At 34.7% G+C, this 106,415-nt stretch overlaps 14 protein-coding genes and 1 non-coding gene across 17 annotated transcripts in view; 12 read left to right on the top strand and 3 right to left on the bottom strand.

Annotated features, from left to right (window-relative positions):
• The first annotated feature begins 10,641 nt into the window (after positions 1-10,641).
• On the top strand, positions 10,642-17,056 carry LOC108197668 (uncharacterized). 2 transcript variants are annotated; one of them, XM_017365356.2, is made up of 7 exons: positions 10,642-10,780; positions 12,185-12,277; positions 12,401-12,468; positions 14,397-14,469; positions 15,114-15,322; positions 15,847-15,946; positions 16,627-17,056. In XM_017365356.2, the coding sequence occupies exons 2-7, from the start codon at positions 12,191-12,193 to the stop codon at positions 16,801-16,803; spliced, it is 714 nt and encodes a 237-aa protein (XP_017220845.1). In that variant the 5' UTR covers positions 10,642-10,780; positions 12,185-12,190; the 3' UTR covers positions 16,804-17,056. The 2 variants fall into 2 exon arrangements, with proteins under 2 accessions (XP_017220845.1, XP_063939920.1); XM_064083850.1 differs by lacking the exon at positions 10,642-10,780 and having other exon boundaries at positions 12,130-12,277.
• Positions 17,057-18,273: 1,217 nt separating this feature from the next.
• Positions 18,274-20,877, top strand: LOC108200130 (G-type lectin S-receptor-like serine/threonine-protein kinase At1g34300). The gene has a single exon (XM_017368209.2). It carries the CDS (start codon positions 18,296-18,298, stop codon positions 20,705-20,707), a length of 2,412 nt encoding a protein of 803 aa, XP_017223698.1. The 5' UTR covers positions 18,274-18,295; the 3' UTR covers positions 20,708-20,877.
• A 2,119-nt stretch (positions 20,878-22,996) lies between these two features.
• TRNAA-UGC (transfer RNA alanine (anticodon UGC)) lies at positions 22,997-23,069 on the top strand. Its single transcript has one exon. It is a non-coding gene; the product is annotated as a tRNA-Ala (tRNA).
• A 315-nt stretch (positions 23,070-23,384) lies between these two features.
• Positions 23,385-24,162, top strand: LOC108198863 (kunitz trypsin inhibitor 5). The gene has a single exon (XM_017366638.2). The coding sequence runs from the start codon at positions 23,458-23,460 to the stop codon at positions 24,091-24,093; it is 636 nt and encodes a 211-aa protein (XP_017222127.1). The 5' UTR covers positions 23,385-23,457; the 3' UTR covers positions 24,094-24,162.
• Positions 24,163-27,971: 3,809 nt separating this feature from the next.
• Positions 27,972-32,047, top strand: LOC108197722 (transcription elongation factor SPT4 homolog 2). The gene is made up of 5 exons (XM_017365412.2): positions 27,972-28,223; positions 28,325-28,416; positions 28,558-28,613; positions 29,889-29,950; positions 31,780-32,047. Exons 1-5 carry the CDS (start codon positions 28,134-28,136, stop codon positions 31,828-31,830), a joined length of 351 nt encoding a protein of 116 aa, XP_017220901.1. The 5' UTR covers positions 27,972-28,133; the 3' UTR covers positions 31,831-32,047.
• A 2,404-nt stretch (positions 32,048-34,451) lies between these two features.
• On the top strand, positions 34,452-37,639 carry LOC108199317 (adagio protein 3). The gene is made up of 2 exons (XM_017367086.2): positions 34,452-34,860; positions 35,812-37,639. The coding sequence occupies exons 1-2, from the start codon at positions 34,568-34,570 to the stop codon at positions 37,406-37,408; spliced, it is 1,890 nt and encodes a 629-aa protein (XP_017222575.1). The 5' UTR covers positions 34,452-34,567; the 3' UTR covers positions 37,409-37,639.
• A 1,608-nt stretch (positions 37,640-39,247) lies between these two features.
• LOC108199318 (microtubule-associated protein 70-2) lies at positions 39,248-46,557 on the bottom strand. The gene is made up of 11 exons (XM_017367087.2): positions 45,875-46,557; positions 45,688-45,773; positions 44,163-44,228; positions 43,906-44,076; positions 43,610-43,780; positions 43,368-43,523; positions 43,126-43,272; positions 42,898-42,969; positions 42,285-42,809; positions 42,021-42,208; positions 39,248-39,737 (listed from the first exon to the last, which is right to left on the bottom strand). Exons 1-11 carry the CDS (start codon positions 46,128-46,130, stop codon positions 39,698-39,700), a joined length of 1,878 nt encoding a protein of 625 aa, XP_017222576.1. The 5' UTR covers positions 46,131-46,557; the 3' UTR covers positions 39,248-39,697.
• Positions 46,558-51,088: 4,531 nt separating this feature from the next.
• On the top strand, positions 51,089-60,549 carry LOC108197183 (cleavage and polyadenylation specificity factor subunit 3-II). Its single transcript, XM_017364724.2, has 13 exons — positions 51,089-51,218; positions 51,311-51,488; positions 52,797-52,869; positions 53,054-53,171; positions 53,607-53,680; positions 54,211-54,347; positions 55,301-55,364; positions 55,711-55,776; positions 57,405-57,474; positions 57,751-57,855; positions 58,079-58,220; positions 59,191-59,287; positions 59,580-60,549. Exons 1-13 carry the CDS (start codon positions 51,194-51,196, stop codon positions 60,387-60,389), a joined length of 1,959 nt encoding a protein of 652 aa, XP_017220213.1. The 5' UTR covers positions 51,089-51,193; the 3' UTR covers positions 60,390-60,549.
• Positions 60,550-61,207: 658 nt separating this feature from the next.
• Positions 61,208-74,154, top strand: LOC108204007 (uncharacterized). 2 transcript variants are annotated; one of them, XM_064082735.1, is made up of 4 exons: positions 61,208-62,286; positions 63,547-63,638; positions 65,803-66,980; positions 73,825-74,154. In XM_064082735.1, exons 3-4 carry the CDS (start codon positions 65,807-65,809, stop codon positions 73,851-73,853), a joined length of 1,203 nt encoding a protein of 400 aa, XP_063938805.1. In that variant the 5' UTR covers positions 61,208-62,286; positions 63,547-63,638; positions 65,803-65,806; the 3' UTR covers positions 73,854-74,154. The 2 variants fall into 2 exon arrangements, 1 of the variants encoding a protein (XP_063938805.1); XR_010286283.1 differs by lacking the exons at positions 65,803-66,980; positions 73,825-74,154 and adding an exon at positions 64,621-64,950.
• Positions 74,155-74,359: 205 nt separating this feature from the next.
• Positions 74,360-77,379, bottom strand: LOC108192342 (ankyrin repeat-containing protein At2g01680). Its single transcript, XM_017373377.2, has 3 exons — positions 76,925-77,379; positions 75,707-76,116; positions 74,360-75,562 (listed from the first exon to the last, which is right to left on the bottom strand). Exons 1-3 carry the CDS (start codon positions 77,223-77,225, stop codon positions 74,687-74,689), a joined length of 1,587 nt encoding a protein of 528 aa, XP_017228866.1. The 5' UTR covers positions 77,226-77,379; the 3' UTR covers positions 74,360-74,686.
• Positions 77,380-78,585: 1,206 nt separating this feature from the next.
• LOC108198773 (probable calcium-binding protein CML25) lies at positions 78,586-79,131 on the top strand. The gene has a single exon (XM_017366542.2). The coding sequence runs from the start codon at positions 78,586-78,588 to the stop codon at positions 79,129-79,131; it is 546 nt and encodes a 181-aa protein (XP_017222031.1).
• Positions 79,132-89,380: 10,249 nt separating this feature from the next.
• Positions 89,381-91,203, top strand: LOC108197415 (nudix hydrolase 17, mitochondrial). Its single transcript, XM_017365026.2, has 5 exons — positions 89,381-89,876; positions 89,982-90,096; positions 90,202-90,285; positions 90,432-90,560; positions 90,678-91,203. Exons 1-5 carry the CDS (start codon positions 89,806-89,808, stop codon positions 90,804-90,806), a joined length of 528 nt encoding a protein of 175 aa, XP_017220515.1. The 5' UTR covers positions 89,381-89,805; the 3' UTR covers positions 90,807-91,203.
• A 2,306-nt stretch (positions 91,204-93,509) lies between these two features.
• LOC108197651 (zinc finger protein VAR3, chloroplastic) lies at positions 93,510-97,627 on the top strand. Its single transcript, XM_017365326.2, has 6 exons — positions 93,510-94,034; positions 95,833-95,950; positions 96,045-96,412; positions 96,510-96,641; positions 96,726-96,824; positions 96,919-97,627. Exons 1-6 carry the CDS (start codon positions 93,616-93,618, stop codon positions 97,376-97,378), a joined length of 1,596 nt encoding a protein of 531 aa, XP_017220815.1. The 5' UTR covers positions 93,510-93,615; the 3' UTR covers positions 97,379-97,627.
• Positions 97,628-97,937: 310 nt separating this feature from the next.
• On the bottom strand, positions 97,938-102,047 carry LOC108197450 (1-aminocyclopropane-1-carboxylate oxidase homolog 3-like). The gene is made up of 3 exons (XM_017365077.2): positions 101,479-102,047; positions 100,563-100,940; positions 97,938-98,413 (listed from the first exon to the last, which is right to left on the bottom strand). The coding sequence occupies exons 1-3, from the start codon at positions 102,037-102,039 to the stop codon at positions 98,165-98,167; spliced, it is 1,188 nt and encodes a 395-aa protein (XP_017220566.2). The 5' UTR covers positions 102,040-102,047; the 3' UTR covers positions 97,938-98,164.
• A 4,116-nt stretch (positions 102,048-106,163) lies between these two features.
• The window catches only part of LOC108198521 (uncharacterized), a 2,963-nt gene continuing 2,711 nt past the window's right edge, over positions 106,164-106,415 (top strand). The window contains exon 1 of the mRNA XM_064083831.1: positions 106,164-106,402. Within this exon, the coding sequence (XP_063939901.1) occupies positions 106,164-106,402 (239 nt within the window). The remainder of the gene's footprint in view (positions 106,403-106,415) is intronic.

A 106,415-nucleotide genomic window follows, 5' to 3' on the forward strand; every position in this document is an offset into this window, starting at 1 on the left:
AAAGCGCGACCCAAACCAAAAACCACTCCAGTAAGGGTCGCGCTTTGAACGAGCGACCCATGCTGAAGTTATTGCCATATGGGGCGCCCTTTCAAAGGGCGACCCATATGGGTTATTTAAAAAAAAAAAAATTCAAAAACAGGAAAATATTATTTCAAAGGGCGACCCATATTATTTATATTATAATATTTTATAATATTATTTATATAATGATATAATATAAAAATATTTTATATTATATAATGATACATTATTTGTGATATTTTATATTTTATATTATTATTTATATTTTATAATTTTTTCTAAAGAGTGTGAAAAAAATTTTAAAACGTATGGTCAAATCATCTGTTTGCAATTATGATTTTTTGAAAAGTGTGCATCATCTGTTTGCACTTATGAGGCACTTATGAGGGCAACTCCAACCCAACACCAAAACACCATTTTGGTGTCAAATCCACTCCAACCCAACACCAAATTGGTGTAAAGTTGACACCAAATGAATTGGTTGACACCAAATTTGGTGTCAAGTATTGATTTGGTGCAACTTTTACACCAAATTTGGAGTTTTCCAAAATACATACTATACCCTCACATATGTTAATGAAAACAAAATTATTTCATCTATGTCCCACTAAAGTTGTTTTATGTTATATTATTTATTCTTTAATCATAATTGTTTTAAATTTTCTTTCTTTACTATTTTACTCAAGTTTTTTTATTTATTTCTAAATATCAATAAATTTATATTCCTATATAGAAGATATGTTTTTTAAATAGATTTGATTAAAAATAAAATACACAATGATTAAAATTACCTCACATATGTATTATCATGCACAACTTGATAGTTGAGGATGAACAAGACTTGAATTTGCATGTACATGATTACGTGGAAACATCTTCTGCTGCTGTCGAAATGAAAAGAGATGGAGATGACGAATTTCAAGATTTTCTTAGTAGATATCGACAAATTAAAAATAAGGAAGCTCATTTTGAACTTCGCAACGCCTTGATCGAGCACATATGGGAAGAGCATGGGAATTCACATAATTAAGTTGTCATCTTGAATTTATTAATGAATTTATAATTATTTTAGGTCCTTGTTTATTGAACATGTTAAAATTTAAGTACAAATGCAATAATGATATAAATAACTTAAAAAGAGAGAATATTCCATTTAATGTGTAAAAGATTGTTTTTGGTGTAGGATATAGTGTTGATGGGTTGGAGTGAAATTTTGATTTAGTGTAGTTTTCACACCAAATTGGTGTATTTTTCACACCAAAATGGTGTTATGGGTTGGAGATGGTCTGAGCTCGTTTAAAGTCATGCAATTATGAGTTTTTAAACAGTGTGCATCAGCTTTTTTCGTATGGTCACATCCCTCACATTTAACACATAGTGCAGCATGCAATAATATCAATTGATTTATGCAGTAGCTTTATTGCTCATTGATTCAGCAGCAGCAAAAAGTACAGAGAATCATTAATTCAGCAACAAAAAAATTTACCTTATTGCTCATTGATAGATTGACTGCATACCAATAAGTGGACACAAAAATTGCATGCACTATTGAAGCACAGTGGTTAACTTTGAAATTCGTCCTTAAAAGCTGAAGCATTTGAAATTCGTCCTTAAAAGTCTCAATTTAATTTAACGGTTATATAATATAAAATATATAATGTAAATAATATATATATATATATATATATATATATATATATAAATTAAAGATTGAAATATATATATATATATATATTTATATATATGTGTGTGTGTATATGTATATTATTTAATGTATTTTTCTAAAGAGTGTGAAAAAAATTTAAAACGTATGGTCAAATCATCTGTTTGCAATTATGATTTTTTTGAAAGTGTGCATCATCTGTTTGCAATTATGAGCTCGTTTAAAGTCATGCAATTATGAGTTTTTGAGCATTGTGCATCAGCTTTTTTTGTATGGTCACATCCCTCACATTTAACACATAGTGCAGCATGCAATAATATCAATGGATTTATGCAGTAGCTTGTCCAGAGAATCATTCATTCAGCAGCAGATAGATTTACTGCATACCTATAAGTGGACACAAAAATTGCATGCACTATTGAAGCACAGTGGTTAACTTTGAAATTCGTCCTAAAAAGCTGAAGCATTTGTGGTTGCCTATCCACAAAACCATCATCACTTGAAAAAACCTCATTGGCAAGCTATCAGAACACCAAAACCACCAAAAGCAAAACCACTCCAAAAAAACCAAAACAAAGATGGACGGATACGTAAACGTTAATTTCTTCTGGGGAGGTGAAATCATAAAACAAGATAACGATGTTCTCTACACCTTAGATCCGAAAGAAATGATGTATGTGAAATTAAGCAGCTCACTTGAAGAACTACGAGATATGGTGTTCGGGTTGATGCATATAAGTAGGCATCATTGGGATGTCAAGCTTAGTGTGAAATATCCTCGAATCGGGGTTAGTAACCTCGTTTCAGGGTTCTTTGTGAAGTCTGTTAAATCGGACGACGATGTTCGTAGGATGTTAAGTATCCCCGAGAGATTTCACTTGGGTGGAGACGTATCATTGTTTATCGAGGCCGAGAGTATTGCTCAACCCAGCCAACGCTATGGAGGCGAGTATGGGGGGAACTATGGACAAACCGGACAAACCGCTGCAGGTGGCCAAGTTTCAAATTATGTTGAAAACTACGGTGGGAGTTTTGGAGGCGATTATGGGGGAAACTATGGACAAAGCCAGGGCATGCAAGGGTGGTCTAGCGGCTACAACTACGGGACAATTGGAGAGTATGGTGGTGGCTCGAGTAATACGGGTCGTTTTGTTGTTGAAGAGGTTGTGGACGAGGACGATTTGAGTGGTAGACAGCCATCACCGGCTCGTCAAACCCCGAAAAGAGGTGCAGTTATAGCTCTTGCACTGGAGAACGAGGAGGGTGATGAAGAGTATGGCTCGGAAAGAGCCATAAGCAGCAGTGACGATTCGGAGTGGAATCTATCACAGGAGGATGTTCCGGAAAGTGAAGATTTTTCGGAGGTTGATTCCGATGAAGAAAGAGAGGGAAACATGCACTTGCAAACACATGCATTGTCTATTCATGAACCTAGAGCTGCATGGTTTGGATCCCATGATTACGAGCCTGTGATTGTGTCCAACAAGGACGCAGTTATGTCATTCGGGTTTGATCCCGCCACCGATGAGTTGACCGAAGGAGCTCTATTTGCTACCAAGGAAGTGCTCATAGCTGCTGTGAAACATGCACACATAAGTACAGATCGAAATTTCATCGTGGAGAAAAGCTCCACGCAAGTCTACAAAGTTAAATGTGTGGTTTCAAACTGCAAGTGGAAGCTAAGGGCCGCGAAGAAGAAGTCCCACGGCCTTTTTCAAATAACTAAATGTCCAGAGATTCACACATGCCTACTGGATAGACCCATGCAGGACCACCGCAAAATTTCAGCAAAAATGATTGGCTATGTGGTTGCTCCCTACGTAAGTCCTACAACCTTGGATATCATTATATGTCTAAATATTATCGTTTATTATTCATCGTTAATGTTAATATATTTTGTTTCAACAGATCTCCCAGACCCCTCAATTGAAGGTAAGCAACATCATCACAATGGTCAATGATGAGTACCACCATTTGGTTAGTTACTTGAAAGCATGGAGGGGGAAGATGGCCGCCATGGAAAGCGTTTATGGAAGCTGGAAGACAACCTACAACGAGCTCCCTCGGTTCCTTAATGTCATGGCCAGTACAAATGTCGGAAGTATAGTTGTGGTTGAGGTTGTTCCACATCATAAAGAGAGGGGTACATCGACATTTGTTCGTGCATTTTGGTGCCTAAAAGCAATGATTGATGGTTGGCAGTATGCACGGCCAGTTATTTCCATTGATGGTACATTTCTTAAGGGAAAGTATAATGGGAAATTGCTGGTCGCGGTGGGAGTCGACTCTAATAACCACCAATATCCCATATGCTTCGCCCTTGTTGATGAGGAAACAACTGAAAATTGGTCTTGGTTTCTACGTCTTTTACGTAGACATGTATGCCGAGATAGATTGGGGGTTTGTATTATATCTGACCGTGCGACGGGGATCCTTGCTGCAATGAATGACGAAGCGAGTGGTTTTACCCCGCCGATGGGCTATCACAGATTCTGCCTCCATCATGTTAGGAGCAACTTCTCCAAGGCATTCCCGGGAAAGGAGCTTAAAATGTACATGTGGCTAGCCGGCAATACGCCACAGATTAGGAAATATGATGCTTACATGAAGAAGATTGGAGAGCTTTCGCCTCAAGGCTTGAGGTGGTTGCTAGGGATAAGTCTAGCCCTCTGGACTATTTGTCATGACACAGGCCACGCTCGTTTCGGCCAAGCTACCACAAACATCACAGAGAGCTTTAATGGTAACGTGCGCGTGGCTCGGCACCTACCTGTGACCGCAATGATTGAATTCATGTTTTATAAAACTGTTAGGACTCATGGCAACAAACAGATCACCTGGTGTGTAACTCATGATTCATGTTGAACTATTTCTTGTGCGAGTTCTATGGTTTTGAGTGCATTGACAATATTGTATGTGAACCTATTTATAGGCACAGCATAACATTGCAACGAAATAATGCTCATATTCACATGATCAACAGTTGTATCTCATAATGCTGATATTCACATGATCAACAGTTGTATCTCATAGTGCTGATATTCACATGATCAACAGTAGTATCTGATAATGCAGAGGGTCACATGGTGTACAGTAGGTCATAAAGTAAAGGTTCTGCAAAAGTAGTATCTGATAATGCAGAGGGTCACATGGTGTACAGTAGGTCATAAAGTAAAGGTTCTGCAAAAGTAAAGTGCCTCACTGTAAAGATTAGACTGTACAAAGTTTCTCACTTTATAGATTAGACCCACGTTTTCATACTGCCAAACCATAGCATGCATTGAAAGAAAAGATTCAGCTCATTTAAAGGACTTGTCAAATCAAAAATTGACAAGTCCTTTAAATATATTCAGCTAAACAATAATCCATTCGCCTATAAATAGGTCTTCATTATGGTTGATACACATACAAGCAACTAAACAAACACAAAATTCACTCATCACTTAAGCTGAAAATGGATAAGGGCAAGGCACCAATGGATAAGGGGAAAGCACCAATGACCCCCGGCTGCGAAAAACGCCTCAAACAGCAACAAGATAGGAGACAGCCGGAGCTTGTGTTGGGAGGGATGCGCAACAACCGAAGCAACCAACAACCTAAACCAGCTCCTAAAAGCAAGGCACCACCGGTCGTGCAACAAAAGAAAACTCGGCCACTGTTGGGACGGATGCACACTGACTTTGACATCAAGAAAATGATAGAGGAGACGAGAGAAGAGAGACTCTCGAGGTTGAACATCAAAAGAACGTGAAGAAGTGGAACAAACTCTTCCGTTATATTTGCAGGTATGTTTATAGGAGGATTAGAAGGGGCAAAGATTGGGTGATGACGGAGGCGGAAGATGATATCCATAACAGAAAATTCCCTGAAGTTCACAAACTCTATTTTCAACGTCATCGTGAGATGGGTGAGATGGATATCCCATTTGGTGATTCTCGCAGGAGGTATTATGCGGCTAAAATCGATGAAGAGTGCGCCGCACTGCAGGCTAAACTCGAGGGAAGTCAGGAAGCCAGATTTTGGGCCGAGTGGGGAGATGTGGACAATGTAACTTATCAGTGCCGTCGAGTGCAAATGCCTACCCCGTGGGTCGATGATGATGTTGAAGATGAAGTGGAAGGCGGTGTTGCTGATGATGGTGGAGACGATGATGCTCACGCTGAGGACGATGAAGATGATGATGAAGGATATGGTTCCGACTATATTGTGGACCTCATTCAGGATTGAGAACTTATGTCATGTTCTCATTTTAATCATATGTAATTTCCCTTCAGTTTATGTAATGCTTCTGTTTCGTTTAAGTTTATGTAATGCGAATTACCTTTTAAGTACAATCTATATGAGCTTAAATATTTAAATATGACAATCTATAATATTATATTATATCATTACATAATATAATAATATAAAATATAATATCACAAATAATGTATCACTATATAATATAAAATATTTTTATATTATATCATTATATAAATAATATTATAAAATATTATAATATAAATAATATGGGTCGCCCTTTGAAATAATATTTTCCGATTTTTGAATTTTTTTTTTAAAATAACCCATATGGGTCGCCCTTTGAAAGGGCGCCCCATATGGCAATAACTTCAACATGGGTCGCTCTTTCAAAGCGCGACCCTTATTGGAGTGGTTTTTGGTTTGGGTCGCGCTTTCTCAATGAATTAGACCGGTTAGTTTTGAAAGCTCGAAAAAAAATTGGTTAGTTTTGAAAAGTGGTCGAACATACTGGTTATAAACGATACGGAGCCGAGTTTATTAACATCTGAATGTAAGTGTAGTACCTTTCTGATAAAAAGTACAAGAGTATTCAATGAGTTTATTACAGTAACATCTGAATGTAAGTAGTAAGTACTGTTTCCTCTCCCGCTTATGACGTTTGATTTTTTGATACACACTTTTAAATGCTTTGATCGGGTAGTTAAAAGTATTGTTTTTGAGATTTTCTTTTTACAAATAAAATATGTAATCAAAAATATAATTCACAAAAAAATTAATTAAAAATAATAATTTTTACTACCTAAAAATAGATGTTGTCAAAAGTGACATATAAAAAACCGAGTGAGTAGTACACTAGTACCTTTATGGCTTTACCAGAGATCCAGTGAAGCAACTTCAATCAGAAGCCGACGAGGCGGTTGTAAGACGCTGTGTGCACTAAAATAAACTGAAAATAATTTTGGTTGTTGCGTCGTGTCAGACAGAAATAATTTTGGTAGTTGCATTGTGTCAAGACAGAAATTTATCATCATCTTCCGCTCTGGCTCATTGTTTTTGACATAGATGATAGAACAAGATCTCGGGCCTCCTACTTGTGGTTGAGATGATTATCATTGGGCCGAAAAAGTTTAAGTGTGCTAAGAAATTTTAATTATTAAATATATTTTTCATCTTTATCCATATTAATTATTTCCCAAACTGAATTACTGAAATCATTAAGATAAGGCTGAAGTTTAAGTGTGTATTGGTTGAAGAATGCATGTACTGAGATAAACGATTTAGCTGACGCTAAGGAGTTGGATCAATTTGAGAGGTTCCATTTATGTGAGTAAGAGATGTGGAACAACAAATAGGTGTAATCTGTTGTAAGTTGATTGTCATATTACTTATATTACTTATTACTTATGTGGTCAAATATGGAATAGCATGGCTAGGTTTAAGTTTTGATATATTTGGCATGCAATTAATTTTTTGTCTGATATATTGCAATTTGAAAGCTATAAATAAATGCCTTACTTCAATGTAAAACGTGCACCCGATCTTTCTTTCTATGATCAGCTTCTTACCCTCCTTCTATTAAAATAGCAACTCTCAATATTATTGTAACTAAAATATTACAACATAATCGTATTTTTAGCATCATTTATGTGAACAAATAGGTGTAATTGTATATATTTAGCATCATCTATTATATGCAGGAAGTACTGAAGGGCTTACGTGGATTTAAGTCCAAGGTAATATTTTTTTAAAAAAATTAGTAGTTATATATATTATGTAATTTGTGTGTTATGTAAGCTCAAGCCCACTATCAACTAACTCCAGTCCATCAAAAAATCAAGTAGATACATTGAATAGAAGAATGCTAATTAGCTCCGTGGAGTTCTCAATTTTTCGGTTGCTAGTATAATTGCAATGTACAATGCACAGTGAGTGTATGCTAGTATCATTCTACCAATTATTAAAATATAAATAATATTCACTCCGTCCCAATTTATTTGTATTATCTGATTTTTTATGGTCAAATTGACCAAATTTTGATTGAAATTTACACATATAAAATAATTAAAAAATTTATGAAAATAAATTAGTAGAATCTATATATATTCTATTTTAGATTGATTTTTTTTATTTTTCAAGATCATGTAATAATAATTACTAATTATCAGTCAAATAACACCGGGAGTATAATACATCTATTATATATCTAATAGAGCAAGGCTGAGTAATTTAATTAAAAATGCCAAATTTGCCCTTTGCCCATACACATATTTATATACTATATAAAAGGTTATTATTGACTTTAAACCTAACGTATTTATTAGCCATTAATGTCTAATCATTAATATACATTAATTACCTTATAATTAAAACTTCAATATATATATATATATATATATATATATATATATATATGTATATTATATTTATAATCACGACTTTATAACAAGTAAATAAATATCCAATGTTGTAAAAAGCATAAATCAGAAAATCTGTAATTTTAGTCATCAATTTAACCGAATTTTACCAAATCGTATTAAAAATCCGTCTATTTATCGATTATTCGGTTAATTAGCTGATTTTTAGAATATTTAATTATTATGATTTGATAAAATTATATATATATATATTAGAATAATTATAAATATAATATATAACTATACGGCAAAGACTCTGATTCGACAAGAATCTCATTTTTTATATCAAACATTTAATAATTTTAGGTGAGTAATTTAATTATATAATAAATTTTAAATAGTGTATATTTTTTATTTATATTTTAATAAATATCATAATAATGAGGATATATGTACATTTACACATCAAGATAATATGACTTAAAATACAAATAAATATAAATTTTAAATAGTTTTATTAATTTAATATTATATATATATAATATATCTACTCATTTTTAAAATTTTAAACTTTCCCCGCAAATTTTGTAAATTTTAATATTCTACCTGATTTTTGACTGACTAATCCAGTTTTGACCAATTAACCATCGACTTAAGCAAAGTTTGCCAAATCGGATTAAGAAATCCGTCTGATTATCGGTTATTCGGTTAATCGACCGAACTTTAGAATATTTAATTATTATGATTTAATAAAATTATATATATATATATATATATATATATATATATATATATAATAGAACAATTATAAATATAATATATAACTATATGATAAAGACTCCGATTCAGTAGGAATCTTATTTTTATATTAAATTCTCAGTAAGTTTAGATGAGTGACAATTTAATTATATAATAAAATTTTAGATAGTGTATACTTTTTTATATTTATATTTTAATAAATATTTGAGGATATGTGTACATTTAGATATCAAGATAATATGACTTAAAATATAAATAAATGTAAATTTTAAATTATTTTTTTAATACTAATAGATCATCACGGATGTTAGTTCGTCGAAGGTTTTGGCAAGATTTCACACAGTTTCTAAATGATTTTTGCGCGGTACCCGTATTCTTCTAGTGGGATGTTCTGGATTCGTATCATTATAGTCCGCAAAAGTATTACATGGGGGTGGGAGAAGGCATTAATAGGGCTGTTAACGAAACGAATTCGAAACGAATATCTTAATTTTCATATTTGTATTCGGTTTAGATACATATATTTGGAACTATTCGTATTCGTTTAAGGTACTCATTTAAAACAAAATGGAACTAAATAACTGAAGTGCTAGCATGTGACAAAAGTTATAAACTCTCATGCTTCACCAATTCAAGCAAACTATAATATACTAATTATACAGACTACAATCATCCAATTCAAAGAAAATAAAATTAAAATTATAACCAAAATGTAAAGTTTAATACGCCTTAATTAATTCCAAGATCATACAACAGAACTTTCACTGGCTCAACCTTTAAGTATATGGACTGGGCTGGTTTGATATAATATCTGGTCCCACAATAATCCACAATCCTATTAAATAAGAAATATAGTATTTTTCTATATAATATAAAATAATATATATATATATATATATATATATATAATATTTAATTTCCGAATAATTAAGCGAATAGCAAATACGAATATTTATCTATTCGAATTTGTATTTGTTAATGAAACGAATATTTTTTAAGATTTGAATTCGTATTTGTATTTGTTAATAAACGAACACGAATAATACTAAATGAATTCGAATACCGAATATTTCATTAAATATTCGTTTCGTTAACAGCCCTAGGCAAGAACGAGGCTCCATTGGGTTGGATTGGTGACGGTTAATGTATTGACTGTTGTTGCTTTGGTAGCGTAGATGAAGCAGAACCGGATGGATTACACAAGAACGAATCAAGTTAATTCAAAAAAGTGTGAAAATAATGGCAGTTCTTGTTCAGTTTGAAATCTCTGTTTCAGATTATTGTCACCCATCATCGATAAACGAGAATTGTTTAGGTGAGTCGCATGTGAAGAAGACCATGGGCTAAGTTATTATATTAATATTATATCACACACTATTTTATGTATCGTGCACTAAGCCGGGGATCTTCACGGAAACAGCCTCTCTACTTTAAGGGTAGGGGCATGGCTGCGTACATCTTACCCTCCTCAGACTCTAGCGGGATATACTGAGTATGTTTGGTTTGGTATGGTTTGGAACAAAAAAATAGAGTATAACATACATTAAAAATATAATTTAAAGCAACCCGTGCTTTGCACGGGTTAAGAAGCTAGTTGCTAAAGAAGAATGCGAGTCTTCCTTAAAAATATTTAGAAGAATGCCGGTCTTAACCCGAACCCGTAACGGGTCACTAATTTGGGGGAGTTTCTAGTTCTAGGGTTCAAACAATCAATTAGCTTCAACTTACAGAGACTGAGGTAATGATTTCATTGTCCATCAATTGTAAATAGTAGATTTATGTTTAATCACACATACAAGCTCTGCCTTTTCTTGTAATCTCTTGATGTAATTTTCTTTTTATTGGAAATATCTGAATGATATGAAAGCTTATGTGTGAATGATTTATTACATGCTTCTATGTACATGTAGTTTTTCATGCTCTCTAATAGTATGTCTGTTAGTATTAAGATGAGTTGTGCTGGTAGTGTGCCTACTTTCGAGTTCTCGTGTTTGCATTATATTGTACAAGGACTTCTTGTGTATAATAATGATATTTATTTTTATTCTGCATTGTTGGTGTGGAACATGATATCGTGATTGAGTTTCTAAATAAGATATTAACGGAGATAATGTTGGGCTAAAACTAACATGTAGCCCGTAGGTGTAGTATAATCAACTACATGAAGGATTTTGGATGACAAGGTGCTTGATTAGTTCTAGGTAGCTATGTAAATAGGGACCTTTTTAATATTAATGTGATGTTATGATATATACTTGAATTAATCTGAAAGGCTCCAAGTAAAAATGCTCTATCATGACCAAATTTTTGTTTCTAGTTGTGTGAAATTAGGATTTATCTTGCTCAATAATCCTTACTTTTGGCCTATTAGCAGGGGCGAGGCAAAAGTAATGGGGGCCCTAAGCGAAATTTCAAATTAGGGGCCCTAATTTTTCCTTTCATTATAAAGTTAAATGATTTTTTTAATAAAATGAACTTTAAAAACATGTTATAAACAAGAAGTATATTATAAAAATTTAAAAATCACTAAAAATATGTTCTTCTTGCAAATTTTGTAAAAAAATCATTAACAACACCTCCACTGTATAAATAACTTTTTTTAGTTAAATTTCAATATGTATATATACATGGATTTATAAATTTAGGTGCCCTTTATTTTCGGGGGCCCTGTGCGGTCGCTCGCCCCGCTTCCCCATCTCCGCCCCTCTATCAGGATGCGAGCTTAGATTTATTGGTTTTATGAAAAATGTCTGGAAGCTCAGGGAGGCCCAGAATTGTTGTGTAACCCAATTTCTACACCAGGTCTAGAAAAATATACCTAATAACACTTCAACTCTGCTGTACGTGATTAATGACACCTGGGTAAACCGACTTACTCTTTAACTTGATTGTCTTTTTTGTTTAATATTTGTTTGGTTTCCAAGTCTATTATGAGCCTTCAAATTTTTGATTATGTAATTAAAGTAGATGAACTGTATTTCATGCGATTTCATATATTAAAGACCTGGATATACTCTCATTCTTATTATAGCGTGCTTTGATTAAGCTTTGATTATTGTAATTCAATATTTATCTTTGATATTATTTTATCAATTTTGTTTTGAGTGTATCATTCTTTTTACACAATATTTGAACACTTTAGGAAACAATGACGGTGGTGTCTAAGAATGAAGTAAACCTCCGGAGATTGCTTGCAGCAGCTCCTCACCAAGAAAACCAGGCAAAGCTTGTCCACGTGAGTGTTCTCTTTACTTTTTACATTTGGTAGTATTAATTTTATCTTTTAGAAGAGAAAAAAGGGGTTTTCAATTTCAAGAGTTCGAATGTATAAACGTTGATGTCCCTATGGTCTTTACAGTATGTTGCAACTCTAAGAGAATTGTTGGAGCAGTTAACTGAAGAGAAAACTCCTGAAGGATTGCCGAGGTAGTAATAAATTTCCACACTGTTTGTTATTACACTTGTAATATAGTTAATAGTGTTACTTCCAGTTTGGAAACAAGAATTTCATATGAAATAATGGAATAAGAAATGTGGAGTTGACTTGATACCCTTCCCTCTAAATATAAATTAGTTTTACCACCATATTCTAGATATGAAATCTCTACTTATTCTAACTTGTACCTGCATTATCATTGACCGTGTTTGGAAGTTAGAGGTTTGGGCCATATTAGAGGTTTGACCAAGAGAATCATCTAATTTTGGTGTTTGGTAGTTAGTGTATTGTAATAGCTGTTTAGATTCAAACAATTAATTTTCAACAAGTTATTTTAAGGAGATTTTTCAATTAGAGGTTTGATATGTGTCTATTAAGATGCAAAAAGCTAAGTAGCTATTTACCAAACAGTTTAATGCAAAACAACTAATTCGATCTGCTTGTCAAAATAGCTACCGCAATCAGCTAGTCAAAACAGCTTATTCAATCCACCACTGCATGTATCCTGACTTTTGAAATTAATTTTCTATATATATATATATATATATATATATTCATCCAGAGTCATGCAAGGCAGCAGAATGCAGTCCAACTCCAAATATCTTATATTCAGCCCACAATGGTAGCCTAAACCAGAGCAGATCTTTTACTAAAACTTAAAATAGGAGATGTAATAATATACACAGAGAAAGAACACGAGTTAAAGGAAGAACAGAGAAATGGCTTTGTACTTGTAAGGATTTTAGAGGAAAGCATAGGTTCATCTATCAATAATTTATTTTAGAGCACCCTGATAACTGTTTCTGGCTTTGCCGTATACATGCTTATAAGTGGAAGAAACACAATGATGACTAATCTAGTGTCTTAAAGTACATGTCGGGTTATCTGCCATATATGCGCCGAAGAATAATGATTCAGAGGATTCTGTGAGCAGCTATATTTGAGTAAATAGTGAATTATAAATTAATATTATATTTATTTGCTAAATAATGACAGAATTTGGAATCTCACTCATTGTCTAAAAACACATAATGATTCTCATGTTTGCGTAGCACAGTATTGGGAATTGTATGTTCCCAGACGTAATCTAAAGGTATTCTGAATATGGTGCTATTAATCACAATCAATTTGATTAGAGGTGGCAAAATCAGACCTGACACGACAACCAGAAACAAATTTGACCCAAAATTGTCAGCCCTGAGTCTAATAGATGTTTTTAGCATTTTGCTGTAATATATTGTACTTTTTGCCCGTTTAGAGATATAATTTGTTCCTGAAAATCTATGATTGATATTGATTTTTATATATTAGTTCAAATTTGTGAGGATTCCTGATGCAGACAGAATACAGATATAGTGTTCCTTTTCAGTAATAATACACATTTTTGCTCTTTAGTTGGTACTTTGTTTCTTATTGCTATAGTCTAGTTTCCTCCAAGTACTCAGGGAAATTTATTGTTATAGAAATGTATTCTCCCAGTAGCTATGGCGCCAGGTGGGCCCATCCGGAGAAAAGAATCTATCTGTAGCCAGGATTTTGGTTGTTATTCTTTAATAAAAATACTTGAAATTTGTCTAGGTCTATATTATTGTATTCGCTTCTCTTAAAGAACTAGACTATTGACTCAGCAATTGTTTATGTTTATGTACCAATCACAGAACTTGGGGTTAAAAATTTGATGTGCCATGTGTTTCTACTTATTGTTACAATTAGAATGTAATATGTTCTTTGTAATATACTAATCTGTTTTATTGTTGTTACAGCATCTGAAAGTACCTCTTAATGAGTTATTTTGTTTTTGACATTGATTAAAATATCGATAACAGGACGAGTTTATCAATGCTTGCCACGAATTCAAGTATTTTGTGACATCTGAACGTGATTTTTGTATCTCTAATCTTGAGTGATCTTCGAGCAGGATATCTAAGGCAAAGGTGAACGAATATTCAGAGAAGATTCAAGCAGTTGCTGCTAAGCTAGCTATGCCTGTGGTGAGTGGATACTCCAGTTTTCTATAATATATTGAGGTTCCTTGACAATATTTAAGCAGGCGTGAAGTTAAAAGCATCTTCTTTGTTGTCAACACTATTATATTCTTAAATAAATGCAAAAAATTCGGGGGTCAAATATGTTCTACACATTTGATCTGCTGTTGAAACCGAATGATATACTGTATGTATGTGTGTTTATTTTATAGAAGTTACAATGGTGTACTCTTGGTGAACTGAAATTTAGAATTAAAATTCTTACAATTAATTTAATTTATGTGCACAGCCTAGGCCGATAATATATTTAGCAAGTGTGTGCAAGGTGTTCGGTGTGTGTGTACAGACTTGTCCAGCTAGGTAGCCAAACCAAATATTCATGTCCAGGCTTGCCTCAGAGAGACCTAATCATGCTCAAGACATGGACTAATAGATAACACTCCTACTTATATGTACACAAGTAACATATCTATGTAAATGTGTGTGTCACTTATCGCACGTATCATTTTTCTGATTAAGAGGCTTTACCATACTAAACCAATTTTGATTAAGAGGCTTTACCAATTTTAATTTTGATTTATGTCCTGTCCCACTTTTATTATAGAAATTTCAGGTTTGATGCAAATAACTATCTCTTTGGCCAATTTCAGTCTGATATAGAAATAGCTGAAGAGCTTATCGTAGAGACTTCTATCCGTGAAAGCTCTCCAAAAGGTGATGGGAAGCATATTCTTGATTCTCAAGGTCTGAGGAGAAGATCTTCCAGTATCAAGGAAAGATCTCATGATAATGTTGTTACTGATCAATCAGTGCCTGTAAAGTTGGACACTGCTGCACAAACGCATATTGCAAAGCATAGGTATGTATTAAATTTAACTTAAATAGAGTTAAGATGATAACACAAAGTAAAGAGTGACAGAGTGGGGCTGCTTCTATGTTAAATATGTCCTTACGGAGCATGATGGGATAGCTCACATGGTTAAGGGTTTATCCTCTGTTGTCCCAGGTCATGGGTTCGACACTGGCTCATCTCGATAATTTCTGAGAACAGATACTCAATTGCAAGGCTATAGGCCATATTCGGGGGGGGGGGGGGGGGGGGGGGGGGGGGGTCCTTAAGGATTTAGTTAAAAAGTAAAAATTGGTTACTTGCTGAAGGTCAATGCCTAGCTGGCAGCTGCACAAGTTAACATAAATGTGATCCAAATTGATGGAGATGGTTTCTTTTTATAAAGTTGTCATCTTCATTTAGGTTATCAAAGTGCAGTAACACTTGTTTCAAAGATTAATTTATTATAAAATTAAGCTTTTAATAATTGATTTAATTTTGGCAAGTACTATTATCCTGTGTAATTTTTTTTATAAGATTAATTGTCTTGATAGGAAGCTTCAGGAAGACCTGACAGATGAGATGGTTGTATTGGCACGCCAACTCAAAGAGAGTAGTCAATTGATGAGCCAATCACTACAGAATACTGAGAAAGTAAGACCCCGTAGTATCTCCTGTGGCCTTGTTAGATTTAATCTTGATACCTTAAGTTCTTTTGTAATTTTTGTCTCCATTAATGATGAAAGTTCAACAAAAGAAAATGCAACCTCAGCATTGGCTCTAGAACTTGTGTTTCACACTTTTCATTTTACCATTATGTGGCAGGTAGTAAACTGAGGAGAATAAACTATCAGTTTAATATAATCTGCTTCCTAATTGAATATAAACTTAAAAGTTTCTTTCCTGTAATTTTTAGCTGGTACATTGCATCTTCCTTGTTATCAAAACCAATGCCTGTGCTTAAAAGTTATAGATTTCCTAGCTAAAGATACAAGGGTTTTGGATAAATCGACTAGATATTAATTATGTTCATATAACAAACCAATTAATATTGATTCGGGAAGTTAATACTCAATGGCCTTCAAGAATTCTGACTGATGTTTACAGTCTCCTTTAGGCTTTAACAGCAAACATAGAAACTTTTCAGTCTAGTCTATCTATCATTATCATCAACAAAGGTATTCATCCATTAATATTATTGCTGCATCCGTTTATGTAAAAATGTTTTAACAATTCATGTAGAAAAAATTGTGCATGCTATACTTTTTTCTACGTCCCTTGAATTGAAATTATAATGTTTCTCATTAATTGGATGTAAATTGTAATGACTGCAGATACTCGACTCAACAGAGAAAGCTGTTGAGCATAGCTTAGCAAGCACCGGTCATGCCAATACCCGAGCAATGGAGGTATACTCCCATAGTTTTAAGACTACATGCTTCACATGGCTTGCGATTTTTGCAATGACTTGCATTTTCATCATGGTAGTACTCCTTATCCGTATCACTTAGTGCAGACAAATATGTCGAGGGAGGAAGTTAGCCTATATTGTGTGTAAGATTTACCAAATGCAAGCATGATTTGTTTTGTATATTGTTTAGTCTAGTCAATGTAGTAGTTATGTTTTGTTGTAGTATGTAGAATTGAGTTGCATATCTCCTTTTGACTTTTAATCAACCTATCCAGTCACACCCTCATGATCTCAGAAGGCTTTATTTCTTTATAGTTTACATTTATTTTAAAGTTTCACTCACATTCACCGAATTTTAAATCAAGAGTTTGTAAAATCATCATCACCAATTAGAACTTTATATTTGTGTGTGTTCTGTAGAATTTTTTAAGCACCAGTTGCATAAAAGTGAAACTTCAATGAAATGACCAACCCACCCTTTCCTTCTTTGTTAAAGACTTGAAGTAGTTAAGGTACCACTAGATAAAAACAATAGAGGACTTTTCTTTTTCTTGTTAGATATGGTGTGTTTCGTCGTTGTCTCCCACCGGTGACCATAACCATCTCCATTATTCGGTAGGCCACGCTGATTAAATTACATGACGTCACGACTATGATATGCTGATTTATTTAGTTCGTCCGTCTTATTACTTTTTTAATAATTTAGAAAAAAAATTATATATCAAGTTGTAATTTATAATGCACAGTTGTTTGTAAAACAAAGTTATCTGTAGTATTAATTTACTTTTTTAATCAAATTCAAGAGAAAAAAATTAACTTAAAAATTCGGGTATTGGTTGATTTTGAAGTATAGAATCTAGGTATTGAGTTGAATATTTTTGGTCTGACCCCAATTCTAATGCGAGCTGACTACTTCCTTCGTCCCAAAATTATGAACGCTTTTATTTTTAGTACAGAACTTAAGTTACAAGAAAACCATATTTTTATATATTATTTTTTATATTTTAAAAAAATATAAATGTTAAATTTTTATTTAGAAGAAGAAAATTTGAAAAAAAACATGTAGAAATATGATTTTTTGTACTTTAAAATATGTGTAAAAAATTAAAAGCAATATTATTTTGGAGTGAAGGGAATATAAACAACATGGTTATTTTATTACAAAGCATTTGAAAACTTTTTAGAGATTTGTTTAGCAAAAAATGTAATTCTGAAAATTGGTAATTAATCTCAATTAATCAAACTTATTAAATATCTGATTATTTGATTAATTTCCTTGTTCGAGGCCTCCCGATTCTCACTTTTTACGGTGATAAAAAAGACTTAAAAATTCCAATTCTCTGAATGAATACCGTGTGATTGGTGGAAGATCGTGTTAATATATTTCATAATATTATCATTTCCATGCGTATAAAGACCTCAAAAAAATAGTCTTCAAAGTGCCTAACGTGTGCAACAGTGCATTATCGTAGTCAAAAGTCAACTCTAACCCGTCAAGCAATCAAAGCTAGCCAATGAAAATCATAGCCGCCTTACATACATAACAACTGAAACATCCTTATATATTACAGCCATAGTCCATGTCATAACTTATGGACACAATGTCTCCTCTCTTTCTATCCATTCTCTTGATAATCTTTCTGAAACCTCATTCATTGTCAGCTCAAAGACAACAAAACATCACTTCCTTCTCATCTTCAGACAAGCCCTGGCTTCCTGACCAGAACCAAGTCCTGGTATCACCAAACTCAACTTTTGCTGCTGGTTTTCGGCCTCTGACAAGTCCACCAGGCTCCTACAGCTTCTCAGTATGGTACTTCAGCATCTCTAACAAGACCATTGTTTGGTCTGCCAGTGTCAAGAAGCCGATAGAGAGGACTTTTCCACTCGTGATCACGGGCTCGGGGGAGCTTAGGATAAATGGCTCCTCTGGTGAGAATTTATGGCCTAACTCAACTAAGGGAGGAAATGGTACTGAACTCATTTTAAAGGATGATGGTAATCTGGTTTATGGGAGTTGGGAGAGTTTTGATTTTCCGACGAATACTATACTTCCTGGCCAGCTTATAAATGGGACAGGAATAAGACTGGCTTCAAACAATGGGAAGTATCAGCTGATAGATTCTAAAGGGCTGTATTATAATAGCAATGAGAGCTATTGGAATGCATCACAAGTGCTGATTAGTTTCGATACTAATGGAACGATCACTAAAGGAAATGGGGAAACTTCCATCACATCGGATCTTGGGGAAGCAAGGCTGAGGAGAATGACACTTGATGATGATGGTAATCTTATAGTTTATTCGTTTGATCCAGAGTTGAATCAATGGACTAGTGTCTGGCAAGCAATGTTTGAATTATGTAAGATTCAAGGTAGATGTGGTCCTAATTTTATTTGTACTAATTTTGATAATTCGAATTCTACATCTTGTGTCTGTCCCCCTGGGTACTCGGGCAGAGGAGAAGATTCGTGTGAGCGGAGAATTCCCATAAATGAGCCAAGAAACAGCAAGTTCCTGAGGTTGGACTATGTTCTTTTCAGAGGCAGCTCAAACCAGACAGACCTTAAGGCTAGGAACTATGCAGCTTGTGAAGCACAATGCATGAGAGCCCGAAATTGTCTTGGCTTCTCATTCAAGTACGATGGTAGTGGCTATTGTGTACTGCAGTTGGATAGGCTGATATATGGATACTGGTCTCCTGGTACAGAGGCTGTCACCTTTCTCCGGGTGGCGAGCTCTGAAAATGAAACCTCAGACTTCGTTGGAATGACGAACTTGCTTGAGACAACATGCCCAATTCGGATCAGCCTCCCTGAGCCACCAGAAGAATCTAGTTCCACAACTAGAAACATAGTAATAATAAGCACGCTCTTTGCTGCTGAGCTTATTAGCGGAGTAATCTTTTTCTGGGCTTTCCTGAAGAAGTATGTGAAGTACAGAGACATGGCTCAAACGTTCGGGCTTGAATTTTTGCCAGCTGGTGGACCAAAACGATTCAGCTATGCAGAACTAAAAGTCGCTACCAATAACTTCTCCAACATTATTGGAAGAGGGGGGTTCGGAGATGTTTATAGAGGTGAGTTGACGGATCACCGGGTTGTAGCAGTTAAACGCTTGAAGAATATAACAGCAGCCGAGGAAAAGAAAGGGGAGTTTCGTGAGTTTTGGGCTGAGGTCACTATTATTGCCAGGATGCACCACCTCAATTTGGTCCGGCTATGGGGATTTTGTGCTGAGAAGGGTCATCGGATACTTGTATATGAGTACGTGCCTAATGGCTCACTTGACAAGTACCTATTTCGTGTGGGAGAAAACAGGTCTTCGGGTGATGAGCCAGAAACAGATGCTAAAGCAGATACTGAGAGAAAGCCAGTACTTGATTGGAATATCAGATACCGAATTGCTTTAGGTGTGGCGAGAGCAATTGCTTACCTCCATGAAGAGTGCTTAGAGTGGGTGCTACATCGCGACATCAAGCCAGAGAACATACTTCTAGGGGATGATTTTTGCCCGAAAGTAGCAGATTTTGGATTGGCTAAATTAAAGAAGAAGGAGAAAGAGAATGTTGTCAACATATCCAGAATTCAAGGGACTCCAGGGTACATGGCACCTGAATGGGCCAAATCAGACACAATCACGCCAAAAGCCGATGTTTACAGCTTTGGAATGGTGCTGTTGGAAATTGTTAGCGGAGTGAGGAACAGAGAAATACAAGGCTCTCGGATGGACAGCGAAGACTGGTACTTTCCTATGTGGGCATTTGATAAGGTTTTCAAGGAAATGAATGTCGAGGACATTCTGGACAGTCAGATCAAACACACGTATGACAGCCGGTCACACTTTGATATGGTGAATCGGATGGTGAAAACAGCAATGTGGTGCCTGCAGGATCGACCAGAGATGAGACCGTCGATGGGGAAGGTGGCTAAGATGCTGGAAGGGACAGTTGAGATCATAGAACCGAAAAAGCCTACAATATTCTTCATCTCAGATGACCAGTAACTAGAATTCCCTTAGGCTTATTTGTAACTATATCCAATCACCCATGGCTATCTTTATGTAACAAGGCTGTTAGCCATCAAAATGTTACGTTTTGTACCAGAGTATATAACTTTCATGTGGCAACAGACACCAGCATAATATATTCTGTTTTTCAAATCTCTTAAGCTTGCTAGTTTAGGCCTTTATGGCCTTTAGGCTCCGTTTGACACTGTTGTAGAGAACAACAACAGTTTTTAGCTGAAAATAGGTGAAAAACTATTTGAGGTACCCTGCTTTTGAAAAAAAAGCTGTTTTTTAATTTTTGCTGGAAGCTGTCATGGATTTCATTATCAAATCTCAACAAAAACATTTTTTTATATTATAAGCCAAAACATGTAAATTCCAAACATTTATTTGATTCTACAACATTATTTTTTTTACCGACATTTTTTCTAAGAGCACAACAGTTTTTCACTTCCCTTAAAGAGCATAAATGCACACACTTGCATACAAATCAAAGCATTTAGCATTAGAAGTTCAAACCCAATTTGCTATTCTAGCACAAATTTGAAATGATAAGTGCAACCAAAATGTTCAACGCAGAGCATTACAATGACAAAGGAGGAGTCAGGAGGATCCAAATAGGTTGCTCCCTAGAACAATCTGAAACTGATGAACTACTTGGAGTTTGAATAACAGGAATCTGTGGCCTTCTTCAGTGCCGTTTCCCTTTCTTGAGCTCTTTGAGTCTTTGTCTCAGCAATTATATCTCTCTATCAATATCCTCTTCATCCGAATTGAGATCAAAGGTCTTCTCTCGCAGAGCCTTACGTTCCTCTTCATATCTTTTTAGTCTGCCTTCGTATCCCTTAAGTTTGCCAAAAAGAGTAAAAATATGCATGGTACATATGCTGGAAGAATGTTCCAGAGCAGTGACTATTGTCAAAAATCTCTCTGGCATAATTCCAAGTACATGCCAATTAATTTCAGACTGAGGAATCCTTTTACCCGATTGAGCAAGAGAATTCAATAATGTAACAAACCTTGCTTCTGCTTCATTGATGCTTTCATTTTCCCCAAGTTGAAAGCGATAATACTCTGGAATCAGTCCACGAAGTTTGATTTTCTGAATTTGTGGCGTTCCTTCATGAAAATTCCTAAGGCCGTCCCATATCTCTTTAGCAGTAGTCCTCGAACTGATCATGCTCAACTCAGAATCATGAATTCCAAAAAGAAGTATGTTCATAGCCTGATTATTGCTCAAGTACAAATTAGCTTCCTCTCGAGTGAACTCCTCGTAGTCTTTACAAGTACCATCTTTATGTTTTGGAACAATGTAGCCCTTTTCCACAGCATTCCACACCCCTGCATCACGCTTAAGGAAGAACCTCATACGAAACTCCCACAAAATATAATTTTCACTTCCAAGAAAAATTGGAGGGCGATTAGGCCACCCTGCTCGATACCATGGACGTGCATTGTATAAACTCTCTGAACCAGACCTTATCGGGACCCCTTTATGAATGATCCCCAAGTTGTCCCATACTTCTTTGGCAGTAGTACATGATAAGTGTATGATCTTGGCTACCTCAGGGTCAAGCATTCCGCGGAGGAGTGTGTCCATAGCCTCATCATTGTACGAGCCAAACTCGACTTCCTTGGAACCATTTTGTACAGCATGCCATTGCCTTGGATCATTTTTGAGGTAAGTCTCCATGTAAGACTTCCATAAGTTGTAGTTTTCGGGACCAAGAAGAAGTGGAGGGTGATTTTTCGATAGCTTTACTGGACCTGAAGAATGTGCCATGGATAGTTTTTTCAACTATCAGAATCACAAAGTAGAAGTGGTTTCTGAAGATCAGATTTTAAAGGGTTTATATGCACACATCAAGGAGGCTTATGTTAAATTTTGAACAGAATGTGGCCGTTTGGAACAGATTGTGAAAGATAAGGTTGTTCAATGCTTAATTTGTTTGGTTAGTTACAAATTTAAATAATGTTGAAACTAATAGAGTGTGGTAAGGCTAAAATTATGTTGATTTTAACAATAAATACGTTAGAGTTTAAAAAAAACAATGAATACTTTTTCAAACAAAATATCACCAAGTTTATTATATTTAGACTGTTATTTTTTTAAAAATTGCTAAATATCCAAAAATTGTTCCCAAGTTTTCACTCGCATGCTTCCGCCAAGTGCTTCTCTTCTCTTTATAAAAGCGGAGTACTAAAAAATGTCGTTACAAATTGTTTTGTCTTTTATCATATTGAGAAATAAATCAAAATCGAAAATGAACTGTTAACAAACAGGTCGGGGATGTAGCTCAAATGGTAGAGCGCTCGCTTTGCATGCGAGAGGTACAGGGTTCGATCCCCTGCATCTCCACTTTTTTGTCACAGGTTTGAATGTTCTGCTTCTGCAAATCTCGAAACCCCTCAAATCCACAGCAGCCAAGCAATTTGCAATTTTCTAGTATCAACTTGCATTAGCGCGATTCGATAGTTTAAAATTAAATCTACTGTTATTTTCAAACACCTGTGAACTTATAAATTTGTCAGCTTCTCTGTTACATAATTATTTAGCATTTAAGCCACATCAAAAATCTTCTGAAAATGACATGAAATCCAACATATTCACCTAATCTCCCACAAAATCAGCAAAAAAATTTCTGTATATAATTAATATTATGTTTAGTCTAACATCTATGTGTAATTGTTTATACATAGAAGCAAGACTAGAATGTGTTGTGATGCTATTTGCAAGTCCTTGAAAAATGTACACTAAAAGTTTCTTCCTCTGCCAAATACTAATCCTCTGTTCTTATTGTGTACTCAGTCATTCTCTGGGCCCTGGAAGCTTCCTTGCTGTGCTAGATGTAGATGGTCAAGAACTCCGAGCCACGGGCAAGTACTACATGTTACCTGCCTCCAATAGCAGAGGTGGTGGTGCTGGTGGTGGCCTTGCCCTTTCATCGCGGGACGGGTCATGCCCTCATTATGTGATGCAAGAAGGCCATGCACAATCCAATGGTCACCCTGTGAGACTTTTACCAGTGGATAAACTTGATAGAAATATAAGCCTGTCTAGTGATGTGAACATTGTGTTTCATGCTGCAACAATTTGTGTGCAAGCAACGGGTTGGAAAATGGGAGGGGTGGATCAGATAACAGGACGGAGATATCTGAAGACCGGGGCACTGATAGGGCGCCCAGGGGCGAGTACTGTGAGTAACTGGTTCAAGGTTGAAAAGAATAAGTATGGTGATGGTTATAAGATAGTTTTTTGTCCAAGTGTTTGTAGCTTGTGTAAGGTTGTTTGTGGGAATGTTGGGGTGTTCGTCGAAAATGGGAAGAAATGGCTTGGCCTAAGCGATGGCCTCCCCCTTATCGTTAATTTTAAAGAACATTGATTTGATTATTGAGTTCTTGTTTTTACCTCATTGTAAGAATAAGGTTGTTAAGAATGTGTTTTCTTGCAAGCTCCAAGTATAAAATTATATAAAGTAATGTGTGCATTTGAGAAATGGAAATTCAGTTCACTTGCAGACTTCCAGGAATTACCCTGTAGCATATCTTTTTCAAAAAATTGAATTAAAATTTTTGTCCAAGTTGGCTGATGATCAAGTGCATTGTTGTTATTCGCGCTAGGTTACTGGTTGAAACCTTAAAAACAACTTTTTCTAAAGAAATAAAGGTGAAATTGCGTATGTCATGTGCTTTCTCAGACGTGCTGATGCGGGAGTCTTGTGCACCGGATACTGTTATAATGAACTTAAAAGTGCGAGATAACTTAGTTCTCACGTGTGTGAAACTGGCATCAGCTCCAGGGATTACAATCAATATATGTCAATCTCAAATCATACAGAACATCCGCAGAACAATGACATCTACAAGATCCAGGAGCTTTAGTTCACTTGTAAAATTCCAGGAATTACCCTGTAGGCTGTAGCATATCTTTTTCAAAAAATTGAATTTAAATTTAGTCCAACTTGGCTGATGATCAAGTGCATTGTGGTTGTTCGTGCTAGGTCACTAGTTGGAACCTTAAAAACAACTTCTTTTTAAGGAAACAAAGGTAAAATTGCATACGTCTTGATCTTTTTTAGAGATGCTGATGCGAGAGTCTTATGCACTGGGTACGATTATTATGTAGTTAAAAGTATGATGTAAATTAGTTCTTTCCAAAATTATACACTACTTAAAATACAAACCTAAACAATGAGGGGTTAACAACCTACTGTTAGATTTCCACCACAGGCATCATTGTTCCCTCAAAATGAAGATCTAAAACTTCCTTAATATAGAAAGGCAAGTCCATTCTATAAATTGAACTCCATTTCTCATGAAATCAAACCCCCAAAAATGGCTTCTTCTCAGAAATACCTCGTCTTATTCCTGGTCACATTGCTCGTGTTTTCGCTCACCATGGAAACGACAGAGGCATGGTGGAATCCTTTCAAAAGAGGACCTAGCCCTACTGCTGCCCTTAGTGGGGGTAACACACAATGTACCAACCCTAAGGATTGTCCTGGAGATATGATAAAATCCTGAAGAATGCATGCACACATTCGGACAAGCAACGGAGCAACAAATTACAGCCAAATGTAGGCTACCTGAATTAGATCTGGTGCATTTGTATATAATTCTTTTGAGTTTAACAGGCTTGTTATAGCAAGATGAACCCTCAAATTTATGCCTCATAGCATTTCTTGATCCTTCTAATGAGTTTCTTTTTTGTTCCCAACATGAACAAATTGTGGAGTGGCCAATTCATGCAAACGAAATATGCAAGTGCGACAAAAGTAAAATCTATCTAAGACATTTTTTATTTTTTTTTGCCAAAATATCTAAGACATTTAGTGAAGCTACCAAAATATTGATTTTATAAAGATTACAAATAGGGATGGCAACGGGTCGGGTCGGGTCGGGTTTCTTAAGATCCAGACCCGATCCGTTATATTTCGGGTCGGTTCGGGTTCGGGTCCGGGTCTGGAAAATGAAGATCCGGATCCGATCCGTCGGGTTTTTTCGGGTTCGGGTTCGGGTTCGGGTCTCATTCGGGTATTTAAAAAATAAAATTAAATAAAAAATAAAAATTATATAGCTATAAAAAATGTGATGATTGATTTTTTTTTAAAATTTAGGAACATAAAAAAGGGTTTTACAAGTTTCGTCTAATACAATAAACACGTGAAACATGTTAACTTAATTGTATACAATCATTCAACTTATCATTTATATTTTATATTTTATTATATTTAGATTTTTTAATGCACAATAACTGAGAAAAATATTGATGAAATGAATATAAATTATGTATTGAGCATATAAAATTAAGTAAAATGTTAATATTCATACCTAATAATTCACAATATTTTAATATATATACTTTACATTAAACACATAATATATATATATATATATAATATTTTGTATCGGGTTTTTATCGGGTCTCGGGTTCGGATCGGGTTTTAATCGGGTTTCGGGTTTCGGGTCGGGTCTCGGTTCGGAATACCTGAGATCCAGATCCAGATCCAAACTCTTTCAGGTCTAAAAATAAGATTCAGATCCGGATCCAGATCCAAAAAAATCGGGTTCGGGTAGACCCAATCGGATCGGAACGGGTCGGGTATCCATCGGGTCGGGTAAAACTGTCATCCCTAATTACAAATACCTTTTAAAAGAAAAATGCCAAATATCCTAAAAAGGTATCACATATTTTTTTTCAAATGACATGTTGATCTGATTGAAACTCACTCACAACTCGCATGATAATGAGATCCCTCTGTATATACATCAATCACCCAATCGAAATTTTGCTAATTAAATTTCAATGGCCATCTATATAGTCTTTGGTCAGGTGGTAGATTTTTTTAATAAAATTTTTCATTTTTTTGAAATCCGCAAATTTAAGTCAATTTTTGGCTTTAAGCTGACTTCTAACTTATTAGACAAACAGATATTTTTCAGGTTAAAGTTGAATATAATTTTAAATCCCGACTTAAAACCGAGACAAACAGGCTCTAAGGACTCATTTGTTAACGGGTGGATGAGAGGAAATGAACTGGACTATTCCGTTTCAACTGTCCAGACTGTTTGCTGTCCACTCTTAAAATCTGGACGAGCAAAAAAAGTTGGTGGACGACAGCCCCTTCAAAACTTGGCTGAATGGTTCGGCACAGTTATATATCATGTACAGCATCTGCGCATGTATCATCAACATGCATTGATTTTTTTGTAAAACAAGTTTAATGATAAATAAAATATTTTAAGTCAAATTTCTAATTTATTAACAAATATGACTTCCTCATTTTGTTCATTTTAAATAATTTTTGATTTTTCGACATGTATATGAGGTGAAAAAAAACAATATCTACAATGAATAAAAAATTTCAATTTTTATATCAAATAAAAGTTTAAAATCCAAACTTTTATTTGATATAAATTTTATAAAAAGAAATTATGTTTAGATGTGATTTTTCTAACACCTTAAAATACATGTAAAAAAATCAAAAACGGTTAAAATGGATGGAGGAAGTAATAATATATACGTGTGTTTTTTCGTGTGATTATTGTTTATATTATAAATTCTGTTAAACAATTAAAATATTTTCTTATTAAAAGAATCAATAAATTTGAAATTTCATTTATTTAAATGAATATAGCCATCCAGAAAATCGGGATTAAATTTAACAAACGAACTATAATCCTATCATTCAGAATATTGTTCATCCAGAATTCTCGTTCATTCAGAAATTATGTTCATTTTTCGACATGTATATGAGGTGAAAAAAAACAATATCTACAATGAATAAAAAATTTCAATTTTTATATCAAATAAAAGTTTAAAATCCAAACTTTTATTTGATATAAATTTTATAAAAAGAAATTATGTTTAGATGTGATTTTTCTAACACCTTAAAATACATGTAAAAAAATCAAAAACGGTTAAAATGGATGGAGGAAGTAATAATATATACGTGTGTTTTTTCGTGTGATTATTGTTTATATTATAAATTCTGTTAAACAATTAAAATATTTTCTTATTAAAAGAATCAATAAATTTGAAATTTCATTTATTTAAATGAATATAGCCATCCAGAAAATCGGGATTAAATTTAACAAACGAACTATAATCCTATCATTCAGAATATTGTTCATCCAGAATTCTCGTTCATTCAGAAATTATGATTCAGATTTAACAAATGACCCTGAATCATCAGCAATAAACTCAGCCAAACGGGCTCAAATTAGCCTATTTAGCTCTAAAAAAAGTGAAATACCACGGGGACACATGATAAAATTTGGGCCAAGAAGCAAATGGGTCAAAAGACACACATTTAAACACGCTCCTACATAACAAAAGCCGTCTAAAGATTTTCGAACACAGGTATCTAGTTCCAGAAGCATCACTTCGTAGGTTCCCATCAAACCTCCGAGCAAGACCGGAATGGCACACGCAGCTGCACAGATTCCGACCAGTTTCGGACACGAACTCCGAGCTTGTCTCCGTTGCAAGCTTGTCAAAACCTACGACCAGGTCTCTCCACATTCTTTTTTCCAGTGTTCTTTTTTATTTTATACATTTAAAAATATTAAAAAAGGCTAATTAGGGTTTTGTTAAAATCTGATTAATTGCAGTTTAGAGAATCTGGGTGTGAGAATTGCCCCTTTTTTAAGATGGATGAAGATAATGAGCGTGTTGTTGATTGCACTACTCCTAATTTTACTGGGTAATTAATTTAATTATTTTTTGATTTTCGTTTAATTAGTACTTTTTCTTTTTTTAACTTAATGTATTTAAAGTTGTGGTATCATGTGATTGTGCTTGTATGTGATTGTTTTTGTTTATGGGGGTTGTTTGTATGTGTTAGGGTGATCTCGGTTATGGATCCTCCCAGAAGCTGGGCTGCTAGGTGGCTCCGTATTGGTACGCCTTGATTCTCGTCCCGGCTTTTTTTTTTATAGTTTGTTTTTTAGGTTGTTTTTATAGTTGTAATGCATGTATTACTGAATTGTGCTTCCTATGTGTGTGTTACTTTTTATTTTTGGGTATTTGGTTTAATTTGTGAAGAATTCAGCTTGTGTTTGGTTGAAATTATGATATTTGTTCTGTTGGTCTTGTAGACTGACTTCATTTAGAAATGAGAGTGGTTATTCTTTCATCTAATTGCTCAATTAGGCAGAATGAGCAAGACAGGCGTGAAACATAACTGCAGACGTTAGTGTAAGACTATTGGAGTAGGCCTTGGTGTTTTTTGTCCTTACTTTTAGTAGGAAACTTTGATGATTTTCTGCTGTTAAATGTCATATAAGTCGTTAACATCTTCAGATAAGAGGGCAAAAGACTGTTAATAATTATTTTATGATCTTGCACTTCATGTGAATTACTAATTACTATATTTGTACTTGAATTCTTTAACTAATAGGATTTTTCAAAAAGATTAGTTATCAGACAGTAAAAACTTTGATGCTCAAAAAATATATAAGTGAATGTAGGGGTTATTTCTAGCTATACTGTAAACACTTGCTTTCCAAATGTTGGCATACATCTGCTCATAAGTTTTTATGTAAGTGGGTTTTGAAACTGACTACGACAAAACAATCTGTTTTCTTTATCCTTTAGAAATATTGGCGTAAAATAATCTTGTTTTAGTGAGAGCTATACTTCGATATTTAACTTAATAATGAGTTCAAACTTTTCGGGTAAGTCATGCATCCCATGGTCATGGTATGGAGAAGGCTGCATGTCATAGGTGAGACTTGAGCTTTGGTTTTATAAGCCACAAGAGTGGATCCTAGTGCATATTATAGCATTCTGACTTTAATCTAAGTTTATATCAAAATTAAAGAGTAAAGTGTAATTTACTAGCTGCATCTGATACATACTTTCTACACATAGAACAAGAACGAAAGATATATCTATTTTATAGTTGCTATATTGCGAATATACATATAACATTAATGTCTGAGTTCAGTTACACGTACCTGTGTATCAAGTGATTCACCAATGACATTGACATACATTTTAGGAATTACAAGGCAATATTTTGGCATCGTTTATTTTCTACAGATATTTTTCTGTTCCCCTTCATCTTTTTTTGATGCTTGGTTTCATTGAGCAATCATGTATATAATTTTGTTGAATGTATTAGAAATGCTGATCTAGCAGACTTTTAATATGTAACTGTGTTGTACATTTCAGGAAGATTTAGACCTGGTTGTTACACACTTGCAGTTTCAGAATCACTTCCAGAAGATTTGCAGGTTTTCCTTGATCTGAATTAAAATAATGTTTTGAAATATTTAACTGGTTTTAAAAATCACTGCACATGTACCACGCATTGGCATCAGTTCACTATCTCGTTAATTTACGAGGGGACTTTTAAGTATTAGTGTCTGAACTAATGTTTTATTCTTTCAAAAATATATTCCCAAAACTATTTTCCAATTCTCTGTGCACTCAATAAAAATATAGAATACTGCAATTTTTTTGTTTAATTTCTATCCTTAAGTCCCTTCTTTTGATCTTTGTCACACACACACGCGTGATTTTCCCGGTGGTTAGTAGATGAGAGAAAAAAAAGCTAAAGAATGGCAGCTTTTTCCTTTATGCATATTCTCTATATTTTTAAAGCAAGGAAAATGAAAGAAATTTTGCATTCCTTTCCTAAGCTTTTTTCCATTAAGTAGGAAGAGAAGCTTTTGTATAGTTTTATAAACAACATTTTATCTTTACAGCAAATATACTCTTCCATTCTGCCATTCATATCCATATTTTGTCCACTTTAAATGAACTTGTAAACAATTGAAGGATGTCTACAAGTTTATAAGTAATATTTCATATCTTAAAAACAAATATACTACTCCATGCATGTCTATAATTTTTGTCTACTCCTAAAAAAACTTAGAAACACCAGGGATGGCAACGGGTCGGGTCGGGTCGGATATCTGTGATATCCAAACCCGAACCCGAAATTTTTCACCAAACCCGAACCCGATCCAAACCTGTTTGGATTTGGAAAAACCAAATCCGAACCCGATCCAACGGATTTCGGATCGGGTTCGGGTTTAATCCAAACCCGAAATTCTGCAAAAAAAAATAATTGATAATTGAGGCACTTTGACGACGAAAGAGGCGAAAGAAGCAAACACAACCTGAGTTGGAATCAAAATTAAAATCTAAGCTAATTAAAATCTAGGCTTATACAGTACTGTTCAAAGTTTCAAACACAAATCATAATATCAAAATACACTCGGACAACAGAGATAGATAGCAGAGTTGTAGACGGAGACGGATAGCTGACTCGGAGACAGAGCATCGGCGGCGAACAGCAAGGTTGGAGGCGGCGACTTGAGTAAGCGGCGGAGTCGCGGAGATGAGATGAAACTGAATTAGGGATTTTTGTTTTTATGAGATCGCACTAGGTTTGAGAGTACTGAGTACTGACCCTTGAATTGCACATTTGCACGTGATTTGGTCAAGGATGACTTATGAATTATTGGGTTCATATTTAATAACTTAGTATAATATATTAAATAATAATTGAATATTGAAAATATATGTATGATATATATATCATGGTCCAAAAAATTATAAATAATATATTAATATATATAATATATGATATATATTATTCGGATTTTTTTCGGGTTTCGGGTTCGGATCGGGTTCGGATCGGATTTGGATTTCGGGTCGGGTTTCGATACGGAATACCTAATATCCAAATCCAAACTCGTTCGGGTCTAAAAATTAAATCCATTCGGGTCGAAACGGTCGGATATCCATTTAGATCGGATTTTTCTGCCATCTCTGAGAAACACTTGAAGGATGTATACAAGTTCTTTCATGTTTCCAGCTATAGCTTTTTCTTTTCCTTTTCTTCCCTACAATAGTCGGAAACACAGTACACAGCATTAATGTTGCACCAAATTGGCATATAACAGTTACTGGTTTCAAGTAGTAGTTTTTTCATAATACTTTATACTAAAACCACACTCTGTTTATCGTGATATTTTAATTAGTAGCATGTGCTAATTTTCATCACTTTGTTGACGAAGTCTTGCCTAACTTGGTTTCATTCTTGTTTGGCCAGAATCTTTGTGAAGATGAGCATGTCCCGTATAATCCACCAAAGCGCATCTAAGCTTCTAATTAATCGTCTACCTGCCAGTGATTATGTCAGGAGACAGTAGATATCAAGTATGCAGCTTTTCAGTACTGTAAACTCAGATTTTATGATATTCGGCATATTTGTAGTTTGTGTACTTGTTGCTGTCTTGTCTTAGTTTCTTCTGCTGAACAGTAGCTATGTCCTGGAAATGAACAGGTCCACTCTAACATCTTATTGCACATTATCTTCATGTCTGTGTTCTAAACATCTCTGGTTCATTGAAAATCTCCGATAAATTCCAGATTAATCCTTAAAAATATTTTACCGATTTACCACCCTGATTTATAGAAAAAATCTCAATAAATTCTGAATCAGTAGGTTGATTAGTTCCGATTCCCGATTTCTACGAACTTCAACTGAATTACTACTACCAGAGTTGCAACAGAGGCTTCTGTATTTAGTTCAAGTCTTTAAAGAAATTGTTCATGCTAAAGAGCAAGTTGAAACTGGTTTTAAACTCGGAATCTTCATTTTTTGTTAAAAATTAAGAACTCCCGAAGGACCAAACTCTTGGATGTTGGGCAGAAACTTGGAAAGCTCGTTTCTTACTCTATTTTCTTTTCAGGTGGAAGCCTAACAGCTTTTAAAAAAAAAGGTCTCTGGGCTAGGCCCAACCGAATGGATCCAATAGTTGAAACAAACATCTCTAATTTAACTTTAGATCTTTTTTTTTTGCTAAATAACTTTAGATCTTTATTCGAAAAGTAAAAGGAATATTATATTTGAGATTCGAGAATAGGCCAAGGCTAGCACCCCACGTGACCACGTGCCGCGACACAAATATCTTTGCGAGAAGTGAGTGAATGAGATTTCATGGCGTGGAAGCTGCAGAGTGACACGTTTCAACCCATAGATATTTTCTCCTACTTATCGGTTCATCATCATTCCGGCGTCCAATGGCTACCATTACTTTTTTACTCCATAGATATTTTAAATGAGTGAATTTTTCCGCTAGAAAATATAATAGTACTAGTCATCCTATATTTTCATGTGATAACTTCTATTCCCTCCGTCCCAGCAATTTGTATACAAATGGTTGGGATACGGGGACCAAAAAATTGTGTAAGAAATGAGTAAAGTTAGATGAAAAGTGGGTATAGTGGTGGGATCCATTTATATTTAATAATAGATTTGAGATAGTGGAGGAAAGTAACAGATGTAATAGTGTTTATATTATTATAGAATGGAGATAGTGGAAGAAAGTAGCTGGTGTAATGATGTTTTATATTATAAAAGTTTATTATTTTTGGACCGTATACAATTGGTGGAACGTCCCAAAAAGGAAACTGTATACAATTTATTGGGACGGAGGGAGTAATAGTCGGTGTTGTAAATATTTTTGATTTATTTAAAATTATTTAGATGATTTTTAAAAAGTATTTTACTGATATATTGATTTAAAAAATTAAAAAATCTTTAAAATCGATTAATATTCTCAGGGTCCGGTTTTTGTTACACGCAATCATGGTAAACTAGCAGGAAGTGGGAAGCAGCATCACTGCATCAGTGCTGGTGTTTGAGTCAACTATACATGTATATACGCACTCAACTTACAATATGCTTGCTTCTTACGTGGATTTGCACATTGATATAATATAATATATACTTCTAATTGTGTAATTATTTAACTTTTTTTTTTGAAGGCGTGTAATTATTAAACTTAATTTTCATCTCATTTACTTTGTTTATCCGGGAAATTATTTGTAGCTCAAGCAGTCGAGCTATATAAAAGTACGAATTAGCAAAAGAGAGAGTAGAGAAATACTAACTACAAATGTAACTTCAGAGCCTCAAAGGTTCCGCCGACCAAAAAATGTCCAGCTGGTTTTTCTTTGTTTAATCAGACGCCGAATCACCGGGCCCAAATATACATTATATAAATCATAATGATACTTCGATGATTTAGAGTGGTTTGTCGGATAAATTAATAGCTAAATTGGACATGTAAAATATTAAATAAAATTTATTTGATTTCATACTAAATGAGTGACTAAATGCTTTTGAATATTAAGCGGATTGTTAAACGGTCATTGAGAGGAATTAGCTGTCAAAATGATGTTGACTTGTTATATTAATTTAAAATTATTAATTTTTAATAAAGTAACTATAATATTAAAAAATTTAAAAAATATATTATTATGAAGTTTATAACTATAAATAAATATTTAAACATGTATTATTAATCCGCTTACTGGCTCGCTTAAGCGTTTGCTCAGCCACTAAAATGCTAAAGGTTCTCCATATGCTTGGAACATGTAAGATATTGTGTCTCAATGATATTAGTTATACTGATTTGTGATATTAAAAATTTGTATATGAATATAATTTTAAATAAAATATATTATTTTAATATAAAACTAGATGATTTAAAACCTTGCTCAGAAATTTTGTTTTTAGTAGTTAAGTATGATGAATTTGAAATTGGAATTAATAATTACATTATTGAAAAGAAACAATCAGGACACGACATCAAAGTGGCAAGATATTTGGGTGGTTAAAATCTGAATGGTCCACATATCTCCGCCTAGACAAGATATTTCCGTCTTTCTAAATATCTCCTACCCACTGTACCACGTTATACACACAACTTATACTTATACATACAACCTGCCAGCAGTTTTTACATTTTACAACTTAAACTCAACAAACCGAACACACAAACTCAAGTCTGAAGCAAAGATTTTTTTTTTTTAAATTTATTTCTACAGCGATGACTGCTGGATCGTATGAAGATGATGAAGAGATGGTGAGTTACGGCTATGGGAAGAGGCTGAAATGCGGGGGAGATGTTGGGGAGGATGAGGAGGAGGGGGAGTTTGGGAGAGTTGAAGATGAGAAGGAGAATGAGTTTGCGGTTAGGCTGGGTGATTTTTTTAATCCGATGATTCCGTCGTCTATTGTGGTTTCGGATGCTTTGGATCCTGATTCGCCGATTATTTATGTTAATTCTGTTTTTGAATCTGTTACTGGTTATCGGGCTGATGAGGTTTTGGGGAGAAACTGGTGGGTGATCTCTCTCTCTCTCTCTCTCCCCCCTCTCTCTCCTTCTCCCTCTCCCTCTCCCCCACTCTCTCTCTCTCTCTCTCTCTCTCTCTCTCTCTCCCCCCTTCTCCCTCTCCCCCACTCTCTCTCTCCCCTCTCCCTCTCCCCCTCTCTCTCCATGTGTATTTTAATTTGTTTCTTGGATGTGTTTGATCAGCTTTAGGATCCGTGATTTGTGTGATTGGTTGAAGACTTGGATTTTTTTTTAATTATTTGTTGGATTTGTTTATTTTATTGAAATGATTAACAAAAAAAGAGTATGATTTGTTGATTTTAAATGTCAAATTTGATATTGTAGTTTTTCATTAGAGTTTTGTGTTGAAATGAAAATGAATTGTTAAGATATGATAAGATTTCGATAATTTGATGTATGGAAGGAGTGCTTTTATTTGAAAATTGGATGAAGAGTTTGTAAACTGAAGTGTGTGTAGGCTGTAGCTAGATATTGTGTTATGGCAGGAATGACATATATTGCTTTACCAACATTAGGCATGTTATATGTGGAGGCAGGTTCCTGAGTTGATTTCACGGCTGAGTATATAACATTTATGCTCTCTTTGACGGAAAAAATTGGTGGTTCATTTTGTTCATTATTCCGTCTATTGTAACCATCTCCATTGGATTTGAATGGAAGAAAAGAGTCGATGATAGAACATTAATAGATCTGCTAGAATGGCATATCTAGAAAGTTCTAAACTTAGTTATTTTACAATGTGATCTTCGGAACAGTCCACATTTGGTTTTGTAATGTAGCTCCTCTCGGTACATGCTTATTGCACATCTCTAGTTGCAACCGATGTGTGAGGAATGAAAAAAAATAAAAATACCATGTCTGTTTGCATTAGTTTTACTGTCTTGTAATCATATTTTCTCATCAATTCTAATGGATTATTTGTAAACTTATTCTTTCAGTCGATTCTTGCAATATAGAGATCCTCGCGCACAAAGGCGGCACCCTTTGGTGGATCCTGTCATTGTTTCAGAGATCAGACGATGTCTCGAGGAAGGCATTGATTTTCAAGGCGAGCTTATCAATTTTAAGAAGGATGGCACTCCATTGGTGAACAAGCTAAAACTTGTGCCTATACATGGCGATGATGGTGTGGTTACTCATGTAATAGGTATACAAGTATTTACCACGGCAAATATAGATCTAAATAGTGTGTCTTATCCTGTTTTCAAAGAAACTTGCCCGCAGCAGTCTGATGAGTCGAGTAAATACCCTTCAATGAGTGGACAATTACACTACAGACACTATCAGGATACATGTGGGATCCTTCAACTTCCTGACGAAGTACTAGCTCAGAGTATCTTGTCACGCTTGACACCTAGAGATGTTGCATCTATTGGTTCTGCATGCACAAGGATTCGACAGTTAACAAAGAATGAGCATGTGAGGAAAATGGTATGTCAGAATGCCTGGGGAAGAGAAGTTACAGGTGCACTGGAACTAATGACAAACAAACTGGGATGGGGACGCTTGGCTAGGGAATTAACTACTCTTGAAGCGGTTTGTTGGAAGAAGTTCACAGTTGGAGGTGCAGTAGAGCCTTCGCGATGCAATTTTAGTGCTTGTGCTGTAGGGAACCGACTGGTATTGTTTGGTGGGGAAGGAGTAAACATGCAACCTATGGATGACACATTTGTACTTAATCTTGATGCTGCAAAACCAGTGTGGCGTCGGGTTATTGTCAAATCTTCACCACCAGGACGCTGGGGCCATACTCTCACAAGTTTGAATAATTCTTGGTTAGTGGTATTCGGTGGCTGTGGAAGGGAAGGATTGCTGAATGATGTATTTGTTCTTGACTTGGATGCTAAACAACCCACTTGGAAAGAAGTGTCTGGAGGAACTCCTCCACTTCCCCGGTCATGGCATAGTTCTTGCACAATGGAAGGCTCAAAATTAGTGGTGTCTGGTGGGTGTACAGAAGCTGGAGTTCTTCTTAGTGACACATTTTTGTTGGATCTTACATTAGAAAAACCAAAATGGAAAGAGATTCCAACTTCATGGGCACCTCCATCTAGATTGGGCCACTCCCTATCCGTCTATGGAAGGACAAAAATATTAATGTTTGGCGGGCTCGCTAATAGTGGACATTTGCGGTTACGTTCAGGAGACGCATACAGCATTGACCTGGAGGATGAAAAACCTGAATGGAGGCAACTGGAGTGTGGTGCATTTACTGGTGTAGGCAGTCAGAGCGCTGTGGTTCCTCCACCTCGACTTGATCATGTTGCAGTAACAATGCCTTGTGGTCGTATTATAATATTTGGTGGCTCAATGGCTGGGCTGCATTCTCCTGCTCAGCTTTTCTTGTTGGATCCTGCTGAAGAGAAACCATCCTGGAGGATTCTCAATGTACCTGGAAATCCACCTAAGTTTGCTTGGGGTCACAGCACCTGTGTGGTTGGAGGGACCAGGGTCATGGTTCTGGGTGGACATACCGGAGCAGAATGGGTCCTGAATGAATTGCATGAGTTGTGCTTATCAAGCATACTGGACTGAGACGGATCAAATTCTATAAGCTGTGTAAATCAAAGCATACTGGACTGAGACGGATAAAATTCCACGAGTTGAATTTATCAGACTGGACTGGCATCCAGGTGACTATGCAGGACTAGTATTTTTCAAGCATACTGCACTATGCGCCGTCTCGTTCTTTTTCTGTATTGTTATTGATTTAACAATCTGTTATGTCATTGTATATCTAAATTGGTAAGCATGCGAGTTTGGAACTGGTAAATCTTGTGTATTGGTGGTGGTTTGTAGGCTTAGGCATCAATAGATTATTATACAATTGGTGATTATTTGAGAGCGTATCGATGAATTTGTTATGTATATGATGAAATTTTTTTTTTTATGTATTGTATAAGTTTAGTAAGATGAGAACATTTTTGGCCGGTTTTATATTTTGCTTGGCGCCCAATTTATCAATCCATGAAGTTGGCGTTGTAGTATGTCTCAGTTAGACTTATGGGTTCTGAGAACTCGGAATGAATTAAACACATGTGTATTAATAATTTCGAATCAATTAGATACTTGTATATCAATCCATGTTATGAAGTTGGCGTCGTAGTATGTCTCAGTTCAAGCACTTATGGGTTCTGAGAACTCGGAATGAATTAAACACATGTGTATTAATAATTTTGAATCAATTAGATACTTGTATTAAAGACTTTTTATTCGACGACCAAAAAAAAATAACTTTTTAGCTCTTTCATGTATCAAGGAATTTCACTTGGAAAAGAAAATATTTCATATTAATTGATTCGAATCCACAGCCATAACCATGGGTTCCAATGTGAAATTTAAAATAGAATATTCTCCAATTAACCAACTTTTGGTTCATCTCTTCCAAATTTATAACTTGTATTTCAATTGTAATTGATTGATGACTTGACTAAGGGTCTGTTTGGGAGTGCTGTTAAAAATTGCTGTGCTGTCAGAATAAGTGCTGGTAAAATAAGTGCTGTTGTAGAAATCAGATAACTGTTTGGTAATTTTTTTGATATTTACTTATTTTGAGTTATAGTATAAAAAATAATAATGTTTTTGGTGAGGTTTTATAATGAAATCTATAACAACATTATGCAAAAACTGAAAAACAGCTTTTTCTAAAATCATGGGAGGACCTGCTTTTTCTAACAGCAGCTTTTCAGCTAAAAGCTGCTGTTCAGAAAAACTGTTTTTCGATTTACCAAACAGTTTTTCACCTGCTTTTCAGCAAAAAACTGTTGTTGCTGTCTGCAATAGCAACCCCAAACAGTACCTACATGCATTTTGCACCAGCAAAATTCCAATTTAACTAACTTCGATCCAACTCTCCCAAATTTAATCAACTTATTTCAATTCAAAGTGATTGATGATTTGGAACTGCACCCGCTTTGTACATATTTGCTTTCAGTTTTACAAATCCTTTAAACGTTGTGTATTTTAACATTTTGAATCCAAACAGTAGCAAAGCCAAAGCGACCAAAGTTCACAGTGCAACAGACTTGCCCTTCAAATATGAATTCCATATCAGCTATAGCCTGATATCATATATCATATGCAATTATGCACGTACAAAAAAAAAATTAAAACAATTTTTACACAACTGGACCTCAGAAGTGACAGTATTGGTTACAAAATATATAAAACAGCTAAATGCACAAAGTTAACCGTACTTAAAAATATCCAAACCAAAAAAATTATGCTATACTTAACATAGAAGAAATATCCATGACCAAACTATTTCAGGTCCTTCAGGACTTTTAGTTAGCCTGTAATTCTAGATAAATTAGAAACTACTAGATGAATAACACAATCATGGGAGCTACTAGTTTATACCAGATAACGAGAATATTGACAAACATTAATCAATTTAAAAACCAAAAAACAAAAGAAGAAAAGAAGAAAAAACTAGCCGCAGGTTACAAATATAGACTGCAAGCACAAACTCGTAAGGTGAAATATCAGCAACACCAATAATTTAACCTATACATCCACAAATATCTCCACTCAGATAAATTCTGACAAAGGGTTAGTAAACACAACATCCTCCAGTTCTTTCTTTGTTGATAGCAAGTGGAGGATGATGAACTACGTCGTAAGCATACTGATTCCACAGACTTATCTCCTATTCATTGTATTCTGATCACTTGTTCGATGCTGGATCAAATACCAGACCAATAGCATGCCAAGTAATCTAAAATCAACCACAAGTCAATAGTAGGAAAGATGAGAAAGTAGCTCAAGACCCAATAGAAAGCTATGCATAACTATTTTTTGCTGCGCTGCAATCAGGATTTCTGGTTATTGGGTGCTGCGTGTTAACCCTCCTCGTGCTCCAGTCCTGCAATTTACAATGAATAATTAAGCTCCAACATCTTTCTCACAACATTATTGGGTATTTACAAACCAAAAAGGGTAAATAAAGCTCAAAAAAGAAATTTATGGAAGTAAAAAATAGAAGTTTCCTTTCATATTACCAGTCATTATTGTTTATGCCCTTAACATATACCTGCTTGTATATTAAGACATTCCGCTAATGCCTTTCAAGTCACTAATACAAGGGAATATTGGAGTTAGAAAAATAAGAAGTGCAGCGGAACATCGAGCAATGCAACTTGGTGATAAGCAAGAAAGTAACCTATTGATTCTTGCAATGGTTGCAGTTCAAGTCTTGTTAAATCAGCTTGTATGTGTGTGTGAGAAGAAAGTGAGCCTAACTTTCTTATTAAACTCATGCTAGCCTCCTGTTAAACCATCAGTAGGTACAACACCCACCTGATTAGAACTTGAATTTCCCTCGTACACTATCTACGGAAGGAGGATAAAAAAGGATCTCTTAAGAGGAATTTTAAGGCAAATAGCTTTTAACTGGCCCAGCGGAACTAAGTAATTTATATGTAATTCAGTATTCCAAATCTATGAAGCACGAGTGTGAGTGATGGGAAACGGGAATTCGGTATAAAAAAAATATAAAGGGGATTTAGTGAGGGGGGATACCGGATACGGCAGTTAAAAAAAATTAAAAATTGTACATCACGTATATATTTAATTAGGAAAAGAGTAGCATTTGAATTAAGTATTAAATATCAATTCCATCAGCAAACAAATACATACAGATTACATAAATAAATTTACATATCTACTTGCAACTTGCAAAACAAGATCAAACCATCATAAAGCTGCACCAGAAAAGTATACATACATACAGCCAAGTCAAGTAAATATACAAAATCAAAGCAGCCCACAAAAACCAAAGCATCAACTCATCAATATATATTCTGAAGCTCCTATATACATACACATGCAGTGCGTGTGTGTGTGTGTGTGTATACAGTATACACAAACATATTTGCAGAAGAAGAGTAACAGAAGATGAGCCGAAGAATGAAGATGCGCTTTTTTTTACTGCAAAATTACATAACTTGCCCTTCCCGCACCCTTGTGAATCCCCAACCCTAAATGCTGGGAGACGCCGGGTGGTGCACCCAGCCGCACCAGCACCGCACCTGGTGCACAGTGCAGCAACTGGGTGCCACACCCATGCTTCAAAGCGCCAAATTGACCTATGATGGAAAACAACATGCAGTGGACCAAGACTTGGCAACAAAAACTAACCAATTATCTACCTAAGACCAAACGAATAAAACATCAATTCCTCAATCAAACAAAGTGAACAGGATTTTTATATGCTTCAGAAAATTTAAAGCAAACAGCAGCTTCATTAACAAGAAACAAGTAATCCATGTTATATGGACCCGTAATAGTTTATAATAGACAAACAATTATAAGGAGCTCTTTGATCCCTTTACCATGAACGTTGGCTGTAAAAAAAGTAAGTTTCTTGAAACAAATCAAAAGACAGTAAGGACAGCACATTTATTTGTAAACTAGTTAACTCCTTCACCAAGGCATCTTATGAATCTGACAAGCAGCTAGTATAAAATAGTCGCATGCTGTGATAGTGCGTGTTTGAATTAGCTTATCTACTTCCTAGAACAGGCAAAATAAATACCACCTCCAAAAGTACTTCTGCCTTTTATAAGCTAAGACAAACAGAACTTAAATTTGCCTGGTGAAGTGCATTACAGTGTATGCTGCTCCATGTCAGAACCAAAACAAAGAAAATGATTCAAATTCTATCATCACAGCACAAATGATTCGAGTCCTATCATCACAGCCTTGTGTGATAGTCCTAATAGTTAGATCCAATATGCAAGGTCCACTTGTATATATATATATAGGGTCTTACTCTGGTACAAACCACCTTAGCGTACAAACTACAAACTAAAATTAAAAAGTCTCTAAATCAAATCGAAATATAGCACATATGGTATGGAAATTGATCGTTGCGAGATGAACAAAAATACAGTGAAGTCGGATTTCAAAAAAAGTTCACCGATTAACGGGAAAATTTAAATTAAAAACGGAGGGGAATCTGCAGATCATGTGTGACAGGGTGTATATTAACTGGTGTGTGGTTGCCCCTGCGGGGCCATTGGATTAGATTCATCCAAGGGCTTATATTGAGTTTGTAGTTTGTACACTAACTTAGTTTGTATTTGAGCACTTCCCTATATATATATATACATCAAACAAAAGGAAGAACAACAAAAAAAAAAAATACCTAGCAGGAAGCTGAGAACTGTTTGCAGGACCCCTTGCCCCTCCTCCGAAGCGCTTGGCCCTATTTTCATGTTCTTTATCAACACGCATAGAAGCTACCTCTTTCTCCATGGCAGCTACCTCCCTTCTCATCTTCTTGGCCTCCACCTCCATTGCCTTAGTTAAGGTATCAACTTTTCTTGCTAACATCTAAATGAAAATCACAACTATAAGATGACAAAACTATAAGACAAGCATCTTAGTATCAGTATGAAGAAATTACGACCTCAATGGCATCATCTTTATCTTTGAGGCTTTGATCCTTCTCATGCCCAGCTTTTCTCAGAGCAACAACCTCTTTCTGTAGCAAGTCATACAACAATCCTGGTACAGTATCCTCCTTCTCTGGTGCTGCTGTGAAGTCATTAGGTTTTTCATCTGAATCTGCTTTCCAGTTATTATTACATGTAGCACTCGCCTTGGTTTCTTCAGAAGAATCACGAAGATTAAAACTTGGACCAGATCCGTTTAGAACTTTACCCCTATCCAATGAGCGAGTACCACCATCAAATGACTTAGATGTGCCTTTGGCATGTTTTAACATTGTGCTACTTCCAGATGATCTCAGCTGGAACGATGGCGATCTCTTCGGTAAAAATCCATTTGATGTTAATTTAGAAATGTTATCGGCTCCTCCAAGCGACTGACGACGACCATGACTAGCACTTTGTAGATCGAATGGGTTGCGACTGCTAACATTTGGTGATCTCAAAGTCTCTTCTAGTACTTTCAGCCGCAGTTGATATTTTTCCTGAATTCAGTATTTAGAAATGAATCCTAACAATGGCATAGATATACAGGTATTGTTACTGATAACAGATAAAAAACGGAACTGCTACCTTTAACTGAGCTTCAGATCTTGCAGCTCGCTCGGTTATAGCGAGTTTGTCCCTTAATTGTTGCATCTCCCCCTGTGAGAAGAGGATTCAAAAATAAGCAGAAAGAACAGAAACTACACGAGCATATATGATATAACAATGGACAGAGCAACATAGACTTTTTCTCATCGAATATATAAGCTGAAAGGGACCAAGTCTCAGACAAGCGTATGAGAAAACTTATCATGCCTGCATGAATCTTCTTTCTTCAAGCCATTGTTTCACTGGCATCACCTTGTCATTGGCATCTTTCCATTCATTAGCCACAACTACTGCCACCCTGTTTGCAGTTACTTTCGCACGTGCTAGCTCTCTGTCAAGAGTTTTTCTTTCCTCCTGAGCAATTAAAAACAGACTTGTTCATTAAGTATCATTTTCAAATTTCAATATAACAATCACATATAGGAAGGTTAAGCAAGAAATTAACTTACATTCATCTCTTGAACTTTTCGTTGGTAATCTCTCACGGCATTTGCAGCAGCCCCACCAGCAAGAACAGCTTCTTCAAGCTCATGTACAGTCTGCGTAAGCTTTTCAACTTCGGCAACTTTCTGGCGGTGCATTTTATCCAAAATCTTATTCTCTTCCTGATATACAAATAGACGTTAAGAGGCATTCAGATAATATAACCTTCAAGTCTAGGAAAGGTAAAGATGAACTCCAGCTACAATACCTGGCAAATTTCTATCTGCTTCATTAGTTCTTGGTTTTTGTTTTGAAGATCATCTACCATAGAAGCCTTCGCCAAGGCAACCTGCACTGTCCTCTCAGCTTCAAGTAAAGCGGCCTCTTTTGATTTGGTAAGGCGATCCAGAGCTTTGTTGTCATCTTGGAGCTTAGCAATCTGTAAAGATAACAAGCTCAATATGTCAACTACTTTACTATATTCAAAAGAGCAATTTCTATTCTGTTATTAGAATATTTTAGAATTGAATGTTCTTAAACAAATTTGATGTTATATGGTTATACCTCTTGACGAGCGAGCTTGAGCTCTGCTTCCAAAGGTGCAAGGATGGCTTCTATTGGGGGCATATCATCATCCTTTTGAGCAGCATGAACTCTACGAAGAGTGGCTTCTGCAGCAAACTGAGCAGCCATTGAGGCCTTCTTCTCATCATTAATTTTCTTGATCTCGAGATTCTGCCAAGAAAGAGGGATCCCACTACATTTAGATTTTGTGACTGTAGAAGGAAAAATTAACTTTATGGTAGAGCTTCAGTCAATACTTTGCTTTCGAGAAGAGATTCCGTAAGCTTGAGCTTCTCGTCCACCTTCTCCAGTTCTTCAGTTAGCTATGTTAAAAATGGACGCATCAACATGTAAGTTTTAACTCCAATATCATGACTCAAATAACTTCAGGAGCTAACAGAAAAGGTCACGCACTTCTGTTACAACATTGCAACTAGATAAGGGAAAGCTTAAATTTATGTCTGGCTACAACTCCACATCTATAATAAAAGAAATAACAGGACCAACATATATCTTCGAACAAGATGAACCTGAGGCGTATGGGTCTTAAAAGGTCCCAAAATAGGTTATGACATTCATGTGATGCATATCAACGTGTCTGTTTATTAATTTTTTTTTAAGAATATATGGTATCTTTTCATTTTTGTTTATATATACATAACGAAGGACTAAATTTATTGCACAATATCATGTTTTATCAACTTTACATCTACACCAATCTACTGTTATATAGGACTCAAGGACCTTGCAACTCAATAAGAGAGGAGATTATGCACACATGAATTTCCGATGCAAATAAGGAGCATAGATATATGTTAGAATGTTCGGCAATTATATTCTTCTCTAGTGAGCAAAGTTTTGAATTCCATTACCATGTCGTGAAATTTCCATTGATCTAATAATCTAATTTGCACCACTACTGCTTCAATAACAAATTACTTCCAGAAAATTCATAGGGTCAGTATGCAGAAGCAGAGGCCAAACATAATAACCATGTAATAATTTTTAAGCAGCATAAAGGTAATGAAACTTTCCTGGCCCATTATATCAAAAAACAAACCATTAACTAAAATCTTAGCATTCCCAATTGAGAGACCATAAACTAGCTTACAATTCAACACAAAACTAGAGACCTAAAAGATTCCTTAAAAGTGTTGCATTAAACACAATCATTATTAGGATTTACTTTTTTAAGAGCATCAAATCAGCCACGACTTCGCTGGAATAATAAAAAGGGAGTCATCATGACAAAGAACAAATGTAATTTTTTCCAAAAGCATGCACCTACTTATTTAGTAAGCTCAGTACTAAACTAGGCCGAGTCTGCTGTGTAAGGATCCACTGTCTAAATGGGTCATGCTTGTGATCTGAATAAAATCCAATTGATGCTTATAATCTTAATATAACGTCAAGTATCAGGCATACGAAAACCAACTGTGAAACTGAAAAAGAGACACCATGTAAACTCAAAGAATACGAATAAATTATGAAAGGAAAAAAGGTAAACATACACAACATGAGTACGTCAACACAATTGTATTCAACGACTTGAAGTAGGAATTTAGTATGAAAGGAAAAAAAATAGTGGTATCAATCTTTATGCAGTGTATTTATGTTATGAAATATAACATTAATTGGTTCAAATTGACACTGTATAATTGAGCTTCAAAATCCTCCTTTTTCCTTTATTCCCGTTTTATTTAAATTAAGCTCCAAAATTCGGAAACAATATAATATACATACAATTGAACACAATAAGACCAAATCATATAGGGGACAGACCTCTTCCACCGCTTTCTCACGAAGACGTTCAGATAACTTGAGTGCCTTGATCTCCGCCTGTGCTTCGCCAAGTTCTCGATCCTTATCTACACAAAAACCACCACATTAAACCCAACACTTAATCAAATCAAGCCAAAATTCAAACAACAATTCACATATACAAATAGATCAACCACAAATTCCTGACCTCTAACTTCATTCTCCAAACGATTAAGCTCGACTTTGACCGGATCGGAACCGTGCATCAGACTCATAAAATCATCCGCATCCAAGCTCGGCGGCCTCACTGGCGCTCGCCGTCTCGACGAACTCCTTCCTTCTCTAAACGACGCCGAGGACAACGGCGTCGGCGTAACCTCACTCGCCGGATACCGTGCATTGCCGCCACTACTCTCACGCGCCGCCACCGACACTCCGCCTTCGTCGCCGTAATTATCCTCCATATCGGATCTAATTGCAAATCTCACATCAAAATCAACACACACACTCGAGTACACAGTAACAAATCTCTCTCCCTCTTTCTCTCTCTAATCAAAACACACACAAACACAGATAAATCTCTCTCGCTCTCTCTCTCTCTGTCTCTCCTTTCTCTCTCTCTCGCTCTCTCACTCTATGTACAATTATACATGGATCTGGACACTAACACTCTAGGGTTTCAAACCAACACAAACTCTCTATACATGTAAGTAGATGTGTATGTATATGTTTAGCGAGAATGCCGCGTGAGTGTGTGTTTCTCTCTCTAGAATGCTGGTGATTCAAATCTGCATCTATCTGTGTCAGATTTTAGCTAGCTTTCTCTCTCTAGAATGTGGGTTTTAATTTATGAGTGATTAAAAAAGAGAATAATAATAATTAATAATCATTAGGTTTTGCTGTTTAATCACACAGTATAGATGAGAGTACGAGATTTTTTAGCTAACAAGTGAAGTCTGTGCAGCTTTCGCTTAATCTTGTTTCTGTTTAGTTTAAGACTTGGATGGAAAGGTCGGCGTGAGAACGAATATCTATTAACATTAATTGATTTTATGATTTTATTTTAATTTTAAATTATAAATAAAGTTACAGTAATAAGTTTTAAAGTTTATCGGATTTGGTATCGCTCTATTTATCACTGTCATTTTTTTTCTATGAGTTGGATGGAGGTTAAGAAAAATGCTTGAAAAATGTATAAAATAATATAAAAAATAAAGAAAAGTGAGTAAATAGTATAATTGGTTAATATTTTAATTGATAAATTAATAGATAGCGCTGATATTTCTACAACAAAGAGTTTTATTAATTCAAAAAAAATTGTAATATAAAGAATTGAGAAGAATATTCAGAAAATGAAAGAATTAGTTTGATCAGATATGTTTTTAATTACAAAAAATAATCAAAATACTTTTTGAGCTCAATTAGTCCAGAAAAATTCAAAATGGGACAAATATAAGAGGAAATAAATGAAACTAACCTTCACAAACAATAAGTTCCTCCAAATTTAATGAAAAAAATGAAATTATTTTTATTATCATGTTACGAGTTAAAATGAAAATAAAATAATAAACTTTAAACTATAATCTTATTCTCCCATTAATAATAAAATTGATAATATTCATTTCTTCAGCGTAAAATCAACAAAATTTTCGATTCTTCTTACTCATTTTTCTTCCTGAAAAGATCTCAAGAACATGAAAAAAAATTGTATATTCATATTATTGATCACAGATATTTCAGTTTTATTGCCGAGGTTAGGGTTTAAAACGAGTCAAATGGATACGGATAACAATATGATCGGATTCCTTTCGAATTTATAATTTACTCTTTCAGATTTCGTCCAAATTTAAACTAAAATTATATAAGTTTGTTCGAATCGAGTTCGAATATCTTATGATTTGGTTTCGACTCGATTGAATACCAATTTATTCATATTTATATATTAGTATGAGATAATTAAAATATTATAAATACTCGAATAATTATGTATCATGACTAAAATGAAATCATTTGTAGATTATTATGTTATTGTAATTATTGTTTATATGATGTATATTATACATAATAATAATAGGCACGATTTAAAAATTCGATTCAAGTATTTTTATTAAACATGTATATTCAAATACTCTAAATCTAGTCGAATTACTCAAAATAAATATGCTTGAGTATCATAATACTATAATCCAACTCGGTATTCATTCGAGTTATAAAATTATAATCAAACTATAAATATGTCCGAGTATCAGAACGGTCAAATCCACTCGAGATATTAATAGTTTTAACTTTTATTAATTTATTTAAAATATTGATTAATTGAAATCAAATCTATTATCAATATTAAAACAGAGGAAAATTGTCGATCTGTTTGAAGTACAACTGTCCTTTGGCGTCAATTTTTTTAGTACTCTAGTACATGTGTGTCGATGATTTAATTGCTCGTTTACGTTTAAATGAATGATGTGATGCTCTTACGAGGTTGAAGTTTTTTTTTTTGATAAATGAGTTAATTTAATAATAAAAAGCCATACGGCATCTACATAAACAGTCGCGTCGAACAAACAAAATACAGAAACAATCACTGATTAATCCATTCATCTTGGAGATAAAATCACGTGATTTGTTGAAGATGATATCTACACAAACTTCGCCACTTTCGCTTCCGTCACAAACAGTTTGAGCTATCGACTGAGAATGCAATCCCTTGACAATTTCTATTACTAAATCAAACATCATACTCACACAAACGGTGAGAAAATAACAAAACTCACACAAACGGTGAGACAACAAAAAACCAAACCAAACGTGATAACCTAACAACCAAATGCGTAAATGAAATATTGGCTAAACCAAGTCAATCTTAGATCTGGGGAACAAAACTCACAGAAACACGATAACTCGGGCCACTTTCAAGGATAAAAGCACCGGGAAGAACGAGAAATCCGTAGTTCCGTGGAATTGAGATCTAAGAAAAGAAGGCCAAATCGGAAAAGGTTTTGAATCCTTAGATCCGGAAAAACAAATGCCAAAGAAGTTTTATTGAAAGAAAAAAGCAAACACAGAGAAATAAAAAATTTTGGGGCTTTCCACCGGTAGAGATCCGGTGGAAGCCCCCGCTGCTATTAAGCAAAGAAAGGGACAGAGGAGGGGAAATTAGGGTTTGCGGAGGCAAGAGGTAATCATTATCTTACGAGGTTGAAGTTGTTAAATACAATATGATAACTTTAATGTAAACCTAAAATTAAATTTAAAATTATTCAAAATATGCTAAGTTAATGGTTAATTAATAAATACATATCTTTTTTAATAATAAATACATATTTAACTTACCTTAGAAGGTAATCAAACATATATAAAAGATTTTAAAAAATAAATGCCTTCGTTAGTTAAAAGAAAAAGATAGTCTTTTATCGTGAATCAACTAATCAAATAATGTAATAATTAACGATTGATTAGAGAATTGGCATTCGTCATTAATTGAAATTAATTTAATATTATTTATAGTATATATAATTATTTTAGAAAAGTTTAATTCTTCCCACAAATTTTACAAATTTTGAATATTCTGACTGATTTTTTACGGATTAATTCAATTTTTGACCGATTGAATAACAGTTGGACCGATTTTATATTAACTGATTTTGTTGGATCGGAACCGATTAATCGGTTAATAAATCGATTTTTAGAATCTGAACCGTGATAGCTAAGAGTCCCATGTACAATGTTGCTGGTGATAAACACAATCTGCTCTGAGCACAATAACATTTTTGTGGAGATAAACATGGGATTTGCTTGTCTCAGTAGCCTCCTCATTCAACAAGCAATCCAGTTTTGATTAATGATAGCTGAATAATGAAGAAAAGGAATAGAAAAACAACATATCTTAGGTAGAGAACTAGCGATAGATTGTGGCTTAAGCCAAACAACTCACAAAGAATGGGAACAAAAGTGAATATAAAGTAATCCAAAAGTATCCAAACTTGGCCTTTTAGTATTGTGCAAATTGGGTGCTGCATAGTGGAAATAGTTATTCCTTCGACACATCCACTTAACTGCAACCACCCCATCTAACTATTTGCACCCTGGTACAATGACAGGTCTTATGAAATTTTAAATCTAACCACAGGCATGCAAGGAATTGATAGCAACAAGTACTCCCTGATGCAGACTTCCGTCACTCTGGCAATTTGCACGTTTTCTGGTTCTGCTATCGTCGACTCTGGCAAATTTGGCTCCACAAGATCATTCCAGTACTCGTGTTTATACTTCGACTATTAAAATTGAAATAAGCGTACGAACTACCTCAATGACAGTCCTACAACATACGAAATCAGGAAATCATATAAGGACTCTGTCACTCTGATAGGCCTGTTTTATTAATACTGCTTTGCTTTAATATTGATAATAATTTTCATTGTACTCTGTCACACTCACAGTTATACGAGATTGAGCAATGTAATTTGACAATATCCCTGGCATTGGAGTTTAGTAATCAATGTGTTAGTTATGCCCTAACGCTGTCATCAGAAAAAAACGCGACAAATATGAATGTAAATTGCATTAGTTTGATTAGTATGGCCTAACTACTACTGTAACTTTCGTTTTTTGTAGTTTAACTGAAATTGCAGAAAGTAAGTAGTCTTCTGATAGCTTGATATCACCATAGGGGGAATTTTTCAAGGGGCGTTCTCTTGTTTCATGGTCACTGCCAAATGATGTGAATAAGATCATCCTGACCATCCAAATGAGCAAAAAAAATAAAAATCAAATAACTCTGACCATCTATATCTTCAGAAGCCAAAGTTTATTGTTTTGACTTTTGAGCAGGTGCTCCGGCTCAGTGCCTGTGACCTCGTAAGGTCCTTAGCTCGCTGAACAAAAGACCACTTTGTCACATTTTTTAGGAGTATTGCCATCCATTTCTGACTCCAAATATCAATTTTCAATCTAAAACGTCATATTGCGTAACATTTTTGAATTTGAATTTCCCCCCTCAACTTAAAGTTGCTCGGAAAACCCAACTTAAAGTAGTTTTTTTTTTTTTGAAAACCAAACCTGAATTAGCTTTCTTCGGGATTTTTTTTTTTTTACATTTATATCTTATTTTCTAGAGTTAAATATATTTTGTTTTCCAAATTACACAATTTAAAATGTATTGGCTGTATGATTAAATAATCTATCTTTGGTTTTTTATATAAACAAAAATCTAAATATGAAAATTTTATTTCTAAAATAAAAATTAAAAATAAATAAAGAATAGAACTAAACCGTCAATATATTTTAATTGAATACTTTATTTGGAAATAAATTTCAATTAGGTACTTATTTTCGATTTGAGAAAGAATCGCAGATTATTTTCGCAAAGAAATAGGATGGGATAAAATAAGCCGGGTTCGTTTGAACTGGACAGCAAGTCAGCAACCCGGTTCACTCGCCTGTTAGCAATAACAAATAAACCACTAAACCCCAATAAGCTAAAACCCCACAAAATCAAACCATTTTTCTCCACTCTGATTGCAAGAACCCCATGGCGATCGATTGTTTAGTTCTGGGTATGTCTTATTTTCACATAAAATCATGTCTCTGCCCATTTATATGATCCTTGTATGCACACTAATGTCCTAATTTGAGGTTTTGTTTGCAGGGGCAGGCCAAGAAGTGGGCAAGAGCTGTGTGGTGGTGAACATGAATGGCAAGAAAATTATGTTCGATTGCGGGATGCATATGGGTCATCATGATCACCAGAGATACCCCGATTTCTCTCGTATTTCGAGAACCGGGGATTTCGATAGCTCCCTTACTTGCATTATCATCACACACTTGTATATTTCTGTTTCTTGATATATGATTGTTTGTTGCCTGTTGTGTTAGTTAATTTTGTTTTATTGGATTGGTTGATGTGTTAAGGCGAAAAGCTTGTACATTGAGGTTGAAAGGCGGTTAATCACTTACTCACTCCGTTTTGAAATATAGGTCGCTTGATATTTTGACACACAATTCTAAGACTTTTGACCTCATAGCTAAAATCATTATTTTCAAAATTTTCTTTTTTTTTATTTATAATATTAATCATATATTTTTATTTGAAAATTTTGAAAATTTTAAAAATAATGATTTTAACTATCCGGTCAAGGGACTTAGAAGTGCGTGTCAAAAAGTCGAACGACCTATATTCAAAACAGAGGGAGTAGAATGTAAAAGAATGGTAGGCAATACTGCAGTCTATTGTTAAAGTAAATCAGGGCTATACAAATTTGTTAAAAATGTTTTTGTTGATGTCGTGATTTGATATATATTATAAGTTTCTGGAATCTGGATAGGTAGAGATCCGCTGAACTAAGAATTAAGGTGGGGTGAAATTTTTGATATGAGCTTAAAAGTGCTGTAAACAGTATCTTAATGATCAATTGAATAAAATAAATAGAACGAAGATAAATTATTAAGGTGCCAATATTTAGGAATTCTTTTGTCTGGTTATGTAACTAGGCAATGTAATTTTGTATCATCTACATTAAATATCATAAACTTCACCTTCTACACTGGTTGAGGAAAATGCTCCTCATCCTACTGCTGAGTGCTGATGCTATGCAAGTACGCAATTCATACTTATTGAGAAATATTTAGGACAAATTACGGGGTAGGGAGTTTAATTCCTGCGCATTTCTCATTCTTGGCTCTCGACATGTATGTATTCCTTATGCACTATGGAGACAATGACTGACTATATACAACAGAGTTATAATACTCTTTAGTTGCTTTTGCTCATCTACCTGGGGTTACCATAAATTGTTGTAGCCAGTAAGTTATCAGCGAATGTCTAGTTTCCATTCATTTTTTTTTTTATGACTTTGGGATTGCAATATCATTGTAGAAACTAGAAAGTAAGATACTTAGAAATTAGAATTAACATCTCTGTAAAGTACAGTTATGCTGGAGTGCTATGAATTTTCGACCGTGGTAGGTTGAACAGTAAAGGAATTAAGGACCTCACTTGCAAGATTCTAATATTTATATAAGTAATTTCATAATCTTGACATGTGTATGTGCAGTATAGTATGAATTGATCCCTTTTTTTCTTATCCCTGATAATATATTACTTCTACATGAGCTAAGTTAATAAAATGATGCAGTCACCTTGACCATATTGGAGCTTTGCCATACTTCACTGAAGTCTGTGGATACAAGGGACCAATTTATATGACGGTAAAGACAATCTATTGTTTTTTGTAATCTCATGAAGTGCTATCTTGGTTATTAGATTTCAGATCACTATATCTGTTTACTTGATGATTGAATAAAGTAATCTCCATCTATCCCTTTCGGTTTCCACTTTCCACATAAAACTTTTTATGCTCAGTCTCTGTTGTTTGAACATTTATCTATGCAGTATCCAACAAAAGCTCTCGCTCCTTTGATGTTGGAGGATTATCGGAAAGTTATGGTTGACAGAAGGGGAGAAGAAGAACAGTTTACATCCGAAAATATTGAAGAATGTATGAAGAAAGGTAGTTGCCCTTGTTCTTATGTCTAATAAATCTGAAGTATATCATAATCGCCTAATGTATGGTTTTACTTGCTAGCTGATTAATTCAGTGGTCATGAGCAACTTAAATATCAGAGTTGCAATTAGTCTTAATTTATAAACCGAAGTGCAATTTATACTACATTTCAGCTTAATTAGATTAGTGTTGTATAACACTAAATAAGGCAAGTGGCCCCCACTTTTTCTTTTACCTAAAAACTAACCCTAAACAAGGCAAGTTGCCCCCTCGTTTTCTTTTACCTAAAAACTATGTAATTCATGAGTTCACCTTGCTTTAAAATATGTTTACATTAGAAAATTTAAAGAGACATATATTCAAAGAATAGACCTTTGCTCTTGTATATCATCCTCATATTCTTTTGTAAATTGATCTATGATTTTTTGAATGATGTGGCAGTTACTGCTGTGGATTTAAAGCAGACGGTGCAGGTTGATAAGGATCTTCAGATACGTGCATACTATGCTGGACATGTAGGCATCCTGAACCTGATTTTTTCGTGCTATGTTGTGTTTTCAGATTTTATTATTGAGCTTATTAATTACATATATAAACTCTTTTGCCTTCTGTTTACAAGACAAACTGATGTATAAAGTTTTTTTACAATTTGTTTGTATTCATACATACTTCTCTTCTTGTGGTCACTTAAGCTCTATGCTTATATTTTCCGAATGCACGAGTCTTCTTGTGTGCACCCATGAGATTAGTCAAAGGTTAACAGGTTAGACAACCATGATTAGTAATTAAACTATAATAGTCTCCCTTGCACATTAATGAATACACTACATGCTTGCCCAAATCTATTTAAATAATTGGATGTGGTGGACGTTAGATTCTTATGTGTGTTTATCACTTATGGGAAAAATACAAGTCCAAAGTTTATAGAGATAATGTGCAATATTCTCTTGTAGTCATTATTCTAGGTTGCAGTTTTTATGGCATTGGGAATTGGTTCCTATATAATTTCAATAGCAGATAAACTAACATGGAAAAATGTTTGTAGGTGCTTGGAGCTGCAATGTTTTATGCTAAAGTAGGAGATTCTGCAATAGTTTACACCGGTGATTATAATATGACACCTGATAGACATCTTGGAGCTGCACAAATCGATCGGCTGCATTTGGACCTTCTTATATCAGAGTAGTATTTTCTCCACATATCGATGCATATGGCTAATACCTACAAATTTACCTTAGCTTGCCTTTTTTTTTTTTTATGAGATTATCTTTTTTATGCGCTTAGAAAGCCATCTTGTCTTTCCTGAGCTATTGGCCACAAAATAACTAATGACTGTACACCCACTTTGTCAGACATTCTTCTGAAAAACTGGACTCTGCCCTTGTTGTGAATTTTTGGTGATACAATAATTGCTCCATACATAAGGTGTTACAAAATGGTTTGCCATATGAATATTACAAAGTTGAAGATGAATATACTCAAGTGAAAACTCTTGTAAATATGATGGTATGTGATTGAATCACCTAGATATTGTAGTATCATTCTGCATTCAGTTTGGCATTTTACATAAATCGGTTTGTATCACTTTCTTACAAAGCAATATAAAAATACTTAAACCTTAATTTACACAATTGCAGATCAGTCAGCAACTGAGATTTTGACAACTGCATTCCTATAGAACTGAGTAGCTGTAATATTTTTTATTATGTACTGTTGCCTATATGTATCACATAAAGTTCTTAAAGGCGGATATAGATATGGATTTATATGCAGGTCATGCTTCACAAAAAGTTAAATTCTAGAACATTATTATACTGCTGGAGACTTGTAGATTATAGAAGCAAATCTGCAATTACCCCTAGTAATTAGTACTTAAGAAACAAGCAGAAATAGATCTCAAGCTAAACTGCTAAAATGTAGAATACTATTTATCAGTTCATGTTCTGATATTATGATTTTGAAATTTTTATAATAGTTGTAGTACGGAATTGTGTTTGCCGTGTAAAACGAGACGTGATCCTGTTGAAAGAATGGACTATGGTGTAAAAAGCTTAAATGCAGAGCCATATAATAAAACAAATTTAATGTGTATCTCAAAACAAGATCCATTGCAATAATAAATTTTCTTTTTGCAGGTCGACCTATGGTACAACTATACGAGATTCAAAATATGCTCGGGAAAGAGAATTTCTTGATGCTGTACGGGAACGATAAGCCGTCACTTTTAGTGTCTTAATTTTAATCAGTTCATGCCGTCTCTTGCTCTATGTTTAATGCTGTTTTTCTACTTCCCCTTTTCTGTAAACCTCCTTTTAAGTTAGGAAAGTGTCTTTGAGTCATCTTTTTTATATATAATTATTTGATATTGTCCATGAATTGGTCGTATATAAGTACAATAATAATGACTTTCGGTGTGATGGTTTATCAAATGCCCTAAACTTGTTATATGTGCAAATTTATCAAGTAGTCTTCAGAATGCAAAATGTATATAGCATAACTATATTAATTTTCTTCCGAAGCTTTATTTATAAAAGTTATTTTGTAGGTTCATAAATGTGTTACCAATGGAGGGAAAGTGCTCATTCCTACATTTGCTCTTGGTCGAGCTCAGGTTAGCTCCTTAAAATAGTTTTCTATTACATTCTGTATAATTGAACTAATTATGATTTCGTTATTATTATAATTAAAATATCTTCTTTGAACCAATCAGTACGGATTGGATTAGCTTTCTTAACCAGCTTTCAGTTTCTAGCATTGAAAAGTTACAAGATAGGTGTTTGTTTCAGCTTCGAGCCAAAACTTATAATCTATGCACAACCCCTTTAAGGCACTATGATGCATTAAATTGTTAAAAAGCTGGAAGCACTTCTGAAGATGTTTAAGGCCTTTGCTTCCCAAGTATTTAAGTTTTCAAAATCAACTAAGTTCCTCTACTAACTATGAACAAAAAACCGTGTTTACAAAAATAAGTTTCTGTCTTGCTTGTTAGAATGTTAATTCTCCTCTTAATAAGATTTATACCTATACTATCTATACTATATTATTAAAGTCAAAACATTAAAAGTTTTGGTCGGTCGATATCTGGGCTTTACAGACATCTTTATATAGAACATGTTTTAATGGGTCTTATTATTATAACTAAAAGACATTGGAACATCCTCATTAAAACATATCTCTCGGGACTATGACAGACTTAATTATTAGAAACTTATTTACATGCTCGATAAAAATCTAATAACCCAAATACGTCTTATTAATTATGGAAAAACTATTTATATTAAAAGACACATATTATTCTAACATAAATGTATAATTAAATAACACATATTAACAAGCTAGTAGATATAAAGGCATTTAGAAAAACTAAATTAAATTTGACTGATAATTATTAGCATTTGTTGGTCCATAATATTTGTTGATATATGATTATTTTTTCTTTGAAGTTCAACTATTATTGCCTTCATTAATAACTTTCTTTTGAATACATAGTCAGTCTTAATGACTATCAATTTTTTGACACTATCTTTTATCAATATTTTTGAATGCTACATTTGAATTGTCTTGGGTCATATGACGGTCATTAGCTTTCTGAGGCAGAATAGGTACAACCAAGACCTCTTTCTAGCTTTTGCAAAAGCATATTCAGATTACAAAAGTCAGAAGAAGTTGATCAAACGAAGACATGTTTGACACGGTCTTTGTATATGCTAATTTACTGCCAAGACATGGTAAACATGAATATAAGAAATTTAACACAATCTCGAACTGTGCGCTAAATTTTTAAATGCTATATTCTGTATGAACTTATTATTGAAAGATTTTTTATTTTATTTATAATCAATTCGAACTTTTTTCCTTATTGTTAATCCATCTGAGAGCACAAAAAAGTTTCACATCATGTATTTCCATCTCACAGATTCTAGCAGACGCCTTTGGTACGTCGTCACATAATCTTAGCACTACAATCTAAATCGCTCATATAGTAATGGTGCCACTTATCTTTTCTGGCCTAATTATATTAAGTTCTTTAGTAGTATCTTCTCAGGAAAATCAGTTACTCCCAGCAAACTCCTAGAAAGAGATTCATCATTTTATTATCCGTTGGGACTTGGGAGAAATAAGTAGCATTCAACTGTTCTCAGTTCTCTGTGTTATTTTTTGGTCGTTCTTTTTTGCATTGATAAACAGTCTTTGTATAGTAACAATAATTTTCTGATAGTTCCTGTTCTAATTTAATAGGAACTTTGTATACTATTGGATGATTACTGGGAGAGGATGAGTTTAAAGGTTCCCATATACTTTTCTGCAGGTATGCATTTCATATTTCCTTTCTATCGTCTTTCTCTTTTTCTTCCGATCACATGAAATAGTGCTGACATTTTCTTTTTGTTATTGGTAATGAGTATATATGTCCGTAGGATATGGCATTGGTTAACAATATTGGCACATTTATATGCTAACTAATAGCAACTTTCTGGCAAAAGGATTCTCAAAAAGGCACTGCACCTGTGGACCATTGACGATGATGTGCATCATCTGATTTGATTATTAGTTTTTAATTTATTTTTTTAATTTCCTGTTACAGGATTGACTTTACAAGCTAATCTGTATTATAAAGTTCTCATTAACTGGACCAGCCAAAAGGTGAAAGATGCATATACCACTCGGAATGCATTTGATTTCAAACATGGTATGCCTCACACAGAATTTCGAATAATGGAGATTTTGGTACAGTGATAGACGTTACTACTTAAATAGTTTTAGAACATCTTTTAGTTTGTTGTTTATCTAGAATTATTTTAAAAAGATATTTATTACTAAATTATACATGTAATGACTAATAATGGCAAGAACATGTTGGCATGATTACTGCATCTTCTTTAACTGGCTCCTCTCTGAATTTAATGTTTCAGTTTGCAGCTTTGACCGTTCCTTGATAAATGCTCCTGGACCTTGTGTTCTTTTTGCTACACCTGGAATGATCAGTGGTGGCTTTTCACTTGAGGTTTTTAAGCATTGGGCTCCATATGAAAAGAACCTTATTACGCTGCCAGGGTAAAATAGGACTTAAAAAGTATTTCAGGCAGCATACTGTTACTGTTTATATAATAAGCATACATCGTCCTTACCATGTACGTGTGTGTGTGTGTTAATCTATAACAACATATGCATGTGTGTGTATCGAAAATGAAGTGTACTTGTGTAGTTTTACAACTCATATTAAAGTAGAAATATAACAGTTGGTGTCTGTTTAATAAACCAAATGTACTACGTTGAAACTTGGTTACAGAAAGAAAAAAGAATATACGAGCATCAGAAAACTTGGGGAAAGTGGTGTCCTCCGACATTCTAAATGTTGTGTTTGGTTGGGATTAATGAATTCGAGGAAATGGAACGAAATTTGACCGATATTCTGGTTAGATGTTCAAAATTTTCATTCCTTACTCCATACTTTTCCTAACCATTTAAAATTAGAACTCATACCCTCCAGTCCTCCACTTGAAGATGAATGCCATTCTCTCTCCACCCATTTTCTTCCCAAATTCTATCATACAAATTTTGCACTAGTTTTTTTCCTCCAAAATCTTCCCTCCTAACTCCACTGTTTCCTTTTAACTTCATTCCTTCCATTCCATTCTCCCCAACCAACACGGAAATTAAAGTCTTTATATGTGTAGCAAAGGCCAAAATGACACTTGCAAGTTATTCTGATGTATTCTATATAACAAAAATATAGCATAAAATCTTTACTTGAGATTAGAACAACCTGCTGATCTAATTATATTGTTGAGGAAATTGGTCAAGTGATATGTTTTGTGTGAATATCACACGCTCCCTTATTCTAAATGAAGGAATTCACTGTTTGCTGTGCATCCCACAAAAAGACTTCTGTTATATGATAATTGATATATTCTATATATCCCACCCTCAGCTAATCGAACTCTGATGTGAAAATAGTTTCAGACCCGTTTTAGACTGTAATTTTTTGTTAACTTTTTTCTATCCATTGGTATTCTTCTCCTAGTTATTGTGTAGCGGGAACTGTAGGGCACAAGCTGATGTCAGGCAAACCCACTAAAGTCAATGTGGATAGAGATACCCAAGTTGATGTGCGATGCAAGGTTCTGATTACTTTTGTTCTTTTAATTATTTTTTTCCTGCAACATGTATGCTGAAAATTTTGTACAAAACTGTAAAGTATGTCTTGCAAGTTAAAAAACAACTGTTGCTGAAGTTGCAAATTATATTTGGTACAATAAAGTGGAAAAGAAACTTCTTTTGCTTCAGTTCATCGCCTAAAATATTTTGTCATGCCTTCTCTGTATAATAGATTATATGCTCATTCTTGTTCCTTGCTAATAACAAGTTCCTGTTTTGAGCTGTTATGTTTGTTTTCTGTTTTTCCTTTTGTAGATTCATCAGTTGTCTTTTAGTCCTCACACGGATGCCAAAGGAATTATGGACCTAGTTAATTTTCTATCTCCCAAGCATGTGATTCTTGTGCATGGTGAAAAGCCTAGGATGATCGCACTCCAAGGAAGAATTCAATCTGAGTTGGGTATACAGAGTTTTTGTCCAGCAAACAATGAAACAGTGTCAATTCCTTCGACTCATTATGTGAAAGCTGATATTTCAGATACACTAAGACGACATTCAAAGTGTCCGAACTTCAAATTCTCAAAAACAGATTCAGGAGAAAATTCCGATACAGGGTTTATGCCAACGCCACTTAATCCATTGCAGGTGTTTGATGATAGAGTAACTGAAGGGATCTTGTGTCTGGACAGAAGCAAGAAAGCAAAGGTCGTCCACCAAGACGAATTTCTGGGCATGCTGGGAGCTGAAAAGCACGAACTACAGTTTGCTTATTGTTGTCAGGTACCTATTGGCAACTTAGGAAATGCTATAGAGACTGAAGTTGCAAATGTGCTTCCTGTCATTGACAACGGCTCCTGGCTTCACCTATTAACTGGGAAACTTGCAATTGAACTTAATGATGTTAACATCCAAGAATGTGGAGAACATATTCAAGTAGAATCTATCAGCATATCCGTCTGCCTTAATGATGATTGCCCGCATAGAATAAGCGAAACTAATCTTAACAAGTCGGAAGCAGTATACTTCTGTTGCACCTGGTTAGCAGCGGATGAGCCGCTTGCCAGGAATGTCATTTCCACACTGAGGAAGTTAGAGCTGAGCACTAATTTAACTACAGCAGGCTAATAGTTGTTGTATATGTTTTTCAGTAAATCCCTTGAACAAGTCCTGAAGTTTGATACTGACAGCACAGCACTTGTGCAAAACCAAATTTTGAAGAAAATGATGTACACACAAATGTTGTAAATTATATTGTTATCAATTTTGATTTCACCGTACTTGTATATTGAGCTGTATTCTGGGTTTTTTCTTGCACGGTGTTGTATTGTGTGTGTTTGTTTTGTCGAGCTTGCGCAGCTATTTTTTAATTTTAAAATTAATATGGACAATTTTTTGTATGTTCTGGTTTTTATCTTTAAAATTAGTCAATATTAACTTTTAGCTCTAACCTATCTTCAAAATTAGTGATTTTCTAATTTTTGTATTGTGGAATCATGCTAATCTTTGTATTGATTTTTTTTGGAATCCCGGTTCCGTCACCGTATAACTGCTTACTAATTTCTTATCTTGACTATTTTTGAATCCTGATTTCTACCTTTCAGAGGTAATAACAATCAATGGATGATAACCTTTTTTTTCTTTTGCATCTCAGATTTTGTTGTAGCTAGTTTTAGAAAGTTGATCTTTGTCCTTTCAATACATAACTGCCGCTGGCAGAATATGGAGAAGTCTGCATAGCCTGGAAAATCAGTATGGACAAATCTTTTTATGTCCCGATTTTTATTTTTAAAATTAGCTGATATTAACTTTTAGTTCTAACCTACCTCTAAAGTCAGCGAACTTCTAATTTTTGTATCGACTATTTTGGAATCCTGGTTCTGCCATTGTATAACTGTTTACCACAGTAATATTTATCTCGACTATTTTGGAATCCTGGTTGTAATATCCGGGGATTTCGCGACTTGTATTTCGAATATTATGTACAAATGTGCCATTTTATGTGAAATTAGAAAATAAATAAATATTATATTATATTCCAGTTGGATGTGGTGGTATATGATTTATGAATTTGAGTCAACGGTCAAGGAACCGAAAAGTGATTATTTACGAGGATTTAAACGAGAAATGAATGAGTAATAAACTTCATGGGAAATATATGGGTACATGATTTTGTGACCCGTATGTGTTGATACGGTTAAGTGGATAAAGTGAATTTATGACCGATAAAGGATATCGGATTTTACGCAAATGACGGAAGTTGAAAAGTGTAAATAAATATAATTTGATACATTAATTAAATGAAAGTATGAGATTTGATTGTGGGATGTATGACTACGTGCTATATGACTTGTACGTTTTGGAATATGTGATTCATGTGGCTTTAGATAATTTTAAATATTTTATCATGTGAAAATATGAGTATATGAGCTTACATATTTTTTTGTAAAATATTTGAGATGTGATAAAATCATGGAATTTGCTTTATTATCTCTAGAATATTCTTAAAGATATTTTAAGAATGATCGTTGAATTTATTTCAGTGATTTACTATTTTAAAATGATTTTACAATCATTATTTTGGTTATCAAGCATTATCTTGTAAAATTCATATAAAATAATCTATGTGCTCAAAATATATTTTAAAGATATGGGGAGAGAGATAATTTCATGATCTTTATTTTAAAAATAAGATTTGAAGTTTTCTGAGTTGTTTGAATATAGTTTTATAATTAACAAGCTCCGTTTACATGATTTTTGCAGTAAAAGAAATGAGAATTGGAATTTTGTTTTAGTGGCCAAAAGACCAAAATACCCCTGTGTTCTATTCTTTAAGGTCAGCAGACCCATCCCCATTTCCCCCAATTCTTCATCTCTCTCGACTCTCTTTTCTCTCTCTCTCTCTCTTCGGTACTCTCTCTCTTCCGTTCTTCTTCGTTTTTCCGGCTAAACTCCGATCGGTGGCTCGATTTGTGCTCCTTTTTACTCCCTTGACATCAAGCACCGATTGCATGCGTGTGTAGTGGTATGTATAGTTTGGATTTCGTGAAACCCACTTCGGGTTTGAGATGAATCCGATGATTATGCCTAGTTTTTTATGAAATTAGCATAGGGCTTTGGTGTTAACAATGATTAATTGGTGGAACCCGTGATTGGAGACCGATTCGGGCACCTCCGGGTTTTGCCGCCGCCGGTGATGAGCTCCGGTGAGCCGGCGGGGACGATGATGCTACTTTGAGTCCGAAAATGATCATGTTATCTCGTTTAAATGTGAAATCCAAGTTATATGTTGGAGTTTGTAAAAGTTTTGTTGATGTTTTGAAATGGGTTTAATTAGTTTGATTATGTGTAATTGATGTTTGATTAAGTGTTTTGTGTTCATATGAGAAGTATACATTGGTATGGTGTGTTCTTGTTTTCGTTCGGAATAGAGTTGAGTAGCTGCTGTAAATCAGTTCGTTCAGTACTTATACGAACTCGGATTTTAAAAGAAATGACATATTTGAATTCCTTGTGAAAAATTAGCTGGAATGGGCTCTTGAATCATGTTAATCGGATTAAAAATGAATGAGTTATAGGCGGTCAAAGTTTGGCCAAGCCAGTTGACTTCGAGGAGAGAGAAATTCTGGTTGATGTGATGAAGAAGATGATGACGTGGCGAGCTGTCATTGGCTAGAATATTGAAATTAGTATTTAAATTATTTGAAGGGTTAAATGAAGGAGTTTGGAGAAGTGTTTAATATGAAAATTTAAGTAAATGAACTTCCTGATTTATTGGAATAAAAAGATTTTGGTTTTGAGTTACAAAATTTTAATTTATAATTTTGGTATTAGTAAATGGTGAAAAATGTGACAACACAGTTGTTGGTTGGTTTTAAATGAGGCATATATATATATATATATATATATATATATGTGTATATTTTTTTTAATAGAAATTTTTATTTGATTATAATGTTGTGTTTGGTTGTTGGTGTCGGCTTGAGTCCGACTGGAAGTTGATAAAACAAAGGAGGTGCTGCCAGAATTTTTATATATAATAATAATAATACTTTTTAGAGGCGCACCTATGTATTTTATTAACTTACTTGCTTATAATATATTATGTGACAAATGTGATTATGTGTTACGTGTTACAGTTATATGTGATTATGTCATGTGTATTTGTATGAAGTTTATATACGAGTAAATGATACGTGAATCGATGGGGTAGGTTAGTTTAGACGTCCTAAGTGAATGTTGAGTATTGAAAGGGATACTAAAGTTAGCATTATTACGCGTGTAGATTCGAAAGACGAGGTCGCGAAGCTTAAGAAAGGAAAGGCTCCATTAGGTGACAGTTAGAGGATTACTTTATCAAGTGGAAAACGAGTTGAGGCAAGTAACTTTCCTCTCTCTCTTAAGCAACTTATTGATAAATGATGATAAGTACTGTCACCTCTGAACTACCCTTTGAATTATGAAAGCCTGATTTCCTTTCTCATTGAATATATTGTCTCACTTTTGAACGCGAGCTCTTTCATGAAGATCATGTTTCTGTATCCAGTATATTCTTATCCTGAATATCTATCTTTTGATTGAATAATATTTCCTTTCTATATGCTTGACCTCCACAAGAATATGGATCTTGTTTCTATATTTGAAATTAAGAATGATTTTAAACTTGCAAGTGATTGCAAGTGTCCAAATGATTTGGAAGGTTGGTAAGTTTTTTTTTAAAAAAAAAACGAAAGATATTTTTAAAGAAGAAAGTTTTCCAATTTAATGGTTTTCCACGGAATTCTATTGATTGGAGGCGTAAGTGGCCGAGTAACGCCGGCCCAGCTATTTGATTATGAAGACCAGTGAGGGCTGGCACATTATGAAGACCAGTGAGGGCTGGCATTTGAAAGGCCAAATAAGTTGCCTTTCGGGTACCCTATTCACGTCCAGAGGGACTGTAAAGTCCGGTATGGGGATTGTACGTGGCTGATCACCCGTGCAATCCAGAGCGTTATACACTCCAATCGAGTAAAGTGTTTTATGAAAAGAATTGTCCAGGTGTTGGACTGTTTTGAAAATGAGATATTTTTGTGATGGAAAACAAAATTTTGATGAAAGGATTGATTGAAGGAAAATGTTATGAAATGGGTAATTTCACGAAAGTTTTGAAAAGAGGAATGTTTTATGAATTATTCATTTACAAGAATGGTTTTTATGTAATGATCCTGAACTTTGAATCTCTATTATGACCTTTGTAACTTTAGTCTATAATCGAAAACTCTCCATCTTATTTTGTTGAATAGTTTAATTCATTTGTTCCTTGTAGTTACTTGCTGAGCTTTTGTAGCTCATTCTGTTGTTTATCTAACCCTGACAGCTAAGCAAGAGGAAGATGGCCAGTCCTAGGTGCTCTGTTCGTTAGACTGTCTACATCCCCCTCTCTGTTTCGTTAGATTACTTTACCAGCTCAGGTAGAGGACGCTTTGGATAGTCAATGGGGAGTAAGTATGTTAGTATGGACCGTTGTGAACAGTACCTTTGAGATGTTTTACATAATTCCAAGTCGGAATTATGGTTGATGCTATTTATTAAGGGTTTGTAATAAGTTTATAACTTATTATTTTGGTTAGTAGTTGTAACTTGTTTCATACCATCACCTGTTAAAGATCCTTGTGGTGTAAAGGGGTTGAGTATTTATATTGCTAAATCCAGGTTGTGCATGTTAAAGTTGATTTGTGACTCCTCAATCTAGACCCCGGATTGGGAGGGCGTCACAGTTGGTATCAGAGCTACAGGTTTTGGTCCCTGAAACAAGTTATAATAGGCAGGCCTTAGGAGAACCACATAAGTTAATTGTGCGTTCCCAACCCATATAGGGTTCAGTTGAGATTATTGGATATAGTCTTAACGAGTTAAGTTTATAAGAGTAGAATAGCGTGTCTGAGTTAGAGTCGAAGACGTTTAGATGAGCGTCATTGACTTGTGATGCCAAGGCTAGGCTTATAAGGTGTATAAGTTGGCCAGGTGGATGGAATATGTGACTTGTAGTTGTTGTATCTCTATACCAGTAGGATTGGAGTCACTTGAGTTTGTGTTGAGTCATCAAGATGACCCATATTATCCCTAGATTTGTTTTGCTGGTTGTAGTAGTTGGTTTGCAGCTGGTGACACTTATGGAATATTTCTCAGTTTTTCCCCTTATTTGATCATGTAGCCACATTATTGTGTTGTCTTTCATTTCAAACTTGTTTTTGTAACCCTGATTATCGTTATAACTACCTATGCATTTCTTTTCATAATATTGTTGCACCATACTGTTCCTTTCACATCAGTTTCAAATAATACCTATGCTTAATACCTATGTTTCAGAATAATACCCTGAACTCTTACCTTATGATTTCTATGATATGGCGAGCAACTTATGTGGTAATAGAGCTGCATGTGCTAAAAGTTTAAAATGTTGGAAGTATATATATAAGGTGGATAAGAAGAGATTGTTTTATGATATATTGCCATGTTAGCATGTTGCCTAATAGTAGGTTGCTTGTCTATTCATCAGAAAAATGTCAACCACACCAACCAACCCAGATGAGGGTAATCAGAATCAAGGTCGGGATCAAGAAGACCCTACCATGACTCAAATTCTCCGTCTTCTTCAGCTGCAAACCGCTGCTTTGAACCAGCAGCCCCAAGCTCCTCGAGTCGGAAGCTTTAAAGCTTTCCAATCCCTCCACCCACCCGAATTTAGGGGAACTACAGATCCAATTAAAGCGAAATCCTGGATAAAGGAGATGGAAAAAGCTTTTGCTTTGACGGAGGTTGGTGAAAATAAGAAAACGGAATATGCAAGTTTCTACCTGAAAGACGAGGCAAATTTTTGGTGGGAGTCCACCAAGACCTTAGAAGGAAATGGTATTATTACGTGGGAAAGGTTTACGGAGTTATTTTTGGAAAAGTATCTACCTCAATACTTACAAGATCAGTTGGAAGTTAAGTTTTTAGAATTGAAACAGGAAGGTATGACTGTGGCAGAATATGAGGCAAAGTTTTCAGAATTGGCAAGGTTTGTGCCAGAATATGTGAATACGGAACACAAAAAGGCAAAACGGTTTCAACAAGGACTTAAGTCATGGATACGTAGTCGAGTGGCAGTTTTTGAGCTTCAAACATATGCTGCAGTGGTTCAGAAGGCTATGATTGTGGAAGGTGAAAGTGAGATGTCAAAAAGAGAGAACGATAGTAAGAAAAGAAAATTTGAAAGGTCTGAAGAAAGTCAAGGGCAATCAAGTGGAAAGTCTAAAGGTAAATTCAGGAAAGGTTCTGACAACCCAACCAATAAAGGATTTCAAGGATCCAAGCCCGGAAATGTTGGACAGAGTAACCGTTTCTCCGGTCAGAATCAGCAACAGGAAGGTAATAGACCTCCGGCCCCAGAATGTAAGACTTGTGGGAGGAAGCATTCTGGAATCTGTAACAAGCCTAACATCACATGCTTCAAATGTAACAAGAAGGGTCATTATTCTTCAGAATGTACTAGTACTTCGGGCAAGAAGGGCGTGACATGTTTTAAGTGTGGCAAGTTGGGCCATATGGCAAGAGATTGCAAGGAGCCTGTTCAACAAGCAAATGTTCTGAGGATAGCTGGATCACCAACACCGACACCTCCAGTACAACCAAGAGCCAGAACTTTTAATATGACGATGAAAGATGCTGTTCAGGACTCAGATGTGGTTGCAGGTATGCTTATTGTGAATTCTTTAGATGCAAAAGTATTAATTGATTCTGGAGCTACTAAGTCTTTTATATCAAAGAACTTTGTGGATAAATTGAATTGTGCTACTCAACCGTTAGAACCCAACTTAGTTATAGAAGTGGCTAATCGGGATAAAGTATCGGTTGATAGTATTTGTCCTAGTTGTGACATAGAGATAGAAGGTTGTCATTTCTTCGCGAATTTGATACCATTCAAGTTAGGAGAATTTGATATTATTCTAGGAATGGATTGGCTAGCAGACCATGATGCTCAAATTGAGTGCAAGAATAAGAAAGTGAGATTAAAGTCCAAGGATAATAAGGAAGTCGTCTTTCGAGGGCGAAAGCAAGAGAAAAAGTTTTTGACGATGATTCAAGCAAAGAGATTATTAAGGCAAGGATGTGAGGCCTATCTAGCTCATGTAGTCGATGTTAGTAGGGAACCACCCAAGATAAAGGAAATTCCAATTGTTAATGAATTTTCCGATGTTTTCCCGGACGAGTTACCTGGATTGCCACCAGACCGAGAGATAGAATTCACGATTGATTTGGCACCCGGAACTGAACCTGTGTCGAAAGCTCCTTATCGAATGGCATCTGTAGAAATGAAAGAGTTAGCTATGCAATTACAGGAATTATTAGATAAAGGATTTATTCGACCAAGCGTATCACCATGGGGAGCGCCGGTTTTGTTTGTCAAGAAAAAGGATGGAAGCATGAGGTTATGTATCGACTATCGTGAACTTAATAAGTTAACCATTAAGAATAAATATCCATTACCACGTATCGATGATCTGTTTGATCAATTAAAGGGAGCGACATGTTTCTCTAAGATTGATTTGAGATCCGGTTATCACCAGTTGAAGATCAAAGCGGAAGATATACCTAAAACGGCATTTCGTACGAGGTATGGACATTACGAGTTCTTAGTGATGTCTTTTGGGCTGACAAATGCACCTGCCGCATTCATGGACTTGATGAACAGAGTTTTTAAGAAATATTTGGACAAGTTCGTAATCGTGTTTATTGATGATATTTTGATTTATTCTAAAACGGAAGTAGAACATGCCGAACATTTGAGGATGGTCCTTGGAATATTAAGGAAAGAGAAGTTGTATGCCAAATTCTCTAAATGTGAGTTTTGGCTAAAGAAAGTTCAGTTTCTTGGTCACGTAGTGAGTAGTGAAGGCATCAAAGTGGACCCTGAAAAGATCGAAGCAATAATGAATTGGGAAAGGCCAAAGACACCCACAGAAGTTAGGAGTTTTCTAGGATTAGCTGGATATTATCGGAGATTTGTACAGGACTTTTCAAAGATTGCGGTTCCATTGACAAAGTTGACCAGAAAGAACGAGAAGTTTGTATGGACAGACAAGTGTGAAGAGAGTTTTCAAGAACTAAAGAAGAGGTTGGTATCAGCACCAGTGTTGGTTTTACCAGATGAAAAAGGGGATTTTGTGATCTATAGTGATGCTTCTCGTAGAGGGCTAGGATGCGTTTTAATGCAACATGGAAAAGTGATTGCTTATGCTTCTCGGCAATTGAAGCCTCACGAGCAGAAATATCCAACTCATGACTTGGAGTTAGCAGCAATTGTTTTTGCACTTAAGATTTGGAGACATTATTTATACGGAGAAAAGTGTGAAATCTATACGGACCACAAGAGCTTAAAGTACATCTTTACTCAAAAGGAATTGAATATGAGACAAAGACGATGGTTGGAGCTGATAAAAGATTATGATTGTACAATAAACTACCATCCTGGAAAAGCAAATGTGGTGGCAGATGCTTTGAGCCGAAAGGAGAGACTGAATATGTTAATGTCATCGAAAGAGTTAGTAAAAGAATTTGAAAAGTTGGAACTTGAGGTTCGAATGCCGAAGTCACAAGACAATGTGATGTATACAATGACCTTTCAACCCGAGTTGCTAGAGAAGATTCGACGATGTCAAGAGCAAGTGATGCTTCAAGAGAAGGATAAGTTGTCTGGTGAAGAGAAAAATAGTCAAAAGGATGATGAAGGCATATTGAGATTTTCTTCTCGTATTTGGATTCCTGATGTCACAGAATTGAAGCATGAAATTTTACACGAAGCTCACAATTCAAGATATTCAATCCATCCCGGAAGTACCAAAATGTATAGGGATTTAAAGGAAAACTTTTGGTGGCCAAACATGAAGAAAGAGATCGCAGAATGGGTAAGCAAATGTTACACGTGTCAGAGAGTAAAAGCAGAACATCAAAGACCCAGTGGACTGCTTCAACCACTGGATATCCCTGAATGGAAGTGGGAACACCTCGCTATGGATTTTGTAGTAGGACTACCAAGAACCCGAGCTAACCATGACGCTATCTGGGTGATTATCGATCGTTTGACCAAATCAGCACATTTTCTACCTATCAATGAAAGATTTTCATTAGATAAGTTGATTAAGTTATATTTGGATGAGATTGTTATGCGACACGGAGTACCGGTGTCTATTGTGTCGGACAGAGATCCCCGATTCAATTCGAGATTTTGGCGACAATTTCAGGAGCATTTGGGAACCAAGCTGAATATGAGTACCGCTTATCATCCACAGACGGACGGGCAAAGCGAAAGAACTATTCAAACAATTGAAGATATGTTAAGAGTTTGTGCATTGGATTTTAAAGGAAACTGGGACGATCATTTGCCTTTGGTGGAATTCTCTTACAACAACAGTTACCACGCGAGTATTGGTATGCCGCCATATGAGGCTTTGTATGGAAGAAAGTGTAGATCTCCTTTATATTGGGATGAAGTTGGTGAGCGTAAGCTTTCAAGTCCAGAGTTGATTCAACAGACCAAAGAAAAAGTGGAATTAATTCGGAAAAGATTGGTTGCTGCACAAGATAGACAGAAAAAGTATGCTGATCAGAATCGAAGAGATATGGAATTCGAGCCTGGAGAGAAAGTATTGCTAAAAGTATCACCATGGAAAGGACTATCCAGATTTGGAAAGAAAGGGAAGCTAAGTCCAAGATATATTGGACCTTTTGAGATATTAAAGAAAGTTGGAAGGGTTGCTTACGAGTTGGCTCTACCGCCGCAGATGCAACATATTCATAATGTCTTTCACATATCTATGCTTAGAAAGTACAATCCAGATGCAAGTCATGTGATAGAATATGAGCCCCTCGAGATTCAACCAGACCTATCTTATGTAGAGCAGCCGGTAGAAATTCTAGATCGAAAAGAGAAGGCGCTTAGAAATAAGATAGTGCCGTTAGTAAAGGTTTTGTGGAGGAATCCTAGAGTTGAGGAAGCAACTTGGGAGCTTGAAAGCGAAATGCTTAACAAGTATCCTCATTTATTTACTTAGGTATGATTCTGGGGACAGAATCCTTTTAAGGGGGGAAGGATGTAATATCCGGGGATTTCGCGACTTGTATTTCGAATATTATGTACAAATGTGCCATTTTATGTGAAATTAGAAAATAAATAAATATTATATTATATTCCAGTTGGATGTGGTGGTATATGATTTATGAATTTGAGTCAACGGTCAAGGAACCGAAAAGTGATTATTTACGAGGATTTAAACGAGAAATGAATGAGTAATAAACTTCATGGGAAATATATGGGTACATGATTTTGTGACCCGTATGTGTTGATACGGTTAAGTGGATAAAGTGAATTTATGACCGATAAAGGATATCGGATTTTACGCAAATGACGGAAGTTGAAAAGTGTAAATAAATATAATTTGATACATTAATTAAATGAAAGTATGAGATTTGATTGTGGGATGTATGACTACGTGCTATATGACTTGTACGTTTTGGAATATGTGATTCATGTGGCTTTAGATAATTTTAAATATTTTATCATGTGAAAATATGAGTATATGAGCTTACATATTTTTTTGTAAAATATTTGAGATGTGATAAAATCATGGAATTTGCTTTATTATCTCTAGAATATTCTTAAAGATATTTTAAGAATGATCGTTGAATTTATTTCAGTGATTTACTATTTTAAAATGATTTTACAATCATTATTTTGGTTATCAAGCATTATCTTGTAAAATTCATATAAAATAATCTATGTGCTCAAAATATATTTTAAAGATATGGGGAGAGAGATAATTTCATGATCTTTATTTTAAAAATAAGATTTGAAGTTTTCTGAGTTGTTTGAATATAGTTTTATAATTAACAAGCTCCGTTTACATGATTTTTGCAGTAAAAGAAATGAGAATTGGAATTTTGTTTTAGTGGCCAAAAGACCAAAATACCCCTGTGTTCTATTCTTTAAGGTCAGCAGACCCATCCCCATTTCCCCCAATTCTTCATCTCTCTCGACTCTCTTTTCTCTCTCTCTCTCTTCGGTACTCTCTCTCTTCCGTTCTTCTTCGTTTTTCCGGCTAAACTCCGATCGGTGGCTCGATTTGTGCTCCTTTTTACTCCCTTGACATCAAGCACCGATTGCATGCGTGTGTAGTGGTATGTATAGTTTGGATTTCGTGAAACCCACTTCGGGTTTGAGATGAATCCGATGATTATGCCTAGTTTTTTATGAAATTAGCATAGGGCTTTGGTGTTAACAATGATTAATTGGTGGAACCCGTGATTGGAGACCGATTCGGGCACCTCCGGGTTTTGCCGCCGCCGGTGATGAGCTCCGGTGAGCCGGCGGGGACGATGATGCTACTTTGAGTCCGAAAATGATCATGTTATCTCGTTTAAATGTGAAATCCAAGTTATATGTTGGAGTTTGTAAAAGTTTTGTTGATGTTTTGAAATGGGTTTAATTAGTTTGATTATGTGTAATTGATGTTTGATTAAGTGTTTTGTGTTCATATGAGAAGTATACATTGGTATGGTGTGTTCTTGTTTTCGTTCGGAATAGAGTTGAGTAGCTGCTGTAAATCAGTTCGTTCAGTACTTATACGAACTCGGATTTTAAAAGAAATGACATATTTGAATTCCTTGTGAAAAATTAGCTGGAATGGGCTCTTGAATCATGTTAATCGGATTAAAAATGAATGAGTTATAGGCGGTCAAAGTTTGGCCAAGCCAGTTGACTTCGAGGAGAGAGAAATTCTGGTTGATGTGATGAAGAAGATGATGACGTGGCGAGCTGTCATTGGCTAGAATATTGAAATTAGTATTTAAATTATTTGAAGGGTTAAATGAAGGAGTTTGGAGAAGTGTTTAATATGAAAATTTAAGTAAATGAACTTCCTGATTTATTGGAATAAAAAGATTTTGGTTTTGAGTTACAAAATTTTAATTTATAATTTTGGTATTAGTAAATGGTGAAAAATGTGACAACACAGTTGTTGGTTGGTTTTAAATGAGGCATATATATATATATATATATATATATATATATATATATATATATATATATATATATATGTGTATATTTTTTTTAATAGAAATTTTTATTTGATTATAATGTTGTGTTTGGTTGTTGGTGTCGGCTTGAGTCCGACTGGAAGTTGATAAAACAAAGGAGGTGCTGCCAGAATTTTTATATATAATAATAATAATACTTTTTAGAGGCGCACCTATGTATTTTATTAACTTACTTGCTTATAATATATTATGTGACAAATGTGATTATGTGTTACGTGTTACAGTTATATGTGATTATGTCATGTGTATTTGTATGAAGTTTATATACGAGTAAATGATACGTGAATCGATGGGGTAGGTTAGTTTAGACGTCCTAAGTGAATGTTGAGTATTGAAAGGGATACTAAAGTTAGCATTATTACGCGTGTAGATTCGAAAGACGAGGTCGCGAAGCTTAAGAAAGGAAAGGCTCCATTAGGTGACAGTTAGAGGATTACTTTATCAAGTGGAAAACGAGTTGAGGCAAGTAACTTTCCTCTCTCTCTTAAGCAACTTATTGATAAATGATGATAAGTACTGTCACCTCTGAACTACCCTTTGAATTATGAAAGCCTGATTTCCTTTCTCATTGAATATATTGTCTCACTTTTGAACGCGAGCTCTTTCATGAAGATCATGTTTCTGTATCCAGTATATTCTTATCCTGAATATCTATCTTTTGATTGAATAATATTTCCTTTCTATATGCTTGACCTCCACAAGAATATGGATCTTGTTTCTATATTTGAAATTAAGAATGATTTTAAACTTGCAAGTGATTGCAAGTGTCCAAATGATTTGGAAGGTTGGTAAGTTTTTTTTTAAAAAAAAAACGAAAGATATTTTTAAAGAAGAAAGTTTTCCAATTTAATGGTTTTCCACGGAATTCTATTGATTGGAGGCGTAAGTGGCCGAGTAACGCCGGCCCAGCTATTTGATTATGAAGACCAGTGAGGGCTGGCACATTATGAAGACCAGTGAGGGCTGGCATTTGAAAGGCCAAATAAGTTGCCTTTCGGGTACCCTATTCACGTCCAGAGGGACTGTAAAGTCCGGTATGGGGATTGTACGTGGCTGATCACCCGTGCAATCCAGAGCGTTATACACTCCAATCGAGTAAAGTGTTTTATGAAAAGAATTGTCCAGGTGTTGGACTGTTTTGAAAATGAGATATTTTTGTGATGGAAAACAAAATTTTGATGAAAGGATTGATTGAAGGAAAATGTTATGAAATGGGTAATTTCACGAAAGTTTTGAAAAGAGGAATGTTTTATGAATTATTCATTTACAAGAATGGTTTTTATGTAATGATCCTGAACTTTGAATCTCTATTATGACCTTTGTAACTTTAGTCTATAATCGAAAACTCTCCATCTTATTTTGTTGAATAGTTTAATTCATTTGTTCCTTGTAGTTACTTGCTGAGCTTTTGTAGCTCATTCTGTTGTTTATCTAACCCTGACAGCTAAGCAAGAGGAAGATGGCCAGTCCTAGGTGCTCTGTTCGTTAGACTGTCTACATCCCCCTCTCTGTTTCGTTAGATTACTTTACCAGCTCAGGTAGAGGACGCTTTGGATAGTCAATGGGGAGTAAGTATGTTAGTATGGACCGTTGTGAACAGTACCTTTGAGATGTTTTACATAATTCCAAGTCGGAATTATGGTTGATGCTATTTATTAAGGGTTTGTAATAAGTTTATAACTTATTATTTTGGTTAGTAGTTGTAACTTGTTTCATACCATCACCTGTTAAAGATCCTTGTGGTGTAAAGGGGTTGAGTATTTATATTGCTAAATCCAGGTTGTGCATGTTAAAGTTGATTTGTGACTCCTCAATCTAGACCCCGGATTGGGAGGGCGTCACACTGGTTCTGTCACTGGCTGTTACAGTTAATGACAACCGATGGATCATGAAACTTTTTTTCTTTTGCATCTCGGTTTTACTGTAAAGAGGACAGAAGCCAGGGAAACAATTGGCACTGATAAAACTAAAAATCTTGGTGAATCAAATTAACTGGAAGTAAATAGATTGCTGCAAACTGATTATTGCACTTGCAAAATAATTTATTTACAGCTTATGAGCTGAAGAATCAATGCAAAATTGATCTCTCGCTTAAAGAATGCCAGTGCATCAATTGCTGAGAAGCACTCTTCTTCTCTTCCAGTAATTATGACTTCTGCAAATCATCATTGAAGTAGTCTGTTAGAATATAATATGATCGTGATAAGCCCTCCTCCTAGAACGGAAAACACAGAAGCCAATCACAAAGTTTAGGCTATGTTCATATTGAATATCCGTCTCATTGTGTCCTAGTGTGTTCAACATAATCATAAAGCATAGATCTTATTGTGATCAGACTCGTCGTCTTCATCTGAGATATTTGCTGAATATGCAGACCAAGAAAAGGATTTGCTTCCACTAGCCCTTCTAATGCGCCTCTGAGAATCATATCCAAAGGTTCCGAAGTGTTGCCTAAAAACAAAGTAACACAAACTGACAAGAGTTCCTAATAGAATAGGAACTCCCAGTGCAGTAATTGTGATTGCCATCCAAGAACTTCCTTTTCCGACGACTACAAAAGCTATAGACAAAAATGCACCACAGGTGCTCATGCAGGCAGCCCACATTAGCTTGTTCACAACTGAAACTATCTGTCTTTGTGCTCGGGTGTCCCAAGGAATTAACGTGATTTGAACCACAACAACGGATAAAGAGATGAAGAGGGAGGTGGCATTCAGGAGGCAGAATGCCTGGAATGCAGCATTTTTAGCAATATTTGCCTTTCCTGTTTCGGGGTCAGCCATGACATACTGGCCAGGCAAGTTGAAGATTGCCAAGAAAGCTATCGACGCAAATAGAACAGCAACAACTGTTACTGAATTTATTGTATTCTGAACCGCTTCCTGGTGAATTTTCTTGAGTTCTTTAGCAATACCAGAAACCCTTCTCTGAGTTTTCTCATTTTGTACAAGCTGGGAATGCACATCGTGTTTTATATCACTCACAGTCCGCTTAAGCTCCATCGCTTCATCTAGTTGCCCAACTTGCCTGGCATACTTGGCCCCGGCTTCTGTTAAGGCCTCCCTTATTTCAAATGCAGGCCCTCCGTATGGGAGTTTCTCTGCCAAATCCATTGCCGTTTCTTGATGATTATTGATGGCATTGACATTGAGGGATGTAAATCGTAGTAAAAGGCTTACTATCTGAAGAAATGCAATATTAGAAGGGAAAAGTTATAATAAAAATAACAACAGAATTAGAAAACTTGATAACGATACCTAGAATTCCCCCCAAAATAGAAAATGACAAAGTTGAAGCCTATACAAGTTAACAGGAAAGATATGTACCTGTGGACGACATTTTCTTGTGGCGATATGCACAGCTGTGTTACCCTTCTTGTCACGTTCATTTAGTATGGAATGATCGGCAAGCAATAATTCCTCGATTACAGATGTATCAGTTCCTTTTACAGCCATATGAAGTGCAGTTTGACCTTTCTTATCTTTAATTGGCACGATGCCTGGATCCCTGTCTAGAAGTGCTTTCACTACACAAATGCGGCCATATCTTACAGCGTTGTGCAATGCAGTTTTCCCATTTTTCCGCAGTATCCTTATTGAGCTTGGATCTGCATCTAATATAGCATTGACTACTTTTATATGGTTCTTCTCTGCAGCTGAATACAGGGGACTAGTGTTTGTGGAATCACATGATTGACAAAGCTCCGGCCACATGCCCAAAAGTTGCTTCACAATTCCTAGACATAATCAAAAACGAGGAAATCCTTAAGAAGCACATCGCAGCACATATTGATCTGTAGTAAACTGCTCACAGAAATGCCATCTCTTATCTATAACTTCAATTTCTGATGAAAGTAGCACAAGCCTTGTCTATCATTGGATTACAATACAAATACAGCATTACAATAAGTTAAACCTTACTAGCTAGCTCTATACACTATCATCTTGAACAAAATTGTAATAAATTTCTCACTGAAATGCCAAAATTTAAACTTTTAGTTCAATTTCTGATATCATTATATAAAGCATTACAAACTTGTTGTAAAACCTTAGTACTTAACTCTTTCAACTCGAGCCCTCACTCAGATTTACAAAGTAAGCTCCCAGACTAATTTCTTTTATTCGCAGGTTTAGAACCTACATTCGAGGTTCTCATCACAGAACACTAGCCCGAAACAATCTAACTAGACAGAACTCTGCCAATCAGTTGAAATAGAACAATCTCAATCAGTTTTTCATATCTAAACTTTTGAAACCTGTCTTATAACTTAACCTAGTACACAATAGTAAGGCTTATTTCTGTTGAGCAGGTGAAAAATTGTTTGGTAAATTTAAAACCAGCTTTTCCAAGCAGCAGATTTTGGCAGAAAAACTGTTTTTAGGAAAAGTTAGTTGCCCAATTCTTTTAAAAAAAACTGAATTTTAGCTTTTAAGGGAAGCTGTTACAGATTTTACTAACGGCACTGCGGCACAACAGTTTTGAACAACAATCTCAAACGGTTACTGTAAACGTATATTATAAAAGAACGAAAGAAGAGAAGGTACCCAAGTGGCCATGTTTAGCAGCAACATGAAAAGCATCCAGACCAGTCTTACTAGACTTAATCTTAACAACATCAACATCACAATACTTGAGCAAGTAACTAAACACTTGTTCTTGATTACTCTCAGCAGCCACATACAAACAACTCTCCCCCTTATCATTTCTCAACTCCATTACAGAGTTAGAAACAGATGGAAAATCTGAGTCTGACCCATCATTCTCTAACCAATCTTCAACAGATTTGAGGTCTCCAGATCGTACTGCATCGAAGAAAGATTGGTGGGTTATGAATCTCACTGACATTTTTCCTTTCTTCAAGGTCAAGGCAAGTCTTCTTGATTTCTGGTATGAAATAATTGCTGGCTGCTAATGTTTCATGAGTTGACACGCAAGACTTGTTGTCGGTTTCTAACAAAGATGTGATATGTGACCAGTTACTTAAATTAATTGTCTGAGATTCACATGGTTCAAGGAAAAGCCAAAATTCTACTCCCTCCGTCCCCCTCAATTGTTTACATTGGAGGGGGACACGGAGACCAAGACAATGTATGAAAAATGAGTAAAGTTAGATGAAAAGTGGGTTAAATGGTGGGACCCATCAATATTTAATAATAGATTTGAGATAGTGGAGGAAGGTAGTGGGTGTAATAGTGGTTTTTATTGTTAAATATGAGATAGTGGAGGAAGATAGTGGATGTAATGATTGAAAAAACTTACTATTTATGGTAATGTAAAGAAATGAGAGGGACATCCCAAAATAGTAACTGTAAAGAAATGAGAGGGACAGAGGGAGTATCATGTTATCCTGTGCGGGAATTGGATTATATTGTTCATGAATTATTCGAGTCAAAATTCGAGTTTGACTCGTTAAGTATTTAATTTTAAATAATTATTAATATTGATATTATGTTCGGAATTTGATGAATAATACAATTTTTTGATGGTCTTTGAAGGCAAATTTCGACAATTTTTTTGTAGCCAAATTTTCGATAATGACCATGATCGGGCAGCTGAATCTCGATAATGAATATTTCTAGAATGACCAAGTCTAACTAAGAACCTCACTCAACCTAGTATATCTTTTGCATTTAGAATATATTTCAGCACCATTTACATTCATTCAAGGCTATATTATTTCAAATTTTTAAGCCCTCAGACCTCGAATAAGCATAGCAAAGAAGATACCGTCAGACCAAGTGGTCATCGATAATATCTGCAATATTTCTTCTTATGCATGTATGCCACTTTTGTGGTAAACACAGATTATGCAGATAATCTTTAAAAGGCTAACCATAAATGAACTAGTGGATGCTATTTTCTTTTTGTTAATAAGTTATTAGAAACATTTTAGAAATTTGTTTGGAATTTAATCTATCTAACATTTGTAATAATCAAGACCCTCAAAATTGTGTATCACCTAAATAAACTATGAATGTGATTAGCTTTCTTTAGTTATATAAAAACCACTCCATACGGACGAACCGCTCCACCAAATCCTACTAAATATATACATGCCTTATGCAGATATGTAAAATCAGAATATTATTATCGGAATAAAAGAATAGCATGCCAGATCTCAATCTTTGTTTTTGATTGAAGTTTTTATTGTCCTTCATTTAATACATATTCTGAGATTGTAACAGAAATTGATTTGTCAGAAAAAATGAGTCTGAAACGTTGGTTTAGCCGCAAGAAGAAGACAACAAATTCATCGTTTCCGACGCCAATGGTATCAAGGACAACGTCATTAAACTCACGGGCACAGATTGAGGAGGAACTTGAACATGTGTTTAAGAAATTTGATGTGAATGGTGATGGCAAGATCTCGGCTTCAGAGCTAGGTTCAATAATGGGAAGCTTAGGCCATGTTGCTTCGGATGAAGAGCTGGAAAGCATGATCAAAGAGGTTGATGCTGATGGAGATGGATTTATTGATTTACGCGAATTTATTGAGCTGAACACGAAAGGCATTGATTCTGAGGAAGTGTTGGAGAATTTAAGGGAGGCATTTTTGGTTTTTGATATTGACAAGAACGGATTGATCACGGCTGAGGAGCTGCAGAATGTGTTAGAGAGTCTAGGAGAAAAAAGTACGATGTCGGAGTGTCAGAAGATGATTCAGGGAGTTGATGCTAATGGCGATGGGATGATTAATTTCGAGGAGTTTAAGGTTATGATGACGAAAGGCGTACAATTTGGTTCAAAGTAGAATAGAGTTTTAGATCCAAGGTTAATGGGAATTTAAGTTTGTGTTCATCACTAGTAGTTTTCAGTTATATAATTCTATGACTTTTATGATCTGAACCACAATACTACAGGTTCAAGAAAATTATAATACAAGAAGAAGAATTTTCATTTGTTATTTGCTTGTTCATCCTTAATTATCCTCTGTTTTGTTCTGTTCCCACATTCTAAACGAGCCTGCAATATACAGTATGTTGAATTGAATGATGAAACAAAAAATTGAATACACCAGATGACCTCTTGATCCGGATCTCTCTCGTCGGATTCTATTTATGTATAAATCAGGTTGGAATTGTTTTAAGATTGGATCTCTGGACTTTGAAAATATCTTTAAGGGTGAAACTGTTGTTTTAAAATTTTGTCAGTAACATACCAGTCATAATCTAGAATAAATGAATGATACGCTATCTGAATTTGAATTTGTATTCCTCTAATTGGTCAACAGAGTTTCTGGAAAACACTTAATCAAATCCTTACTGCTTAAAATTGATATTTATCTACTATAGTCCAGAGTTCTTGAATATTGTAATTATCACCAAGTCTTTTCTCTTGACTTGTCATTTGTCAATGTTTATCTAATAAAATCGTTTCAAATCATCCAAGATGGTTGAACAATTAGACCAGATGGTGAACTCCATGAATGTTATAATATGAAATAAGGATTTCTCCGGTGTCTCCTCGTGAACCGTCCACACCATTATTGAGATGTTGGAGCTATCCGAAATAAGCTAAATTCATAATAAAATTTAGTGTTACTAGAAAAATCGATGAAATAAATATGTATAGTTGTATACAGTACGTATGATTCCAGATGGGAAAAAATCCTTAACGGACATAATTTTTCAAAATATCGAGGAGAAGCGGATTTGAATTCCCCCTTAATGATTCTTGACAGGGGAAAATCTGAAACAAACATAAGTTCTTAAAAAATTTGAGGATAGACGGTTTTGAATACCGCGTCATCTCCTAAGTCGGGATTCGAAACTGAAAGTTTGTGAAATTTGAAGTTTTTGCCAAGGAAACCAAATTTCGAACCCAAAAGATGGGCAAGATTCATTCCATGAAGAAAGTTCTCAGTTTTATAACAAGTAGTATATACAAACTAAAAACTAGATCCAGCAACCAGGCTGATCACATAGAGATAAAGCCTCTATTTCTATAATATTCTTACCAAGACCCTGACCATAAAAAAGTACTAGGATTCCCCGACAGAAATCGGCCTCTGAGCAATCCCAAGCGGTGATCTCGACCTCCCCTGCTGCCTCTTGATCTCGCGAAGAACAGGACGGAGTAAAAACTCCTTTACTCCGTCCTGTTCTAGCGACGGATGCTTGATCTTCTCCATCTCCTGCTTTATTTTTCGGACTTGGCTATGAACCGCCACGCCTAAATATGTTGCATCTTTGTTGCTTTCGGTATTTTTCTTCTGCTCCATAATGTTGTTTTGCCTTGCTTTCATTGAGAGAAATTATTTAACACACTTTGTGCACCTTGCAACTAGACTTGCCTTTGTTAACACAACAACTTTGCAGCTACAACTACTTGTATTTATATATAGAAAAGAGGAGTTGATGAGAATGAGAAATAAACGTACATGAATATGACATGATTTATTCATGGAAGTTGAGTTAGGCTAGTTGAGACGATTGTTTTGAACCGTGTTGTGGGGATATGTATGGTTTAATTACGATAATACCCTTGAAGATAATGAAATTACTATTATACCCTTATGATTACTTTTTGTTTTAGCAATTGGCACAAGGTAAATACTGAATTTTGTCCGTAGATTTAGTTGACCAATGATGTGCATGTAAAAATATTCGAAATGGTGGATGAACTAATGTGAACTTTTGACTTCTAGATTGGGGTATTGTGGTATATCCAATTTGACTAGGCTCTATTGTACACACATTCTTCTTTATCCACTTAGCATTTTTATTGTGATTGTGCTAGTACACATCAGCATATCGACCTTGAAACAATATTTGTTATTGATAAGGATGACTAAAATAGAGATTTAAAATTGAATGAATAAAAAAAGTAAAATTCTCACCTAGAATCATGGCATAATTTTGACATGTTATATTAAGTTATCAAAAGATAACATATGTTGTAGATTTTTATTTGAAGGAAATTACAAAAAGGTAAATAAAAAATTGTAATTGTAATTTAGTAACCTCAAACGTAAATAAATAACAAATAAGTTTCGTTATTTTAAAAAATATATATGTGAGAGTTTATAAACTCCACTCTTAAATACTTTTATATTGTTGCATATAAAATGTATTATATTTAATTATTTAATTTGGAATGCTATCTTTAAAGATATGGTTATGACATGAAAATAAGTTATCATATAAATTTTCATATATAGTAATTAATTTATAATTTAGATTTATCATTTTCTAGCAAATAATAATAATCAATTTTTTATCATCGATAATATCTGAGAAACTATGTTGGGAATCAAATTAATATATATATATATATATATATATAATTATTATAAACTACGTAAAAATATTACTGTATTTCCAGAATGATCTTTAAATTCTATTTTATTACTCTATTATTATATATAAACCGTCCGTCAAATAGAATAAAGCGAGTGGTCCACGGACCTAGTTGGACTTTTGGTTTGCCAAATTAGTTGGTTGCAGTTGCACAATTCCACTGGTCTACAACAGGACACCTATTATTTTATTTATAGGGGCCAAAATTTATAATGTCATAAGAGTAATAGAATATCGAACTCGGAGCATAAAATTAGTTATTATTAATTCAACATTTAAATATATAACATCGTAGAGCACGGTTGGATAGCTCAGTGGTAAAGAGCTTATCCTCTGTCGTCTCAGATCTTGGGTTCGACCCTGGCTCACCCCGAGAGTTTCGTAAAACAGATACTCATTTTAAGGCTCCCGAGTGGATGGCCGATAGAGAAATTAGGCGGAGTAAGCTGCGGCTCCAATTGGAAGAGTTACAATTTTCAAGTTGAAGACTTTTTAGAATATTCGTTTATAATTATCATAAACTATCTCCCTGGCCATTTTTATAATAAAATATCCGATCATGTATTAAATAAATCGTCATGCCCTCTCAATCCTAGGTCTGGCAATTTGACACGTAACACGCTAACACGAAACGAAACGACACGAAAAAAATAGATACGGATTTTGATTTTCGATACACGAAGCACGAAAGTACACGAACACGAAATTACACGATAGATTTCGTGTCGGATATGGGTTTTCATTTGGGGTACACGAAATACACGAAAGTACACGAAATATTTGTAGATTATATTTATTATATATATGTAATGATATATTAAATATATAATTGAGTATAAAGTACTCCCTCCGTCCCACCAGGTTCTTTACAGTTACCTCTTTTGGACGTCCCATCCATTTCTTTACGTTACAAAACTTTCCCAAAATAGTTAATGGGTCCCACCACTTTATCACTTTTTCTTCCTTTTCACACTACTTTTACTCCACTATCTCTCTTTTATATATTAAAAATCGATGGGTCCCACCACTTCACCCACTTTTCTTCCTCTTTTTCACTACTTTATACATATTTCTTAACCTCCGTGCCCAAACCCAATGTAAACAATTGGGTGGGACGGAGGGTGTATATATTTATATGTATATGTGGATATATATTGCAGATACATTAACAAATTTATAAAGAATTGTATACAAGTATAATATATATATCATTCACATTTAATAAATTTATAAAGGAGAATATATATTAAATCTATTTTTTGATTAAAAAATATATTAATATTTTTATATATAATATACACGAAAAGTACACGAAATATACACGAAACGATTCCAAACGGATACGGGTTTCAAATTAGGTACACGAAATTGATAACGGGCGGATACGGGTTTCACCTTCAAGTACACGAAACACGAAAATACACGAAACGAAAGTATACGAAACGAAACGATTGTCACCCCTACTCAATCCACACGGTGACACGGGAACCAAATTTCCATATTCTAAATCTCGGTTTGACTTTATTTTATTAATTATATTATTATTTCTAAGTTTACTTTACCGAACTGAATCAGATGCATTTAGTCGAGCTAAAACTTGAGTTTTCATCGATTAACTTAGACTTTTTCCAAAAAAAAAATAACTAATCAAGCGGAGCTTTATAAACTTATCGAATAATAACTACTATAACAAAAGTTTATTATGTAAAAGAAGAAATTGAAAATCAGAATCAACTGATTAAACTATTTATTCGGAATTTATCGGAAACTTATCATGAATATTTAGTCAAATTGAAATTTAATTAATAAATTAATAACATGAATTTAAAATTAATTAAAATTTTAAATAAATCAAAAAAATTTAGAATTACAGAATAAAACTTAAAAATGTACCAAAATACGAAGGGACAGCCAAGCCTACAATGGTTAAGTTGAAATTTCGAGGGGTATTTTGGAGAGCCAAATATTATCTAACTAATGTCGTAGCGTTAACGAAATAAGAAGTGTTGAGAAAATCAGACAAAAAGTAACCGAACTATGATTAGTTACGGTTAAGTTTGTTGGTAGTGGTCGGCTCGGCAGCAGCTTATGCGTAACGCATCGTTAAACCTCTCCACGTGGCCGATTCTCATTCGATAATAGTAGTATTTTAGTTACAAATTTACCCATCACAATATCAGCATAATATGCTACGTTGTCCTAACCATAGAATCCAATGCTTATATACAGTGGTAGCCTAAAGTGACATAATCGAAAATGTTTTGTACCGCACGTTTTAGGATTCGATTACATGAATATCGACTTTGTAATGCGGATAAATCGGATATTTAGTTGTAATGATGTGGTACATGTGGATATGGAAATGGTGATCGAATATTTTCACACCTAGTTATATTCCGCAGCTTGGATTGTCCAGGTATTGCCCGTAAGATTTACCCAGAATTACAGAAAGTGTCAGGTATACGCACCGTTTGAGTGAGTTTAAAATAAGTGGTTATTGCTTAAAATAAATAAGTGGAGTAAAAGTTAGAAATAAGATAAGACTTATAAATGATTAAAGTGTTTGAAACAAAAGCCAACATTCCTAATTTTTTATAAGTGCTTCTTGATTTTTTACGTTTGAATAAGTGTTTCTAACTTACATACCGAGAAGCGCAGCTTAAAAGTGGTTGCCAAACAACCACATAGATCTGAAACATTTTTGGTATACAGTAACATTTTACTTAACTTAAAAGAAAAAAATTATTGTGTATAAATAGGAAATTAATTATAAGCGAAAAATAATTTTTATATATGTGTGAATATTTTTTGGTGCTTACAATTTATTGAGTATAAAAAATATTAATATGATAGTAAATTATTATAAATAGAAACATTTTAAAATGGTAAAAAAAAACCGCACTTTACGATAACAAAACATGCCCAATCCCCATTCTCCACATAAACAATTATATAAACGAGGTTCAAATGAGTGGAAATGTGAAGCACAAGGCATAATTTGTTCAAAGGAGACCAAGTGAATCGTTTAATTGGCCCAAGCCGACCTAACTATAGCTATTAGCTCCATTCAGGGTATTTTTTGTTAATGGAGAGTGCTCTTTACTTAATCCATAAGCCAACAATCAGAATAATCGCTTTAAAAAGATAAGTTGTTTTACACAGGATATTAATCTATTTGAAGGATATTAAATTGTTTTACTGTCTCTTGAGTCTTTTGATCAATACCGGAACACGTTTAAAAATAATCCGAGTCAACTAAATAACGTTTCAATAAGCTCAAATCAGGATATGCCGGATGCCTACTCGAATTTTGACATTTTTAAAAAAAGTCAATGTTAAATATTTCTAAAAAGTCAGAATGGAAAGATGTCAGCGTATTGCTTAAAAAAAGGATTCAAGATATACAAAATAAAATACAACACATTTTGGCTGTTTACTCGACTTTAGACATTTAGTACGTATCGTTAATTTTTGACACAATTATTCATGTGAAAATGATTTATATATAAAAACAATAATAATAATTATTTTACATTTTTTCAAAAGTGCAGAGTAATTATTTTACAGATATTTCGTACTCCCTCCGTCCCACCAGGTTCTTTACGTTACTTTTTGGCACGCATTTTAAGGCTCCTATAAAGTATACTTACATTTTATATATAATTTTTAAAAAATTATTGAAAAAAAGTTTGATGTCTAAACTTTTATTCAGAAAAAAAAATTTAAAAAAATATTATTCACCTATCCTTTATAAGAGCCTCAAAATGCGTGCAAACAGTGAACGTAAACTACCTGGTGGGACGGAGGGAGTATATTTAATATTGCAGTAAGAAAGCATCAACCAGAAAACATTGGCCCACTTATCAAAAATAAGAAGAAGAAAATGTTGGCCCAGTAATCAATTGGATAGGCCCATGGGTCGATCACAATTCATCCCATTATGCTGCGTAAAGGGCCTTTGGTTTTTCCGAATGAATATGGTTAATCTTGTATTTCTAAAAAATTCGGCGCCACACATATACAAGGAAGACTAAAACTACACATATAAAATATTACTATTTTTTGACAAATATGGCTTATAACCGATAAGCTCTTAAGTCTTAACCACTGAGCTATCCAACCGTGCTCTAAAATATTATTATTAATGTTATAATTTCACTCTCTACAGCACAAGGTATTCGTAAGAGACGAGCACTCAGGTTTTGTTGACATAATAAGCAATTAGTCAACAAAGATAACTGCAGCCACTGTATATATTCTTGTGGATAAATGGAAGTGTTTTTATCCATATATAACTTATATCCAGAAGGTCAATGTTGGTAGCCTTTAGGATTCGAAAGTGTTTGGGCAATTTTGAAGCGAAGTCACTTATATTTAGAGATGCGCAAAATTCAACCGGAACTGAAAAACTGAATCCAATCGGTTAAATTCGGTTCGGGTTCAATTCGATTCAATCTTAGATTCTTGAAAATTCGATTTGTTCAATCCTAAAAACAGATGTAGTGGTGCACTTTTTAGTGTCCAACTCCCAATTCAATAAGAACAATTAAGATATAGGGTCAGTTAGGAACTAGAAGCAACTTCTGCTTCTGGCTTCTATTTTCCTTAACTTGTTTGTGTTGAGAAGTAGAAGCACTTTTAAGAAGCTGAGAATGCTAACTTCTCTCTTATAGCTTCTGTTTTTTTTCCAAACATTTTATTAACTTATTTACTTCTCACTTTTGCTCTACTTCTTTACTTTAAGTCAGAAGTCACTTTTTTTAAGTTTGGCCAAAAGCTTCGTACGAAAAAACCGGGATAAGTGGACACTTTGGTAGGCAGTAACCAACTTTTGCACCAGATCGACCTCCATATACACGAATATTGTTTCTCTTTTTGTGAATAAGCTACTACGTTCGAATAGTCCTGCCAAAACTGCAAAACAGAGCCACAAAATGAGAGTTGTTAGCAAGATAGCTTTTTACGAATGGCGTGCAGCTGGTGTGTTAGTTGGGGCTAACAAATAGTATACTCCCTCCGTCCCGGTCAATAGTATACATTGGGGGACGGGGGCGCGGCACGGACTTTAATGCTTCAATGTAGTATAGTTCTGTAAATTATTTTTAAGATTTTCTTTTTTTGTATAAAAGTATAATATTTATACTTTTATACAAAAAAGGAAAATCTTAAAAATAAGTTGTAGAACTATGTTTTATAAGAGCCTTAAAAAGCGTGTCGAGCAGTGAAATAGAAATGTATACAATTGACTGGGACAGAGGGAGTACGAGAAAATGGAAACAAAAAATAAAACACAAAAGTTTTTCCCAGTTCACGTGTGGTCGAGGTCGACAATTCAAACCCACATGTTTCTGCTTCTTACATGTCTTCTTCCCACAATTATTTCTCATCACTTGTTTCTGTACTCCAGCTTTACGTATAGAACTCTTACATTATGGATCATATGATAGTTTGTTTATCTGAACGTGCTGTGGACTATACCAGATCTTAACATAATTGCTTTTGAAATACAACTTCTGTGACTTGAGCAACTAATAAATCTCAGATATCAATATTCCGATCAATTGATTACTAGGTTAGTACTACTCCCTTTCTATGCACTTTTTTTTTTTTTTTCCTGGATATCCCACTTTATTTTATATATTTCAATACTTTTCTAAAATAACAAAGTTTTATAATTTATTTTATCTACTTCTCTTTTTTCTTTCTGTCACTATTTTTTTTTTGAAAATTCTTTCTATCACTCTATATTACTTTATACATTTTTTTATTTTCATATCAAATTCATATACATACATCCTACGGCACGGAGGGAAGCAATAATTTTGATCTTATGAGTTCTGCTAAAATGACGCAGAGACTGACGAAGTATTGCATTGAACGAGATTGCGGCATAATGCTGATGTATTTGATGCTAAACCATTGATCTCATTTCATACAAATTCATACTGGCATACCAAACAATTACAACTGTGGAAGCCAGTATCTCAAAACGCACGTGACGCATGCGCCTTAACTCTTTAAACACTCTGACTTTGACTGAATGAAAAAAATTGTTTGGTTTTTAAGCTGTTGTCTAAAATAATTCTTATATATTGTGTAAATTATCCCGAATTATTAAAAATATTTGATATATACAGTTTTAATACAAATATTTCACATCAATATCATGCCATTTGTTGGGGGACGAGTTCCAGGAAAAATCTGAATCACTCTATAAGGCTTAGTTCCTCTTTTAATTTAAGTTAGATATGAAAGCTCTAACATGTAAACCAAACTTATTTGGCATAACAATTTCATATTCATATATTATTCTTTTTCTCCATTAATTATAGATAAATATGTGTTTTTATTTTTATTTTTTTATCATCATCCAATATTATAAGAGCATCTTTAACGATTGTGGTTATTAATGATTGACTAAATTAAACGTGTAAAAACTATTATGTAAAATTTGTCATAATAGTAAAAAAATATTGTTTTTGATTGTTACAACTTATGAATAAAATATATTATTTTAATACAGTAACAAATGATTTAGAATCTTACTACAAATTTCTGGAGATTGATTATATTTATAGATAAGAGAATGTCCGTAATCTCTATATTTTTATTTATAATACATATTTATAATTTTAGTTAAGAATTTTATTAGATTGCAGATGTCCTCGTAATTTAAAATAAAAATTTATGCCCCAGCCCGACTGTTAATATTACACCTTCAGCACTGTTGCACATAAGACAAAAACAGTCCCGTCGCACGTACCTACCCATATTACAAAAACCCAAAGTAAGAAATTAAGTGATAAAGAGAACAATTTGATAAAGATTAAAGGCAACATATTTTAAATGTGGAAACCCAACTAAAAAAAGTTAAACTGGAAAAGTAGATAGAGATAAGCGAGTGGAAAAGAGTGCGACATGCTGAGAGAAATGTCTGGCTCCAACAAAGAAACAACCACACCACTTGAAGCCGACTCGTTTGATGTTACGTTTGCAGTTTGCTTAGCCGATATAGATCTAGCCATCTAGATTCTAGCCGCGTGAAATAATAAAATGGGCGACCAAGCTCCGTTATTTTATAAATTATATATTTATATTTTACTCCTTCCGTCTTTTTCATTTCTTATCAAATGGATTAGATATCGAGATTAAGAAATATGATAAAATAGTGGAAAAGATAAAGAAAAATAAGTGAAGTGGTGGGATCCATTGATTTTTAATGTATAATGAAGAAGTGATCAGATCATTTAACTATTTTTAGTAAGTTTTAAAATATAAAAAATTGTGAGTATTTCTTGGTTTTTTTTCTTTTGAAATGAGAGTATTTCTTGCTTGTTTATGTTAAAACAGAACATGACCCTCAAAAAAATTTAGCTTCACAAATTATTTTGATTTTCTTTCCTGAATAAAAATTTAATATTTATATATTTATTTATGAAAATAATAATTTTAAAAATAAACTATCATATCACTGAGACACGGTTGTCGGGAATAATACCCTTTATATTTACCCCAACTTTATTACAGCTACAAATAATTAAGCAAACTGCATGCGGTCGACTGACGTAATATATATGCAACTAACAGCCATAAAAATTGAAAACAACAGTAGGATGACATAAAAAGTAACTTCTGAGAAGCCACAGAGAAAAAGACAGGCGAGTTCGGATAACAAAAATAGAAGGATGAGAATAAACAGCTATCGACTCGAGTCGATGTCGATCGTGAGCCTAACACGCAAAACACTATCTATTAATTTCCAGCTAATATTCCAACATATAATATTATAATATTATTATCCCCAACATGTCATGGACTTTATTTTTAGCCTGTTCAAATCTCACAAATTTAAAGCTTCCACGCTGTGTTAGTTGTTGTCTGAATACTATTTTTTCTATAAATATATATAAAAACACGCAATTTTGTATCCCACACGAACGCTACGCTCTTTTAACGCCCACCTTTTTTGTTTTCTTCGTGTCTATTTAACAACACCCTCGTCAAACCAAGTCTATAAATATTTAGAGACATTTGCAACAAACCTTAATAGCTCCATCTCAAGGCTTGTGTGTATCAACGTAGACAGACAGTGATCCGGGTGAGAACAGTTTCCGTAAAACGTAAAAATGGTGTGTATGGTTTCTCGGACGGGAAGGCATTTACAGAAATACAGCAAAGGCCGGCGTCTTGTTGTTGGGTGAGTTTTTTTTTTTTTTTTTTTTGACTTTCTTGATGATTCTTGATCTGGATCTCGCTGTATAGATTATTATATTAATTATTTTGATTTATTTGGATTCTGCAGATGTATTCCGTACAGATATAAAAATGGGGATCATGACATTTATGATGATGATTATGAGTTGATAGAAGTGCTTGTGGTGAGTTCACAGAAAGGAGAAAGAATGATGTTCCCCAAGGTAATTACAGGCCACCTAATTACATTTACTAATTTATTTCATATGTGCTGCATTATTTATTTATATAATTAGCTAATTAAATATGTTTATGTTGTTGATTTGCAGGGAGGTTGGGAGCTTGATGAATCCGTAGAAGAAGCAGCATCTAGGGAATCCCTTGAAGAAGCTGGGGTTCTTGGGCATGTCCAAGTGAGTATTTTTAACGGCATTTAGTTTATTATCGTCTGATACCATGTTAACAGACCAATTATGAAATATCGGAAAAAGGCACTAAATGGATCATATGTTATCAACATTGGATTAATCTGACCTCGGATGTAACTTTTTTGGTGCAGCATGGATTAGGGACATGGAGTTACAAAAGCAAAAGCCGTGAAATTTATCATGAGGGTTATATGTTCCCTTTACTTGTCACAGAACAACTCGATCTTTGGCCTGAGAAGAACTCGCGGCAAAGAGTTTGGGTATGTTTCTGTGCCTGCCTGAATTCGAAAAAAATACTAATATTGTAATGTACTACTATTCTGTCTTTCAATTGATGAAATACTTACCAAATGTTGATTGTTTTGATGTTTTTGTAGATGACCGTCGAAGAAGCTAAAAAAGTTTGCGACGCTTCTTGGATGAAGGAAGCCCTGGATAAATTAGTTGACAGACTGAGTGAATCTCGGAAGCAAGAAGAAGACGTTTCACCTTATTTCCTCAGTTGATTAAAATGGATGCTCCAAGTCTTCGCAATTTTGTACATATATATGAGACCGATGGGAGTACTTTTAGTATACGTGGTGCCAGACATACAGCCAGACATACAAGGGATTTTTGTCAGAAAATGCTTCATGCACAGAATTGGGTACAAAATCTTTCACAAAATGACATGTGTTAAGTTTTGATTAGAATGAGCCCACATGAATAGCACTACTCTTCTTTGTCAATCCACGAGGTCTGCATAATATCGGATGATCATCAAATGGCTGCATGTAATTGGACGATCAGAATCTGGTACCTGTATATATCTGAATGTATTCCGTTAATGGCTTTCAAGAAATGAAAAACGTGTCGATTGCAATATGTTTCTAATTCGATATATATAATTTTTGTTTCAATGCATTTTACCATCGCATTCCCAGCGTGTGTACTGAGGAATACCATCTTACCAACTCAGTTGTCCAAAAAACAAGTATCGATGGCCTATAATACGCCCAATACTTGTGCACTAAGCAGAAGATCTGAACAAGGCCATAACAATTATATTCCGGCCCCTTTTTCAAATAGCCTTGGAAACTGCTATCGTTATCCGGATCCGAATACTCGCACCCCTGTGAGACTTGCGGTCCCCCTCAAGAGAATATTCTCACGAGTCTATACACGACATGTCAATATTATCGCACCACGACATCCGTCTTACACACTACGTGATATTCGTGACAAACGCTAGCTAGCTAAAGGACACACTCCTCTCTTACGAGACCATGGAACATCCGCCTTACATATTCCAAGATATTCTCAACACACGCTAGCTAGATGGCACACTCCTCTGTCCTCTCCTATGAGACCATGGGGACACGTTCCCAATCTAAAACAAAAACTTACCTAAATGTTCATATAATTAATGGATAAGATGAGAGGTACAAACCTCAAGGTCCGATCATTGGCCGATAAATATATCAATAGACCAACGATGGACAATTTTGGGTTGCTTACTTCCACTTTATTCATATTTTATTCCCCAATCATAACATATCATTTGTAGTATAATTCCATTTTGCCTTCTACCTGCTTTCTTCTCCAAATGTGTCCTATTCTCACCGCGGAGATATCGCGGGGCTAAAAAACCCATCCGGTATTGTTTTGCAGGTACACGCCTATCAGTTAAATCAATATACCATTAATCATACGACAATTGAAAAATAGAAAGAGAGTGCATTTGCTGCTTGAATATTTGTCGAAGGAAATGGAGATTGTTGGGTTTGATTGGCGGCCACTACCACCTCGATGATTCTTGCCCTGCCATCGGCATTCGGCCACCATGGTTGATGTTATGATTGATTCGATTACAAATGATAAAATTATAAAGTTATTTGATCATATTACTATTACAATTCTCATTTGGAGTTATCAATATATATAAGATCATAACCACTATTTATGACTTTTTGGCCTTGCCGCTTTTCTTGAGCACAAGCATTCAACTGTAAAAGAGGGAGAGTACTTCACCATGACACTCATATGCATCAAAAACTTGGGTATAACGTTTAAGTCATCTAGTTATTTTTTCCTGCTAATAATATGTCCTGACATACGAATGTCACTGACCCGGATCCGGACCCAATCTAATATAGACTTGCTTGCCGATGTGGTTCTTTTCATAGACAATTAAAGTATTTTCTTAAGTAGCTACCTATTCCACTATTTCCACAGGAAGCAGTCAATTAAACTAGCTATGGATCTGTACACTTTTGTGTATCCACATATATTCTAAGTTGATAGAGTTGGAACTTGGAACTGATCAATTTGTGCTGCTGCATGTTTCTGACTGTTACACATTATCCAATTACTGATGTGTGCACGTAAATATTTTTTCATGCATGAATTCTCTTAGGAGTCGTAAGAGGAATGAACTCTGTAATATTGTATCTAGCTACTTTGGGGATTAAAGTTTGCTAATGTTCCAGGGTGAAGTTGTTTACTACTTGCCAAACAGTGGGATTTCAAAGAAGAATAGGCTTAACAGAAATTGATGTACTGACAGTTTCTTTGTATACATCTTATAGTTCAATGTACTTGCTACTTGCAGAGGTTGGAAAGAAACATTTCTCAGCATTACAAACAATTTCTTTGACCTCTCTATTTTTCTAAGTTTTTTTTTTTGAACATAATCCTTTTGATTGGAAAGATGATCACATCTATTCGAGTGTTGGTTGGTCATGATAATGGATTTAATTATCACATCCGACTAAAATATAAGTATTTGTTGACTCCTTAATAACATAAACTGGTACAACAGATAACTAGTTAAAATTTCAAAACACATAGAAATTCTTTGATAAATAATAAGCACCTCTTTTTTCGCTAATAAGCCGTCTCCTATTCACTATTCACTATTCATTTAAAATTTATGATTATATTCAATTAGAATCTTAAATGATTTCTTTCAAAATTATGAAGTCCAAGTGTATTCAACTTGGAATTTGAAAAATGTATCAGAATCGTGGATATTCAAATTAAAATTTTATATTACACATTTATGTTACAAAAGATGGTGATATTTAATCAGGATTTTAAATATGATGATATTCAAATGTCGGTTTGATGGATTTTGTTGCACTTCACAAAATGATTGATTTTATGAGGTCGTTTAGTATATTTTAATTTTTTTAATTTTATATCAATACATTTGATCCATATGCTTAAAATCACCCCTTAATTAAGTACATAATTCTGTTCCCGCCGGAATACAAAAGAGTTTTCAACACTTATTACAAGAACTGCCCCCGAACCCCAGCTCAAAATCCTAGTGCAATGCTGAAACACTTGTTAACCCACGTTTCCAATCCCATTCAAACCCTCAAAACCCTAACTAAAAACCCCCATTGCAAAACCCCAATTTCCCATTTCCACACTCCAAACAAATCCCCCCAATTTTCAAACCCTGCAATAGACTTCATACTGAATGAAGTTGAAGACCTCCAATCATCAAAACCAGCAATTAACAACACCCCAGATCATGATCCACCTCTTCGAGAAAGTGTATCGAAAGAGGTGGAAATATCTCACCACTGGCCTGAATGGGTGGAGTTTATGGAGAATTTGTTGAAGAAAGGCTACTTTGAGGAAGTTGGGTGTGCTCCTTTTGACAATGGGGAGTTGGGTGCTAAGGATGTGAATCGGATACGGAGTGCTTGTCTTAAGTTTGCGCGGCATCGGTTTGATCTTATAAGGTAGTTCATGCGTGCTATGTGTTTGATAGTTGGACTATGTGAGAATTTGAATTTGAATTTCTTTATCTGTTGATCTTCATTAAATGAGATTGCGGTAGGAGAACCCTTTAGTTCGAACGGTGAATGCTCCTACCCTTAAGGCCTCAATATTCTTGCACTTTGTTAATTACTCTTTTTTTTTTGCTCGTAATTGGGTTTGTTATGGAGGACCGCCCTTTTCCCTCGATACACGTTTGGTGAGAGTATTGTTAATGTTTAAGATCCATTTCGATCCTTTCCTTAATACCTCAAGGTATTGGGAGTTTTGGTCTTATAAATTTTGCTCTCCCCATGTCATATTTGTATAAATATACATCTCCAGTAGTGAATTTTTGTTCATATTCCTCAAAATTTTAGCTTAGGACATGGTATAGTTAATCTGCTGGAGATGCTCTAAGCAGTTCATCTTTTGATATGATGTCTATTAGGCAAAGCCTGTAGATACTATTGCATATATCGAGTTTTAGAAATTATTCATAACTGTTGACTTGTAGTGACATTAGCTGAGAGTAGATTATGTTATTATATTTCCTATAGGAGATGCACATACGACCTTGGTATGACTTATTTTAAGGTTAAAGTTGTTTCCACATCCAGCTAGTTTAATTTTTATGGAGTCCATACTATGGTGTTCTCCTAAGTGTTGCTATCATAACCTATGTTACTCAGACTTGGGTACAAAGTGTCGGACCTGACACATATCCGAGTGCAGGACTTGGAAAACTTTTAAAATTGGGGACACGGCGATATTGTCCTATTTTTGGACAAGTGTAACAACCGGGAATTTTTGTAATTTATTATGTGATAGATATATGTTCTAGATATTTATAAAACTTTTGGTGATGTATCAATCTGGTAATTTTGATTTACAGTATATTAAGTGATAATTATTATCGAGTTATTATATTGAGATTTATCGATAATATTTAATTTCACGTGTTATCAAGTTCTGCTTTCCGGTTTGACGAGTCAACTTGTTAGATTCATAACATTTTTGTAAAAATAATAACATGACAAATATTTTGTAAAAATCAGGAACTATACTGAATTTGGTTATAAAAACGAAAAACATAAAAGAAAACACAAGACACCTTATTCCTAAGACATAAATTTACACATATCGCATAATAAAACTTGATAACGCGTGGACTTAAAAATTATTAATAAATCTCATTATAATAACTCCATAATAATTATCACTTAATATTACCAGATCAATAAATCACCAAAATTTTTGTAAATATCTGCAACATATATCTATCATCATATAATAAATTACAAAAATTACTGGTTGTTATGACATGGTTACTAATAAACAAGTATGGTAAGTTGACATCTTAACAAAAAAGTAACAATAAAACTCAGATTAGACATGATTTTGTAGGGGATTTTGCAAAGCTGGCGTCTTCTGTACTTTAATCTCGTTCTTGCTTCTTTCTTTGTTCTCACATATTTCTTCTGAATTGTAAGTTTGACTCATATTTGTTTTTTAAATTGGTCAAAGTGTCAACATTTTAGTTAAAGGATCCGACACAAAATTAGTGTCGTGTCCGAGCGTTAGTCACAGGTACGGCAACCTAAATAGAAGAAGAGTCGGAGTAACATAGATCATAACTCTACCACAGTGATTTATGCTGTTTCGTCATGTGCGTGATAGTAAGAGTGGGAGGGGATAATTTTGTTGATAACCTTTTGTGAGGATTATAAGTTCTGGTTCTTATTATCTTTTTGTATTATCTTTTTGTTCCTTCGGTGGTAGGAACTTATCAAGGAAAGATATTCAGGTGATTGCAGGATCTGGATGTCCCAGCCTGGACAGGAAAGTTGTCAATTCTGGGAAGCGTCTTAGGGCACTTGTTGGCATAGATGAAGGAACTGTATGTGCTCAGTTTTTTGTTAATTTTTAGCCTATCGAGCTTTAAATCTGAATATTATTCATTGGGCTTTATAATAATAAAGGAACTCTAGTAGGTTTGCAGCTCTTGCACATTAAGAGGAGATTGCGAGAGAGCATATGTGAAGGCACGTGAAGATGAATGGGGAAGAACTGTGGACGTCATGAGATTTGTATTAACATATGGGCTTGATTCCATCACTGGTCTGGTCGAAAACAAGCAATGCCTGAATGAAAGGGTTAAGAAATCTGTTCGAAGGATACTGAAAAATTCTGTGGAGCTCAGTATGGTTGAACTTGATGATAATATTCCAGAAGGGCCCCCCTCCAAGTGGAAGTCATCTGTAAAAAAAAGTTCAGTCCACCAGACAGATAGTCAAATTGATGTTAGAAGTCCAGTCCACCCTACTGTTCCAATGAAGCAGGGTGATTGGATATGCTCCACGTAATAATATAAAGTGTTTCATGTTCTTCAGCTTACTGGTTATCTGGTTCAAATATTTCATTAATGTTCATTATGGTGTTTACCTTTTCTTCTGCAGGTGCAATTTTCTAAATTTTGCAAGAAACATCAAGTGCTTGCAGTGTGATCGATTAGACAAAGAAAGACTAAAAAAATTAGGGAAGGATCAAGATCATCTTCCACTAAAGAAGGGTGACTGGATATGTGAAACGTAATGCTAAAAACAAATTTATCTTCTGCTTTATTATGTCTATCTGGTGGTTCCTTTCTCTAATCAAGATTTGCAATTTGACAGATGCAATTTCTTTAACTTTGCGAAGAATACAAGATGTTATCATTGTAAAGAAAAACCTCCTCCGCGGAAAATCAATCCTGGGGAGTGGGAATGTGAATCGTGAGTTCATATAAATATCATTTGTCCTATTAAAAGCCAAACTGGATATCTGCATTGTTTGTTTACAACTAGAATTTCTATCTATTATTTGTAGGTGCAACTATATCAACTTTCGGAAAAATGTGGTATGTTTAAAGTGTGATCACAGACGGGCAAAAGCATCCAACTCTTTTCCTACCTATACTCAGACAAATAACAGTAATGGAGAGATTCGTCAATCTAGGCCTTATTTCGGACAAGGGAGACAAGTTGAAGGCGCCAAGGCTAATAAGTGGATATTTGTCGATGGGAGGGAAGACCCGGATGCTTCAGACTCATGGAATGTGAATCATAGTTTGGTTGATTTTCCAGTGGTGGGAGGTAAGACAGATCTGTCTCAAAATGTGCAGCAGCAAGCAAGGTGGAAGCATGAAATGTTGAAGAGGAACAAGAACGTTGTTGAAGCAAAGGAAAATGCTGACGAGTTTAAGGCTTCCATAATGGAGAGACGTCCAAAGTTTTCTGAAACGGCTCAAGATGAAGAGATGGCTGGGTGGTTTGGGTGTAGTGGATAATTTTGACTGAGAATTAGCTCTGTGAAAAACTGCTGAGACTCTCTTAATATTCCTGTTATTTTTTTCATTTTTTCTTTGCTTCATCAGCACAAACATATATTGATGTAAATTAGGGTTAGTTCTCATTTTCTGTTGTGATGTTGATCGCTTTTAAAGAAATGATGCTGATGAAGTGTTCCGGGACAAATTACACAACACATGTATGCATCCTAATATACCATTTGTATATTATTCTTTGCAACTGAGAAATCTTCGATACAAACAGGCGATAAATCAGCAAGTAGGCATCTTCATTTTCATTTAATTTGTTCGCACGTATGTACATCTATTTATTTTCTTGTTAAAAAATCTTCATATTATTATCAATGAATTATATTTTGATCGTCATTTCCTCAGGAATATACAAATATTTGTATAATTATAAAGTGATTGAAAAAGTCGTGCAAACTTACTCAGAAGATACATATTAAGCTCATTTGGAATTACTTATTCATTTGTAGTTGTTTCTCAACACATTCTACTCCCTTACATACCACATATATCGATGAATAATTGAAGATTGACGACACTTTCACGTGACATATATCGATAAATAATTGAATATTTATTACAGATGCAGTTTTTTTAAACTAGAGATGACATATTTAGACCATTTGTAGGAGTACGTTACAAGTGTACAGCATTTTTTTCATCTTTCTAACAGAATATTGTGTTTGTAGAAGACAATTTATAATAGGTTGCAAGAACTGTATATAAAATGTCTTATTCTGTATTGACCGCGGGTGCTCAGAGTCTGTAGTAATCAATCAAACTCTTGCCACCCAACTCCTTGGTAAAGAATCGTGTCATGAAGTCTGTCAATGGAAAACTTTGGTAAACAGGTGGTTTCTCTGAGGATACAATCTCTGGTATTGGTCCATATATGTTTTCTCTAATTCCCGGGTTGAAGAAAACTGCAATAGATATTCGTGCCTCCTGAAGTGGGTTGGCCAGTACTCGATGCTCTACACTTTTATATACATCATTGGACATGATCTGCAAAGGAGTTGTATTGAGAAGATAAGCCCCACAATAAAAAGAAACAGAAAACTCTGACCTTTAAAACCATAAGATATATCTAAAAGATTGAAATACAAAAATAACTGCAGTTGCATTGTGGCTGTAACCAATATACACTGCAACCACATGAAAAACACAGCTTGACATTACTCGAAAAGGGAACAGCAAGACATGGCCGGAATTAAAAAGCACTGCATTGTGGTAATAACTAATATATGCTGTAACCACATGAAAACACATCTTAACATTAATGGGAAAGGAAACAGCAAGACACGACCAGAATTGAAATGATATTTTAAAATTAACTACTTTTCAATATATATTTTAAATAAAAAGAATTTTTTTTATTAAACACATATTTTTAGGAAAAAAAACCCTGTTAATACTTAATAAAACTTTATCTAAAAGTCTTAATAAAATGCTAGAATTGTTAAAGGGACAAGTAATAGTAACAAATGTTCATTAATAGTCTAGTGGTAACTGGTAAAGCTCCTTCCCAATATTCAACATAACCAGGGTCATAGATTCAAATCCTCATTTGGTTACTCCCCTCCCCACATACTTAAAAATCTAATGCATTGAAAGAAGTGTTATAAATACAGGACCAAATAAAGAGGTTTAAACAGGCCACTCTTTCAAATAGTACAAGTATTGCTAAGAAGAAATTGAACCCACCAACAAAACAAAAAATTGCTTATGGCAAAAATATCAAACTTTTATGCATGGTTTGTTGCTGCATTTTAGTAGACTATAGTACGGTCAAAAGGTGTAGTTTCTGGACACCACACCAGGTACCACGCTATACCACGACAAACGGCCTCATGTCACATGTAAACTGGACTCACTGTGCAGCGCCTTCTAACCTTAAATGCTTTGCTCTCACCAACTCACACACCCGAAGGTTTGTTAGACTATACTATTACAACTCTAATACTGATTTTCTAAAGATTTGAAATTAAAAAAAATTGAATATTAACAATTTCAAATAAAATAAATTATAATAACTCGCCATTGATGAGATTCGAACCCTAGACATTCATTTGAATATATAAAATTAAAAATATAAATATCATTTTAACATGATGTTTTGACAGGAACCATAGATCTTTAGAAATAGTGTAATTTATTTCTTTTTAATCTTTTTTAATTGTTTGACAATTATTTCCTTGGACTATATAATGTTAACGATGAAACTAGAGGAAAATCTGTGTTCACAGAGTGACCCGTTTTTTCAAAGTTAAGGATGCTAAACGTTCTTTTAAAATTGTGTATATCAAAACTCATTTGTTGAGAAGTTAGGGGATGCTAACTGGATTGAACTCATCTAATAATTGTTATGAGATTTTCAAAGATATATACATATAATAATTCTCAAGAGATTCAAAATAAAATATATAACAAATTATAATAATATGTGAAGATTTGAACCCTCTATTTCTATAATTATTAAGTAGTTTCAATAAGTTTTATAATATTTTACATAGAATGACTGTATAGTCAACTATACTATATAAGTCTAATACCACTTGTTCAGAGAGATTAAATAAGAAATTATATATTTTAACAGATGTCAAATAAAATAAATTATACTCCCTCCGTTTCTATTTACATGTCCACTTTTGAAAAAAATATTTGTTTCAAATTAGTTGTCCACTTCTACCTTCAATGCAAAATCATATTTCCAAAGTCTATTCTACTCCACATATCTCCCATTTATATTTCCTAGATCAACCTCATACCACATGTTATGGTCATTCAATGCAACTAATTTGTAAAAGATCACTTTACTTAAACTGTGTGATTTTTTAAAAGTGGACATCTAATTTGAAACGGAGGGAGTAATAGTTTGTTGATAAGATTCGAACCCTACACGTTCATTTGTATATTAGAATAAATAATATGAATACTGTTTTAATATGTTGCTGACATGATTCCAACTATAGAGTTCTAAAAGGGTTCAATGAGAGCTAAGAAATTGTAAGGGTTCAATCTTTGAAGCAAGGACGAAAAAGTAAAGGAGTGATGGGTATTCAGGTTTCTTCTTCCAGAAAAAGTATTAAAAACAAATAAAGAGGATGCTTATTTATTAGATACTACTAAGCAACTAAAGTTAGCAAGCATATACCTGAAGAATGTCACCAATATTAATCACAATTGCGCCAGGAACAGGCTCCACATCAACCCAGTCATCTTCCCCAACTTTGACCTGCAAACCACCTACCTCATTCTGCACTAACACAGTCACCACTCCAGGATCTGTATGTGATGTAATCCCAACTGTTAAATCTGGTTGTGGACAATAAGGATAATAATGATTCACCATCATTCTCCCATCCAAACACGACAGTTCTTTCAGTTTATTTTTCTCCAACCCTAATCCTTCACTCAACAATCCCAATAACTCATCACCAACTTTCACCACTTCCTTTTCCCATTCTGCAACCTCATTCCGACAAATCTCCGGAACATCGTTCCAATCTGGTGGTGTAGGTGCTAGCCTCACCTGCAATTACCAAATAAGATGTCCCAAATAAGTACTCTAAACGATACTCCACTTAAAAGATTATTAAATTTATAACATCCATACAAATTTCACTATACTAAAATCCAGGCACGCTCATGAAAAAATTCCAGAGCTAGGGCCTAAATCAGCATCTCATAATTCCGCCCATTGCTTAATTCATGTCAAAATGACTCAAAGACGATATAAATCTTACAAGCTCTCATTTTATTAATTAAGCTCGGTTGGACTCGATAAAAAGTCAAACAAGTTTAACACTCCCTCCATTCCACTATACCCCGCACTGACTAAACTTTTTCGGCCAAATTGGCCAAATTTTGACCTAACCACAATCGGCATGCATTTTTACTATTATAAAATTGTACAATAATACAGAAAATTAGAACTATGACATTTTTTACAATTTTTTAACCATAAATGAAATTTAGCATATTCAAATTATAAAATCGGTCAATTTGATCGATAAAATCAAACAACTCGACTCGATTCTACTCGAATCACACCTCGAAAAAGTGCTCACCTGCAAAGTATCACGCCAGCTAGCAGCTCTGGACTGAAACAAATCAAAATTAGTCTGAAACGACGCCCCGCGCCCCAATTCTCGATGATAATGCTGCGATTTTATCTCCATCGGCAGCTCATTGAACGCCTTAATCGCCGATATCAAGCCATCAATCTTCGACAACGGAACACCATGATTAACAATCTGAAAAAACCCTAGCGTCGCGGAGGCTCGCCGTATTTCCTCCACCACGGCAGCGCGATCACCGGAGAGATCAATTACCGGGATCTTGTAATCGGGCCGGGTCCTCGGGTCGGACTTCGGGGCGGGTAACGTGTCGGGCGGGTGGTGAAAGAAGCGAGGGATGGTTTTGAGGCCGGAGTCAACGAGGCCTTTGACTCCGAGTTTTGACTCATCGAATCGTTTGACTTCAGCGAGTCGATCGTACGAGTTAGCTTGGTTAGTGAGTTCGTTAGCTATTGACATGGTGGAGATTTTATGGTTGGTATTATGAGGAGATAATCTTGTGAGCTGTGCTACAGGGTTTGTTCGAAGAGGTGGTAGATATAAAAATGCCATTTTTTGTATTTTACTCAACTACTTAATTTTATTTAAGAGGTGGTATATGAAAATATCGTTATTTGATATTTGACTCATCTATTTAATTTTATTTTTTGGTCTCTCTTCGTAAAAAGAATAATATTATTTGACTTCTTAATATGACGTTTTTTTTGAATGATTAGTTATTATGTATCTTTACCATAAAAAGATACTAAAAAGATATTACATAAATATCTTTACTATTTATCATATTTAAATTTAAATAACAGTTAGTATTATACGATTTGAAACTTTTGATATAAATATCATGCAAATTTGTCAGTTTTAAAAATTTAAAAAAATTTGTTCACATATTTAATTATTTAATTATATATTTTGCACGAAATCTGCACGTGATTAACACGAATATATCCAAAATTAATAATACAATGTATAAAATCTAGTTACAAATGCTTAAACAAGTTATCACTGCACATTTATTATCAATATACGAAAATTTATGTAAAATAAATATTATAAAATTTATTATAATAATAATATTTTACTCAAACATTTATATATTAATAAGAGAAAAAGGTTTTTAGTCCGCACTATTTATACTAATTTTGGACTAATAACATGTCTCCCTCCGCTCACACCATATCAATATTATCCCAAACCCCGACCTAATTTTATGGTTCTGTGATATAGGGGTTATTTGAAGAGGGGGCAGATATAAAAATGCCATTTTTTGTATTTGACTCAACTATTTTGTTTTATTTAAGAGGTGGTAGATAAAAGAATATCATTTTTTGATATTTGACTCACCTACTTCTTTTTATTTATCAACCTCTCTTTATAAAAAGAATAATATTATTTGGCTTCTTAATATGATTCTTTTTTGAATTATTAATTATTATTCATCACAATTTCAAGTTATTAGTTGTAAAAGATATTATGTAAATATCTTTATTATATCATTTAAAATTTTTGATATAAATATCATGCAAATTTGTAAGTTTTAAAATTTTAAAATTTTCGTTCACATATTTAATTATTGAGCTATATATTTTGCACGAAATCTGCACGTGATTTACATGAATATATCCAAAATTAATAATACACTATGTTAAATCTAGCTATAAACGCTTAAACAAATTATCACTGCACAGTAATTATCAATTTGCGAAATTTTATGTAAATTAATATTATAAAATTTATTATAATAATAATGTTTTACTCAATCATTAATATATTAATAAGAGAAAAAGATTTTTAGTCCGCACTAGTTATACTCGTTTTGGACTAATAATATGTCTCACTTCACCAACACCATATCAATATTATCACTTTTTAGTCTTCCCAAAAAAGATGCAATGAATGGGGAACGAAACAAAGTGCTTCAATTCTGGTATGAATTATACCAGATTGTGTCCAAGAAAGTTATTGAAACGGGAGCTCTGGAAGAGTGCTACCCTAAGAAAACAATTCTCTATAGCCGCTCACTTTCTTCTTTCTGCACTGGATCGAATCAATAATCAATTAGATGGGTCACTGGGATACTTTCGCCGTGTTGTAATAGAAACACGAATGATATACTATATTCTTATATAATTCGATATCTTTCTTTTTAAATGCAGTAGACTCATAGTGGGCTAATTCATGAATGGAACCAAATGGGCCCTTTTTTTAACTTTTAACTAAAGAGTCACGCTCTTTAAACGCCCTAAGCTAAGAAAGAGGCTTAAGTCATCGATTCAAGGCTTCTTTATTTTCCACGAAACTCCTGTCTTAGTCTTCATTTTAAAAGCAGAAGATATAGGTAAATAGAACCAGCCGTCGATTCGATTGTTTTCCAAGAAATGTTGGGCCGGGTATGTAAGCCATGTATCTGGGATTCTTTTCAAAATGAATCTCATCTTTACATAAAAAAAGTATAAGCAATTCTTTAGTGGTCGCACCGAAAGGTACGCACGGTGGAGGTTGGTTGAAGATGATGTTATGCGGCGTTCAGAACCAGTCTTGAAGTGAATGAATTAGAAAGAACGAAGAAGTAAGGAAATGAGACGACTCTTTCTTTCACTATATCATAAACAGATCTTCCCTTCCACACCAATCACGAGTTTTTCTCTATTCCTCTCGTATATCGTCGTAACACCCTTAATGCTCGACTTATAAGCAATAGGGCACTCCTAAGCGAAGAAGGCAGTGAGCTCGGTTCAGGAACTTGCCTGCATGAATGAATCTTTCGAGAAAGCACGGTGCTTTGTAAACCGTCTAACAAGTGTCTTGTGAAGTTAGCGACTAGAGTTTCGTTTTCGGGATTGGATTACTTCCCTGCGTTAGAGGGAGTTCAGTATTGATGGACTTCCCCAGTCCTTTACTTTTTACTTTAAGGCTTCGAGCGGATAGGCAATGATAATTGGGAGCCAATAGACAATACGAACTACGTATCCAAGCCTTCTTCCCGAAACTACCTAACAACATTGCATTCTATACGCTCTTTCTTTTATCGTTCGTATACTCACTTGCCATAAGCATATAGAGCTAGTACAGCAAGTCTTGCTATTGACTCTAGGGAGCGCAATTGCTAGAGCACGGGATAATGAAGAGTAATGATTTCAGCAAGAGCAGCCGGACGGACTACTATAGTGAGTCTAGTGACTACTAGAGTAGAGTTAAGTCAAAAGGTATGGTATAGCGCTATACTACGACGAGGGTTGTTCTACCGACCGGCCCAGATGCTGACTACCTTAGCGTACGTCGCTCGGGGCCTACAAACCTCTCGTTAGCTCCATCCCTTCTTAAGCCTGTAACATATTTAGGTCAGCGGAGAAAGCGTGTCCCTCATCTACTAAAATCCCCTTTTGGAGGGGAAGGGTGGATTGTTAGTGTAGACGATTTGGAAGATATAATCGGAGGACATGTATGGTTAGGTTCCATTTGTATACTTGGTGGAATCTGGCATTATCTGTAAGGTTAGTAGTCAGACTCTCAATCTCTGTTTTCTGAGAACACTATCTTATGTGGGCCGATATCCAGTGACTGTTCATGAACAACTCTTAACAGGGTGCCTCAATCCGATTTTCCAATCCACATCCCAAACGTGAATGAAGATCAATTCATCAGGAAGGGCTACTACGGAGGTCATGTTGATGTCTATAAACCAAGAGGTGAGGTCTCTACAAGTATATATATACTTTTATTTAGTTCTCCCCGTAAGATCAATATCACAACCAATGAGGTCTGCAAGTTTCACATCTAAGTAAGACCCGATCCGATAGTTTACGATATAGATAGATATATAGTTAACAACAACATTATAAAAAATATATTAATAGATATCGGTAGTTGTCCGGTCGTACCCAAACAATAATATTCCAGAGGGAAATGCGCCTAAGATCAAATATTTCGAACCGGCTTCCGTGGAAAATTCAGACTTTCTTTTTGATGCTGCGATCACATAAAAACATAAACTTTGAGGCTCAATAGCTAAATACATGGCAATTGAATCATAAGCCGAGATCATAAAGAGCATACTGCGAGTAGGAAGTGGAATTAATACAATGGATTCAGAAGCATCAAACCTCTCTTGTTCGATTCTAATGCCATCTATTTTATGATCTAACGAAATGGGATAGAGTATACTACAATCCGATATCTGTAGAAAGAGCTATTTGGGGCCGAAGCAAGTGAATGCTTTAACAAGGGCCACTTTTCTACTCATTTTACCTTTTATTGTATATGGCAGAACTCATGAGTTCGAGTAATCCAGGTTGTCTCCTGGGAATCTTTCTGTTGATTCATAGTGTGACTATTTGAGTTGGAGATATAAACCTTGGATTTTAGGCATAGCTATATGAGTCAGATATAGCTATGTGGCCACCACCGCTGTGACCTGGTATACTAGACTTCAGTAAGTCAGTCGGTGAATGCTTTCTTTTTGTAATAAAAAATCCCGGTAGCTAAGTGGTTTAGCGGGCGACAGTTAGAGTTCAAGTGAATGGTCGTTCTTGTGTGGGTTCGACTCCCATAGCCCCGATGTGACGAAAAAGACTGATTTAACGAGATACGCCGTGCCTGCATTAAGATTTCAAACTTGTCGTCTACTTTCAGGAAATGTTTGGAACAGAGAACTTACAATAATACAACGCCGCCCATCTATGCTGATCGAGAGCCCGACCCATGGTGTGGCCTTGCACCAACCATCCAACGGACCCTGGACTAAACGGCCACTGCCTGAAAGGACTGTGGAGACTGAACCGGTCCTCAGCCTTCCTGATTTTGATAAGCCATTCGAAGTCCATACAGATGCCTCAGATAAAGCTATTGGGGGTGTATTGGTACAAGAGGGTCATCCAGTTGCATATGAAAGTAGGAAGTTAAAAGATGCTGAACAGAGGTATAGTACTCAT

The sequence above is a fragment of the Daucus carota genome, chromosome 8, assembly GCF_001625215.2.
Source record: "Daucus carota subsp. sativus chromosome 8, DH1 v3.0, whole genome shotgun sequence".
In the NCBI taxonomy this organism is placed as follows: Eukaryota; Viridiplantae; Streptophyta; class Magnoliopsida; order Apiales; family Apiaceae; genus Daucus; species Daucus carota.

What these genes read in the sequence shown, in the direction of transcription:
- LOC108197450 (XM_017365077.2), bottom strand. Translation starts at nt 102,039, where the DNA reads ATGGCATTTTTATATCTACCACCTCTTCGAACAAACCCTGTAGCACAG. An exon ending in GCTGGCGTGATACTTTGCAG is followed by an intron (nt 100,941 to 101,478) that starts GTGAGCACTTTT and finishes TGGTAATTGCAG; the next exon opens with GTGAGGCTAGCACCTACACC. An exon ending in ATATTGGTGACATTCTTCAG is followed by an intron (nt 98,414 to 100,562) that starts GTATATGCTTGC and finishes ACTCCTTTGCAG; the next exon opens with ATCATGTCCAATGATGTATA.
- LOC108197415 (XM_017365026.2), top strand. Translation starts at nt 89,806, where the DNA reads ATGGTGTGTATGGTTTCTCGGACGGGAAGGCATTTACAGAAATACAGC. An exon ending in GGCCGGCGTCTTGTTGTTGG is followed by an intron (nt 89,877 to 89,981) that starts GTGAGTTTTTTT and finishes TGGATTCTGCAG; the next exon opens with ATGTATTCCGTACAGATATA. An exon ending in ACTCGCGGCAAAGAGTTTGG is followed by an intron (nt 90,561 to 90,677) that starts GTATGTTTCTGT and finishes ATGTTTTTGTAG; the next exon opens with ATGACCGTCGAAGAAGCTAA.
- LOC108200130 (XM_017368209.2), top strand. Translation starts at nt 18,296, where the DNA reads ATGGACACAATGTCTCCTCTCTTTCTATCCATTCTCTTGATAATCTTT.
- LOC108199317 (XM_017367086.2), top strand. Translation starts at nt 34,568, where the DNA reads ATGACTGCTGGATCGTATGAAGATGATGAAGAGATGGTGAGTTACGGC. An exon ending in GAGGTTTTGGGGAGAAACTG is followed by an intron (nt 34,861 to 35,811) that starts GTGGGTGATCTC and finishes TTATTCTTTCAG; the next exon opens with TCGATTCTTGCAATATAGAG.
- LOC108197722 (XM_017365412.2), top strand. Translation starts at nt 28,134, where the DNA reads ATGGCACACGCAGCTGCACAGATTCCGACCAGTTTCGGACACGAACTC. An exon ending in TTGTCAAAACCTACGACCAG is followed by an intron (nt 28,224 to 28,324) that starts GTCTCTCCACAT and finishes GATTAATTGCAG; the next exon opens with TTTAGAGAATCTGGGTGTGA. An exon ending in ACTACTCCTAATTTTACTGG is followed by an intron (nt 28,417 to 28,557) that starts GTAATTAATTTA and finishes TGTATGTGTTAG; the next exon opens with GGTGATCTCGGTTATGGATC.
- LOC108198773 (XM_017366542.2), top strand. Translation starts at nt 78,586, where the DNA reads ATGAGTCTGAAACGTTGGTTTAGCCGCAAGAAGAAGACAACAAATTCA.
- LOC108197651 (XM_017365326.2), top strand. Translation starts at nt 93,616, where the DNA reads ATGCTGAAACACTTGTTAACCCACGTTTCCAATCCCATTCAAACCCTC. An exon ending in CATCGGTTTGATCTTATAAG is followed by an intron (nt 94,035 to 95,832) that starts GTAGTTCATGCG and finishes CTTCGGTGGTAG; the next exon opens with GAACTTATCAAGGAAAGATA. An exon ending in GGTGACTGGATATGTGAAAC is followed by an intron (nt 96,642 to 96,725) that starts GTAATGCTAAAA and finishes GCAATTTGACAG; the next exon opens with ATGCAATTTCTTTAACTTTG.
- LOC108198863 (XM_017366638.2), top strand. Translation starts at nt 23,458, where the DNA reads ATGTACACTAAAAGTTTCTTCCTCTGCCAAATACTAATCCTCTGTTCT.
- LOC108199318 (XM_017367087.2), bottom strand. Translation starts at nt 46,130, where the DNA reads ATGGAGGATAATTACGGCGACGAAGGCGGAGTGTCGGTGGCGGCGCGT. An exon ending in AATCTCTTCTCGAAAGCAAA is followed by an intron (nt 44,077 to 44,162) that starts GTATTGACTGAA and finishes CTTTCTTGGCAG; the next exon opens with AATCTCGAGATCAAGAAAAT. An exon ending in AGCAGATAGAAATTTGCCAG is followed by an intron (nt 43,524 to 43,609) that starts GTATTGTAGCTG and finishes TTTGTATATCAG; the next exon opens with GAAGAGAATAAGATTTTGGA.
- LOC108192342 (XM_017373377.2), bottom strand. Translation starts at nt 77,225, where the DNA reads ATGTCAGTGAGATTCATAACCCACCAATCTTTCTTCGATGCAGTACGA. An exon ending in TGCTAAACATGGCCACTTGG is followed by an intron (nt 76,117 to 76,924) that starts GTACCTTCTCTT and finishes GATTATGTCTAG; the next exon opens with GAATTGTGAAGCAACTTTTG. An exon ending in CAAGAAAATGTCGTCCACAG is followed by an intron (nt 75,563 to 75,706) that starts GTACATATCTTT and finishes GCATTTCTTCAG; the next exon opens with ATAGTAAGCCTTTTACTACG.
- LOC108197183 (XM_017364724.2), top strand. Translation starts at nt 51,194, where the DNA reads ATGGCGATCGATTGTTTAGTTCTGG. An exon ending in TTGGACCTTCTTATATCAGA is followed by an intron (nt 54,348 to 55,300) that starts GTAGTATTTTCT and finishes TTCTTTTTGCAG; the next exon opens with GTCGACCTATGGTACAACTA. An exon ending in TGCATTTGATTTCAAACATG is followed by an intron (nt 57,856 to 58,078) that starts GTATGCCTCACA and finishes TTAATGTTTCAG; the next exon opens with TTTGCAGCTTTGACCGTTCC.
- LOC108197668 (XM_017365356.2), top strand. Translation starts at nt 12,191, where the DNA reads ATGACGGTGGTGTCTAAGAATGAAGTAAACCTCCGGAGATTGCTTGCA. An exon ending in ACTCCTGAAGGATTGCCGAG is followed by an intron (nt 12,469 to 14,396) that starts GTAGTAATAAAT and finishes ATCTTCGAGCAG; the next exon opens with GATATCTAAGGCAAAGGTGA. An exon ending in CTAAGCTAGCTATGCCTGTG is followed by an intron (nt 14,470 to 15,113) that starts GTGAGTGGATAC and finishes GGCCAATTTCAG; the next exon opens with TCTGATATAGAAATAGCTGA.
- LOC108204007 (XM_064082735.1), top strand. Translation starts at nt 65,807, where the DNA reads ATGTCAACCACACCAACCAACCCAGATGAGGGTAATCAGAATCAAGGT. An exon ending in GGACTCAGATGTGGTTGCAG is followed by an intron (nt 66,981 to 73,824) that starts GTATGCTTATTG and finishes TAACCCTGACAG; the next exon opens with CTAAGCAAGAGGAAGATGGC.